This window comes from Eumetopias jubatus, unplaced genomic scaffold, assembly GCF_037043125.1.
Source record: "Eumetopias jubatus isolate StellerSeaLion01/CBP00866 unplaced genomic scaffold, mEumJub1_p1.0 scaffold_3, whole genome shotgun sequence".
NCBI lineage: Eukaryota > Metazoa > Chordata > Mammalia > Carnivora > Otariidae > Eumetopias > Eumetopias jubatus.
The window spans coordinates 115,653,629-115,775,524 of NW_028274809.1; the positions used below are offsets into that span (position 1 = coordinate 115,653,629).

At 37.3% G+C, this 121,896-nt stretch overlaps 3 protein-coding genes and 1 non-coding gene across 8 annotated transcripts; 2 read left to right on the forward strand and 2 right to left on the reverse strand.

Annotated features, from left to right (window-relative positions):
• Positions 1–3,605: 3,605 nt before the first annotated feature.
• SKA3 (spindle and kinetochore associated complex subunit 3) lies at positions 3,606–22,216 on the reverse strand. Its single transcript, XM_028107913.2, has 9 exons — positions 21,973–22,216; positions 18,594–18,655; positions 18,321–18,486; positions 14,788–15,199; positions 12,727–12,806; positions 7,118–7,203; positions 5,533–5,736; positions 4,106–4,236; positions 3,606–3,759 (listed from the first exon to the last, which is right to left on the reverse strand). The coding sequence occupies exons 1-8, from the start codon at positions 22,073–22,075 to the stop codon at positions 4,108–4,110; spliced, it is 1,242 nt and encodes a 413-aa protein (XP_027963714.1). The 5' UTR covers positions 22,076–22,216; the 3' UTR covers positions 3,606–3,759; positions 4,106–4,107.
• A 19-nt stretch (positions 22,217–22,235) lies between these two features.
• On the forward strand, positions 22,236–24,831 carry MRPL57 (mitochondrial ribosomal protein L57). Of its 2 annotated transcripts, none has more exons than XM_028107921.2 (2): positions 22,236–22,316; positions 22,515–24,831. In XM_028107921.2, the coding sequence occupies exon 2, from the start codon at positions 22,523–22,525 to the stop codon at positions 22,829–22,831; it is 309 nt and encodes a 102-aa protein (XP_027963722.1). In that variant the 5' UTR covers positions 22,236–22,316; positions 22,515–22,522; the 3' UTR covers positions 22,832–24,831. The 2 variants fall into 2 exon arrangements, with proteins under 2 accessions (XP_027963722.1, XP_027963728.1); XM_028107927.2 differs by having other exon boundaries at positions 22,518–24,831.
• Positions 24,832–49,175: 24,344 nt separating this feature from the next.
• Positions 49,176–119,490, reverse strand: ZDHHC20 (zDHHC palmitoyltransferase 20). Of its 4 annotated transcripts, XM_028104950.2 has the most exons (13): positions 119,228–119,488; positions 95,421–95,447; positions 91,205–91,308; positions 85,124–85,244; positions 76,484–76,553; positions 74,660–74,692; positions 73,923–74,043; positions 64,645–64,777; positions 60,179–60,305; positions 56,799–56,888; positions 55,275–55,390; positions 54,148–54,225; positions 49,176–52,703 (listed from the first exon to the last, which is right to left on the reverse strand). In XM_028104950.2, exons 1-12 carry the CDS (start codon positions 119,343–119,345, stop codon positions 54,188–54,190), a joined length of 1,098 nt encoding a protein of 365 aa, XP_027960751.1. In that variant the 5' UTR covers positions 119,346–119,488; the 3' UTR covers positions 49,176–52,703; positions 54,148–54,187. The 4 variants fall into 4 exon arrangements, with proteins under 4 accessions (XP_027960751.1, XP_027960759.1, XP_027960779.1 ...); XM_028104958.2 differs by lacking the exon at positions 54,148–54,225; XM_028104978.2 differs by lacking the exons at positions 54,148–54,225; positions 64,645–64,777 and having other exon boundaries at positions 119,228–119,490.
• Positions 81,893–81,999, forward strand: LOC114213250 (U6 spliceosomal RNA). Its single transcript, XR_003610177.1, has one exon. It is a non-coding gene; the product is annotated as a U6 spliceosomal RNA (small nuclear RNA).
• Positions 119,491–121,896: the final 2,406 nt, after the last annotated feature.

A 121,896-nucleotide genomic window follows, 5' to 3' on the forward strand; every position in this document is an offset into this window, starting at 1 on the left:
TATCCGCTAGCAGCTACTAGGGGCCTGCCCGGCAGTAGAGAGAAATCTGACCCAGATACGGATCCTCCTCGGATGTCTCACAGTCTAGTCATGGAAGTGCAAATGCAATGAAAGGTGGAGGGGAAAGTGTCATGACAAAGACAGTTGCTACTGATTATGGCATTTGAGCTTGTCCAACTCAAAAGAGGTTGGGTTAGATTTGTACTCCAGATAGAGGCTCTAGCATGAACTAAGGCAGGGACGTGAAAAAGGAAGAAGAGTCAATGGAGCACTGAAGAACTGTTTGGACTGGGGGTCAGGATAAAAAGTAATGTCTGATGCCACCGCAGTTACCTGGATGAGAATTGCCACAGTGGCAGAAGGGACAGGTGAGGGACCAAGTCCCAGAGATCTTAGGCCGCCAAGCAGATCTGGGGTGGGAAATGGGGCAGGGAAAAGGAAAGTCAGTCTTTTTTTTTTATATATAAAGATTTTATTTATTTGACAGAGTGAGAGAGGAAACAGAAGCAGGGGGAGTGGGAGAGGGAGAAGCAGGCTTCCCGCGGAGCAGGGAGCCCGATGCGGGGCTCGATCCCAGGACCCTGGGATCATGACCTGAGCCGAAGGCAGACGCTTAACGACTGAGCCACCCAGGTGCCCTGAAAGTCAAGTCATTAAAGCCACAATGCACTCATCCGGAGTCGGGACCGTAGTACCTACTTCATAAGAGTTGATCTAAGAATTAGTTATTGTATTTAGGAAATTCAGGAAATGTATTTAGAACTATGCCTAGCACAGTGAGCTCTCATGTTTGATGTTAGCACGAATTCATTCAGAACTTAAATTGCTAAGTATCTGTGTAATGAACAAAAGCAAACAAGATCCTTGCCCTTATTGAGTTTATGGTCCAATAGTAGAGACAAAAATTAAATCTACACGGAAGTATTTTCTTACAGATTCTACCAGGTACTGTGAAGGATGACAACGGGGTGCTCAGAACTAAGGAGGAGGACCTTTGGGAAAATAACAAAATGACATTTCACCTGAGACCCGAAGCTCCTTTCAAATAACAAGGAAACTCCAGCTAACAGCACAGAAGTTCATGAAGCATTTAACAAAGAGTCCCGGGCTAGAGCAAGCTGGCTGCGGGCCCAGCTGGCTGATGCGGCTCCAAGTTGTCAGACCTCAGCTCACTCTCGCTCTCTCCTGCTCGGGTCCGTTCCTGTTGCGTGTGAGAAGGTGGCCAGGAGCTCCAGGTGTGCGTCTCTGCACACCCAGAAAAGAAGTGTTTCCCAGCAGTTCCCAGAGTCCTAGGATGGGCTCTCGCTGACTTGACGGGTCATACGCCCATCACCACACGGGTTGGGGATTGTGATACTACTTGGTTGAGCCTGGAGCTGGGCTGTCAGTTCTTCCAGGAAATCAGAATATTGCTTTCCTTTAAAGGGCCAGTAAGGTGGGCAGACAAACCAGGCATCTAGGGCAGATGGAAGAGAGGGTGTTAGCTAAGCAGAGTGGGTAGGGAAAAGTAGCAGCATGTGTGAAGCCCTGCAGCAGGAAAGAAGGAAAGGAAAGGAAAGTTGGCCTGTGTGGTTGAGCACAAGTTGCAAGAGAACAGGGAGAAGTAACCTAAAAGGTCAGATTACATAGGATCTTGGATTTCATTTTGAGAGCAATATGGAGACTCTGCAAGGGTTTTAAGCAAGGAACAGGCTTGCAAGATCCTAACACTTGAAGCTTGATAAGCTGGAAGCATCATCGTTCTAACAAACTAGGATCATAGTAGAAAAGCAGGGTCAGAGAAAGAAAAGTTTTGGACAAATGGAATTTTGGGGGGGTCATCAAAACAAGTTGGGGATACTAGCAGCCAACCAGAAATGTTTACTACAACATTCTTGATTTCCCATCTTAAAACACCCTTTGCTGCTCACCCCACCCCCCTTCTCTTCAGTCCACTGCAGTTCCTAGGTCCCCTTCAAAATTAATCAGTGCTGTCAATACCATCAGTTTGACAGAATCGATCACTCTCAGTGAAATATTTCTACTGCTTCACTAGCCTCTTCTCAACCTCCTTTGCTAGACTGCTCTGCATCTGTCTGTCTTCCAAAGCTAGGAGAACTCCAGGGTTCAGTCCTGAATTTGCTTTGAATCTGCCCCTCCCTCCTCGAGCTGTTTCATTCGCTCTGTGGATCTCCATGCATGTAGCTATGGAAAACAGTGAACAAGAGTTTGACAGCAGTTTGGGAGTCCTCACATATAAAGTTGACCAGAGCTTTACCTTGAAAATAATTTATTTTACACTATACTTAACAAATATAACCACACAGTAATTCCTAGAACAAAGTTTTGTTTTAGTGATGATTTTCTGACAAGATGAGCACAATGTGACAGGTCTTCACACTGAACTTTCAAGGTACCATCATAAAAGAGGGTAGTTTTTTTTTTTTTTTTTAAGATTGTATTTATTCATTTGTTAGAGCACAAGCAGGGGGAACAGCAGGCAGAGGGAGAAGCAGACTCCTTGCTGAGCAAGGAGCCTGATGCATGGCTAGATCCTAGGACCCTGAGATCCTGACCTGAGCTAAAGGCAGACACTTAACTGAGCCACCCAGGCATCCCAAGAGAGGGTAGTCTTTACTGCATCAAATTTCCCAAACCTAAGCCTTTGAAGCACCTTGTCATGATACTTGGAAACTGTTTCTTTGCAAATTTTTAATTGGTCTCCGCAATAGGCTAGGTCCTTATTTTCCCTTTGGCTGTAATCTGGAGTTTGCCAACAATACTTGCATGAACAACTTTCCGCTTATACTTAAATGGGAGGAATCCTGGACTCAATGGACAGGGCAGCCTGAAGTTTTCAGAGGGCTCAAGAGGTAAGGGTCTCCTGCCTCCTGGGCTCTCAGGTGACAATCCATAGAAGGGCACCCGGCCCAGGAAGAGTCATCAGAACCTTCCAGGTGGAAGCTCAGGGTCTGCTGGGTGGTCAAGCTGGAGAGGGCGCTTGGAGAGGTCAGCAGCCATGTGATGGAAAGAGATGATCTGAGAGGATAAAACTGACACGAAGTAAAAAGCTGGGAGTAAAAACAAGAAAAACCCACAGCCTGACAGGTGAGTCCCTGTTTCCCACTGAGACCTGCAGTATACAGCTACCCAGACCTGCAGATTCCTTCCTTTTCCTCAAGTTATTTAAGCTGCCATTTGTAGACAACAGTCTTAAAAGCACTGCTGAAATAAATGGTGTGAAAGGCTCTGGGACAGTTGTGAGAGGAGACAGGACCCGGGCAGAGCCAGAATCAGGGGAGAAGCCCAGCTCCAGATGACAGCAATGCCACCTCGCCATGAGATCAGGGTGGCCTTGCCTGAGTAACATTTAAAAATTTTATATTATTTGCCCTGCTTCCTAATATTACTCAGCCATTCTGTCAGATTAGGCAGGGTCAATGTGAAATCAATGAAATAGTAATGATCTCTGAAAACTCTAAGACCGAGGTTAAACTAAATCAAATCTCAATAAAAAGCATATAACAAGGGCGCCAGCTGGCTCAGTCAGTAGAGCAGGCCGCTCTTGTTCTCAGGGTGGTGAGTTCAAGCACCACACTGGGCATGGAGCCTACTTAAAAACAAAAACAACAAACCATGTTATGACACCAGTTTCCATGTTCATCTTTAATATGGGTTGGTTTTTATAAAAGGGGAAGATTAGGGCAATGTGAATAACAAAGTAAGTCCAGCTCTGCTTTCATCTTTAAGTTTCTACAATGGGTGGATCCACTAGAATTTCTGCAAAAAGATACAATTTTTAAAAAAATTTAATCAAGCATAATTAATAGACATCAACAAAACAAATGACAGAATATTATGGCTATATATTTTTACAATCATAAAATAATTGGCTATAGATTCCCAATGATGTCATCCCACGTGCTCGTGTGGGAGTCTGAATTCCAGGGATAACAAGCTCTATATCAAGAGAGGCTGTTAACCTAAGCTGGCAAATGTCAATTAAAAAATGTTTTACTACCCGCCCCCCCAAAAAATTAAAATTTTTTTTTACTACCATACGAATGTTAATTTTTAAATGTTCTCCTTAAATAACACAAATAATTTATTTACAATGGTAACATACCTTCACCAATTTTCTTTGTTGCCAACACCTCGGATGTTCGGTCCTTCGTATCTAGTGAGGAACCCTTTGCTGGGTGGCATGGCTTTCACTGCTACTGGAGTTGCTAGGTTTGAGTTATATTTTGATAAAATCTGAAACAAAACATTCCTTTTTATCAAGTCATTGGAACAATGCAAATTTGGAAGGTCTTATAAAACATTCAAGAAAAGCCAAGGAAAATTTAAAGATAGGGATTATTTGAAACAGTAATTATTTTTTCAGCAGCACAGACAGATGTTCAACAGCAAAGAAAAGATGGAGTTATTAGAAATTGAGTTTGGAGGCTTGATTTCTAAAGCCTTCTAAAAGGTACTCTAAGATTAATAGGAGTAAGCAGCAATGCATCCCTGAGAGCAAATTAAGCCTTTACAAAGTTGTTAGGGAAAATGTATATAGGAAGGAGGCAAGATAACATGCTCAAAAGAAAGATCATCAGCTATTAAAGATTATAAGAGTCTGAAATATCAGCTGTGATTTTTTTCATACATAGGTGATACATTAAATACAAGGTTTCCCCTCTTTCATATAGAAATAAAAAGAGAAGCATCAACCACAGCAAAGTGGAAACTCTAGATAACTCCTATAAAGACGGAATATGCTCACTCCACTTCTTATAATGCCCAGGAAAACAGAAGACAAAGAAAAAAGGGTAACAACTACTTTCTTGATTATCACAGGATGAGTCTGCTCTAATGGCATTTAGGTATTCTTCCAAGTAGTTTCATCCTTCCCACAGCTCTCCACAAGCTGGGTCAGTTGCTAGAATGGTTCTTAACAATTCCACTTGCCTAAGCCATTCTGCCGAGTACTCTAACTTCCATTAAGGGTGGGGGGCATGACTGGTGGTTATTTAGTAGATCTGGCAGTCGGTATATAGATCAGGAGTAGACTAGAGGTAAATGATGATATACTAAAGAATCAGATATGCTAACATTTAAATCAATGTTTCTCAAACTGAGGTCCAAGATGTCTTGGGTTCAAGAAACACTGATCTAAGCTATTCATGATACTGTACACTGGGCAATGTAGGGTAAATGACATTTCTGATTTTGCCAGCCATACCTCCAATGAAAACAATGGTCAACATGGCAATTGCAGTTGAACAATTATTACAAAATATTCTAAGAATACATTTCAGAACGTGTAGTTAAAGGTAATGCAGCATGAGGACATAAAAGTATGATGAAGTCATGAGCTTGTACTCAGCTCAGAAGAGCCTCAGCCAGGTACTCTCAGAAGGGCACAGAATTTAGATTTTCTCAGTACATGAACCAGCCCATTAGCCCAATGAGAAATAAGACAGTTTATATAGTTTTATCAGGTCTTTAATATAAATATCTAACTTTGAAAAGAATGTATCAGAGAAAGAAACAGCCTGGAAAAACAACCTGGAGAATATCTTCTGGAATGGTAGTCACTTCTGGAGGTGTAGGTGTTCTCAACAGATTCTCATAAGAAGAAATTACAGGAGAAGAGGGATCCGCAAAACTCTCAAAACACTTGTCTGAATTTAAAACTAATGACGTACAGTCTTTCATTTCCAAATCACTTGATGAACTATTTGTTTTTGATAATGGGTAATCTGTGGACCCCTATTGAATAAAAAGAAATCATTAAGTTATGATGGCATAAAATACAGTGAACAAAAATTATTAGTCAATTTTAGTTCTGTTGTACAAAAGTGACACAGAAGTAAGCACAAAAATGACCTGTTCTTCTTCAACCGATTACTAAAGAAAATTGAGAAAACAAAGAAATGGCATAGGGAGGACAAGATACCATCCTTTATTACTGATAATGGCTGAGCTACAGCTTAATATGAAAACTAAACGGGCCTGACTGAACCCGATTTAGATGGATTTTACCCACCCAGTTTCAGGCAGCACTAAGCTGGGCCAGGTGAGAGTAACAGCATGGATGAGCACAAGTGTTACCACACGCCCTCACTCTGGAGACCAAGAAAGCCCATCTGACGTAAGTAAGCTTAGCAGGCAATTCATGCTAAACTCACCAATCCAGTAAATCCCCTCATCTCCCTAGGGTCAGAGTTAATAAAGAGGGAGTCACACCAGTACAGGGCCTGCCACACTGGATCACAAGGAGTGGATTAAGTGTAAGAGGCAAGTACTAGCAGGCAATAACCTGAGAGATACTGCAACTGATGCATTTTGTTGGTCTAGAGCTACATTGTCCAATACAGCAGCAACAAGCCACATGGGGCTATTTAATTTTAAATTCATCAAATATTTGAAAGTAAAAAATTAGCTCCACAGATGTATTGTCACATTTTATGACAGCCCAGTCTTCTGCACTGGTTGTCTTAAGTGTTCATAGCGACTTCAAAAAAGGGATGAGGTATGCTTATAGTGAATTTGTTCATTGAGAAATATTTGGAAAAAGCCTAAAACTCATCCTTAAATCTATCACCTGGAGATAATCACATTTTGGTGTGTTTCTATCCATTCTTTTATTCTTTTTCCTTGAAATAAAGTATATTGTGTGTGTTGGTATATCCATACACATGCATGTCATTTTCCATCATTAAATATTTCTTGAAAAACATTCTTTTTATGTTCTTATCTGTTCTTTAAAACATATACTTTAGTGTATTTCACTTCTCCACTACCACTTTGACATTCAGATTTTTCCCATTCTTTGCTCTTATAAATAATGCTGTTCCTTCTTCTATGACTTCCTTGTTATAATTCTTTGTGCCAATGTGCCTTAAAATAAATTCTGAGATATGGTTAAAGGGTATGAAAAAATTTTAAAGCTTTTGCTATATGCTGCTAAATTCCCCTCCAGAAATATGTAAAAATACTTTTAAAGCCTGCATTAATCTAAGTGGGTTTTTTAACTGATGTGTAGTTGACATACAATAGTCTAAGTTTTTAAAACAGACTGAGGCTAGAAATAGTAGGTATACGAGTCATCAGGAAAAAGATTAGAGCTTTCAATGTTATGGAAACATACCAAAGCTGTACTGTTCTTTGTAGAAGGAATTTTCAAACCAGGAGTGCAGAATGTAGGTGCCAAGGGAGAATCCGTATAGTCAGCATCTAAAAGACACAAGCAATGGCATGAAAATACACATTTGAAAATCAAGTTGAAATAAGCAACTTATTTCAACTTTTAGGTTATAATCATAGTCAATATAATTTGTGCACTTTATTTTTAATAACTTAAGAAATAGCTATCATGTGTGCTTGACATGTGTGCTTGACAGGAAGAAAAAAAACTGTATTTGCTTATCTAGTTATCATTGGCACTAATAAAAGCTCAGCAAGGCTGCAAGGTATAAGGGCAATATATAAAATAAATATAAATATAAATAAAATATAAATAGTTCTAGCAAAAGAGCAACAAACAATTAAAAACATAATTTGAGAAAAGATATTTTTGGGGGCACCTGGGTGGTTCAGTCAGTTAAGCATCTGCGTTCAATTCAGGTCATGATCCCAGGATTCCTGGGGTCCTGGGATCAAGCCCCGCGTTAGGCTCCCTGCTCAGTGGAGAGCTTGCTTCTCTCTCTCCCTCTGTTCCTCCCCCCTGCTTGTATGCTCGCTCCCACTCTCTCTCAAATAAATAAAATCTTTAAAAAAAAAAAGATACATTTTTACAACAGCAACAAAGACAAAAAGACACCTACATGTAAATCTATTAAAATCCGTAAGATCTTTATGGAGAAAATAAAATTTCTGAAGAAGAAACAGGAGGAGGAAGAGGGCAAGGAGGTCACCTACCTTCTAAGACATTAGCATTTATTCTAAAGCCGTAATTGACTATCAGATCCCAGAAACAGAATCATGGCTATACAGACATTTAATACCTCTAACACATAGTATCATGAAAGCAATCTTAAAAAAAAATCAAAGAGGGGTGCCTGGGTGGCTCAGTCGGTTAAGCTGCTGACCCTTGGTTTTGGCTCAGGTCATGATCTCATGGGTCGTGAGATCAAGCCCCATATCGGGCTCTGCACTCAGTGGGGAGTCAGCTTGAGAGTCTCTCCCCCTGCCCCTCCCCCCTGCTCACTCTCTCTCTAAAATAAATGAATAAACCTTTAAAAAAATCAAAGAGAAAAAGTGTTAGAAAAATGAGAAGACTAGCAAAATTTTATGAAGTCTAAAAATCAAGTGCTGGTAAAGATGGAGTAACAGAGGGTGCCGGGGGGGGCTGTCGTTGGGCGTCTGCCTTCAGCTCAGGTCATGATCCCGGAGTCCTGGGATTGAACCCCGCATCGGGCTCCCTGCTCGGTGGGAAGCCTGCTTCTCCCTCTCCCACTCCCCCTGCTTGTGTTCTCTCTCTCGCTGTGTCTCTCTCTGTCACATAAATAAATAAAATCTTAAAAAAAAAAAGATGGGGCGCCTGGGTGGCTCAGTGGGTTAAGCGACTGCCTTCAGCTCAGGTCATGATCCTGGAGTCCCGGGATCGAGTCCCGCATCGGGCTCCCTGCTCAGTGGGGAGTCTGTTTCTCCCTCTGACCCTCCCCCTTCTCATGCTCTCTCTCATTCTCTCTCTCAAATAAATAAATAAAATCTTAAAAAAAAATGGAGAAACAGAAATGTAAACACTGCTGGTGAGAATCAGGACAACAACCCTCAAGTGACAAGTCAGCATTTTCTAGAATACAGGAAGATGTGCATCCCCTCTGATCTAGTAACTCCACTCCTAGATGTGAGTAACACGTGTACAAGGAACAATTTCATCAGAGCACTGCCTGTAATAGTAAAAAACAACTACTCCTTAATAAGCAAGTAAATAAATAAAATATGGCTTATTCATACAATGCTTAACAATTAAAATGGATGAACTGGATTTACACGAATTGAATGAAAAAAGCAAGTGGCAGAAGAATACAAATTGGATGTTGCAACTTAAATGAAATTTTCAAACAACACAAGTCTAGAATCATCATCACTTTAGGGGAGGAAGGGAAGGAGAACAACAGAGTGGGGATTCAGCTTTGGTATAACAGGAAGAGAAGGAGCTGGAGCAGATTCAGTCAGATGCTAACATCTACTTAATCTGAAACTCCCACGTAGGCGCCCAAACACCTGGGGTTCCAGGACTAGAACAGATGGAGTTAGGGGCACAGGCCCCAGCCGCAGGGCGCTGAATGGAGCACTCTGCAGCAAGCCGAGAGCCTGCAAGAGCAGTGAGGTGTGTGAAGCAGAAACTGGAAAACACCTGCCCACTGGCGCCGGCTCCAGGTGAACAGAATGAAGTCAGCTAGGCTAAGGGTTAAGGGTTAAGTCTTCGGAAAAAACTGATAATCAGAGTATCAACCCCACGCAGCACAGCGTTGTGGGTTCTGAGTTCACCCTATGAGTCCAGCTGCAGGCCTCCTGAGTCAAGCAGTTCACCTAAAAACCTCTGTGCAACTGGTAAACCGTGGGGCCTTGGCTGGGGTGAGCATGAAACAGCTCCATAGGACAACCCATGGCTCCCAGAACTTCCACTGAAAACAGTGTCATCTGGAGAGGAGTTCACAGTTAAAAATCGAAAGCCTGTGAGGAAATGCACCTCCAAGAAAAAGAATCAGAGCAATAAACAAAAGTATCCACACCTTAAACGGTCTTCCAGATACGTATGTTTAAAATGTTCAAAGAGATAAAGGAAGGCACAGAAATCATGAGGCAAGGGAACAGTATTATGGAAGAAAAAAGAACAGTCACATTTGAAAGAAAAATGTAGTCACCAGAGTAAAACTTCAATAGATTAAAATAGTAATTTAGACTCAGGGTAAGAGAAAAATAGCAAAGTAGAAAAAAGTTCTAACTAAAGCATGAGGTAGCATAGAGAAAAGGAAGGGAAATATCAAAAGGAATTTAACAAACCAAGGAGACTGAAGGATAACATTCTAAAATACAGGAACTCCAGGAGAAAAAAATTGAAGAATTAGGGAAGACGTAATTTTGTTAAAGAAATAATCTCAGAGTATTTTCCAAAATTGATGACATGGGTCCTTAGTTTGAAAATCATACCAAATTCTTGGGGCGCCTGGGTGGCTCAGTTGGTTAAACCGCTGCCTTCAGCTCAGGTCATGATCCCAGGGTCCTGGGATCGAGCCCCACATCGGGCTCCCTGCTCATGCAGGAAGCCTGCTTCTCCCTCTGCCTGCCGCTCCCCCTGCTTGTGCTCTCTCCCTCTCTCTCTCTCTCTCTCTCTCTCTGTGTCAAATAAATAAATAAAATCTTTAAAAAAAAGAAAGAAAGAAAGAAAGAAAATCATATCAAATTCTAAACATAATAAATAAAAACAAATAAACATATTTTAAAATTACAGAGAAATGTAAAATATCAAAGACAATGACAAAAATCTTGGGGGGCGGGGAGATGGGTTAGTCCAGTGATGGGTATTAAGGAGAGCGCATACTGCATGCAGCACTGGGTATTATATGAAACAATAAATCGTAGATCACCACATCAAAAACTAATGATGTATTGTATGGTGACTAACATAACATAATAAAATTAAATTAAAACAAACAAACAAACAAAAAAAAACCCTTACTGACTACCGGGAAGAAAAGACCAAAAATCTACAAACTAAATCGAATTAGACCCACAGCACTCTGCTTATCAGCAATGGACACCAGATGACAATGAAATAATTTCTTTATAAAATACTGAAGAAAGTCAACTGTCAATCTATTGTCTATATCCAGTTAAATTATTGTTCAAAAATGAATGAGAAGGAAAAAAAGATGTCTTCAGACACAAAACCAGAGATGACTTCTCACAGACTAGAAATAACATCTCTGAAAGAACTGCTGAAGGATGTGCTTTAACAAGAAGAAAACTAAACCCAGAAAGAATGAGTGGGATATAAGAAGCAACAGTAAATAAAGAAAATGGTAAACAAGTTACTAAATTTTCCCAAGTATGGACTGCAATAATGGTACTTTTGTGGTGCAAGAATAGGGTCAAGCTAAAATACAACAGAAACTCTCTTAACAAGCCTCCACTTAACCAAAGTACTAGTGGATAAGCCTGAGCTTGCCACTCCCTCCATAAGATACACTGCCTGTGGTACACTGAAGGCTTTCAGTCAGGAAGCTATTCTTTAAAAACTCCATCCCACTTTAGAAGTTATACAGATATTCTCCTCCTTCATCATTTTCTAAAAAGTTTATGCTCCCTTGGGAATTAACTCTGGGTATATACGAGGTGATGGTCCACTCTCTCCCTCTCTTTGGTACAGACAGGCTCTTTCTTTCCTACAAGCTGAGCTCTAAGTTTACTAGAAGTCATTTGTATTTTTTCACTTCTGTTTATGGGCGCCTGGGTGGCTCAGATGGTTAAGCATCTGCCTTCAGCTCGGGTCATGATCCCAGGGTCCTGGGATCGGGTCCCGCATCGGGCTCCCTGCTCCTTGGGAGCCTGCTTCTCCCTCTGCTTCTCTCTCTCTCTCTCCCTCTGTCTCTCATGAATAAATAAATAAAATCTTTAAAAAAAAAAAGTACTTGATAATTTAGGAACATAATTTAATAGTATATGTCAGTGAAATTAGTACAAAAAGAGAATTTTTTTGAAAATATGTTCATAAACTTGGAAAGACCTGATAAAGACAAGTTACTTCAAAAAATATGCCAATAAATTTGATATAGATTAGACAACTGTAAATAATTAATCAAAAAAAATCACAGGGCGCCTGGGTGGCTCAGATGGTGAAGCGTCTGCCTTCGGCTCAGGTCATGATCCCAGAGTCCTGGGGTTGGGTCCCGCATCAGGCTCCCTGCTCCTTGGGAGCCTGCTTCTCCCTCTGCCTCTCTCTCTCTCTCTGTCTCTCATGAATAAATAAATAAAATCTTTAAAAAAATATTTAAAAAAAAATCACAATCTCTAGAATATTTTATATTTTTGTGAAAACTAATATTTTCATGTTTGGTGGGACAAATATAAAAATACTACATGAAAATTTTCTTTAAGTTCTTGTAGTATTTTAAAAAAACAGAATTTGAAATGGTAGCTAATGTATTCTGAGTATGGTTTATGTAAGAAAAATAATGTCGAATTCTAATCAATAGCTGATGCTATATTTTAAAAAGGTACTACTGGGGGCACCTGGATGGCAGAGTCACTTAAGCATCAGACTCTTGGTTTTGGCTCCAGTCATAATCTTGGGAGCGTGATCTCAGGGTTGTGAGATCAAGCCCCGAATCTGGCTCTGAACTCTGCTGCTCAGAGTCTACTTAAGAAAGAAAGAAAGTTTCTTTCTCCCTCTTCCATTGCCCCTCCCCCTCTAAAATAAATAAATCTTTAAAAAAAAAAAAAGGTACTTATTGGCTCTGTATCAAGTTTGGTGACTGAATATTTATGTTTTACGTTAAAATGCTAAAAACAACAAGCTGACAGATATTGACTATAATCAGAAAAAATATGAAAAACATACCAGAGTTATATCTTTCTCTAGTATGAAATCATGCTGCACCTGGATGGGATGGTACTTTCTATAATCCAATGTTATGAACTGAAAAGATGCAGGGGGGCTATGAGAATGTCTAAGATGACAGAACCATTTTTGTACAAAGATAATCTAGAAAGAGAATAGCTGAGAAGTAATGTGATTTTTACACTTACCATTTTTTTTCAACTGCTGGAGGCCAGGAGTGGTAAAGAAATTATCACTGGTCATTGGTTCTGGTTCTATGGCCTCTTCACTGGTGTAATTCATAGGGAAATTATAAGATTAAAAAAGTTAATATTGAACCTCTAGGAAAAAAATTCAATCTTACTATATATCATCAAGTCTGGACATTCAGTTCTGTTTTATGGAACAGAAGTCCCATGGAACTAATCTTTTTTTTTTAATTAATGTATATCCATGGCTCAAAAAAGGTTATACACTACTTTGTATTGACAGGTGTGACTTAGAAGCAGGTTAAGAAACTCTGACTTAAGGGTAAGCCATACGCTTAACTCATTAGTTCAAATATAGGAATTATATAGCTCATGGTTTCAAAACCATCAAGATAGCTTCATTATTAAGTGAGATATCCATAGTTTATCATGTTAATGAAGTAGTCTATTTCGAGTTTGACCAAGCATTTTAAATGATGAACGAGTGTCAAATTTTATCAAATTCCTTACTGGTATCTATTGAGATTATCCTTTCTTTTATAAAGTCATTAAAAGAATGTATTTTATGAGTCTCCAAGTATTAAACCATCTTTGCATTCCTAGGATAAGCTTAACTTGAAAGTTGTCCACCGTACTTTTAATATTCTGTTAAATTCAACTTTGTATTTTAACTGGGATTTTACATCCATGTTCATAAATTAGATCGGCTGTAGTTTCCTTCTGTGTACTGTCAATGTTTGTATCAAGGGTATGTCAATCTCATAAACTAAACTACAGCGTTTTTCTGTCTTATTCTACTATTAGAAAAAGAACTTTTTTTAGTCTATGCTCCAATAAAACTTTATTTACCAAAAATAGGCAGCAGGCTGGATTTGGCCTATGGCAGTAGTTTATAGACCCCTGATAATGACAGTTCTTTTTAAAGGTCATTATTTTCATAGCATCTCATTCTTAAGGCAATTTATAACTTTGTTATCCATTATCCTCCATTGACTCTGTGTGGTAAGCCAGATGGTATGATTATACACATTTTACTAGTGAGGAAATGGAAAAGAGGTTTTATGAATCTGAAGAGTCCAGGTGAGGTGCTGGGACCCACAATACAATTGTGTATACAGGTTTTCTACTTCAAGCTGATTTTAATAACTTTGTGTATTATTTTCAAAAAATTTTCATTTATCTGAACTTTCCAAATTTCCCAATACTATGCCCTATCATATTTCTAATAGCTTTAAAAATAATAAATATAGCCTTTTGTTCCTAATTTTGTCATTTGCATTTACGTTTAAGTAAGAACCAGTTCTTAGATTTATCAACTCTACTCTCCTAAAAATCTTTTATAATGACATTTTATTTTATCTTTGGTGTTTACTCCCTTCTCTTTGTCCCACAATTGTGGGTTTTTACTTGACTCCTTAAGTTGAATGTTTATTTGCCTTCTTTAATAATTACAGTTCTTAAAGATATGGATTTATCTTTAGCTCTTGCTTGGCTGCTTTAATATAGGGTATTTTCATTTTCATTATAACTCTTTAAGTATCACTTCCACACTATTCACTGCACAAAAACTGGTCACTGAGCTCCCAATTCATATTAATATACCTACACCCAAGAACACCTCTACTGGGACCTCTAAATCAACATGGAAGCGCATTCACCTTTAACCCAAGCTGCAGGTTTTCCTGTCTTCATTGTTTTCCCATGCATCATTACAGGTAACAAAACAGAAGTCTTTGATTTATCCTGGATCCCCAAGTCTTGTCTCCCCACATCTCCATGCAAAATCATTCACAGGTTCTTACCGACTCTACCCTTTCTCTATCCCACCAAACACCAAACTCTATCAGGCCTGTCTTACTCCTACAGCATCTAACCAGAAATCCAAGAGCTCACACTTTATTCACGGAATTGCTGATTCAGGGAAGTTTGAAATGTGAAGTATCTGAAAACCATTCGAAGGAAAGTTACGGTCTGAAATGTCTTATCTCTTCTAGGAAAAATCAATACATACAAAACATTTAGAAAGTTAGATAAAATGTGCCTTTTATGAAAGTGGCTTACCATTTATTCTCCTTCATATTTTTAAGTCCCATTGTGTAATCTTCATTTAAACATGCAGTATAGTCAGAGATACCGAAGTGTTCTAATTTAGGAGTTACACACTCAAAATCATCCATCTTTAGAGCACATTTTGGAGTTTTTAGTACTTTAACTAGTGACTGTTTAGAAGATGGAGTTAAATTTTTTGGCTCTTCTTCATGGTTGTTTACTGCCTGTGGAGGGTTTGCTGGAACTTGGGATATCATGTATCGCTCAAGTCCAAAATCGGAAAGTTGTGGACTCCGTGGAGACTTCTCAGAACCAGAACTGCTCGGAACAGCAGGATCAGACAGACTGTCCTTCATATCAGGCATTTGAAAATTTTCATGCTTAGTGGACTCTGATTCAGAGTCAATGATTTCTTGTTCATCCACTGTGAGGAAGAACCAAGGAGGTCATATTTTGGTCAAACATCAAACCACAAAATCTCATGTACTAAAACCATACAAAACAGCTCCATCTGAAATGTCCCAAATCAGCAAAAGTCCTGATTCCCTCCTCAGTCTCTAAAGTTTTATTTCAATTGTCCCTTTACGAAATTCCTGACATGTACCTCTTGTGTAGCCATATCCCATTTTGATGACACATTTAAGAACTTAAATGTTAAAAGATGAAAAATCAATGCAAATAAAAGTCAAATATCCTTACTTCCTCAGTTACTGTGATTTACCCATCTCTCTTAATAGATTGTAGAATGATTTTACCCTTTTATGACATTAAGCACAGGGTGGAATTAACTATGATCTAGACTTAACACAAAGTATAATATTATTTTAGATTTTTCATTTGCAGATGCCTAAGTTAAAAAGGAAAGACTGTTACACCAAGATAAATTCTTATCCTCAGTCTGGAACACCTGTATCAAAAGCCTGGTTGAGGAAAATAACAGGAGAGCATTAGAAAGACCTATAGTTTCTCAACCCTGAGTAGGTTATATCTGGCTCCAGACCCCATATGCCTAACCACCACACTGAGCATTTCAGACTAAATAATTGAATAACAACTATGCTTTTCCCCACAATCTTTTGCCATTTCCTGCATACATTAATGGTTAATGAATTTGGTGTGGGACCCAAGTTGCAGTTAAAAGGTCCGGGACAGCACTATGATGCCAACAAAGAGTTTAAGAAGGAGAAATACTAGCTTTTAGTGCGAGACAACAGAAAGTCAAAGAGGATAACCAGAAAGAAGACATTTGGATTTGGCCAGGATCTGGGCAGAGATTAGCTTAATAAATGACAGGGCTTCAGTGAGATAACAAGGTATGGAGAATGGAGGGGTGCCTGGGTGGCTCAGTTGTTAAGCGTCTGCCTTCAGCTCAGGTCATGATCCCAGGGTCCTGGGTCCTGCATCGGGTTCCCTGCTCAGCAGGAAGCCTACTTCTCCCTCTCCTACTCCGTTTGTGTTCCCTCTCTCGCTATTATCTGTCAAATAAATAAATAAAATCTTTATAAAAGGTATGGAGAATGGAATGGGTGTAAGAAAATGCAGAAGGACAGATGTAAAATGTGTAGCATGCAGTGGAGAAGAAAAATGAACCAGTAATTAGAAAGGGTACCAGAAAGGAAGAGAAAATGGAAAGGGTCGGATGAAGGAAGACAAATGAAAATGTGTTTAGAACTTCCCCTTGGAACAAGCATTTGAATGTTTCTCCATTTAATTTTCGTATTAACTGTTTCAAGCATGATATATCTTAAGATATTTTTCCCTTGTTTTTATAGATAAAGGTACCAAACAACATTTTGGAAAACACTCAGCTGATTAAAATTTAAAGAGCCAGGACTTGGGAACCCACATCCTTTGATTCCAAACACTACCATTTGTTTAAGAATAAGGAGGGAGGGAGTTAATACAAAGATCTGTTTTAGATGACCTTGAATAGATACCATTTGGTTGCCAAATTGGAAATACGAATCGTAACAATTGCACATATTGAAAGAAATGGGAAAAAGTTTCTCCAAAATTTGTTTGTTGCATTCTTTTTAAGAAGAAATATTTGTACTTCTCTTGTTATGAACTGGAATATATTTTTGTAAGTCTGATAAAGACCTTTTTTGTTTCTCTTCGCTTCATCTTTTAAAGGAAGGTCTATAGTTAAAATGGGGCTATCAGACATTGGTACAGATCCCTGCCAAAATCTTCTGGATCCAAAGGAATAGGAAAGGGATAAATTTAGGCTGTACATTTCCTGGGCCAGCTAAGAGCTCCAACAGATCGGAGGAAGTGAAGAGGAGCACATGTTTTCTTTAAAGGTAGTATTTTCTTTGTTTTGACTGGCAACAGGAAATGAATTAGGATAGGGTACTATTTTTGCATACATGATAAACCAGGACGTGTTAAATATGGAGTATGTACCATACAAAGAAAAAAAAAAGGTACAGACTTTGGTTTCATGGCTTTTGGCCCTTGGAAGAGCTGCTGATTCATTGAGTTCTGTTTAGGCATTGTGCTTTCTGTTAATTTGGAGAAATGTTATAAAGGCTACCAAAAATCTATTCTTGTATTTATCACAAGGCTGTCACTGATGAGATTAATAAAATCATCACCATATCACCGCCTCATAGGGAGGTATTATCATTCCCATTTTGCAAGTGAGGAAAAAGCAATTCAGAGAAATTATCCAAAGTCATGCACATGTAGTAACTGGTGGAGCCAGTACTTGAATCCATAGCTTGTTCACAATAAAGTCAACTGAATTCTTTCCATAGTACCATGCAGACTGTTTAATTTACCCTCCACACATATCCTCAATATACATTTGCTGAATTTAATTAATGGTTTACTTATGTACAAAGATCATTCTCTTCACAGAAACAAAGACAATGAAGCATACTGAAATTAGTCACTCACAGGTATGGGCCTAACTATAGTTAACACTGGGTGATTAAGCCAGGTACTGTTCTAAACAAATTTTATCTCATTCAATCCTTCTATCACCTCAGAGGTAGATACAAACATCTCCACTTTACAGATGAGACATTGAAGTACAATGTTAAGTAACTGGTCAAAGATAATACAGCTAATAAATGGTGTAATTAGAGATTTGCATTCAGATAGTCTGGCTCTAAATTCTAAACCACCATGCTATACTAACCTTCATTAAAACTGTAGAACTTAAAAAGGCCTTTATCAATTTATAATGCCCCAAATTTCTCATTCTACAGTAAGAGAAAATTGAGAAGAAGAAAAAGGAAATAGCATGCTTTAAGATTAATCTCTCAGCTATTTAGTGGCAGAGCAGACTAGAAACCAACTATCCTAAAATCATGTAGATTTAGATCTTGTGGAGAGCAAGGACTGTCTTTGTTTTACACCACCAATCAGCACCGCATCTAGCACAGTGTTTGATGAATAAATGATGATCACGCATGACAGTCACATAATGGCAGAGCCAGACCAGAAACCATGGCCAAGCCCAGAGTAGTCATATTTAATCATGCTGCCTTCCTTTTTTAATACTAAAACAAATACTGTAAAATACAAGTTGTTCACACCTGAATCTTTCTTGGCACGTGGATTATATCCATACTTCTGGAAAAACTCTCTTATTTTCATGATATCCACTGAATTTTTTTTCATCAGTAATTTTGTTGCCTTTATGAAACCAATGCTTTCTTGACTTTCCAAACTTGCTTGATCAAGAAGAATACTGACATCATCCTTTTATAAGGAAAAAAAGTACATTATAATATATCTTTTGACTAAATCTATTTAGATTTTAAAAATTATGACACAAAGATGATATATTAATATTGTAGAAGTGATACCTTTAGAGTCTGGACTTCTGAATGAAGGTCATATAAAATTCTCATTGGGTAATCTTCCCAGTCTTCAATATGAATAGAGAAAGGAAAAAGTGCAATAAGGAGAAGGAGGAAAAAGAACAGAAAATATAATTTAGTGTTGTTTCTTAGAATTATAAAATCCTTGTCAATATTTATTCAGAATTTATTTCTTGTCAATTACAAAAAAAATTTATGAAATTATAACATACATACAGAAAAGTACAAAAGTCATAAGTATATAGCTTCTTGCACTTTGAAAGTGAACATACCCTACATGATCAATACTCAGATCAAGAAGGAAAGAAGGGAAGGGAGGGAGAAGGAGAAAATGTAATCTGACTTAACAATTTTTTTATGGTAAGCACCTTCTGGTTCCTAGTTTTAAAATCTTTGCCAATGACAACACTTACATTTTCTTCTAAGTGCTTTACTGTTTGCCTTGTGCATTTAGAGCTACAATCTACCTGGAATTGATTTTTTTATATGGCAGGAGGTAAGGATCAAGATCCATTCTTATTTTCCATATGAGTGTCCAACTGACCTGGCACCATTTATTGAACCTTCACATGACCTTCACTCATCGTACTGTCACTTTCCTTACTATCAGTTGCAATATGTATAATATACATCATGTAAAAGCAGTTTTTTAAATAATATTTTTCTTTCTAAAACATGCCTCCTTTGAAGATCTCCTTTCACTTGTTAAAAGCTGACCAATTTTCATTTGGGAGGTGCAAGTCAACAAAACAGTGATAGTTCATACCCACTAGAATGACTATATTCAAAAAGACAAATAATAAATGATGAGGATGTGGAGAAACTACAACCTTCATTCATTGCTGGTAGAAATGTACAATGGTGCATCCACTTTGGAAAACAATTTGGCAGCTCTTCAAAAAGTTAAAAATAGGGTTATCATATGACCCAGAAATTCTAAGAGCATACCAAAGAGAACTGAAAACATTATGTTCATCCAAAAACTCACCCACAGATGTTTACATACATTCATAATGACTAAAAAGTGGAAACAACCCAAATGTTCATCAACTGATGAATAAACACAATGTGGTATATCCATACAGTGGAATATTATTCAGCAATAAAATGGAATGAAGTACTGATACATGCTTATGATATGAATGAACCTAGCAACATTATGCTAAAATAAGTCGATCACAAAAGCCTACAAATTGTATGATTCGTTTTATCTGAAATATCCAGAATAGGCAAATTTATACAGATGAAAATAGATTAGTGGCTGCATAAGGCTAGTGTGGTAGTTGGGGGTGGGATTATGGGGAGTGGATGTTAACAGTCACGAGGGTTTCTTTTGAGGGTGATGAAAACCTAAACTTACTATAATGGTTGCACAACTCTGTGAATTTATCAAAAACCATTGAATTGTAGCCTTTATTCCTTTAAAGATTTATTTATTTATTTGAGAGAGAGCATGCACACACAGGGGCAAGGAGCAGAGGGAGAGAGAGAATCCCCAGCAGACTCCCTGCTGATTCATCACTGTAATCATAAAAGGTGAGATTTTTTGGTGATCATTTTCTCTATCACAATTCCATATTTTCTGTAATACATATTGGCTGCAAATGAAGAAAATGAAAAATTTGTGTAAACAGTTAATATGCTGGTAAGAAGGTAAATTAGCACAAGCTTCATGGAAAGCAATTCAGCTATACATCAAGAACCCAAAGAGGCACCTAGTTGGCTCAGTCTCTTGACTATATGACTCTTGATCTCAGGGTCATGAGTTCAAGCCCCACATTAGGCCTAGAGCTCACAAAAAAAGAAAAAAAAGAGAGAGAGAAGACAAACACAAAATAATAAAATACTAATAGTGGTGTCTTTGAATGGTTGAGTTATAGGAAATATTTGTTTTCCTCTTTCTACTTTTTCGTACCTCAGATTTTTTGCCATGTACATGTATTGTTTTACAATGAAAAGAATAAACCTTTTTAAATAGCTGGAACACTATTCATAATATAACTAAACTAAAGGAGGCTGTGTCTACGGGGCACCATATTTTAAGGCAAATTACAATTATGACACAAAATAATCTCAAAATTTGAACTACTCTTGAAACAATTTTTTTTTAAAGATTTTATCTATTCATCTGAGACACAGAGATACAGAGAGAGAGAGAGCACGAGCAGGGAGAGAGGCAGAGGGAGAGGGAGAAGCAGTCTCCCCTCTGAGCCAGGAGCCCGATGTGGGGCTTGATCCCAGGACCCTGGGATCATGACCTGAGCCGAAGGCAGACGCTCAACCATCTGAGCCACCCAGGCGCCCCTTGAAACAATTTTTTAAAAAATTTCTAATATAAAGATTAGTGGTGACGAATTCTGCTATGTTTATTTTTTTAAAGAGCAGTATTCAGGGGTGCCTGGCTGGCTCAGTCGCAAGAGCAGGCAACTCTCGGTCTCTGTGTTGTGAGTTCGAGCCCCACATTGGGTATAGAGATTACTTAAAAAAAAAAAAAGAAGAAGAAGAAAGAAAGAAAAAAGCAAGTAAGCAAGCAAGCAGTACTGAGTACCAGTGTTTGTGTTGGCAATACTGTTTGCTGGGAAAATCAGGCATTTCCTGCAACTGTGGACCATTTGGGTGAGACAAAGTCACTATGCATGTAAAGAACCCTGCTGCATTTTTTTTTTAAGATTTTATTTATTTATTTGACAGAGAGAGACACAGCGAGAGAGGGAACACAAGCAGGGAGAGTGGGAGAGGGAGAAGCAGGGTTCCCGCAGAGCAGGGAGCCCGATGCGGGGCTCGATCCCAGGACCCTGGGATCATGACCTGGGCCGAAGGCAGACGCTTAACGACTGAGCCACCCAGGCGCCCCAACCCTGCTGCATTTTGTTTAAGTTTAATTATATTGTATTTTTATTGATAAATACCCATTATATGTGACTTGAAAGCATATTATGTATAAATTATTGTATGCATTATGAGTTCAATCTGTCAATTTACATTCTTATTCTATGCTGTTTCTCTTTGCAACACAGTAATAGAGCTATTTCATTATTTGAAGAGAGCAAATGTGGTCGTACACAGAACTGAAAACAGCCACAACATACTTGAGGGGTCATAAGAATAATGAAATAGGTGGCACTTGTCACTTCGGGACTGCTAACGACAAACAGCCAGCACTTTGATAGGTGTACCACCCCCATTCCGTATCTCGAAGCACTCCTCACCACTGTAGACAAATAACCTTTCTTCAAGTGTGTGGTTTTTACTTGTTAAAACAAGTAAAACAAGCTTCTGACAAGCCTCACTCCTGGCTGGCTGAGGGCGGCCGGGCGGGTCGTAGCGGCCGCGATCCGCCACAACGCCCGCCCGCTTCACTCACCGCTCTCCTCTCCGTCCAGCGCTAGCTGCAGCCGAGCCGTCTCGCTGTCTAGGGTGATGGCCAGAGACCGTAGCTTTGCGTGGAAGCTTCGGATCAGATCCATGGGTAAGGGCTCCTCCGCAATACACTAGACGCAAGGAGATTCCACTGCTCCAGCTACGCCCGCCACTAGTTTGAATCTCTGCGCCAGAAGCGTCCCTGGCTCCGCGGCGTCGCACAAGTCCTCTCTCGCGAGAACTGAAGTCTCGCGGGAAGAGGCAAGGAGGTTCCGAGGGACGCGCGCACTTCCGGGGTCGTGTTCGCTGGCGTGCGGAGTGTGCGGGGTGTCCTGAGGAACGCGGTCGGTGAGTTGGTGGGCATATTTCGTTGTTTCACGAGTCCTCTTCTTTTCCCTGTCGCGCCTGGTTGGGCTCCCCGCTTCATTTGGGGTGCGGTGTGCGTCCTTGGGGATGGCCGAGTGGCAAGAGAACCGTGTTGCGCGTGCTCGCGTTTGCTGCTTCCCGCGGCCGAACAGTTCTTGAGCGACTTCTGCCCTGTCTCAGCAGGTACCATGTTCCTGACCGCCCTCCTCCGCCGCAATCGCCTTTCTGGCAGACAGTGGATTGGGAAGCACCGGCGGCCGCGGACCGTGTCTTTCCACGCGAAGCAGAGTATGATCCGTCGCCTGGAGATAGAGGCGGAGAACCATTACTGGCTGAGCATGCCCTATCTTACCGCGGAGCAGGAGTACGGCCACGCCGCGGAGCGCAGGGCGGCGGCCTTCGAGGCCATCAAGGCGGCCAGCATGTCCAAGTTCCCCCCCAACAGATTTGTGGTAGACCAGCTCGACCATCTCAATGTCACCAAGAAGTGGTCCTAACCCGTAACCACCACCTTTCAGTTGGACGGATTACAGGGCTGCCACCTCTTGACCCGATTCTGGAACCGAAAAACTGTAACCTCTGGGGAGACATAAAATGAGCATTTCGACCAGCCTTATTGAACAGCAGGCATGAGTGTAGTCTGCGTATAGAATATCTGGGGCTCCAAACTCTTTAATACTTCATAGTCCTGTCTAGTCCAGTCTGTCATGTTGTTTCCTTTTCCGTTACCCTGATGGGAAGATACAAGAGATTTCCTAGGTCACAGAGGTTATAAAATGTATTTTGGATGAAAACTTCCAAAAAAGCTACAAACTGTGGTTTTGAATCTGTGCTTAAGTATGAGATACTTGATGGGGGCTTACCTTTCTTCAAAAGAATAATTGCCTAAACATAATTTAAAAAAAATTTTTTTTTCAGTTACGCATACACCTACAAATAGCATTTTCTTCTGGGATTGCTACTAAAAGACATTTAAATAAAGTAAAAGGTACTCATCAGAACTGCCACATGAAGTTGTATTTTAAAAACCTCTTTTGAGGTACCTGGGTGGCGCAATCGGTTAAGCCAGTCTAACTCTTGGTTTCCCCTGAGATGGTGATCTCAGGGTGGTGAGATCTAGCCCTGCATAGGGCTCCATACTCTGGGGGGAATCTGCTTAAGATTCTCTCTCCCTCTGCCCCTACCCCCACCTCAAATAAATAAATCTTTAAAAATAAAAATTTTTAAAAACCTTTCTGGGATGTAATAACCTTACAGTCCACCAGTTGAAGATGTTTGTTTTTTCAAACCTTTTTCAGAATGTAATAGTCAAGCACTTTACAGGTGTTACCAAAAATAGTAATCCTATCACCTGGGGCTATTTTACATGTGAGGAAATATTTAAGAAACTTGTCCAAAATCATACCCAATAATGAATGAGACTTGGATTTCAGTTTCTGTATAATCTAGAAATCGTAACTGCTATGTATATATTTAATAGAACATTTTCAAAACACATAGAAGAAAAATAACTCAATCCCATTACCCAGAGATGAAACATATATTGAGTCTATATGGATAAATAGAATTTAGAGCTAGAAACTTAACATTTAAAGATCATGATGCATATTGCTAGTGGCTTTCCAAAAAGATTATAGAAAAGATCAATGTATGAGAGTGCCAATCTCATTTGCCAACATTGACTGTTACCTTCATTAATATGAATGATTCGTGATTTACATTTAAATATCTGCCGTTGGGATGTATAGGCTTTGGTGGACATACTAGTTTTTTTTTTCTTTTTTGATTGATTGCACCTGAAAAGTACCTGCCACATGATAGTTGAATGCTTAACCAAGCTGAACTGTTATTAATATGTCATTCTTAGTGGTGTATAAATACTTGTTGAATGCTTTTTGTCGTTTACAGAAATGTCTGATTCATATGAGCAATTTAGTTTGACCTTTTATTTTCATATCTGGAAATGGTGACAGCTGATGCTGTTTAGGAGAAAGGTGAGGGAAGGGGGCTCAGGGGACCTGCTTAAAACTAACTATGTTGCTTTGATACTCATGTGACTCAGAAACTGACTTTGGAGTTTGAAAATGCAATGGTTAACTTGAATCTTAGAGAAGGAAAAAGATTCTAAAATCTTGAGTCTGAAGAAATAGAAGGCAGTTCATGAGAAGAGAGGTATTTTATCCCCACTGTACAGGTTAGAAACTGAAGCTCAGAAATGTCAGCAACATTCCCATGTTCACACAGCTAACAAACAATAAAGGTAGAATTCAGGACTAGGTTTATCTAAAGACCATATTCATTTTAATGTAGTACACTAGCTGCTATAGCTTTGATTTAAATCACTTCTTGGCCAAAGCAATACTGTTGAAACAGTTGACTTTTCTCCTTGAAACTCTACAACTGTTACCACCATAGCCATCATAATCTTTTTTTATCAACAACAGAGTTCATTGCCAGCCAGCTGATTATATTGTAATAAAATATGTGCCAACCTGTACATTATGAACAGTCACTCCTTTCTATCTGTAATACAGCTACAGCTCTGTGTATCATCCAGTTGTTCACTTTGCAAATATTTATGGAAGATCTGTCATGACATCCTGATGCTATTGATCATTAAGCTCAAGGAGTTTACTGTCTTACTGGATAAAAGGCACAGTGTAAGTAGTACAGCATGAGATCGACTTCATGGATATAAGTATAAGATATAATAAGAATCCAGGGAAATGGTCATTTGTCAACCTCACCTGAAGAGTCAGGAAACTAACTTCAGAAGAGGTGATCTTTGAACAAATTCTTAGTTTGCCTGGTAGGAAGTAAAGGTAGAAGTAACAGTCTAATGATTAGTCATGGAATTGCCAGTAGTTTAGTTGCCATATAGGGTATTTGTGAGTGGGGAAGAGAAGTGATAGACAATGAGGCAAGGTGGAGGCAGTGACCAGATTGCGAAGTTCTTGTATGACACTTTAAGTAGTTTTTTATCCTATAAGTAATGGGGAGCTGTCAAAAATGTTTGGTTAAATAATGGGAAGCATCGTGGAGAATGGCTTGAAAGAAGAAATGACTAGGAATAGAAAGACGTGGTGGCTATTAAAATAATCAGTTATGTACTGAAATTTGGATGGTGGGGGTAGAAGGAGGTTAAGAGAATTAACAGAAGTTTGTGACCATTTGTATAACCCCTAATTTTCTGCTTTGGGTCCCTAAGTGAAGGGTACTTTATGATTTAATCAGGATTATACATACACCTTCAGTGCTTTGCCTTTCCAGTGTATTCCCTGGAAAATCTCCTGGATGAACCCGACCATTTGCCTTTTGTTGAGAACCAACTTAACTGCTGAATATTGCTGGAGAAAATCACTTAATTAGGATTATTAGTTTCTGTTTAAAGCTAAGTTCTGCTTAAATGACCACAAACCCCATATTGGAACTCAACACTGCCCAGCAACCTTACCAAGTGAATTAGTTTGCTAGAGCTGCCAGAACAAAATTCACAGTGGTGTGAACATTTATTTTTTCACAGTACTTGGAAGCTGGGTGTTTTGAGATCAAGGTGTTGGCAAGTTGGTTTTCTCTGAGGGCCATAGGAAGGATCTGTTCCAGCCCTTTTTCTTTGCTTGCAAATGGCTGCCTTGCTGTGTCTTCACATTTATCATGCTGTGCTTACACGTGTCTGGTATCAATCTGTGTGTCTAAATTTCCTCTTCATATAAGGACACCAGCCATATTAGATTAGGGCCCACCTTCATAGCCTCATTTTAATCACCTCTTTAAAGACCTTAACTCCAAAATCAATAACATTTTGCGGTACTGGGGGTTAGGACTCCAACATATGTATTTGGGGGTCACAAATAAGCCCATAACATGTTTCTCTGATTGCTGTAATTCCTATTCAGTGTGATAAATTTTCTTCTCTCCAAAAGCCTACCTGCAGGCCTTCCTCCATCATCACTCTCAGCTGAGGACCTAGGCTCATATTTTACTGATAAAACTAAAGCCCATGGATTTGAATCCCTTCATCTTCACAGCACCAAATCGACTACATGTACTAATTTTCTCTCCTTTGTTAAAATCAAGGGTATGTCCTTTGTTTCCAATGCAATGCCAGAGTTTGTGATGATTAATTAAACACATAGGTTTCTCTCTTCTCTCCCAAAACCTTGGTGAGGTGACAGTGAAAACATTTTTAAAATTATTAACCCTTGAGAAGAAAGGGAGAGAAAACAATAGACAAGGTATTTCAATGAATATTTTGTAAGAAATAAGGATGTCTGGGATGTTGACACAACAAAGGGAAGAAAGTTGTAATCTATAAACATCTGTAGAAGAGGAAAAGAGCCAAGAAGCTCAAGAGGGAGGCAGCTGGATGATGAACTCCAGCAGAACTAGTGAGTAAAACAAGAATGAAAAAGGCATGGAATTTATACAGGAGAGCAGGGAAGGAAAGTTCCAACATAACTGTTTCGAAGTTGTCTAGAAGTCAATAGGTCCAGATTGGAGCAGGAGGTTGGAAGACTCAGGAAGGAGAGTCTCCAGGAAAGTAAAAGGAATGATGTGTTTGACTTTATGCAGAGTATCATTGATAGATCTGTGGCAGAAATAATAGAGCTTTTAGGGAAAAATAATTCTTAGAGGCATGGAAAACCAGGCTAATGAAAGTGAAAGGCAATTAACAGGAGGAAAAACACACTGTGTAAGAAAGAAATGGTGATTATAATACACTATTTTGTAGCATTGAACAATACTTGCATGGTCATAAATAGTGTAAATGCTGTTCATTTCATTTTTAAAATTGTAGTTCTGTTGAGATAAGGGGAATAAAGGGAGTGGCTGTATGGGAGAATTTACCATGGTGTAAGATTCATAAATAAGGTTTGAAATAGCTAAATCGGGAAATAGTATCATACATAGTAAAAGAAATGAAAAAAAATTGATACTCCATTTCTGAAATTGTGACAATGCCTACTCACTGAAAACAAGTAAAAATCTATTGATTTTTTATTTTTTTTATTAATTTTTTTATTGTTATGTTAATCACCATATATTACATCATTAGTTTTTGGTGCAAATCTATTGATTTTTTAAATCAATCTTTTTTATTGACCTATAATTTATATATCATCAGCTCTACTTATAATATTGTAGTTTAATGACATTATATGTAACCATCACCACAATCCAGGTATAGAATATATCCATTACTTAAGAAGATTCTTTTTTTGGGGCGCCTGGGTGGCTCAGATGGTTGAGTGTCTACCTTCGGCTCGGGTCGTGATCCTGGGGTCCTGGGGTCGAGTCCCACATCGGGCTTCTCCCTCTGCCTCTCTCTCTCTCTCTCTCTCTCTCTGTCTCTCATGAATAAATAAATAAAATCTTTTAAAAAAAAGATTCTTTTTTCCTTTTTCTTAGTCAATCTCTCACCAACCTCACCATTCCACTCTTGGAAAATACACACACACACACACACACACACACACACACACACACACACACGCAAAACCCTTGGTCTTAGTCCTGAACAACCGTTGATTTGTCTTCTGGAACTATACATAGCCAGATAGTCATTTTGGGATTTTCATATAAATTGGATAGAAGATATGTGTATTTTCGTATCTGGCTTCTCGCAGCATAATATTTTTGAGATTCACCCATGCTTTGGTGTAATAGTAGTTTTTTTTTTTCTTTTTTTCCAAGAAGTTGTCCAATGTACGGATAAGCCACAATCTAACAATGTCCTATTGATGGACATTTGGATTGCTTTCACTTTTTTGTTATTATGAATAAAGCTGTTATGAACATTCCTTTACAAGTCTTTATATGGACATACGGCATTTGGTTTTTTGTTTTGTTTTGTTTCATTTTTTTTTCTGGTAAAAACCCAGCAGTTCAATCTCTGGGTTGTAAAGTAAGTGGATATTTGACTTTTTAAGAAATTGCCAAACTGCTTTCCAAAGAAGTATTATCCTTTTACACTCCTACCAGAAATGTATCCAGAATATATAAAGAATTTCAATTTCTCCAATACTTGATTTTGTCAGTCTGTTTCCTAAAGATGAGCCATTCAAAAGATTGTGTTATGGTATTTGTGGTTTTAATTTGCATTTCCCCGATAACTATTATGTTGAGCATGTTTTCAGGTGTTTATTGCCCATTTCTATAAATTTTCTTAAGTGTCAAAATCTTTTACCCACTGTATATAGATCATTTGTCTTTTTGTTTTTGAGTGATAAAAGTTTTTTATATATTATGGTTACAAGTCTTTTGTCAAATATTTGTTGAATGCTTATAAATGAAAATGATAATGTGTGAGATGTGAGTTGAAAAATACACTACCTGAGATCAATAGTAGAAGAAAAGATTAGTGAACTTGAAGACACAGGATCAGAAACTAACCAAGGTGAAAAGTGAAACAATGAAAAAAGAAAGACTAGAAAATGAATACACTGAATAAGTGATCTGTGGGACAATTTCAAGTGACCTATTATACATTTAATTGGAGACTCCAGAGGAAGAGAGAGAGAGGAGGGTACACAAAAAACATTTGTAGAAATAATGGCAAAAAATAAATAAAAATGTAATGAATTCTATAAAACTACACATCCAACAAACTCAAGAAAAATGAAGAAAACTACACTAAACACATCATAATGAAATTGGTTAAAATCAGGGGCCCCTGGGTGGCTCAGTCAGCTAAGCGTCTGCCTTCGGCTCAGATCATGATCCTGGGGTCCTGGGATCGAGCCCCTGCTCAGGCTCCCTGCTCAGTGGGGAGTCAGCTTCTCTCTCTGCCCCTCTCCCCTCATGCTCTCTCTCTCTCATTCTCACTCTCTCAAATAAATAATAAAATCTTAAAAAAAATTGGTTAAATCAATCACAAAGAGGAAATCTGAAAAGGATCCAGAAAAAAGGAAAACGTGTGTAGAATTAAAGAATACGGGAGACCTGGACAGACAGTTTCTCCTTTGCTGTCCCGCCCGCTGCTCCCTTGCAATGTATTCAATAAACATATATCTCCTTTAAAAACAAAAACAAAAACAAAAAAAAACTAGCAGATTTCTCATTGGAAGCAATGTAATCTAGAAAACAGTGGAATGTCACTTTTAATGTACTGAAACTTAAAAAAATAAAAAGCTGTCAGCCCTAAAGTAAGCAAAAACCAATGCTATAGAAAGCAAAAACAATGGAGAATATGGATCTCTTATAAAAAATCAATAAAATCGATAAAACTCTGTCCAGGCTGATCAGGAAAAAAGAGAGAAGATACAAATTACTATCATCAGAAATTAGTAAGATGACATCAGTAGAGTTTCTACAGATTTTAAAAAGATAATAAGGAAATAATTATGAACAACTTTATGCCAACAAACTGGGCTAGTAGATGAAATGTACAAATCTTTTAAAACATGCAAACTATCAAGCTCTTTTATGAAGAAAAAGATAACATTAATGGCCTTTTATCTGTTAGATAATTGAATTTGTAGGTAAAAACTTTCCCACAAAGAAAAATCCAGACCCAGATAATTTCATTGGTAAATTTTACCAAATATCTCTGGAAGAAATAACAATTCTACACAAACTTGTAAAGAAATTGAAGAGGAGGGAGTACTTCCTGACTCATTGTATGAAGCCAGTATTACCCTGATATCAAAACCATAAAGACTTTATAAGTTAAGAAATCCACAGAAATAGCCCCATATACATAGATTAAAAAACCCTCTAAGTAAAATTTTAATAAATCAAACCCTATAAGGTGTCAAAACATCATGACTAAGTGAAGTTAGCCCTTGAATGGGAGGTTAGTTTAGCATTTGCAAATCACTCTAATTTACCAGATTAACACACACATTATCATATCTTTAGATCTAGACAAAAGCATTTGACAAAATCAACATCCAATCCTGATAAAAACACTCAGAAAAGTATGATTAGAAGGAAACTTCCTAACCTAACAAAGGATTTCTAAAAATGTATAGAAAACCTATTGCTAACATCATACTTACTTGTGAATGAACTAATTGTTTCCCCCTAAGATCAGGAACAATGTTAGGATGACTCTTCTCACCAGTATTGTACTAGATTATATAGTCAGTGTAATAAAGCACTAGGAAATAAAACCCATCCAGATTGAAAGTAAGAAATAAAACAGTCCTTAACAAATGATGTTTGTCTATATAGAAAATGACAAAAATGCTACCAAAACCAAGTGAATTTAGTAAGGTTGCAGGAACGAGATCAATACTCAAAAATCAACTGTATTTTTATATACTATCAATGAACAAATTAAAATTTTAAATGCCATTTCCAGGGGTGCCTGTGTGGTGCAGTGGGTTTAGCATCCAACTCTTGGTTTCAGCTCAGGTTGTAATCTCACTATTACGAGATGGAGCCCACACTGGGCTCCATGCTCAGTGCAGACTCTGCTTGAGATTCTTTCTCCCTCTCCTCCTGTCCTTCCCACTTATGCTCACTCCCTCTCTCTCTAAAATAAATAAATAAATCTTTAAAGTGCCATTTCCAGTAGTACTAAAAATATGAAATACAGGGTGCCTGGCTGGCTCAGTCACGTGACTCTTGATCTCAGGGTTGACAATTCAAGCCCCACATTGGGTATAGAGTCTTCTTTAAAGTATATTAAATAATGAGTGACTCAGTTGGTTAAGTGTCTGCCATTGAGCTCCCTGCTCAGCAGGCAGCCTGCTTCTCCCTCTGCCCCTTCCCCCACTTGTGCTCTCTCTCTTGTTCTCTCTCAAATAAATAAATAAAATCTTTTAAAAATATATGAAATACTTAGAATAAGTCTGAAAAAATGTACAACACCATACAGTGAAAATTATAAAGTGTTTGAGGGAAATCAAAGAAATCCTAAAGAAATGAAGAGATATTCTATGCACATTGTTCAGAAGAGCCAATAAGGTAACTATGCCAATTTTACCAAAACTACAGTATCAATACAATTCCATTTCAAGTCCCGATAGGATTTTTTTCTTATTTTTAGAAATCGACTAGCTAATTCTAAAATTCATATGGAAATTCAGAGGACCTAGAATAGCCAAAACAATTTTGAAATAGAAAAACAAAGTTGGAGGACTTAATACTACCAGTTTCAAGTCTTAATGTAGAGCTTCAGTAATTAAGGGAGTGTAGTGTTGACATAAAGATAAACAAATAGGGGCGCCTGGGTGGCTCAGTTGGTTAAGCCTCTGACTCTTGATCTCAGCTCAGGTCTTGATCTCAGGGTTGTGAGTTCAAGCCCTGCATTGGGTTCCATGCTGGGTGTGGAGCCTACTTAAAAAAAAAAAAAACACACAGATACATAAAATGGAAGGTCCATAAACACACCACATGTATATAGTCTATTAATTTTTAACAGACAGACAAAGGAAACTCACTGAAGAAAGGATAACCTTTTCCAAAACATGGCGCTGGAACAAATGAATATTCTTATGCAAAAAATGATCTCCATCTGTGTCTCATGTCATATCCAAAAATTACTTCAAAATGGATCATGGACTAAATATAAAACCTAAAATTTGTATAAAACTTCCCATAGAAAACATAGGGGAAAACTCTTTGGGACCTTGGGTTAGGCAAAGATTTCTTAAATGTGTATGAAGATCATGATTTATAAAATCCAAATTTGATAAACTAGAATTCATCAAAATTAAGAACTTCTGTTCTTTGAAAGACACTCTCTTAAAAGAATGAAAAGAAAAACCAAAGACTGGAAGAAAAATATCTGATGAAGGACTCATATCCAGAATATGTAAATCATTCTTAAAATTCAATAACAAGAAAACAACCTAATTTTTTTGAATGGGCAAAGTATTTGGACAAACACTTCATCAAAGAAAATAAATGGATTGCAAAAAAACCCAAAAAACAAAAAACCCATGAGCAAATGCTCAATATCATTAGTCATTAGGGAAATGCAAATTAAAACCACCCTGATATACCACTACATATCCATTAGAATGTGTAAGATTTAAAAGACTGGCGCCTGGGTGGCTCAGTTGGTTGAGCGACTGCCTTCGGCTCAGGTCATGATCCTGGAGTCCCGGGATCAAGTCCCACATCGGGCTCCCTGCTCAGCGGGGAGTCTGCTTCTCCCTCTGACTCTCCTCCCTCTCATGCTGTCTCTCATTCTCTCTCTCTCAAATAAATAAATAAAATCTTTAAAAAAAATAAATAAAAGACTGACAATACCAAGTGTCATCAAGGGTATGGAGCACCTGGAATACTTACATAATGGTAAGAATGTAAAATGTTGCAGCCGCTTTGGAAACAGTTTAGAAGTTCCTTAAAAAGTTAAACGTACAATTATCATGACTTAGCCACTCTACTTCTGGGTATTTACCTAAGACAAATGAAAGCATGTGTTCATAGAAAGGCCTGTACCTAAATGTTCATATCAGCTCTATTGTTTTAATAAAAAACTAGAAACAAGTAACTTTCTTCTTTTTTTTTTTTTAAAGATTTTATTTATTTGACAGACACAGCAAGAGAGCACAAGCAGGGGGAACAGCAAAGGGAGAGGGAGAAGCAGGCTCCCGGCAAAGCAGGGAGCCCGATGCAGGGCTCGATCCCAGGACCCTGGGATCATGACCCGAGCCGAAGGCAGACGCTTAACCATCTGAGCCACCCAGGCACCCCTAATTAAGTAACTTTCAATTGATGAATGGATAAACAATTTGTGGTATATCCTTGTACAAATGAATACGAATGAATGATCTGATAAACACAATAATATGAGTGAATCTCAAAATAATTAGGCTGAGTGAAAAAAGTTAGATGACCCCATAAAGTACATTCCATTTATATAAAATTCTAGGAAATGCAAGGATCAGTGTTTGCCTGGGTTTAGAGATGGGTAGGCAGGGAGAAGCAGGAGGAAGGGATTACAAACTGGCATAAGGAACTTTTGTGCGTGGTGGATATTTTCATCTTGATTGTGGTGATGATTTCATAGCTATATATGTAAAATCTTATCAAAATGCACATTTTATGTATGTGTATTTTATTCTATGTTAATTATTCTTTAACAAAGCTATTTTAAAAATTGTCAAATATTTCCCAAAGTGGTTTTAAAGCAGTTTACATTCCTACCAGCAATGTATCAGAGTGGTTTTAATTTGTACTTGTCTGATGACTAATAATGTTTGGCATATTTTAACATATATCTTGGCTATCTGTGTAGCTTCTTTTCTGAAGACCCTATTCAAGTCTTTTGCACATGTTTAGATTTTTATTAATGAATTGTAGTTGTTTTCTTAATATATATTTGATACAAGTCCTGTGTCAGAAATGTCTTGTGACTATTTCTTCACAGTCTGAGACTTGTCTAATTCATTTTCTTAACAGTTTTTCAGTTAGAATTTGTCAATTTTGTCAGTCTAATTTATCAATTTTTTGGTTATTGCTTTGCGTTCTCTCTCTCTCTTTTTTTTTTTACGTAAGCTCAACACCCAACATGGGGCTTGAACTCATTACCCTGAGATCAAGAGTCACATGCTTTACCGACTGAGCCAGCCAGGCACCCCTTGGGTTCTAAATCTTTACCTGTGCCCAAATAATGAAGATTTTCTTCTATTTTTCCCTCTAAAAGCGTTTTAGTTTTACCTTGTATATTTAGCTTGATGCTCTATCTCTCCTATTATTTTGTGTATGGTATCAGATAGGAATCAAAGTTCACTTTTGTTTCACATTTGGATACTCTGTTGGTTCAGTATTGTTTATTCAAAAATACTTCCCCATTAAATTTGTATCGCATTTTTACTGAAAATACATAAACTATATGAATGTACATATATTTCTGGACTCTATTCTGTTCCATCCATTTGTTTTGTGATTATGCCCATATCACACTGTCTCAATTATTTTTGCTTCAGGGTAAATTTTGAAGTGTAACTCCTACAATTTTGTTCTTCTTTTTCAAAGTTGTTTTGGTTCTTTTAGGTCCTTTGTGTTTCCATATACATTTTAGAGTCAGCTTCTCAGTTTCTTAAACATAAAAGAAGCCTGTTGTGATCACAGTTAGGATTGTATTGAATCTACAAATAAATCTGGAGGAGAACTGACACCTTGAAAATATTGAGTCTTCCACTCCATGAATGTGTTCGTTCTCTCTCCCCATTTATTTAATCTTCTTTGTTTCAGCAATGTTTTACAGTTTTTAGTGTAGAAAACTTTCATTTCCCTTAATTTATTATAACTATTATATGCCTTTGATACTCATATAAGAATACAATTGATTTTTTATATTGACCTTGTATCCTGAGCCCTTGCTAATCTTATTTGTTATAGCAGTTTTTTTCATTGTTACCAATTCCTTGGAATTTTTAAAGGAATTGTCATCTCCAAATAGGGACAGTTTTGCTTATTTTCTGTTCCTCATGCATTTCATTTATTCCTCTTGCCTTACGAAATAGGACAGAACCTCCATAATAGGATAGGAACCTCCAGGATTACAGTGAATAGAAGTGATGAGAGTGGATATTTTGCCTTGTTCCCTTGAATTCCTGGCTTCCTGAGCATTTTTACCATTTATGATACCGAATTTTATAAAATGCTTTTCCTGCATCCACTGATAGAATCATTTGGTTTTTCTCCATTATTCAGGTAATATGTTAGATTATAGGGGTTGATTTTAAGATCTCTAACCAATCTTGTGTTTCTGAGATAAAACCCACTTGGTCATGATATATATTATTCTTTTTATATATTGCTGGATTTGATTTGCTTTGTTTGGTTAAGGATTATTTTGCCTATTTTATATGGGAACTTAATCTATTTTTTGTAATGCCTTTGTTCGTTTTGGTATTTGAGTTATGCCATATGTAAAATAAGTTGGGAGCCTCCTCCTTTATCTTCTGAAAGATTTATGTAACATTGGTATTATTACTTCTTCAGATGTTTGATAGAATTCACCAATAAACAATCTGAGTTTGGAGTTTTCTTTGTGGTGAAGGGTTTTTTCCCCATTTTGCTATTCATCATTATTTATTCATTATAGTGAAACATCTATTAATTGCTTTTCAGAACACAGTTTTTTTCCGCTAATAAGTCTCTGATTTTCCTCCAGGAAATTATCCCTCCTTTTTCAGTCTTTTGCTGCAGGTGGGGCTCTTCCTCCATCTCAAGAATGGAGCCAGTGAGCACATCGCACACCTGTAGTTGAGGTTGGTTCAGCGAATGTTATGTGATCCACTGAGAGTCCATGGGGTGCAATGATGATTTTCTTGGAGTGCTGGGTTAGAGAGACTTCCTATTCCTATTGGATACGAACCTCCAAATGTTAGTAATTATGGCCGCTGAAGCCAGTTTTTCAATCACATGTAACATGGAGCCAACTCTAAGTTATTGCTTTTTCCATCTTTTTCTTTCTTCCTTCCTCCTTTCCTTCCTTCCTTCCTTTTATTTCTTTCTTTTCTTTTCTTTCTTTCTTTCTTTCTTTCTTTCTTTCTTTCTTTCTTTCTTTCTTTCTTTCTTTCTTTCTTTCTTTCTTTCTTTCTTTCTTTCTTTCTTTCTTTTTCTTTCTTTCTTTCTTTCTTTCTGATGTTGCAAGAATCCTTATTTTATCATTTCTTTACTGTTTAGGCATTCTTTCCAGGTAGGTCTGCTGGCAATGAATTCACTTATGTTATTTATTTATTTTTTTAAGATTTTATTTGTTTGACACAGAGAGAGACAGCGAGAGAGGGGACACAACCAGGGGGAGTGGGAAAGGGAGAAGCAGGCTTCCCGCGGAGCAGGGAGCCTGATGCGGGGCTCAATCCCAGGACCCGGGGACCCTCGATCAGGACTCAAAGGCAGAAGCTTAACGACTGAGCCACCCAGGCACCTCTCACTTACTTTTTTAAATTGAAGTATAGTTGACACATAATGTTACATTAGTTTCAGGTATACAACACAGTGATTCAACGTCTAGTCTAAACCTTATGCTGCTCTCACCACAAGTGTAGCTATGATCTGTCACCATGAATTCACTTAGTTTTCATTTGTCTGAGAAAGTCTTGATTTCCCTTTTATTCCTGAACAATATTTTCACCAGATATAGGATTCCGCATTGATGGTTCTTTCTCTCAGCACTTGGAAAATGTGTCACTTCCTTCTTGCTTCTTATTTTCAGATGAGAAATCCAAATCCACTGCCATTCAACTTGTTTTTCCCTATAGGTAAGGTGTCATTTCTCTCACTGCTTTTGAGAATTGTTTCCTTTTAGTTTTCAGAAGTTTGATTATGATCGGTGTTGGCTTGGATGTTTTATTGTTTGGGGTTCACTCAACTTCCTAAATCTGCAAGTTTATGTATTTTGTCAAATTTGGGAGAATTTTCAATCATACTTTTACAAATACTTTTTCTGCCCCACACTCTTTTTCCTCTTCTTGAACTCCAATAATGGGAATGTTAGATTTTTTTGACACAGTCCCACAGGTCCTTGAGGCTCTGTTCTCCCCCTTCCACCCCTGACCCTGAGTTCATTTTCTGTTGTTCAGATTGGTAATTTCTATTATTCTATTTTCACCTTCCCTAAATCTTTCTTCTGTTCCCTCCATTCTACTGTTGAGTCCATCCATTATGTTTTCTACTTTGGTTATTGTATTTTTCAGTTGTATAACTTCCATTTGTTTCTTCTTTATATCTTCTGTTTCTTTGCTGAGACTTTCTATTTTTCATTTGTTTCAAGAATATATGTAATTGTTCCCTGAAATATTTTTATGACGGCTGCTTTAAAATTCTTGTCGGGTAACTCCAACATGTCAGTGTTGGCGCCTGTTGTATTTTCTCTCAAGATGACGTTTTTCTGGTTCTTGGTATGATCGATTTTTTATTGTATCTTGGACATTTTAGGTATTATGTGACCATGGGTCTTACTTAAATCTTCTGTTTTAGCAGGCCTCCTCTGACACCGTGCCCCCTAAGGAAATAGGTACTGTCTCATTTCTGCCAAATGGGTGTGAAAGTCCAGGTTTTCCATTTGACACTCCATTGGAGAGCCTCATTATTGCTGGGTAGAGGCCGTATTTGGGATCCCCAGGAGGCTTTCACTGACACCACCTCTGGTTGTTGAAGAGGTCCCTCCTTATTGCCCCCTCCCCCTGTAGTCTCTAATGTCACTGTGTAAGAGGTGAGGTTTCATTATTATTGGATGGTGGTGAAAGCACCAGTTTGCCACCTGGCTTCCTCTTAAGCCATCCCAGCAGGAAAGGGGGGACACCTCATGACAGCCGATTGAGAATAGAAATCTAGGCTCCTCACTGGGCTTTGCTGATAGGGTAAGTGGAGGGCTGCACTTTTATGGTTTTGTGTGTGTGTAAGTGTGCTGTTGGACTTAGTAAGGGAGTTACTGTCTAAATGTTTTGTCTTGGTAGGTTGCTCCTTCTTGCTCTTTTGGCTAGAGAACAGGCTTTTTTTTGTCTGCTCCCACTGGGGTTTCCACACTGGCAGCTTCTCCAACACCCAGTATCGGATATATGAGGCAAAAAGAAAACCTAGGGAACTGCCATGTTGTTTCTTGGGTCCTGAGGTTCCCAAATGGTCTGCCTTCTCTTCACTTTTCGGACACTACTTCTACATAATATCCAGAAATTTTGGTTGCACGTAGTGGAAGTAATACCTTTATTCACTCTTGTTCTGGAACTGGAAGTTGTGTAGAAGTTTTTGATTACATATTCACTCTTTGTTACTCAGATTGTTTCATCTTGACATCAGTAGGACCTGTAGTGAGTATCCTCTTCATTACTGATATTAGTAATTTGTGTATTGATCAAGACCTTACTGATCAACTTTAGATATTCTTCCAGAGAACTTTTGGTTCTGTTAGTTTTTGTACTGTTTTTCTATATTCTATATTCTACATCATTATTCTCTGCTCTTTATTTTTACCTTTTTTTCATTCGAGTTTAATTTGCTTTTCTTCTTCTGGCCCCTTAATTTAGACAGATCAACTTTGAAGGCTCTCTTTTAAATGTAAGCATTTAAATCTGTAAATTTCCTGTATGCACTGCATTAGTTGCACAAGACAGATTTTGATATTTTGTATTTTCATTATCATTCAGTTCAAAATATTTTCTAATTTCCTTTGTGATTTCTTTTGTCACCCATTGATATATTTATGTGCTATTAAAAGACAAATTGTTCCTGAATTTTTCAGTGTTCTTGCAAAGTCTTGACCTCTTGAGCTATAAAATTGATTTTAAGATGTTTACTTTTATCACTCTGCAGTCATTTGTGCCTGAAAGGTAGAACTAATTGTTGCCACCCAGAAGATAATAAATCTTTTCTTATCTTTTTGGGAGCCAAATGGTTACATTCCAGAGTAGGGGGAGAGACTAATGGAAAGGGTGATTGAATAACCCAGACCTCAGGAGTCTCAGGAGTGATGTTGAGCATTATCTTCCTATTAGTCTCCCATCCAGGGAAATATTGTTGCATTCCAAGGGGTGAGGACCCAGGATCCTGTCTTCTCTCTTAGGAGCACAGAAATTCTATGGAGGTGGAGAAATTCATATTTCAGGATTCCTGTTTGATGGTACAATTGTTCCACCACATATGTAGGTTTACACCATCTGACCTGCATTGTTTGCAAGGTGTTAGGCATGGGGAGACTAGTGTTTCTGCTAATATCTATATAAATATGTAACCATGCAAGAAGGGTAACAATTCTTTAGATGTTTTATTGCTATTAATTTCTAATTTTATTCTGTCATGGTAATAAGACATTGAAAAATATTTCAATCTTTCAAAAAAATCTTTTTGAAAGATTTTATTTATTTGAGAGACCGAGATAGCAACAGAGATAGCGAGAGAGAGCATGAGCGGGATTGGGGAGGGAGAAGCAGGCTCCCCGCTGAGCAGGGAAGTCCGATGTGGGACTCAATCCCAGGACCCTGGGATCATGACCTGAGCTGAAGGCAGACGCTTAACCAACTGAGCCACCCAGGTGCCCCTAGTCTTTCAAAATCTTTGAAATTTTTTTATGGCTCACCATGTGGTCTTAGTGAACAACCCATGTGTTAATGGAGATAAGTGCATTCTTTTTTTTTTTTTAAGATTTTATTTATTTATTTGACAGAGAGAGACACAGCGAGAGAGGGAACACAAGCAGGGGGAGTGGGAGAGGGAGAATCAGGCTTCCCGCCGAGCAGGGAGCCTGATGTGGGGCTTGATCCCAGGACTCTGGGATCATGACCTGAGCCGAAGGCAGACGCTTAATGACTGAGCCACCCAGGTGCCCCAGAGATAAGTTCATTCTAAGGATAATGGGTGTACTGTTCTGTAAATGTCTGTTAGGTCAAGGTGGGTGATAGTGTCACTCAACTCTATATTCTGACTTTTGGTATAGGCATTTTATCAATTATAAAGGGATTTAAAATATTGCAACTATGCCTCTAGGTTTGTCTATTTCGCCCGTTAGTTGTTTTTACTTTATTTTGAAGCTTTGTAATTAGGCACATATAAATCCTTAAATATTACGCCTTCCTGAAGTATTGATCTTTTATCATTACGAAAGTGTATTTTATCTGACGACTGTTTGCATGACGTATATATTTTTTTCATCCTTTTACTTTGAAGTTTTTTTCTTTGTGTTTAAAATACATTTCTTAGAGACAGGATATAATCATATAATAGGGTCTTTTTTTTTTTCTTAGAGAGAGAGGGAGAGTGCATGCTTGAGTGTGGGGCGAGGGGCAGAGGGAGAGGGAGAAAGAGAATCTTAAGCAGGCTCCATGCCCAGCACGGAGCTCGATGCCAGACTGGATCTCACGACCCTGAGATCATGACCTGAGCTGAAATCAAGAGTCAGACACCCAAGTGACTGAGCCACCCAGATGCCCCTATGGTCTTGCTTTAAAAAAAAAAAAATTCAATTTGACAATTATCTTTGTAGTATTTAGTATATTTACACTTAAGTTATGATTAAGATCTGCTTTTTGCTATTTGTTTTCTATTAATCTCATTTGATTTTTGTGTCTCAGTTCCTCTCGATTTCTCTTGGGTTAACATTTCTTATTATTCCATTTTTGCTCCTCTGTTCACTTTTAGGTTATACCGCTCTGCAGTATTTTTAGTGGTTTCTCCAAGAATTATGAAATACACCTTTATCAGTCTACTTAGAGTTAATATTATACTACTTTCATTACAACTGTATAGTTCCATTTACCAACCCATTTTTTTGTGCTTTTAATGTTACAAATCTCACAATATAGCATTATAATTTTTGTCTTAAACAAGCACAGCTTTTAGAGAAATTAAGATAATAAAATAGAATTTTACATACTTATCTACACATTTGCCATTAATGGTGATCATTTCCAGTCTATAGATACGATGCACAAAATTTGTAGCATCTCTTAAAAGCTCCAGATTGAAACATTCCATTATTTGACATCTTTATCTAGATGTTATCCCAAAGCTAAGATATTCAAAACCAAACTTTCTATTCCACCTAAAAGCATCTATTTTCTCACTAGCCTTCTCTATTGTGGAAACTCACATTTTCTCATATCAGAAGCCAGAAAACTCCAAAGCATTGATTCCTCATATTTTTCTTACTTGCTGTCCTTTTTGTTTTTCTTTAAAAAGGGTGTTGTTAAAAAGGAAGACTTTCTATTCCGTTTTTCTTCCTTCCTTATACCTTAACTTGAACGTGAATAATTTGCCCATGTGAGTGATCTGTATGAGCAGCATGATAAAGACCATATATATTATTGTTTCACATTAACTTTATATCTAGCCACAATCTTAAATTCCTCTTATACTATGTACAATAAATTGTCCCTAACTGAAATCAAGAGCATTATTTGTGGTGTCAGTGCAAATCCTGAAAGCCTTAGGGCACACGAATCTGATTCTAGCCAGGTAGCTTTACCTCCATAGTCAAGGATATTTCTGTTGACCGTGCTCTTTATGTTGACAACTAAGGTTTGTTGAAATTTCCAAGAAGCAGATGTTACTTTGTATTTATTTTGATGCCACAGGAATTTTACTGAGATGATTCCTGTGATGTTTAGATTTCATTATTTAAAAAGGGAGGTGATAACTTCTTGACCATTCTTACAGCCTCTCTTCCTCCTGTTTTAAAAGCACCACTCACAAAATTTCTTATTGGTTACTAAAATAATATCAAAGTATAAAAGTCCATTGAGAAAAAAGTCTAAACAGTGTGCAAACATGTGGAGGAAGCAGTAAAAATCTTCCCTCCTGTGTCAGCCCACTCCCACTTACCCTCCTCGTCTCCAAGGCTAAGTAGTAGGAACAATTTGCTGTCTACCCTTTAGGTGTTTTCCTATGCATATAAAACTTACAGACATACAAACACACGTGCATGTTGTGTATAACATTTTTTATAGATATATTTATTTAGTTTTGAGAGAGAGAGAGAGAGAGAGAGAGAGCAACCTGGGGGGAGCAGAGGGAGACAAGATCCTCAAGCAGACTCCCTGCTCAGTGTGGAGACTGACCTAGGGCTCAATCCCACGACCCTGAGATCATGGCCTGAGCTGAAGTCAAGAGTTGGATGCTTAACCGACCGAGCCACCCATAACATACTTAAAAAAAAAAAAAAAAAAAAGGAATCACACTACACACTTTGTTCTGCAACTTGCTTTTTCCAACTTATTATTTGGAATTAGAGATTCACAGAAAGTTGCAAAAAAAAAAAAAGTACTAAGGGGCCCTGTGTATCCTTCACTCTGTTTCCCCTAGTGGTAGTATCTTACATAACTATAGTACATTATCAAACCAGGAAAGCAACATTGGTACAACCTAGAGCTTACTCCAATTTCATGGTTTTACACACACTCACTCGTGAGTGTGTATAGTTTCCTATGCAATTTTGTCACATGTGGAATTGTGTAACCACCACAATCAAGGCACAGAACTGTGCCATCACCACAGGGCTCTCTCATGCTCTCCCTTTATAACTCCATTCTCTATTTCCCAACCCCCGACAACCTTACTCATCTATTCTTCACTTCTCTAAGTTTGTTATTTCAAGAGTGTTATATAAATGGAATTATGTTGGCTTGTTTCACTCAGAGTAATTCCTTGAGATCTACTGGAGTTGTTGCATGTATTGATAGTCTGAACTTGCTTTTTTTCACTCAACAATGTATCATGGACCTTCTCTGTCAGTCTATATAGATACTTCTTTTTACTTAAAAAAAAATGCACAGTATTGCAGAGAGTGGATATATCCATTAAGTATTTAATATCTTTTATTATGGATAATTAGTTGTTTCTAATTGTTTCCAATCACAAATGATGCTGTCATGTGTATCTGTGTACAGACGTACTCACACAGCTGCATACTTCTCAGGCACAGTTCCTACCAAGTGGAACTCCTGCCATCAATGCCTGGCATTGGTACTGGAAAATAACCTTCCAGTCATAAGAAGGTACGACTGAACTTTTTTTTCCTGGTTACAAAAATAATATCCTTCCAGATCTCCATGTCTGCACAGTTATTGTTTTCTATGTAGAGAATCACACTGAGAAACTACTGAGTGCCTACTGTGTGACTGGCACTATTTTTAGGCATGGGAGGTATAATGGCAAATAAGATATTCCCCCGCTATCTCTTAATTAAACAAATCTTTCCAAAAGAAAGATTCATGTAGTATATAACATACAAAGCAAAACACAGAAGATCCCCTCACTACTGCTCTGCTGACTCCTCCCTCTTTCCCAACTGTTTGGGTGCTTCCTTCCAGTCTCCTTCAATGCTTTTGTATATGTTTTTCTCTGCAAATTTAAAAGCAATATGTGCTCATCATAGAAAACTGAAAATAAATTCACTTTTTTTTTAAGATTTATATTTTCTTAGAGAAAGAGAGAGAGGGAGAGTGCATGAGCAGGGGGTGGGGCAGAGGGAGAGAGAATCTTCAAGCAGACTCCCCACTGAGCCCGGAGCCTGACTTGGGCCTCAATCCCACCACCTATGAGATCATGACCTGAGCTGAAACCAAGGGTCGGACACTCAACCTACTGAACCACCCAGGCATCCCAAAACAAAATCACTTATAACCCACAATATCGGAGCACAGTACACAGGCATATACATTTTTTACATGACTGAGGATCATACACATGGTTTTATATCTCACTTTTTCATTTGTCATGAATAATGTCCTGTGTCAAAGTTTGGAAGCACCAGCATTTTTATCAGTATGAGTGAACATCACCAACTCAGTTAATAAAGAAAGGAAGTCTAGTCTTTGGTAGGAGGATAAAATGTTTCATCTTAGAAGCAGGACAGAACATCAGGCCCCTGTAAATATTTCAATTAGAAGAGTCCCTTCTCTTTTAATAATCAGTATAAAATAAGACATTAAGCAATAAAGCACAGAATATATAACTGAATGCTTCTAAGACTAATCATTATTTGACCTATACTACTAGAGTATTAGCAAGAAAGCATGTTTTCCAGTTAACTGTTTAACAGCATATCTATAAACTATGGCTATATAAAATGCTGACTGATACAGATCAATCTGCAGCTGTAATCTACATAGAAATACATTTGTAGAGCCTCAACTTTGTACTACCTTTTATCTCACTCACAAACCAATGAACAAGTACCGAATGTGTACTTCTCCAAGTGGTTTAACAATTCTACCTATAAATATTTCTCCAATTTTACATAAAATTAAACAGATATTTATAAAATGTTATTCCACTAGCTCTATATCATGTGTCATCACCCAAGACATCTAGTGTGTTTCAAAACAAGAAACTTACAATTTTTTTTTAAATTTATTTGACAGAGAGAGCACAAGCAGAGGGAGAGAGAGGGAGAAGCAGGCTCCCTGCTGAGCAAGGAGCCCGATGTGGGACTCGATCCCAGGACTCCGGGATCATGACCCAGGCCGAAGGCAGTTGCCCAACCGAGCCACGGGCACAAGCACAGGGAGCGGCAGAGGGAGAGGGAGAAGCAGGCTCCCCACTGAGCAGGGAGCCCAATGCGGGGCTTGATCCCAGGACCCTGAGTCCATGACCTGAGCTGAAGGCAGATGCTTCATCGACTGAGCCTGCCAGGTGCCCCAAGAAACTTAATTTCATCCACTACAAACACATATGGACCTTTTGGTTTTTGGCTCTGAGGAGGCCATGGTGCCACTCTTCAGTCATCCTGAATTCGGGTTCATCCACCACCTCCATCATGACCCCTAAGTTTGACCCCAGTGAGATCAAACTTGTGTACCTGAGGTGCACTGGTGGAGAAGTTGGTGTCACATCTGCCCTGGCTCCTAAGATCAGCCCCCTGGCTCTGTCTCCAAAAAAAAGGTTGGTGATGACATTATCAAGGCAACTGGTGATTGGAAGGGTCTGAGGATGACGGTGAGATTGAGTAGTTAGAACAGACAGGCCCAGATTGAAGGGGTACCTTCTGCCTCCGCCCTGATTATCAAAGCCTTCAAGGAACTGCCAAGAGACAGAAAGAAGCAGGAAAACATGAAGCACAGTGGAAATATCACTTTTGATGAGATTGTCAGCAATGCCCGACAGATGTGGCACCAATCTTTAGCCAGAGAACTGTCTGGAACCATTAAAGAGATCCTGGGGACTGCCCGGTCTGTGGGCTGCAGTGTGGATGGCCACCACCCTCATGACATCATAGATGAGGTCAACAGCAGCGCTGTGGAATGCCCTGCTGGTTAAGAACTACAAAGGAAAGCATTTCAATAAAGGATCATTTAACAACCGAAAACAAAACAAAACAAAAACCCCCAAAACCCCCACACATATGGAATGAAGTATAATTTGGAGCATTTTCTAAAAATGAAGATGGCATGGGACCTTTCCTTTCATACATTCTTTTGTAACTTTTCCAGTTCATAAATGTGATACAGCTCAGAGATGGATTAACAACATCAGTTCCAGAAGATAGTCCTTTTTTTTTTTTTAAATAAACTCCATCACAGGACATTAGGTTTTGAATTTAACAACCAAAAAAAAAAAAAGGTATAAAAAACACATTATTTTACTATGTGTAACAAACATCTTCACTTCAAAGTGTCTAGAAAGACTAGATGTTAAAATATGGACCTACAAGGTTCACTCTATGCAGAGCTGTTTGGAATAAAATGCACATGGGGAGGAATGGTTATAATCTGAAAGTGTCTCCAAAATATGACATTTTGGCAAAATCTTTCCTTACTTTTTTGTTCCCAACCTAACTAAAGGACAAAATACAGGCATGTTGTACTCCAGAGGTAGATTAAGAATATCACTTCTTAAAAGTATTGTTCAAAAGTCTTTCTTATGAATTTAACCAAGAAAGTATAAATATTTACCCTCTGTCATATGAAATCAGAGCACACCCTTTTCTATTGTATACACCACATATACAGCAACATTGCAGGAAATGTGCATTTTCCCTTCTCAGTCTCCTCCATCTACTCAGTGAAAAGTATAGATAAATTATTTTTCAGAGTGGTTCAGTGTTTCTATTAGAAAGAAAATCTAAGAAGAGTGAAATATTAACCCTATCTTTCTATATCTACTGTTAAATATAATGAGCACATCTAAATATCTAGAAAAGCTACATACTTGAATTAAGGACTGAAGTTTAATCACTATATACACTACGTACAGGAGTGCTGAGTGACAGCACACATCTGGAAAATGGCTCCAGCACACACGTTCTGGGGAAACCCTTCCCTGTCTCTCATTGTCTTCTCTCCTTTCCTCCAACTCTGGACACAAATGGGGACGTGAATCCAAGACATGATGTAGAGATTGCATTTCCAAAAGTCATTTCCAGATAATGTGTCTCTTGAGTGAATTTTAACAAAAAGATGATCACAAACAAGTCGTTTCTCTAATTGTACTTTTAGCATATGTTGACAGCTTCTCTGCATCTAGAAAGGCCACATGTTGCCAACAAGGGCTTGAAGTTTAAAAGGCTGAGGGAAAGGTTTACGGCTCCTTATCTACACTATATGCACATGTTTATGGTTGGTAAATCTTCCAAACAGGTGGTCATCACTTCCGAGCAGCCAAATGAGGCACCTTATAAGCTGGTATTTTTCGTCCCCTGTACCAAGAATGCCCAGAGGCCTGCTGATGTCCTGGGCCCTCACTCTGCATGCTTGGGCTCTGGGATTCTGGCCTAGGAGCTTCCCTTACCATCTCAGTGTAGAGGTCCTGGGTGCCCATATTCCCCCACCAGCCAGGAGGTAGGAGCAGCTGCCCCCCCCTCCCCCCCCCCCCCCCAGTTAGCCCTGGAAGGCAGGGCAGGCTGTGGCTCTATGCTCCCTCTGGTCCCAGCACTCACCCATCCTCTGGAGCAGGTGCTCAAAAATAGGCTGAGTTTGAACACACAGGTACACAACATGTACTTTGAAAGCTCTAGTTGGGATCATACTATATATGTAATGTCTTCGAGATCTTTCCCATGGAGATACTTCAGTTTTTATGTATATAGCTATACAAAACCTTCTTTAAATGGCTTCATTGTAGTCTCTGGAAAAGAGTAACATAATTTAGCTGATTCCCTATAAAGGAACATGTGCTGCTTTTCCAAAAGCCTCTCAAACACCCAGCCTATGTGCATATCTCTATATAAACTCCTGAGTACAGTGGCCAGTACCAAGATTATGCACAGTGAAACTTGGACATATATTGCCAAATTACTTTTGTAGTGAAGTTAGGCCATTTTACATTCCCACCAAAATGCTTCTCTGCCCATATCCTCAGCAACACTGGCTACTGCCCATCTTAGGCAAAAATAATCTCATCAGTGTTTTCACTTGTGTTTCCTTAATTAATGAAGCCAAGCATCTTTTTATATCCTATTATTGATCCCTATTTCTTTTGTGAATTTCTTCTTGTTCTACCTCCCTTTTTTCCTATTAGTGCTAGTTTTCCTCTTAAATTTGCATGTACTCAAATCTGTTTTTCTTCATGACCACCAGTATTGTGCCCACTGAGAAATACCTTTCCTAGCCCATTATAGAACTTGTTACCCATTCTTTTTCTGCAGTATTTGTTTTCATTTTCTGTTAAGTTCATGAGCCAACTGGAATTTGTCCTGATGTAGGGTGTGAAGGATACAGCAACTTCATTTTTTCCCAGATGGCTGGCACACAGGTCCAGCATCACATCTCAACCAACCTATTTCTCCCTCACTGATCTATAGAATGCCTAACCCATTTTTCTTTTTCCCAAAAGTAACATGTACACACAACATAAAAATAAAATAGTATGAAAGGGCAAACAGTGAAATGTAACCTATTCCTGACCCCTCATTTCCTCTGGAGGCAACCCTACTAATAGTTCGTGTACCCCTTCAGATATTCTCTTGCATTCTGCCACCATAAACGGCGGTAGGACATGCTGTTTCCAGTCTTCTGTTGTTTTAAACAGCTCTGCAACTAGTGTCTTTATGTACTGCTCATAGTGTAGAAGTAAATCTATGAAATTCCCCAAAGTAGGTCAGAGAATATGGGCATTTGAAAACTTGATATTGCCAAACTGCTCTGCAATGATACTGCAGCATAAATCTAAACTTCCACTAAAATGTGTCAAGGATTGTTTGACAAATCTTTTTCAAGTTTGGGATAATTTTATAGGTTATGATGCTCACTTTTCTTTGAGAACTTGGGACATGACAGAGTAATGAACATAAAATTCCTTACAATTCTTTTCTGAACTTCAGTGTTCATTTTGTGGGTAGTTAGTACCAAAAAAAGTCCTCAAGAATTTATAATCTAGGGAGTTGACTTGAAAGTATGTGTGACCAATATATGGCTAAATTAAATTAGTAATAATAGTGTGGCCCTTTGGGCAGCACAGAGCCCTACCCTGGTTTGGAGTCACGGGGAAGTGTGATGAAAGCATGCCTCTGGATTGGAAATCCTGGATAAAGAGAATTACCTTACTGGAGAATGGGCTGAGAGGTGACATTCTTGCTTGAAGAACAACAGCTGGTAAATCAAGGAGTGGAAACAGCACTTAAATCCTCTATATCAGATGGAAGGCACTGATATGGAGGGTTAAAGAAAATGAGGTTAACTTCATGGGAGTGTTAAAACATCCATAAAAACATGTTACACAGAAGAAAAACTGAATGTTAGTTTTCATCCCTCTAGATTCTGGGGTGCATGAGTGTAAGACATGTAAAAGAGGCCAACATCACTCAACTTTTCCAGAACGGTTCCGAAAAGTTAGCTTATGAGAAGTGAGAAAAGTAAAGCCAACGTGATGTCATTAGTGCTTTGGGTGTCAAAACGGCCTTTTGGCCAGTTTGTAGTCTATCTTCCTTCCTACCCCAAACACAGTGCTCTAAACTACCCTCTGCTTTCCAAAAAAACAAAACATAAAGGTTGCTTCATCTCTACTGGCCTCTACTGGTTCCTGCGAATGTTCTGAAATTCTCCTAGTCTAAACGCTGGGAGTCCCAGCTCTCACAGCCTTCCTGTTTTATCCAGCAGCTTCAAATATCAAAACTTCGTTGACTTGGAAGGGAATTAGAACACAAATGTCGAAAAGAATTCTACACAAGATAAAACCCATTATTCGGCATTTTGACAGCCATAATTCAACAACTCTTACAATGTTTCAAAGATACTTAAAATCCTAAAGTGACTTTTGAATTGAAAATCAACTTATGTTCAGCGAAAGCAACTTTAAATCCTATTTCAATAAAGCAATCCATACCTCGGGCCTACATAAACTAAAACACTGCTGAACCCAAATAGTACCTGTCTTAGATGTGGTTACTCCCAAATTATTAGCTAATTCTCTCAACACTATTTTACCAAATTTTCAAGATGACCAAAATAATAGTTATTCTCTCATTTGGTAAATACCACTTTATAACAACAACAACAAAAAAACTGTTCTTTCAGGACTTGATTTTGTTTATTAATAAAGTAAATCATTATTATGATTTTTGAAAAAAAAGTTTAAAAATGTTCAGCCTTCATGTTAATGTAGGTTAGGCCATCCAAAAGACAAAGCAAAGAGTTAACATTAAGTCGTGGTCCAGGATTATACTTATGAGAAACAAATACAGGACTTACAGTACTTGATAAGTAAAGACAACCAAAATAAACTGTATTTCAAATTTGTTTCTATAAAAACATTATTAAAGATCACTTTAAAATAGTGTCCATCTTTTCTTTTAAATGGGCATAGCCTCATCTGCAATCATGTACAAATATAATAAACTTGACTAATAGTTTTCTTAATCTTTTAATACAAATACAATTCCTTGCCTCTTTATGCAACCCAACAAAACAATATAAAGTGAAGTCATTAGAAAAATATGGAACTTTCTGAATCTATATTGCATTTTTAATTTAGATTGGAAAATACAGTTCAGATCATATGAAACACATGGATTTCAGGCTTACATATTACCTATGTCTTACAAATTATCAGATATGGTTCTTTATTTTGGCTGAAATGCAAAAATATGATTAATTTCTTAATAACAGATTAGTTATTTTAAAAATAGTTTCCACTGATAGCAGTGCTAGTCCTAGAACAAAATGTAAGCAAAACATATTTGTAAGTCACTGTCTATTCGGTGCCCCAAATATACAGATCCTAACACTAAGCCCTTAATATACATTTGCTTTAAAGATTACTGAATGGACATCTCATGTGTCTGATAATCTTTAATTTGAACAATCCTGTAAACATAGTCAAAATCTTTCTAAAAGAAATAAAATTCAAGTAAACATTGCATATTTGATTTAAACTAATCTTACAGTTAAATTCACCTAAGACACATTGGATCAAAACCATTCCATATGTAAAAAGGTTTTTAAAAATCATGGAACTAAACTCTGTAAACGTGTTCATGTTCAATAACTACTGTACTGCAGCTGCTCTTTGGTTTGGCAAAGTGATATTGGTCAGATGCCTCAGGTACTGAATATTCAAGTAAATCTGTACCCAGGTAAAACCAAGACTCCTGTCGACTTTGTCTTTAATGGCAATGGCAAGCCCTGAAATTCAACTTTTCATTAAATATCACACCACAACTCTTCAAAGTGTTTGACAGACCAAAGATAGTACTAATACATTTTGAAGGCCTTCATTTTGACCTTTCCCCCACAAAGAGTTGATAGAGCTAATCAATACCAGTTGAAATACCAAAGAGGCAGCCTTGCCCTGACTCCCATGCAGTTTGTAGGCCCTTGTTGAATGACCATTAATATGTATGAATAAATCAGCCAAGTATTTAGAATGTGGCAAAATGTTGGCCATAAATTAAAGCAAAGGCTTTAAGTGAAAATTTCTGAAAAGGTGTTTGCTATGCTATTAAAGATGACAGTGAAATACAAATTAAAAGAGAAAGATACACCACCACAAAAGTGCCTGGATAGGTTAAAGGGGAAATTTATGTTTCCTCAACTGTTAATCAGGTGCATGCAAATCCTTTGATCTAAATGTAGAAATACTCACAAAAAGTACCAGGAGAACAATTCTGAAAGTAGTCAAGTAGGTTTAAACATTCACAATTTCCTTATAATACACAAAATGCCAAAATGAAGTGATATTTTGTTATCCCTTAACTCTCAGTTTTCTAGAGTCAAGATTATTAGGACTACAAAGTTGAAATAAAGACAGAAGAATCATAATAATAGTATTCCAAACTATATTTTCAAAGCTAACTCATTCCTTTGGCTCAAAGGGGGAAAAAAAAACATAACTTCCTTTTAAAATCTAATATTAGTATAGCCAACGGAATTAGACAAGTCCTACGAACTGAAGATCTGGAAGAGCGGACTATAAAATTTATGCTACACTAGGAAATTATAGAGCTATCCCTACCATATGTTTGGCATACAGAAGGTACTCTGAAAATATTTGTTGGATGAATGAAATGTAAGGTTAATTTTGCAAAATTAGGAATCAAAGAATGTGAGGTCATCCAGTCCAACTCATACATAACACCCTTTCCTCCCAATTCCATTTTACAGATAGGGAAACTGTAATGGTTGATACTTACAGATGCTGGTTAAGATTTATCTCTACCCAATACTGGAAGCAATCAATCATTTTGGTTTGTGTGTGTATATTTGACTAAACAGGATAAGTGAGGAGTAACATTTCTACCTTGTTTCTCCTTTACAGGATACAGTATTTTCCCTTAGAATTAATGCAACAATTCCTGTCACTTAGATTGCATTTCAAAAGGAAAAGGAGATGTAGGTCTACCAGGCAGAAAGGGGTTGGTGTTTAGGAAGTCAGATTTAAAATTTTTCATGTAAAAGTGGAATTCACTGCTCACAGACAAGAAATCTTAAATGACCACTTAGGTTAGAATTTCTTTCCAGAAAGCGGAATTACACTAAGCAGTTTTACCCTAGTTCAAACTGCCTTTCAAGTAACTGTTTAAGCTGTTATAGGAATACCGGAAAAAGTTTCAAAGTAATTTCTAGTAAACGCCTAAATTGACATTTGAAAGTCAATAGCATGTTGCATTTTAAATACCTTGGGACCAGAAATAACTTTTAACAGCTTACAATACCTGCCCATCTTCCTCTTTACTTTTCTTCTAGCCACTGCCACTATTCTGACTGTGTCCAATATTTCTATAGCACATTTGCCTTTGTGTCTCCCTGCCCATAAAAATACCCATGAAAGTTCAACAAAAAAGTAATTTAAAAGCAGAGAGAACCTATTTCCTATACTGCCAAGTTTCCTTTAAGCCTCAGGCACAACACTACATTTCATGGTTGTATTAACGCTTAGAACTAAGCCATCAATGAATTATACAAATGTGCTCCATGTTTTAAATAATTATATTTAGATATCTGAATCTTTCTGAGTGTTATTTTATAGCCAACAATAAAAAACTTTATTATAAATGTTGAAAAGTATAAAACAGTAATTATAAATTAGCAAACACCCAATAAAAAAAAGTTATTTTCTCTTCCTTACACAGTACAAGCAACAGTAAATGGATATTATTATTCACCTTAAGCCATCATACTGCCCTACATGTACTTCAGTTAAGACAACTTTTCAGCTTGTGTTTCAGAACGAAACTTTATATGGATACTAAGAAACACTCTAATTATGTAACTCAGGTGTCAAAAAAATACATATGCCATGTTAACATGTGACTTGATAGCTCATAGTACAGCATCTCATAACAGGTAAGTATTATTTCCAAAGTAAAATTAAGTCACTTTTGTAGCAGTAAGTTGATGTAGCACAAATGGGTGTATTTAAGATTAAGGCATCTTTCTGCTCTGGAGTAATGCTTCTTCTGTGGATCTGGCAATCTGTACAAAGGCTTCCTTTTTAAAAAATATATCTTCTGTTATACTTCAATTATTTCATTCCATTGACCATTTTCTTGTAAATAAAGCTGAAAATATCAGTCCATAATATGTTTTTATAAACCTACAAAATCAGAAACAACTGAAGTTATTGGTTAAAACTTGATTTTATATTTCTGAAAATAAAGATTTATTAAATGGTTCTGTGGGCTAAGGTATAAAGCTGCTAAAATAAAAAGACAGAGAATAAATATTTTACTACTACTAATATTGTAATAATAACAAAGATTTTTATAAACAGTAAATCAGTGATATCTCTGACTTTCTTCTTCTGAAGCAATCAAGAGAGCATTTTAAAAGAGGTAGATTCTTACAGTTCTCCCTTACTGTTAATTTGGACATAATCTGAAGAGATATCTTATCTACCCCTTCATAAGACTGCTACAGGAGATGGGGAAATACCCAGAGCAACACTTACAGGTCACTGAGATTTTCAACAACCACACATCAGACATTATCCTGCCCACATTAAGAATCCTAAAACCAGGACTATACCACAGCTACAGTTCTGGCGACATGATCATCACACGATAAAATCACCACTCATTTTCGGAGTCCAGCCTCACACAAGCCCCCACTGAGAGCGCTGTTCCAATTCAGTCTAGGTCTTAGGCTCTGGCTGTTACTTTGGACATGGGCTCTGGGTCCTTTGTAGGGAACTGAAAGCTAATGGAAAATGCTGAGCAAGGAAGCAGACGTTCCCCTAATTGAGACTCCAGATGAGAACTCTTTGAAAAAAATGAACTCTCCTGACACAGAAAAACTGAGGTAATAAATGGACGTTGTCTGAAATTGCTAAGTTTGTGGTAATTTGTTGTGGAGCAAAAGACAACCAATACACATTATAAGGAAGACTTCAAAAAATCTAATAGCTGCCTAAAATGCTAAAGAGTCACTGAGCTAGCTCCTAAGTTAAACAGACAGTGTTTTGAAGTATCAGGAGAGACAGAGAATTCACTATATCCCTCAAAATTCAACTTAGTTACATTACTCACTGCTGATACTACAGTTTATGTTTAATCTGTTTGGAACTTCCTTGATTGCTATTTAAATTAATTTCCTCTGGCTACTGTCTCGGGGCTGGCCAGATTGAGAATAGCAGATAAGTGTGGCTGGCTGGCTACAGTAAACTGCTCTTGTTTTATCTTTTCCAACTAAATCATACTGGTGAACCTCTTCAGTCTTTTCTGCACCCTAATTAGTCACTCTTCTTTCTTAAACTAATTAACATGACACTGTTTACTGAAAAGATTAGTTGTCCACGTATCAACCCAAACCGTTTTTTAGTTTCTTCATTAATCTACCAACACGTATTTATAAAGATTGCACTAGGAGTGGTAAGAAAAAATGGGATTTAAGCAGCTGTTACCTTTCAATCTCTTCTGAACTACCTGATTTTGCTGATATAATTAAAAGAGTAAAAAAAATTGACTTGCAAATTGTTTTGAAATTATAAAATATGCAAATAACTGCATTTGTTCAAGGAAATTACCTTTATACTGTCTTACCTTGCTCTTATTCAAATGGTTAGTTATGAACAAGTGGTACTCAATTTTCTATTGCCACTGTAACATGGTTATTTGTCCCTGTAAGCACATAATTATATATGACAGGACAAAAAAAAAGAAGTATTAAGTTTCTGGCTAATTGGTAAAATTGATGATTACAGTAAAAGCAACTCTTATGTAAACACTAAATAGGCTTATAGTGTCAACCAATATCCACTTGGAGAACCCAGAAGTAAAGGAGTGCTAAGAGCTAAAAAGTCTGCTTTTATGCTTATATTTGTAAAAATGTCCATTGGCTTTTAAAGATGTTCAGCAACAATAATTACAAAGCCCATGAAATGAATTTTTCCCTTGACCTACACGGGGTCTAACGATCCTAATGAAGATCCTAATGATACCAATTCAAGAGAATAAAAAAAAAATCAGAAATTCCGACAGGAAGTTTTCAAGTTTTAGGGTATTTCCTCAAGTTGGTACCAATTGATCTGAATGTCCAAACCATTTTCTCACAGTGCAAGATGATGACAATGTTATGGCTAGTGCTGTTGAAAACCGCCATGCATATATTTTAGGCTATAATGCTTGTTAGGTGGCCAGGCTATGTTATTAACCCGATCTGTTTGAAAGACCATTTCTGTCTTATCAACTGTTCTATAACGCATTCACAATTCATGGAATGATTGAGTCACCAAGAAAAGGTTAAAATGTATTTGGTGCATTCTTTTTATACTAAGGTAGCAAAGACTACAATGCATTTCAAAAATTATTTTCAAATAAGCAAAAGTTAAGATGCTAAAGAATAACCTTGTTTAAATGTTATTCAGAATAGTGAATGTCCAAAGAACTTTCTATATCTGAGGTAAAGAAATATGTGGCTGGGTAACAAAAGGAAATCCCAACTCTGAACAGAACAAAACACAGTAGTAGCCACTACACTTCTCAAACCTCTTTCTCCATAAAAACTACCAATAAACACTGACACCCTATTTGTAAGATATTTTATTAAAAAGTCTCACATATCTTAGTATTTTAAAATATCATGTTGTTTTGATTTTTACGTATTTGTTAAATCTGGTTGATCTTCATTTTAACCAGAAAAAGCACTGTTTTCAAATGACAAGTATTACCTGATCTGACAGTGCCTTCTTCAGATCCATTCTCTATCCATTGAGATTCACTGTCCAACAATCGGTTTTTTGATTCACTAAGCGGTTTGATAGGAAAGGGTTGATTTGAGCCAATACTGAAAAGAGGAAGAAATAATTCAGTAAATAGTTTAACGCTCAGTTAAGGATACTTAATTAATAAGCAGCAAATTAGTATTCCTTCTCCTAAATATGTGAGGGCAACTCATGAGATCTCAGCACTCTAAAAAAACTCTATCTTCAAAAGAAAAATATGCCCCCGACCCCCAACTGAATGGCTCTCTAAACCCAAGAATCTATATTCCAGCAGTGCCAATGAAAACAATTAGACAAAAGAAAAAAGCTTCAGAGGCTGGTGTGAAACTTTTAAAACGTGTTAATCAAGAGCTGTAAAGTAGCACAAGGTGAGGATCTATGTCTGTGGCCAGGACAAAAAAATTACCTGTCATTTCCCAAGTTTTCTGCTTTCTACCTCTGCAGTTTAGATCTAAGGGGAAAAAATGATTTAGTGATTTAGCGTAGACTTACTTTTCTTGCTAAGAGATCCAGGGAAGGAGGGAATGGAGGAACAAAAGAAGGAAAAGGGAACTAGTATTTCTTGTGTACTTACTATGGGCCAGACACTGTGCTAGGTGCTTTATACACATTATGTCAACCTTCACAATAACCCTTGGAGGTAAGTATGGTTATCTTCATTTTACAGAGCTGGAAACTGAGTCTCACACAGTTTAAATGACTTGTTCAGACTCACAATAAGTGTTAAGAGTTCTAAGGTCCTAAGGCTGTAGGTTTGAAGGTCTATGTTCTGATACTAATAGATGGCTTGGAATTTATAACCCCTCCTCCCCCACAATTTATTTCTGTCCTAAATAAATTTCGACTGTTTGACAGAAGTATCTCTGTCTTCTTTAAAATTTCATTTAAAATGAACTATTTCTTTTAATTTATGAATTGGTTTGCTTGCCATGCAAATACTGAAAAAGTATCTTCTAAGATGAATGAATGAGAAAAAATTTTATATTGTATTTTTGAAATCCTCATTAATATTATTTTTACACTACAGTTTAAATCTGTTTATCAAAATATAATGGTGGATAGTATGACTAATTTCTTTGAAAAAAATATAGTGGATATAAACCAAGAATCAAATCCTGAAAGAATGTCTTAGTTTCTAGAAAGATGTAGCGTATTTAGGAAAGCCATGTTTCCTGGTTTGCCCAGACATTTCCAGTTATATGTGATTGTCCTGGTTCAACGATTAATAGCAAGCATTCTCTTTCTTATTCTCCAAGTGTTCTGGTTTGGATGATAAAAAAATATGGTTATCCTAAGCATGTTAGGTACATATACATATTAGCTCTCTGTTAAAAAAAAATTTACATAGAATTTCTTTCCTTATCTATGTTGACCTATAAATTATTACTGTATTTATCAGATATGTATGTATGACACACACACAGTTTGCTTTATAATGAATAATGAAAAACTTAATGATAAGAAGCACACCTTCTAGCATATTCATTTTGATTTGTAACAGAAGCTTGTTCTGGATCCATCCCCACAAGGCGAGTTGGAAAACTGCAACCATCACCCAAGCTGCATAATGAAAAATATCAGTAATAATTTAAATCATATTAACTTAAATCAAGGTGGTCAAATTCAACAACCATTCTTCAAAAACATAGTATAAAGAAATTATTATAACTTGTCATTTCAGAAAATAATTCTTAAAATTTTCTAATTTAGAGGGTTACTAGCCTCACTGAAGAAATAAACTGTCTTCTCTTATAATTTACATATATTTAAAAACAGCATCTTTCAGGACTATTAAGATTATAATGTCTGGGGTGCCTGGGTGGCTCAGTCAGTTAAGTGTCTGCCTTTGGCTCAGGTCATGATCCCAGAGTCCTGGGATTGAGACCGGTATCAGGCTCCCTGCTTGGTGGGTAGCCTGCTTCTCCCTCTTCCTCTGCCATGCCCCCTGCTTATGCTCTCTCTTTCTCTCTCTCAAATGAATAAATAAAACTCTTAAAAAAAGATTATAATGCCCATTAAGATTATGATACCTCAAACACAGGTAAGCAAATATTTGGTAACTGACCTACTCATCACAATCATTTAAGACGTCATAAAGGCTCAAACTGAAATTCAAGGTGTAAGTTCCAAATATTTATTCATTTGACAAATATTTATTAAATGCCTATGGGATGCCCTGGGTACTATTATTAGGACTAGGGATATAGCAGTGAACAAAACAGAAGAAAACTTCTGCCCTCAAGACGTTTACAATCTAAAAAAAAGTACAGACATACCTTAATTTCACATTTTAAAAATACCAAAATCATGAAAACAGGGACTTTCATTTCCAGCCAAGATGGATTAACTGATAAATGTGACCTTTCATCATGAACAATCAGAAAACCGAACAGTATATACAATAACTGTTTTCCAAATAGGCAAACACAGAACTGTGGTCTCTGAAAAAAGAGAAACCAACCAAGTGAGTCCCAGCTTTCTGCCAGGACCTGAGCACCACCAGGGGAAAAAAGTAGAGCAAGGTAGTCTCAATGAATTGAGGTGACAGAGATGGGCGTTTCAAGAAGTTGAGGTAGCTTGAATCTACCGGATAGAGCTGAGGAAGAGGGAGATATATGCAAGAAAGGGTAACAACAATGTGCACAGCATTTTACTGGAGTGTTTTGATGAATGTGAAGCTACACATGTGAATCTAGGCTTAAAAAGCCTCAAAAGGACCAAGCTAAAACACAAGTAACTGCCAAAGGGAGAGAGCAAAATTTAATACACAGAATTCAAAATGTCTACCATCCAATCAAAAATTACTAGCATGAAAAGTAGCAGGAAAATGCGATCCACAACTAAGAAAAAAACTGTTAATAGAAAAGAATTAGAAATGACTATGAAAATTTGAAACAAATACTTTAAAATAGTGATTATAAATATGTCTGTGAATTAACAGGAAAAAAATGGATATGAGAAAAGAAACTTAAGATATAAAAAAAGAACCAAACTGAACTTCTAGAGCTAAAAAATACAATATCTGAAATGAAAATTCACTAGATGAGCTTGACAGCAGAGCAGACATCATAAAAGAAAAGATCAATGAACTTACAGACAGCAACAGAAACTATCCAAACCTTAGCAGACAGAAAAAAGATAGGGCCTGCGGAGCAAAGAACAGCAATGACCTGTGGGTCACAATCAAGCAATTTAACATACATATATTTAAGAGTGCCCCCAAAACCAGTGGAGGGAAAGCATGCGAAGACATAACAAAAATTATTCAAATGTGATGAAAACTATAAATTCACAGATCCAAGAATCCTAATGAACCCTAGAGAGGATAAACACAAAGAAACCACCAAATAAATAAATAAATAAATAAATAAATCATCAAATGGCTTTTAAGATAAAATCTTAAAAGTAGCCAACGGTCAAAAAAAGACACAGTAGTTTACAAACAGTGGAATAAAGATAAGAGTGAGGCTGATTTCTTGTCAAAAAAAAAAAAAAAAAAAGGCAAGCCAGAAGTTAATGGAACAACATCTTTAAAGAAAGAGGAAAAAACAAGACAAAACAAAACCAGTCAACACTGAAATCTCAGTATAGAGAAAATAATCTTGAAAAATACTAGTCTGTTTTCTATCCAGACAGAGTGGAAAAACCTTGTAATACAGGAGATGATAAAGTACACAGAAGAGATTGATGCACTTAAAGGTACAGCAATAGGATCTATCAAATGAAACACAGAAAAAAGACTGAACAAAAAAAATGGACAGTGCATCAGGGAGCTGTGGTACAACTTCAAGTGTACTAATATACATGTAACTGGAGTCTATAGTAATGGGGAAGGGGGGTGGGGATGACAGAATAAGTATTTAAAGAAATAATGGTTAAAATACTCTTCAAATTTGATGAAAGTTATAAAATCACAGTTCCAAGAAGTTCAACCAATTCCAAGCATAAGAAACATGAAGAAAACTATATACCAAGGCACATCATAATCAAACTTCATGAAACTAGTGCTAAAAAAGCATATCTTACATCAAAAACAAATGATGTAATATATGATTAACATAACAATAAAAAATTTTTAAAAAAAGCATATCTTAAAAGCACCCAGTGAAAAAAAGACACATTACATATAGAGTAAAAAAAAGAATGAGTGCAAACTTCTTGTCAGAAAAAATGTAACACAGAAGATGGTGAAGCAATATCTAGAATTATATGCCAAGCAAAAATGTCTTTCAAAAGTGAAAGCAAAATGTTATTTTCAGACAAAAATATAGGAAATACAGCTAAACAATGGGAAAAAACCCGTAACATTTATAAATATGTCACTTGAATTTCAAATATTTTTTACTTTTCTGTAATGACTTTGATATATAGATGGCCTAAGATGGCTGGGAATTTGGGAGAAAAGGAAACTATGAATCATCTCAAGCATATACTTTCATTTACATTTGAAGTTAAAAATTGCATTATATGTTGGGTCTTCTTTTAAGACACAACAGAATACATATCTGTGATAGAATCTTTGAAGATATAGCGAATAAGTACAAATTCTTATGATTCTCTACTTCAAACAACTTATTTTCATCTTGAAGGAAAAAGAGTGATTGTTATTTTTATGAATAATTTTTTTTCTACTTTCCATTCAAATATATGCCCAAACTCTCTTTTGGGAGAATTTAATAAAAAACATGAAAAATAAAGTATTTTATATAATCAAGATGTTCTGAGTTTTCATTCTCAAGGCTCATAAGGATGTCATTATATACTGTATTCTCTGAATCTTAAGACATTTAACCAGAGAGACAGAATATCACAGATTCTGTAATTTCCGAGACCTGCATTTTGTACATTACCTTGAAAATATTGGAAGCAGCCAGTATTTCTTTTCATCACCAAAGACTTGTCTCCAATTTTTACTGCATCCAAGAGAAAAACCATTTCCATCAGGTCCATATGAAAATGTGGGTGAGCGGAATGATTCTGTTATATGTACATATATATAAAAAAAGAGTTAATCTATTTAAAAAATTATACGATGGAAGATAAAGATAAAGCAATTTTCTTGCTTTATATCTTTGATATCAAAATTATATAAATACAATTTAAAATAAATAAGATATTTGTAATAATTAAAAGATAAATTCCTGAAACTTATTTGGGAAAAAAATAACACCTCTGAGTATTTCATCACCTTTATAAAATGAAAATGTGAAAACAATTATCTAATATTACTAAAAATCTACTAAAGTGTGTTCACTATATCTCACCTTTTTAAAAAGATATGCTAACTCTTGCAACTTCACTCATTACTTATGAAATTCTTACTATGTGCCTAATGGCACAGTACCAGGTGTTTGAGATCCAAAGGTAAATTAGATGAAATTCTTACCAAAGAATCCACAGTCTAACAAAGTCTAACAAAACTGCACTGTGATATACATGTGTGAATGGGGGTGATGGTATGTGAGCATGATCTTGAACAACAAATAACAGATAAAGAAGCAGATGGTGATCAGAGACGATTATTTCAAGTTTGGCTGTTAAGTGATGTAGAGTGGAGGCTAGAGAAAGATACACATTTCACAAGAAAAAGTTTTTTTTCTTTATGTAAAAATACAATTTATTTTAGCATGTTTTATAAGCTAAGGATAAAAAGCCAGGGAGAGAGGAATTGGGAAAGGTTGATGATATAGAAAAGTAAAGTAAAAAAAGTAAAGAACACATTTTAGCTAAAAGATAAGCTGTAAGGGCAGAAGAAATGAGACAGCCTCTAGAAGAGTTCTGAAGATTAACCTTAGATACCAGAAAAGACATTTGTCCTCAGAAGTTAGAGGCAGAGTGACAGTGATGGGTTTGAAAGGAGAAATGTCTGTGTGAGGTTTTAAAGGGGAGAAGATAAGAATTTACTTGTGACAACTTCTAGTTTTTTCAGAACCACATGACATGACTGCCAAATAGAGCAGAGGACCCAAGTGAGGTCTGAGACTTTAAACGTGTAGGTGCACCAATCGCTGTGGGAGTGAGACTGCCTTCCCCAGCTTTCTACAACCCCGATGTACTTGTGGAGAAAATGGAGAGCTGGAATAACCCAGGTCATGGATCAGCAACTGAATTACAGGAGAAAGCCAGGACAGGTATAGTGTGAGAGTGTTGTCAAGAGTTGTTAAAGTCATTTGTAACAGGATCTAGAATCGAAAAGGGGAGAAATGAGACCGGAAGGGAAAGGAATGGTTGGGACAGTTGAGTACAGAAAAGGAGAGCTGCAAGGATGATGAGTGGTCAGAGAATGGAAAGTTCAAGTTGACAATTTCAGGGGCTCTTCAGTTCCAAGAGATTAAAAGGTTCAATGTTTAGTTTATGGGAATGATTGGCCATGAGCGTCAAAGGGACCAGCTTGCTTGTTTGGGATGATTGCATTTGTTTGAATACAGAAACTCTTTAATTGGGGAAATGGTCTCAAGGTAGGTAGGGGACAGTTACGGAGAAGGGTAGAAGTGATACCTCAAAGGACAGAAGAACATAACTCTGGAAGGAGCAGTGGAGAAACAGCCTAGGGCCAGGGGTGTGGAAGGTGAGCTGTAAAGGAAGTGGTGTGCCAGAGTAGTTTTTTCAAAATAAGGGTTAAAATACCTTAATAGGTGTTTTTCACATCTTTTTTTTTTTTTTTTTTTTGCGACCAGCATTTCTTTTTAACGGACTAGAACAGAAAATATTAGAGTACATCGCACATAGAAGAGATTAATGATGTTTTGTAAAATTTTTGCTTATTTTATTTATATAATTTTATAAACGTGTGCATGCACTAGGTCACAATACAAATGATGCCTTTCTCACTGTAGTCACTGGCAAAAAAAGCTGAAGAACACTGCTTAAAGAGAACAATGGGTTTCCCATGAAGCACTCCTCTCTCATAACTAAGGGGCTGGGCAAGAAATGAAGCAGGCTTGGAACTGTGGCAAATTAAAGCGTTCAAGCTCCCATCTAAAGCAGTTGACTACTACTCAGTTCCAACTGAAGGATGCCAGAGAGGAAAATGGGCCCACTGTTACCAGATTTATCAATTTTTGAAAAGAAATCAGCTTTTCTATGTGAAATCTCTTCCTTTTTAATTGGCATAGTTCGTAAGGGCTAGACTTTGCATGTAAGCTGCCTTTTATGATGTAAGTAAGCTTACTCATCATTGATGAGTAAAGGTAAGAGGATGGACGGCAGGATACTCTGTGACAAGGATAACAAATTAATTACTAGATACAAGAAAGTTTATTTGCACAGAAAAGGGATGAAGGCATGATGGAACTGGAGGAGAGCTCCACAATGGAGAGTGAGCTGCAGAAGAAAGGGCTTAGAAATTCTTACCCTGGAGCCCATCAAGCTTTTTCATGACACAGTAAGACACCAAGTTAAAATAATACAAATATACATATCTAAAAGTCTCCCTAAAATGTCTTCATCTTTATGTATTATAATCTGCCTCCAATTCTCCTGGCAGACACATGGCTTTAGATGGCAAGGAGTCTTTGACTTTCCTGTGAAACAATGTGACAAATCCATATTTCGTATCCTGCTACATTAGCCAGTGCCTAAATATTTCAATTATAGCACAGTGGCTGCTTACAGGCTAATAGCTTAGTTTGAGCCAATGCCACACCACTCTTATTTAGGAAATATTTGTTCAATTATTTTAATACTTTACTGAATTCTTCCCCTGTATTTCACTTTAAAAAAGCAGCAAAATATGGAAATAAATGCTGATATTAGTGATATAGTTGACATAAAGATGGAAATGATTAACCATGTTAAAAACACTACTCCTTAGCCTCAATCATGGAACACACCAGTGTGTAATCAAAGGTGGGGAAAAAAGTAAAGAACATATTTTAGCTAAAAGATAAGCTGTAAGGGCACCTGGGTGACCCAGTCGATTGAGGGTCCAACTCTTGATTTCAGCTCAGGTCATGATATCAGGGTTGTGAGACTGAGCCTGGCAGTGGGCTCTGCACTTAGTGCAGAGTCAGCTTGAGATTCCCTCTCCTTCTGCCCCTCCCCTTTGCTTGCATGCGGGTGTGCTCTCCGTCTCTCAAATAAATAAAATCTTTTTTTTATTAAGATTTTATTTATTTGACAGAGAGAGAGAGACAGTGAGAGCAGGAACACAAGCAGGGGGGTGGGAGAGGGAGAAGCAGGTTTCCTGCCGAGCAGGGAGTCCGATGCAGGGCTCGATCTCAGGACCCTGGGATCATAACCTGAGTCAAAGGCAGACGCTTAACGACTGAGCCACCCAGGCGCCCCTCAAATAAATAAAATCTTTAGAAAAAATAAAAGATAAGCTGTAATGATTTAAATTTTTTTTTTTGCGTTCTGAGAATGAACCTCCATATAACATGTAAACCTACTGTCTACACCTTTATAGGATGATTTTATTTTTTTAAAGATTTTATTTATTTATTTGACAGAGAGACACACAGCGAGAGAGGGAACACAAGCAGGGGGAGTGGGAAAGGGAGAAACAGGCTTCCCACAGAGCAGGGAGCCCTATGTGGGGCTCAATCCCAGGACCCTGGGATCATGACCTGAGCTGAAGGCATATGCTGAACGACTGAGCCACCCAGGCGCCACTATAGGATGATTTTTTTTTTTTAAGGTTTTATTTATTCACTTGAGACACAGAGATACAGAGAGAGAGCATGAGCAGGGAGAGAGGCAGAGTGAGAGGGAGAAGCAGGCTCCCTGGTGAGCCAGGAGCCCGACGTGGGGCTCGATCCCAGAACCCTGGGATCATGACCTGAGCTGAAGGCAGATGCCTAACCATCTGAGCCACCCAGGCACCCCTATAGATGATTTTTGAAAAGGCACTGTATAAATGCAGAGAACAGCTCTTATTTATTAAAATTCATATTGAGGTGCCTGGGTGGCTCAGTCTGTTAAGTGACTGACTCTTGGTTTCAGGTCAGGTCATGATCTCAGGGTCATGAGATTGAGCCCTGCATCAGGCTCCATGCTCTGCAGGGGGTCTGCTTCTCTCCTTCCCCCTCTCCCTCTGCCCCTCCCCCCTGCTTGCTCATGCTCTTGCTCTCTAAAATAAATAAATAATTTTTTAAGTATAATATTTATATAGTTCTTTTATATACAATGCACAACTGAAAATGCATATAAATGCCAATCTCACATCCTCAACCTTCAAAATATTGAAACTTTACATTATGTACCCACTGTTCTTATCTAGTCATAGTTAACCTTAATACAGATTTTACACTTTTTTATCATCTGACTATTGTCCTCATGATTTCATAGTCATTTATATTTCTTTTAATCTCCTTACCTATTGTTGTTCTGTTTTTTCCAACTAGCCAGCAGTGGTAGCTGAAAAGTGATAGGACGCTGATGAAGAACATTGTAGACACAAAGAAAAGGAAAAGTACGTGGAACTTTGCACGTGTATCAGAGAGTTCATTCTGAGAAAGGAAGAAGAGTTAACTTTAGAATAGTCAGCCCCTAAAATATATTATTTGATTCTTCCTAAAGACTGTTGAATTTACCAAAAATCTTGCCAGATATGAAAAATATAAAATAAAATCAGATAATAAATCCAAAAGCAACATCTCCCAAAACAGAAAATTGGCATTATCAAAGGAGCTTGCTTATATAAAAGGTTGAAAGGGTCATTTAAAAAATTACTCTTAAACATTTAAAAATTTTAGTAATATATTCAGTAATAAAATAAAAAGAAGCATTTTTTACTCAACATTTTTCTTTTGTACTTGATGCATATATTCCTAAGCCCCTGATATCCAGGATAGACAAGGGTTTTTCCTTATCTATGCTAAAATATTTGCTTATTTTAAGTATACATGCTGCTAACCAAACACTAATTGTGATAAATTTGTGTACTTCTTTAATTTCTATTTTTGGAACACCCCAGCATATATCCCCATGCCCTCAGCTGTTTAATTCCTACCTTTTTCATCCTCAATTTCTAGGTTTTTTTTTTTTAGGTAATTAGCAGTTTTGGTAAATACATTTACCACAAGGTATTAGTGAGTGAAAACAGCTTTGCTGTTACCCATTCTTATGGCTATATTCATTTTTTTTTAAAGATTTTATTTATTTATTTGAGAGAGAGAGAATGAGAGACAGAGAGCATGAGGGTCAGAGGGAGAAGCAGACTCCCCGCTGAGCAGGGAGCCCGATGTGGGACTCAATCCTGGGACTCCAGGATCATGACCTGAGCCGAAGGCAGTTGCTTAACTAACTGAGCCACCCAGGCGCCCTGGCTAAATTCATTTTAACAGAAGCAAAATCTTAACCTAGAAGAAATTAGTATCTTTTTTTTTTTTTTAAGATTTTATTTATTTATTTGAGAGAGAGAGCACATGAGAGGGGGGAGGGTCAGAGGGAGAAGCAGACTCCCCGCTGAGCAGGGAGCCCGATGTGGGACTCAATCCTGGGACTCCAGGATCATGACCTGAGCCGAAGGCAGTTGCTTAACTGAGCCACCCAGGTGCCCTGGCTAAATTCATTTTAACAGAAGCAAAATCTTAATCTAGAAGAAATTAGTATCTTTTTTTTTTTAAGATTTTATTTATTTATTTGAGAGAGAGAGCACATGAGAGGGGGGAGGGTCAGAGGGAGAAGCAGACTCCCTGCTGAGCAGGGAGCCCGATGCAGGACTCGATCCCGGGACTCCAAGATCATGACCTGAGCCGAAGGCAGTCGCTTAACCAACTGAGCCACCCAAGCACCCGAAATTAGTATCTATTAATAGGAGAAAGAGGAAGCCTTTAAGTGTTAGCTCTTAAAATAAAACCACATGGGCAAATCACAGACTCCACTAGAACATGAGGTGGTCCTGGCTTGATTTAAACACTGTTTACATGATAAAATGAAGGTTTTTAGCGTTAGATTATTCTGACATTCATTTTTTACTCTTCTCTCCCAGAGTAACCACAGTACCTTTTAAACATATCAAGCAATTCTTTTAATTTCCCATCTTGTGAAGCAAATGTCATATTTGCTATATATTTACTATAAATTGTCACAAGAATGGCATGGCAATAATGTTATTTTACCTTTGGACAACTCTCTGTAGATTTCCTGCGGCAAAGTTTGTACAAATAGAGATAATGTATTAAGAAACCAAATTTTATACAAAATTATGCTGAACACTAGTTTTATAAATCTTTTGTTTTGAAGGAACCCTAAGATGTTGTTCTCTACAGGTCATTGACAACATTTTCTCCAAAAATACAAAAGAGAAAACAGACAAGAATATTTAGCTCCTTAAGCACATTCAACGTACACTTTAAATATATACTTTCCCACTATTTTTAAAGAGATTTATATCTAGGAAAGAATAAAATTAATTTTTTTAGCAAATAGCTTTTTTTTTTTTTTAAGATTTTATTGATTGATTGATTGGACAGACACAGCGAGAGAGGGAACAGAAGCAGGGGGAGTGGTAGAGGGAGAAGCAGGCTTCCCGCGGAGCAGGGAGCCCGATGTGGGACTCGATCCCTGGATCCTGGGATCATGACCTGAGCCGAAGGCAGACGCTTAATGACTGAGCCACCCAGGCGCCCCAGCAAATAGCTTTTATTAAAAAGCTTCTGATTAGTAGTTTCTCAAAACTGTATCTGAGAATTTCTTACTACCTTCAGTCACTACTACTGCAAAAGCCTTCTAAGAGGTGCTATCATTGACCTCCAGTGTAGTTTCAGCTCTGCAATCAGAGTGATCCATTACAATAAGACCATGTTACTCCTCTGCTCCTGTTTCATTTGGCATGAAAGACACAGTCCTCCAACACTCTCCAAGGCCCACTGCCTGGACTTCTCATTAGTCCCATTCTCTCTCATTCTACGCCAGCCACCTAGCCTCCTTGCTGTTACACAAACATGGCGGGACACTCCTACTTTTGGGCCTTTGCTCTAAAGTCGAGATGTTTCCTCAAAAATGTTCTTCTCTCAAATGTCCACTAACTCCTTTCAAGTCTTTGCTCAAATCTTACCTTCTGAAATCTACCCTGACCACACTGTTTAAAAAAATTGAGATATAATTGACATATAACATTCTATTAGTTTCAGGTGTAAAACATGACTCAATATATGTACACATTGCAAAATGATCACCACAGTAAGTCTAGTTAACTCCCATACCACAGTTATAAAACTTTTTTTCTAGTGATGAGATCTTTTAAGATGTACTAACTTAGCATCAAATATACTTAACTGTAGTCACCACATTGTGCATTATATGCCCAGGACTTATTAATGTTATTCCGAGCACCTTCACTCACTTTACCCATCCCCTGACACTGCCCCGACAATCACCAATCTGTTATGAGTCCAAAAAATATTTTTTTTAGATTCTACATATAAGTGACAAAAACAGTATTTGTCTTTCTCTGACTTATTTCACTTAGTGTAATGTCTTCCAAGCCCACCCATGTGGTCACAAATGGCAGGATTTCCTAAGTTTTTATGGCCAAGTAATATTCCATTGTGTACACACACACAAACACAATTTTCTTCATCCATTCATCTACTGATGGGACACTTAGGTTGTTTTCAGGTCTTGGATATTATAAATAAGCTGCAATGTACATGGGGTTTACACCTATCTTTTCAAGTTAGTGTTTTCATATCCTTTGGATAAATATCCAGAAGTAGAATTGCTGGATCATATGGTAGTTCTAATGTTTGGAGGAATCTTCATACTGTTTCCATAGTGGCTAAACCAATCTACATCCCCACCAACAGTACATGGGTTCTCTTTTCTCCACATCCTCGCCAACACTAGTTACTTCTTATCTTTTGATAATAGCCGTTCTAACAGGTATGAGTTGATATCTCACTGTGGTTTTGATTTGCATTTCCCTGATTAGAGACATTGAGCACTTTTTCATGTACCTGTTGGCCATCCATATGTCTTTGGAAAAATGTCTATTCAGATCCTCTGCCCATTTAAAATTTTTTTTTGGCTATTGAGTTGTAGGAGTTCTTTATATATTTTGTCTATTAAGCCCTTATCCAATATATGATTTGCAAGTATCTTCTCCCATTCACTAACCTGCCTTTTTGTTTTGTTGGTTTTTTTTTTTTTGCTGCATAGAAGCTTCTTAGTCTGATGTAGTCCCACTTGTTTATTTTTGCTTTTGTTATTTTGCTTTTGGTGCCAAATCTAAAAAATCATCACCAGGACCAATGTGAAGGAGCTTACTGCCAATGTTTTCAACATCTAAGAGACTTACGGTTTTAGGTCTTATGTTCAAGTCTTTAATCCATTTGGAATTTTTGTATGATGTAAGACAGGGATCCAATTTCATTCTTTTGCATGTGGCTGTGCATTTTTCCCAATATTATTTATTACAGAGACTGTCCTTACCCACTGTAGACTCTTGGCTCCTCTGTTGTAAATTAACTGACCAAAGATTCATGGGTTTATTTCTGGCCTATTTTGTTCCATTGATTTATGTGTCTGTTTTCATGCCAATACCATACTGTTCTGATTACTATAACTTTGTAATATGGTTTGAAATCAGGAAGTGTGATACTTCCAGCTTTGTTCTTCTTTTTCAAGACTACCTTGGCTATTTGGGGTCTTTTGTGGTTTTAGAAATTTTAGAACTGTTTGTTCTATTTCTGTGAAAAATGTCATTGGAACTTAGGGATTACACTGATTATGTAGATGGCTTTTGGTAGTATGGACATTTTAACATTAATTCTTCACATTTTAACAATATTAATTCTTCCAGTCCATGAGCACAGATTAACTTTCCATGAATTTGTGCCTTCAATTGCTTTCATCAATCTCTTATAGTTCTCAATGTACACGTCTCTCACCTCCTTGGTTAAAGTTATTCCCTAAGTATTTTGACATTTTTGATGCAAGTATAAATGGGATTGTTTTCTTAATTTCTCTTCTGATAGTCTGTTACTAGTGTATAGAAACGCAACTGATTTTGAACCCTCTAACTTTTCTGAATTGGTTTCTTAGTTCTAACAGTTTTTGGTGGAGAATTCAGGGTATTCCAAATATAATATTATGTATTATGCAAATAGAGACAGCTTTACTTCTTTCTTATTTGAATTCTTTTTCTTGTCTAATTGCTGTGGCTAGGATTTCCAATACATATTGTGTTGAATAAACAGCAAGAGTGGGAATCCTGGTCTTGTTCTTAATCTTAGGGGGAAAGCTTTAAGCTTTTCATCACTGAGTATGATGTTAGCTGTGGGACTGTCATATATGGTCTTACTGTGTTGAGATGTTCCCTCTATACTTAAAGAATTTTTTACCAAAAATGGATGCTGAATTTTATCAAATGCTTTTTCTGCATCTATTGAGATGATATGATTTTTTCCTTCATTTTGTTAATGTGGTATGTCATGCTGATTGATTTAAAGATGCTGAACCATACCTGCATCCCTGGAATAAATCCCACATGATCATAGTGTATGATCCTTTTAATTTTTAATGTATTGCTGAATGCAACTTGCTAATATTTTTTTGAATATTTTTACATCTTTGTTCAACATGGATATTGGCCCATAATTTTCTTTTCTTGCAGTGCCCTTGTCCATTTTTGGTATCAGGGTAATACTAGCCTCATAAAATGAATTTGGAAGTGTTCCCTCTTCTGTTTTCTTGGAAGATTTTGAGGACTGGAATTCACTACCAAACCATCTGGTCCTGGACTTTCATTTATTGGGAAGTTACTGATTACTGATTTAATCTCCTTCCTAGCAATTAATCTCTTCAGATTTTTCTATTCCATCATGATTCAGTCTTGTAGGTTGCATTTTCTAGGAAAGTATCCATTTCTGCTAAGTTGTCCAATTTGCTGGTGTATCATTGTTCACAGTAATCTCTTATGATCCTTTGTATTTCTGTGGTATCAGATATGTTTTCTCTTTCATTTCTGATTTTATTTGAGTCCTCTTTCTTTCTTGGTGAGTCTAGGTAAAGGTTTGACTATTTTGTTTATCTTTAAAAAAAAACCCAGCTCTTTCATTGATCTTTTCTATTGTCTTTTTAGTCTCTATTTCCACTCTGATTTGTTATTTTCCCCCTTGTACTAACTTTGCCTTGTATGTTCTTTTTCTAGTTCCTTGAGATGTGAAGTTAGGTTACTTTAGATCATTCTTATTAGTGAGTTTTCCAGTTTTCTTTTTTGTAATTGATTTCTGGTTTTATATCATTGTGTTTTCTGTTTCTTTTGAATGGAGTGTTCTTTATGTCTGGTAAGTCTACCTGGTCTAATGTGTCATTTTAATGCCAATTCTTCCTTTTTGATTTTCTGTCTGGATGACCTATCCGTTGATGAAAGTGGGGTATTAAAGTCTCTACTATTATTGTATTGCTCTCTACTTCTCTCTTTAGGTCTGTTAATATTTGCTCTATATATCTAGGTGCTCCCATGTGTCCACTAACTTCCTTCAAGTCTTTGCTCAAATCTGATTGTCTTACCGAGCAGGTCTATCCCGATCACTCTCTTAACACTTCTATCTGTCCCCTGTCATACTCACCCCACACACACTTGCCACATCCCTTACCCTGCTCTACTTTTGCTTTTTTTCATAGTGTTTACTTTCTAATATACAGTAGGATTTACTTATTTATTATGTTTATATGCTGTCCTCTTCTTAAAAGTAAGTTCTATAAAAACAGGACTCTGTTTTGTTCACTGATATATCCAAAGTGCCTAGAACACTGCCTGGCACATAGTAGGTACTAAATAAATATTTGTTAGATGAAGAAAAAGATTTAAGTTTACTAGTCTTTCCTGACTCATGACAAGTTTGAAAAAAGTTTTAAAAATATTTATTCTTTTTTTTTTTTAGAGATAGAAAGCATGCACACGAGTGGGGGAGGGGTAGAGGGAAAGGGAGAAAGAATCCCAAGCAGGTTGCGGAAATGTTCAGCATGGAGCCCAACTCAGGGCTTAATCTGATGACCGTGAGATCATGATTTGAGCTGAAATCAAGAGTCAGATACTTAACTGACTGAGCCACCCAGTCACCCCCCAAAATATTTATTCTTTAATTAATATATGCAAACACTGCTGAAGTTTCTGGTAAAGAAATGTGAAATTCTGTAATTTAGACTTTATTCATCTGGCACTGAATCCTCTTCATTTAAATAGGCCCACCAAGTAGGATTACATAGGCTGTAAACTGAACAAAGATGCTTAGAAGTAGGGGAACAACAGAACCCAAAATTCATTGGGCTGAGACCACATAGAACTGGGGTGCTCTTTTCTAATAAAGGAACACACAAAGGAACTGTAAGTACTAGTATACATACCCTGGGTTTTAAATACCCAAGTTTAAAAATTCAACAATGTTTTAGTGGAAGTCCTTCTAAAATGTATTAGATATTTCTTGGAAAAATAATTGTGCTTGATGACTTGAGGCTTTAATTATGTAATTCTCAAGTATGACTAGGAATAGCAACTCACAGTGAAAAGTATTTGGATGCTGAAACAAAGACATCTATGGTCAAATTCTGGCTAGTTTCCTAACTCCTCTAACCTCAGTTTTCAATGTTGAAAATTATTGAAAATAATAGCTCCTTCTGCAATAACTATATTTTCTTATTTTTTGTATTCTTTTTTATTTTTATTTTTGAGAGAGATAGAGAGTGAGTGTGTGTGTGGGGCGGGGGGAAGAGGCACAGGGAGAGGGAGAGAGAATCTTAAGCAGGCTCCATGCCCAGTGTGGAGCCCAACATGGGGCTTGATCTCACAATGCTGAGATCATGACCTGAGCCAAAATCAAAAGTTGGATGCTTAACTGATTGAGCCACCCAGGCCCCCCTTATTTTCTGTATTCTTGATGCTTTGGCATCTGAGGCCTTGCTGACTGAAGAGAGACTGCCTCTCTCACAGCTAACCAGTTCTTAAGTGATAGCAAGGAATAAACCTCTCATACACAAACTAACCAATCCAGAGTTCATACTCCATATCACTTCCTCTATTGGACTATTACACTCTGGGAGGCAAAATTTCCCTGCCATAGCCATTCCAAGGATACATACAGATAACCAAGGAACAACCCTTATGCCCAGAGACCACAGATATTATGCAAACTGGCTAACCTAAATCTGGTTACCCTGCTTGGTGCTCCCCTGTGTGGCCCTGCATGGCGTGGTATGCCCCTTCCCTCAGAAACTGTGAGCAACAAACTATCTTTTCAATAGAAATCATCTCCTGATCTGCTGGCTTCACCACACCTGAACGGTTCAATTATAAAACCTACATTTTAAAACTTCTTAACAGGATTTTTAGGAAGAGTAAATACAATGTACTTTTTGACTACAATAATGCCTTCTTCAAAATCAAAGATTTAAATGTGAAGACAAGGGCTCCTGGGTGGCTCAGTTGGCTCAGGTCATGATCCTGGAGTCCCAGGATCGAGTCCCGCATCGGGCTCCCTGCTCAGCAGGGAGTCTGCTTCTCCCTCTGACCCTCCCCCCCCTCATGCTCTCTCTCTCTCAAATAAATAAAATCTTTAAAAAAAAAGTTAAAAAATAAATGTGAAGACAAAAACAACTAAAATACCAAAGGAAAACCTGGGTGAATATTGTGTAAATATACAGTGAATAGACTAAAGCCAGAAATCATAAATGAAAAGTACTACTTTTATTTTTTAAAAGATTTTATTTATTAATTTGAGAGAGTGCAGAAAGAGAGAGTGCACATCAGGGGGGGAGGGGCAGAGGAAGAGGGAGTAGCAGGTTCCCCATCGAGCAGGGAGCTAGATGCAGGGCTTTATCTCAGGACCCTGGGATCATGACCTGAGCCAAAGGCAGACAGTTAATCCACGGAGCCACCCAGGCGCTCCTATTATTTCTGATTTTCTGATTATTTATTTAAAAGCAGTGCTTTAGGGGCACCTGGGTGGCTCAGTTGGTTGGGCATCTGACTCTTGATTTTGGCTGGGGTCATGATCTTAGGGTCCCGGGGTCATGAATTTGAGCCTCCTGTAGGGCTCGCGCTCAGCGAAGAGTCTCCTTGTCCCTTTCCCTCCCCCCGCCCCCGCTCCTGTGCATGCAACGCACACACTCTCTCTACAATAAATAAATAAAATCTTAAAAAAAAATCATAAAAATACTGCTTTAAAAATAAAAAACTTGGATTTGATAAAAATGAAAGAAAACAGGGTTATAAGATATAAATTGAAAATGTGGAAAAAAACATTAACAACTTATGACAGAAAAAGGATTAACATCTACAGAGGCAGGAACCAGATTAGTGGTTATTTGGGGTGTTGGCAATTTCACTTTTATCACTGTAAACTGCAGTAAGTCTCTTCAACTCAAGGAAAAGCAATTACTTCCCTAAAATTGATAGGTCTATTGTTAGAATATTGCTGAAAATAGTTTGGCTCACTAAAAAAAAGTTCACTATTCTATTTAATATCCATTTATTTGCAAATAAACATATGAAGGTAAACTGTAATCCCATCTGCTTTCTGATCAAATTCTACCTAGTAAAATTGAAATAAAGTACATCTACTTATAATAAAGAATGAAGGAATTCTTTACGAATATAGCATCTTAAAAAGTTTTAAGTATATGTTTTAAGATAGAAAACAGACTTACCGTCCAAAATTTTATAAAGTACTGTAAAACTGTTGTAGCCACGAAAAGGCAATATAACAAGGAATACAATAAAAACAGCAGGAAGAATTTGTAATTAGAAAATCCCACACAGTTATTCACCCTAGAAGAATAAAGAAAGTCACACTGTAAAAATAAGACAAATCACAAACTCTCAGAAACAAAAAACAGAATGGTGTTTGCCAGGGGTTAGGGGGGTGGTGATGGGTATAGAATTTTAGTTTTACAAGATGAAAAAGTTCTGAAGATTGGTTACACAATATGAACATATTTAATACTACTGAACTGTACACTTAGAAATGGTTAAGATGGTAAGTTTTAATGTTATTTTTTAACTATAATAAAAACAATAATAATACATATGGCAGATAAAAAACTTAACTATTATTACTTGGAAATGGGCCATTTGGGAAGTAGGGAGCAGTGTCTTAATTGTGGATGTGTGTTTTTAATAAATTCTATGAGGAATTTGGAATTTTAATGTTAATTCTTAATATATACTTACTTGGGTTACTAACATCAGAGTATATATTTAAAGGAATACACTTAATATAAACATGTACATACATAAATATGCATATAAGTAGGACTAATTCAACCTTGAGTAATCGAGTAATTGAACTGACCTTCAAAATTTAGGAATGCTGAGGTAAATTACTTTCAATTCTCTCCTTCCCACCTCTCTACCCACAATGTGATTTCCTCTTTTTTATACATACCAAGGACAATGATGATCCATCTTAAGAATACATCTAAAAAACAAACATAAGAAAATCCTTGCATAAAAATTCCCCTAATTTTAATTTCTGATACTTTTCTCTTTCTTTGGCTTAAATTTTTACCTTTACAAATAATATCTTAGAAAAACCAACCGAGGGGTGCCTGGGTAGCTCAGTGGGTTAAGTGTCCGACTCTTGATTTCAGTTCAGGTCATGATCTCAGGGTTGTGAGACTGAGCCCTGCATTGGGTTCCATGCTGGGGGTGGAGCCTGCTTAAGCTTCTCTCTCTCCCTTCCCCTCTGCCTCTCTCTCTCTCTCTCTCCCCAGCTCCCTCTCGAAAAAAAAAAAAGAAAAGAAAAATGAACCCAGTAAACATTAGGTTAGAGAAAAGTTCTGGTATTTCCACAAGGCCTTTTATAGTTAAGAGATGATTTTTAATACTGGGAATTTAGCTGAGCATAGCCAAATGCCTTGAACCATACCAAATGACATTTTAATATGATATAGTACATATAGCACTGGGTAAATTAGATAGGTCCAGCTTACAAATTACTGAGGGAGATAAAATGAAATACAGAAATCCCTGTGCTATTTTAGCCACATGCAACACATAAAAATAAAACTTTAGGAGCAAATACGTTAAAATATTAACAATGATAGGCTTATAGATGGTTATTTTTTCCATACAATTTACAAAATTGTATTCCATGGATAAGCACTACTGTACTTTTATAATTTAAAAAACCCTCCAAATTTGCCTCATCACCAATACATGCAATCTAGATTTGTATAAAGTTAGACTACAGAACATCTCAAATACAAGCAGTCCCCCTTATCCATAGTCACTCCCATATCCAGCTTCCCCTGGTTTCAGCTACCCACAGTCACCAAGGTCTAGAAGCAGATGATCCTCCTTCTGACACTTCAGAAGGTCAATGGTAGCCTAATGCTATGTCACAGTGCCTATGTCATTCACCTCCCTTCATCTCATCACAATAAGGGTGAGTATAGTAGAAGGCATTTTGAGAGAGACCACATTCACATACTTTTATTACAGTATATTGCTATAATTGTTCCATTTTATTATTAGCTATTGTTATTAATCTCTTACTGTGCCTAATTTATAAATTAAACTTTATCATAGGTATGTATGTATAGTATATGTAGGGTTTGGTATTACCCAGTTTCGGGCATCCACTGGGGGTCTTGGAATAGATCCCCAGGCAGATAAGAGGCGACTGCTGCAATATTGGAAATGAATAAACTAATACCCAGAATGTTAAACAGCCTGTCTAACTAAAGTTCAAGGACTAGTAGAGATTCCCAAACTATGGATGTTTCCTTCAACACACTACGTTCTCACAAGGGCACAAAAAAAAAAAAATCAAATTTTTCTGGGAACAATGTCACAGATGGTAATTGAAAACAATATTTTTGTGGTTTGTTAGGTTTTAATATTAACAATAAAAATAAGAAAATTGTCATGATAGTCTTTTTTTTTTTTCAATGAGTCTTTTCAATCCAGGAAATAAAGTTATCTTTCTCAAGGGGGTTATTACTTACTTGCTCATCAATATTAAATTAAGCATAAGCATAGGAAGTATATTCTATCAACTAGTATAGGAACTGTTAATCAAGATTACTTCAAAGTATATTCTAGCTTACATAAATATTTTTGTTAGCCCAGCATACATAGCAAATAAAGGGAGAGGATACAGTGTTCTTGCTAAGTATAAAGCATATGAAATATTCCTTCCCCTTCCATTCTCCTGTCACCAATTTCCAGTGCTAGGGTTAAAAAGAAACAAACAAGTAATACTCACATGTCACATGCTGAGCAGTGATGTGCCCGGTCAGGTTTAATCAACTGACATCTTTCACAATATCTGATGGCTACATTTAAGAATATAAGCTTAGTTAATTTGACTATAAAATTTGCTTTCATTTCTTTTACAAATAATTCTGTGAAATTGATAACTAATAATTTTAAAATAATACCAAAATGCATTAGAGAGCTTCTGAAATCAAAATGTCAAGAGGTAGAAGGAAACCTCAGAAATAGAACAGTGCCCAGCAATTTTCAGATGAAAAAGGAGATCTATAGCACGTAAGTGACTTGCACAAGGTCAAACACCTAGTTAGGTAGCATAACTCAGATTTATGAAGTCCCGATTCAAGCTTTTTTTCCTACCAAAATACATTGTCTATACTAAAATATCAAAATGAATGTGTTTAAACTTTTTAAGGCACCCTGTGGGATTTTGTTTTTAACATTATAAAATAGCTTTTTCAAGAAAAACACAACCTTTTATCTCCCATCCCTATCCCAAATAGCAAAATCGAGATGACATTTTTTAAAAACAAACAACCCCGAACTTCTTCCCACTCAATTCTAACATATGTTACTGCTGCCCAATTTATATGTTCATTCATTTAAAACATGAGCACCTATTAGGTGCCAGATACTCTTCTAGGCTTAAATCCCTGCCTTCACGGAACTTATATTCTTTTGGAGAAGATGGAGAGTACTAAATAAGTTAAGAAAATAAACAGTATATTAGTGATAGGTGCTAATAGGAAAAATAAAGCAGGGAAAGGGAATTGGGATATTGTATACTGTAATTTCAGAGACATTTGAGAAAACTGAAATTGAAGGAAGGTGGTTACTAAGTCACATTGGGAAAGAGAGGATTCCAAGCAGAGGACAGGCCTTGAGGTGGCAGCGTGCTTAGTTTGAAGAACAGGGAAGGGTGTGGTGTGCCTGGAACGGGGTGAAAAGGAGGTCAGAGATGACGTCAGAGATTAGTAAGAAATCCGATCAAGTGAGACTTGTTTTCCCAATTCAGCTCAAATACTGTGATTAAAAAAAAATTTTCAAGAGAAGTCCACTGGAATAAGAGTTCCATCAGAGTCTGTACATCGTACAGAACCTTAAGTTTCGGTTTTTGAAATTTAAATAAGTGACAAATAGATTTTTGAGATTCATGAGGGAAATGTCCCAAGACTTCACAAATCAAAAAGTACCTTAAAAACCATTATTATGGATGAATAAGAGAATAATAACATTATAGTTAGACGCTAATTGTTCTCTGTATGATGGCCTGTAAAGCAAACAAACTGTACTGACTTGGCAACAAGGCAAATTACTATTGATCTTTCACAAATAGTTGAAACATTTATAGATTTAGAGCACTTAAATGGCAAATACTCTACTTGATATTGTAAATGGCTTCTTTGGAGGTATCTGCTTGATCTATAAGCCACTCTCTCTTCTCTGGAAAATGAGTTCAGACCACCCTCCCTGCTTCTAGTTCATGCTCTCTCTCCTATGGATTCAGCACTGGGACTGAGAATGAGTTACGGCTGCGTGCTGCTGCAACTGGGTAACATGTAATGGTGATATTTTGCCATGTGAACTGGATAAAAAATAAAAACTTGTTTGCAGGGAGATATTGTTAAAAATGAAACAGATACACAGAAACAAGATGAAATAAGCTGCACAGAGTTCCAGTTTTGGCTTTCCAATTATGGGTTCCAGTTCTTTCTTGTTGTCCTGCCCTTCAAATACAGGAAATACCCACCAATTTGACACCATCTCATATTTTTTGGTAGCTTTTTGGGGTGAAAGGAGTTAAAAAGCTGAAGCTGTTGCCTGTTACTTGTGATCCTAACAAACATAGTAATAGCATAGAAAATAGGTTCAAATAAAAATTTAAATTAAGTATACCCTCTAAAAAGTGCATGAATCATGTCATGTATTACAATCTATTTGGAAGGAAATTTGGCAGTATCAATGAAAATTTAAGATGTATATGTTCTCTGACTCAGGATTTCTACTTCTAGAAAACTCTATAGACATGTTCACTATAGCATTGTTTTTAATAACAAAATACTATGAATAACTTGAATTATCCAAATGGCAAAGCATTTTGATATACCCATACAGTGGAATACTATGAAGACTTTAACAAGAATTTTCCATACAAAATACACATGTACTCTAAGTTGGAAAAATGCAAATATATCACATGGAAAAAAAGCAAATTGTTGAACAGTATGGATATGTAGCATGTTTCACATCTCTAAGGGGAATAAGAACACATATTTTTTTCTTTACATATCCCAATAAAATGCACCCACCTTCCAGATGTGAATTAACATATAAGAGAGACAAAGTGTTATTCTGAAGTAATGTTATAAGTTATACCTGCTAAAAGGCACTATCCAGGTAACCAAATTTGTATTGGTTAAGATCTATTTATTCTAGTTGTTAAAATATATTAATGAGTTGTACATAAATTATGCAATACTCTGCCAAGTATAAAAAATTCCTGCAAAGATATACAGGGTGCCCCTGGAGAGTAGTGCTAGGGTGAAGGGTAAACTCACGTTTCTTTCTTTTTTTCTAGTAGGCTCCATGCCCAGCATGGAGTGCAAAGCAGGGCTTGAACTGATGACCCTGAGATTAAGACCTGAGCTGAGATCAAGAGTCAGACCCTGAGATCAAGAGTTGGATGCTTAACTGAGCCACCCAGGCGCCCCTCACTTTTCATCCGGTGCCCTAAAAAAAAATTTTTTTTTAAATCATGGCATGTATTACTTCTGTTATTTCAACAAAAATATCTTTAAGATGGATGAAATGTATATAAATATCCACTTAAAAGAATAAGCTATAGTTTACTGAGGGTGTGTTCTATAACGCCTCACCTCGGTTGGACACGAGGGAGATAAAACCATACAACGTAGAAAAAGTAAAGCTATAAAGGACCACAGAAATCTCTTAGTTGATATCTCCATTCTACAGATGAAAAACACCCCAATATCAAGAGAATGTAATTTGCCCAAAGCTATATATAGCTGAATTAGTGGTAAGATGAGGATCAGGAGTATCTTATTTTCTTTTTCCTCTATACTTCCACTCAAAATTCTGAGATGAGAATTTTGCCCTGAGATGAGACAAAACCGAACAGACCTTTGAGGAAGACTTTTGAAGGATCCTGATGATGGAGTAGATAGAAGAACCGAGGAAAAAGGAGCAATCAGTAAACTTCAGTTTCTAGTATCGGGTGCTGAGATGAACAAGGCTGCCAACGGCAGAAATAAGCTCAGTCTGGGGGAAGCAGGGAGAGTGGGGCAGGATGTTTTTCATTTATTCATTCTCTCATTCATTCAACAAATATTTAGACAGTTTCTACCATGTGACAAATATTGTTTGATGGTATTAAATTTTGAATTGATGAATCCAGTTTTATTTGGGTTTGTAGGTTTGGATAATAGGTCACTCAAGGACAGCTATTCTGGTGGGAGCCAGGAAGGTGATGGAGTAGGAGGATTGTAAGCTCACCCAGTCCCATGGATACACGTAGAAAACAGACATGTCAGTGCAACTAACCTAGAAAATGAACCAAGCTGGAGATGCTGAATGGGTAGATACACACCAAGAGGGATGAAGCCTTGAGTAATGGCTACAGGGTGCTCTGGGGGAGAGGTCCGCAGATTCTTCCCTCTGAAACCTCAGGAAGAATGCTGCAGCCTTGTGCAGCTAGACTGTAGGCTTCTTGGTAGACAAGTGATCCTGGTGTGCAGCTGCAACTCCACCCCTTTGCCTCACATACAAGAAAGGGTCTGGAATGCAAATGAGCACTAGTGTGACAATATCCTTGAATCTGTTTTAATTCATATTCAGAAAAGTGAACTCATTTCTGAAAACTACTAAAGAAAACAAACTGAGACACAATAAACTAATAATCACAATATCCCAGTGTCAGAATTCCAGAGGTGAAAACAAAAGCCGAAGAACGGTATGAAAAGAATAAGGGCAAGGCACCCTTGTGAGGTTAAGAAACAGAAAAATTAAAAAAAATTTAGGAGGTGGGCGCCGGGGTGGCTCAGTTGGTTAAGCGACTGCCTTCGGCTCAGGTCATGATCTTGGAGTCCCGGGATCGAGTCCTGCAATCGGGCTCCCTGCTCAGCAGGGAGTCTGCTTCTCCCTCTGACCCTCCCCCTTCTCATGTGCTCTCTCTCTCTCTCTCATTCTCTCTCTCTCTCAAATAAATAAAATCTTTAAAAAAAAATTTAGGAGGAAGAATAATCATTCAAGGATTAAGAAACAGAACTAGAATAGAAAAGCACAAAGAAGAAAGCTTTTCAAGAAGCCAGAATGACAAAAGTCACTGAACTTGGGTAGGGATAATGGAAGCCAGTTGCCTGGTATTAGCTAGGAAGGAAAAGAGGACTTGAGTGCAGACAACTTATAAGAGGATCTAACTCAAAGGGAAGAGAAAATACAATGGCGGTTAGAAGAGAATCCGAACAAACTTGTTTTTAGGAGAGATATAATTTGACATATACCTGGGAACAGAGGGAAGAAACTGGTTGTGATTTATTAAGTGGAGACGCAAGTGTTATAGGAGCAAATTGGGGGAGAAGAGAAGAAAAAGGTCAGTAATCTCTATGCAAATATAACAAAGGACAAGGGGTGCCTGGGTGGCACAGTCAGGTAAGCTGCAGATTCTTGGTTTCAGCTCAGGTCCTGATCTCAGGGTTGTGGGATCGAACCCTGTGTCGGGCTCCACGCTCAGCTCAGTCTGTTAAAGTCTCTCTCTCCCTCTAACCCCCAAGCCTGCACTCTTTCTCTCTCAAATAAATAAACATTAAGAAAAAAAAAGGACAAGAACACAGATACCGAGAGGAAACTGATATGCTCTAGAAAAGCCAGTTTGTAAAGGTGCACTGGCAGCAGGTACTCTGTCACCAGTTAGGTTGGATGCTAGCTCTCCCACTTACTAGCTTGTGACCTTGGGTCAGTAACTTAACTTTCCATGAGCCTCAACTGCCTCTTCTGTAAGTGCAAATAATACCAAGTGTAAAGGACTATTGTGCAGATTAAATATAAATCTCCTGGAACATATGAGATTCTCAATAAAGCAGGTGTTACGAGGATGATAATAATAATTACTATTTCGTGGGTGGCTCAGTTGGTTAAGTGTCTGCCTTCGGCTCAGGTCATGATCCCAGGGTCCTAGGATCGAGTCCCGCATCAGGCTCCCTGCTGGGTGGGAAGCCTGCTTCTCCCTCTGCCTGCCACTCCCCTGCTTGTGCTCTCTCTCTCTCTGTCAAATAAATAAATAAAACCTTTAAAAAAATTATTTCTGACAAAATACAAAGTCAGACTATGATGGGGAAAATCAGTGAAGGAGAGAAAACTAGGGACATTTAAAAGTGCATAAACAGTGCTTGCTTTGACAGTACATATACTAAAACTGGCACAATACAGATAAGATTACCATGGCCTCTGCATGAGAATGACATTCAAAAAGTGAATAAACAGCCAATAAGAATACCCAGGAAGAGGTTCATTCAACAAATACCTACTGAGGGCCTATTTAATCGAGACACTTTGTTAGAGACCATGGGAAAAATTCCTGACTGCCAGAGTCTTAGAATAAGGTCGAGTAAGTGACATAAACAGAAGTAACTATGAGGCAGTGATTTGTGACCTACAAGGTAAGAATTTGAGAAGTTCAGAGCAGACTTTAAAAATCACTCCTTGGGGCGCCTGGGTGGCTCGGTCAGTTAAAGTGACTGACTCCTGATTTTGGCTCAGGTCATGAGCTCAGGGTCCTGGGATGGAGCCTCATGTCGGGCTCCCCACTCAGCGGGGAGTCTGCTGGTCTCCCTCTCCCTCTGCCCCTCCCCCCACCGCATGCACGCATGCACATGCTCCCGTGCGCTCTCTCTCAAATAAATAAATAAATCTTTAAAAAAATAAAAATCACTTCTTGCTCAAGTGAATAGAAATGAGTAAAAAGAAGCAGACATTGAATTAAACCTTTAAACTGGATTTAGAGAGGAAAAAATAATTGTTCTAAGCAGAGAAAAAGAATAAAAAAGGTGGGGAAAGACAAGAGTGCTTTTAGCACAGAGGTGATGCAAGGAAACAGTGTGGGACAAAGCTAGAGAGAGATGTCGGTTGGATCCACACTGTGGAGGGAGAAGGTCTAGAAAGACTCATTTTGTTTCCTGAATAGCTAATAATTTGTCCACATGGTTCAAAAAAGCCCAAAAAGGAACTGGGTGAAAAGCCCCCCACCCCTCTTCCGTGTGGAGGCAGCTCCATCACTTTCACTCGTCTCTGCTCTATTAAAAGGCTACTTTCTACAATATGTATTTCCGTAATTTTTTTTTTTTAAAGATTTTTATTTATTTATTTGACAGTGAGAGAGGGAACACAAGCAGGGGGAGTGGGAGAGGGAGAAGCAGGCTTCCTGCCGAGCAGGGAGCCCGACGTGGGACTCGATCCCAGGATGCTGGGATCATGACCTGAGCCGAAGGCAGACGCTTAACGACTGAGCCACCCAGGCGCCCCGTAATTTTGTTTTTTAAAGAATGAATGCTTATCATTTCTATAATAAGAAAAAAGATAAAAACTCCCAAAGTTTAGAATTCTAAGCAATACAAACACAGTATAAAATGGTGCTCAAGAGCAGGGACTCTCCCTGTAGTCAGAAGGTAAGTTATAAATCCCAGATCTTATCACTCGGGGACTTTGGACACCTACTTTGTGCCTCATTTCTTCATTTCTAAAAGGAAGACAAGTGCAGCACCTCCCTCAGAGTTGTTCTGAGGATTAAATAATCACCAGTAAAGTGTTTAGCATAATTCTGGTATAATATTGAATAGAATAAGGGTATTATTCAGAGTAGAGGAAAGTCTTAGTGTAAAGATTTTACATCAGTGGCTATTAACTCTTCAGGGCACACATACTGCTCTGAAAATCAGATTATCTTGGTATGAATGGGGTACTTTTGAACACTACATGTACCCACAACTTTGCATATCATCTCAGGATTCATAAATTCTCTGAAGTCTTGGACTTTGAGTTAAGAACATCTAATCTACAGAACTATAAGTAGAAATAATTATTATAAATCAGACTTTTCATAACTGAATATAAAAAAGGATTATTTTATATCAGCTAATCATTTACTGAAAATTTATTATTAATACCAAGATCTATACTAAATGTATATATCTCATTTATGTATCTCATTTAATATTGCCACTAACCCAAAGACGTAGATATTCTTACCTTCATTTTAAAATAAGGAAACAAAGGGGCACCTGGGGGCCTCAGTCGGTTAGGCATCTGACTCTTGATTTTGGCTTAGGTCATGATCTCAGGGTTGTGAGATTGAGCCCACACTGGGCTCCACGCCAGGCATGGAGACTGCTTAAGATTCTCTCTCTTGCTCTCCCTCTGCCCCCCACACTTGCACTCTCTCTCTCAAAAAACAAAACAAAACAAAACCAAAAAAACCAATAAAATAAAAAATAAAATAAGGAAACAAGAACTTAGAAAGTTAATGACTCTCACTACACTAGTACTGGAAAAGCTTGGGTCTGGTTTGAAATTCATGTTTTCGTTATATACAGCAATATATTAGTCATGCAAAAAGAATAGTGTTAAATGCATGAAAAATTTAAGTCAGTCAAATATCCCCTCCTAAAATCTTGTACAAACTTAGTCACATTCCTTAGCCACGACTTGCACATAACTATACAAAGGTAAAGCTCCTCTTATTTCCCCTCAGAGCTGAGCAGCATAGTGGGTTCTAGAGCCAGAGCACCCAGATTTAAATCCATTTTTCTACATATGGCTTTGAACAAGTTATAAACCTCTCTGTGTCCCAGTTTCCTCATCTGTAAAATGAAGACAATAGTATCTACCTCAAAGGGTTGTTGTGAATTTTAAATGAGTATGTGTAAAGTACAGAATAATTGTTAGCTATTATATTATCCTATATTTGAACAAAACTCACGAGGCATATAATATATAACTTAAAACCATTTCCTATACTTAAGTGACTACACTGGCCACTCATAAATTCATTCGTATTGTAAGACTGTCACCTTGAGAAAAGGAAGGTGCTGCAGGGGTCACCTATGTCAATGTAGGCAGTGGGAGAGTAGAAATACCAACATCTTTGTAACCAGATAAACCTGAGTTCAAATTCTGGCTCTTTGAGTATAGGTTTTAAAACTTGACAGGACTCTTCCCCTTTGTGTCTTTTACTCCTCTCCATTCTAAGTTAGCACGTTCTTGATTTTTTAAAAAATGATGACACACAATATCCAAATTCAAACCAGACTTTCTAAATGATGGTTTGCTAAGAATAACAGGTGACATTTTTAGCCATGAGGTTGAATTAGAAAAAAAAAATGCAGAGAAAAGAGGCTCATAGTGAGCCCCTTAAAAAATCTGTATCAATATATGTACAAAAGTATGTACATCTGAAATGCCACAGAAGATACAGAACACAGGAAAATCTTGTTCTTGCAGATGTTAACTGTAGCAATCACAATATCCATGTAACTGTCAAATCATGCAGATATATCTTGGCAGGATTAACCATATTTTAAAAATTCCTTGGCAAGGAAAGCTTAAGACTGGTTTTTCTTACTCCTTGAAGCTGATGTGGTGTAGATAGGTAAGTCCCTTGCTGCTCTTCTCAAAATTTCTTGTTGTCTTTCTTGGCTGAATTCCTTTTCATAACGTTCCTTTTCAGAACTGGACAAGTAGAACTATAAAAGGAGAAATAACTATTAATTCTTTTTAATCCCATAAACTATCATGCTCAGAAAAACAAAGTTTCATCCTAAACAGAAAAAAAAAATTTTTTTTCTTCTATGAAGGCAAAACTTTTCAAATTAAAGAAGCTAAATCAAGTATATTTTAACAAAACTACATACCTTTGACAGATTAAAAAATATTTGCCCTCTATACTAATGATGGGAAAAATATTAGAAAATTTTGCATCTTTGTATTTTACAGAAAAAATTAAATACCCACCAACCAAAAAGGGCTTAATATATATATTTTCTCTTAGCAAAAATTTTGATGTTTGAAAATTAGTGTCAAGAAAATTTTAATTTTTGGAAGGATGTCCAAGATTCACTTGCTTTGGGTTAGGAGGTTAAATCATAGACACATGGTCCAGCCATTTTCTGGCCAAATATTTCAGTGAGGTCAACAAGTCATTCTTTTACTACTTTGTTTTAGCTTTTAAAGAGCTAACCAATAGGAGTACTTTCTGCAAAATTATTAAGGATTGTCAAAGCAAGCATAGTCTCCTTTTCTCAAAGAGTTAATTCCTTTATGTTATTTCTAGTTTCCATTTAAGTTTTTATTCCCATAGTGTGGCCAGCCTCCAGTTCATTTCTTAAATAGCATTTTCCCTACAAAGGACTTGTTTATAGTTGCTCCTCTTATCATGTCATCCCAGCATCTCAAGGACCCTCAGTTTTATGCCTCTAATTTCATGTAAACAAAAGCTTTCAGTTTCTATCAGTCTTTATTTCACAGAATTTCCTTTTAAACTAAAAATGGCTTGAGACTTGCTCTTGATCATGTCTTGTATTTTAACTGTACTGTTTCTCAATTTTTTCAAGCAAAAGCAAGGTTTTGCTTGAAAAGGCCTAAAGAGTCATGAATGGAGTTTTTATACTCAAGTATTTTGATCTGCCTGCTAACTCACTACCAAAACTTTCCATACTCTTGATACCTCATCATCAGTAATAATAGTATTAGCTTATCAGCAGCCTATCCTGTTACAAACAAGGCAACAGTTTGGCATCGTAGTAGAAAGAACTCTGGGCTGAGGAAACTGTGATACCAAGAGGCTCAGGGAATTTTCTAAGATTGCACAATTATTGGCAGAGCTGATATTAAAATACAAGTCTTTTGAGTTCTACTCTAGCATGCTTCCCTCCATACTGCTAATGTAAAATAACTGCTCTTGCTTTTTACAGACTGTTACTCTAACCTGACCAAACACCACAGTTTAGGATGTAGAAGAGTCTATTTAGATTACCTTGACTGCTTCCCACAACCAAATCTCGATGGCATAAGAAATCCCCAAATTTACTTCTAAAGCATGAGAAGTAACACAGACAAACAGAAAGAGGTCAGAAAAGTTTCCCATAATCTTAAACTGAGACTTTGGAGGTCACTTATCTAACTTCCCAGGGAGGTAGGAATCTTCAGCCAATGTTTCTGAGATCCACTCCCTCGTGAATACTTCCAAGTACTGAAATACTTCCCTACTTTGCAAAATGGCGCATTCTCTTTTAAGAGAATTGTAACTTGTAACTTGTTTGAATTAAAAGTTCTTCCCTGACATGATGTGTCTCTGAAGCATTCACAGTAGAGTGTAAGAATCATTTGGTATGACGATAAATATATATTTGGATAGGAGATGCTCCAATCAAATTTTACAGTTCCCTTGTAAAATCTGAACAGATTTCCCTAGGCTATCATATTTCTAGCCTGTGGTACTATTCCAGGCCTCAACATCATTACTTTTCCTTAAGGACTAATGTTATAAATTATGAAAAACTTAAAATGAAAATCTCAAGAGACAACAGAATTTTAGATGAGGAATGGAACAAAATTTAAAATGGATTAGACTTTGGAAATTATTACTGTACATCTAGTTTTCATTAAAAACTACAAAACAGAATTCAAACTATGAAATGCCATCGTCTTAAATTCAGTGTTCAGATGGTTCAATTTAAATATATATTAGGTACCAATTAAGAACTTGGCACTGCTCAGGTAATAGGAATCCATAGATGAATAATACAGCCCTTGTCTTCAAAAGTGCATTTCTACAGTCCAGTAGGAATGCTGGCCATGTCAAAAGGAAATATAACTTACAAATCAGCATAGTACAATATGTTACCAGGTATGATAAAAATTCCCTTAGGAGGGGGTGGGGACTGTCAATGAAAGACTCTTGGAAGAAGTGGTACCTATGCTGGGTTTTGAGAGATAAACAGGAATCTTCCAGGAAAACAAGGAGGGAAAGAGAATCTTGTAAAAGGGAGCAGCATACAGAAAGCAAAAAGATGTGAATATAGCATGGTATAGTCAGGGCAAAACATTACTTGACTATCGAGTTCCAGGAAGAAGCAATGGAGATGAAGTTAGTAAGATTTTAGTTCATGAACTAAGTACCATGCAAATGAGCATGACCTTTTATCTTGTAGCTGACTGGCAACCTCTGTAGGATTACCAGAGAAGTGATGGGGCCATATTTTCTTTTTAGAGATGACACTTAGTGATGGAAGATGCCTGCCAGCTCTTCATATGCTGCCCCCTCCTTACCATTCACTCATTCACATATTTAGCAATCTCCCTGTCACATACGAGGTCTGAATTTAGGCAATGGGGATACGGCAATAAGCAACAAAGATTCTTCCTTCAAAAAGCTAACACTTTAGTGAAAGAGATACTTACAAAAGTCTTGGTTAAGTGCCACTTCCTCAGAGAAGATTTCTTTGACCATATTACTTAAGGTAGCTTTTTCCTCTAATATCTTTCATTGTTATGCTTTAATATATCATGTTCTTATTCTAAAGTTATCTAAATTTATCACAATCTATAATTATTTTGTTTGTTTACTTATCTACCATGTGTCTCTCCTTTTAAAATGTAAGGACCATGTCTTTCTTGTTCTTTTTATTCTCAGACCCTAGCACAGTCTGACAAACAGTAGGTGCCAAGTACTTGCTGACATAGGATAAAAAAAATACCCATATTTATAATTTAACTTTCCTAAAAATGTAGTGTTTTTGCTATTCAGACTCAACCAATTTCCCTGGGTGTGATTCCCAAGTGTTGTTCTAACCTCTCAGCTCACAGAGTCCTTTTAGTAGTTACTTTACGAGCGACCTCACGGCTCTGTAATCACTGTAAGGAGCTATCTCAGTCAGCACACTGGAAGCTTATTTAGAAAGAGAACCATAAACTCCTGCTCTTTCTTGGTTGTCACTGCATCTTAACTTAGCTGGCCCTTGATGATTTAATAATTAACTCATTCAATAGTGAACACCCACTATGTGCTAAACAGTGGGGAGAGGGATGTAGTGCAGGACACCATAAAAATGATCCCTGCCCTCAAAAACTGATAATAAGGTGATGCATACAAGTCAATAGGCAATTATGAAACTAGATGGGTAAGTTCTATGACAGGGAAGGCACAGCATGCCATAGCAGGGCCAATGGACACAGGCCTGGGTATTCAGCTGTACTTCTAGGAATAAGGGAGCATGAAGGATGGAGTGGATGTAAAGGCTTAAGCCCTTGGCTGAATGCTAAATGGATGCAATATGACAAACCACCACCAAAATAAATAACATTTAAATGGCACTTATTAAGTGCTATGTATCCTTCTGAGCACTTTATATATACTATTTAGTATATATTATTATTACATTACTAACTACATATATTATTAATTTATTCAATACTTATAACAATCCTGTAAGGTATGTACTACTATCACCCTCATGCTACAGGAGAGATCTGAGGTACAGACAGCTAAGACAAGTCTCCAAGGCCACCTAGCTAGCAAGTAGCAGAGGCAGGAGTTGAACCTGGGCAGTGTGGAGCCAGAGTCTGAGTCCTTCACAACTCTATACTATACTGCTTCTCAAAAGTATTACCAATTGTTTTTATCCTATTTTTTTTAAGTTTATTTATTTAAGTAATCTCTACACCCAACATGGGGCATGAATCCATGACCCCAAGATCAAGAATCACATTCTCTTATGACTGAGTCAGCCAGGTACCCCTCTTTTTCTATTTTTTATTTCCTATAACAAGAACTATTTACTTCTATACATGCTATGTTTTCAATAGCCATCACTAGTAGTAAATGATTAAATAAAATTAGCTCCTGTTCAACTCGGAGCTTAAGATATAGATGGCAGTTTGTGGGGCGCCTGGGTGGCTCAGTCGGTTAAGCAACTGATTCTTGGTTTTGGCTCAGGTCATGATCTCAGGGTCATGAGACTAAGCCCCTGTGTCGGGCTCAGTGTTTAGTGGGAGTCTGCTTCTCCCACTTGCACACATGTGCTCTCTAAAAATAAATCAATCTTAAAAATAAAAAAAAAAGATATGGATGGCAGTTTGTAACATAACTTTAAGAGTTGACTAATTATTACCAAATGTCTGACGAATATATTTTAAGAAACACTACGTTTGACTGATTTCACTACCCCTTAAAACAAAAGCATCCAATAGAAAAAAAATGTGCAAAAGACTGTTTGGCATTTTCTACTTAATGCTGAATGTACACACAACATATGATCCAGCAATTCCAATCTGAGGCACCTACCCAAAAGAATTCTCTCTGTATATATGTAAGTATATACATAGGTATATGCAACAGAATGTTTACAGAAGCCCTCTTTATAAGAGCCTTACACTGGAAGCCACCCAAATGCCCCTGCCCATCAACAACAGAGCAGTTAAATAAACTATTATTTACCACAGCTGAATACTAAACAATAATGAGAATGAATGCTCCACAAGTATATGCAACAACATGGATGAATATGCAAACAGAATATTAATGAAAGAAGCCAGAGACACAAACACAGAGTATATGATTCCATTTATGTAAAGTGCAAAACCAGGCAAAACAAACTGATGCCACTAGGGGGCAGGACAGTGGGTTTCGTGGCTGGAAGGGAGCATGAGGACGCTTATGAGACGCTGGTAATGTTCCGTTTCTTCAACTTGGTGGTGGTTGCTCAAGGTTCGGTTTGTGAAAATCCATCAGGTATACACTTATATATACTTTTATGTATATATGTTTTACAAAAAGTTAAAGGGAAGTTGGTATTATTTTAAACATGTGGTCTATAATTTTTAACAAATTTTGATGAATTTTATGAGTGGAAATAATTATCATCATCACCTAATATTTGATTGCCAACCATGGGGCAGGTACTGTGTTAAAAGCTTTATGTGAATGAATCTCACTTAATCCTCACAAACATCTTACAGAAACAGGCACTACGGTTAGCTCCATTTTCCAATAAGAAAACGGAGGCTCAGAGACATTAAGTAATGTGTTAGAGCAGAAAATCAAACTCAGATAATCCTAACACCAGAGGGTACATTCTTAGCCATCTAGTTATACCAGATTTCAGTCAGCTATGTCAAGGCAAGAGAAACATACTGGTCTTAAAATTTACTCTACATAAATATTTATTCACATTATTTTCCCAGTGGAACCTCAAATTAGAAGAAACACTAGCCATATTAAAGTATAACAAACAACAGCCTAGACAATTTGTTTCCCACAATTAAAACTTTCTTTAGTTGCAGCATATTTGTTCAGGCCTGAGAAAATATGTTAAGGTGTCCAAAAATACACTCTACTTTTCTAACTCAATTCTGTCCCCTAAGATTTTTTAGTCCAGTAAAAAAATGTATGTCTTTAAGACTATATAGCATGGCAGAAAAACACCAGTATTAAGTAAACTATGATCAGTCTTTTAGTATGCTAAGTCAGTGGGCTGTATCTGAGACCAGGCTGACGACTCACATTCACAATGTGGAGTCACCAAGCAAGTTCATGAACGGAAACAGAACAAATGCATTATGTAATAAAGTTTTAACAAAGGTAACACAGGGAAAATAATTCCATAATTAGCTACAGCATTTGGTAATTTACCAACATTAAATTTACCTCTTTGGAGGGGGAAGCGGGAGATGTGAAAATTGTCATCCAATAGGACCATACAAACATAACAAAGAACAGATGGAAAGCCACAAGGTAAACAACGGCCTTTCCTGGTAAATAAAAACAAATAACATTTCATTGAATCCAGGTGAAAACAGGAAAAAGCATTACATTAAAACACAATATTTAGGGTCAGGAGGCTTAATCCAATAAATATCTTAATCCAAACCTACTGAAGACATCAAATTTATAAACTCCTTTATCTGAATGACCTACCATTACAGATATGAAGAAACATTCAGTTCCTGCATTTAAGGGTTATCAGCCTGGTTTATAAATAAAGACTTGTAGCCTGAGATGAGATTTGATTTTATTAAACTGCTGAACACTTACGTTGAAACACCCTCTTCACTCACTGAATTTCAAGCTCTTCCTAAAAATTACATTTTAAATTACTTAAAAGTTATTTAAGACAGCTTCCATCACTATGAACATTAAATTCAAGGAATTACAAAGTAATAAAGGAAGCTCCCACCATTGTGGATAACGAGTAATCTGAAAAACTCAGTTCCTGGATTAACCAAAAACATTACACTAAATTTCATTCTCCTCCAACATAGGCTAACGAAAAATTTTTAGCCATTTAAAGTTTCTGCAATAACTGTTTCACAAGTGGATTAGTGTAAACATTCTAACATCTTTATCTCCAAATATTAACTTATCACTGATATAATTTAGGGCTTTTTGTTATATTCTAGTTTTTCTTTTTGAAAGAAGTAGGACTGGTTTCCATAGGAAGCAAGAACTATGTACCAGGTGCTTAAACTTTTTCTGTTTGGAATGAGGCACCACAAATCCACTGAAGAAAACAAAGCAGACACAAGCTTCAAAGTTTGAAATTCTACTCATTTTTAAAGTTCAGATCAAATATTACTTCTTCCACATAAGCCTTTTCCTTTATTATTAGAATTCATTACCTCTTCATACTATACTCCCCCTCTGATCTGCTCAGTCTTTAATTAAAGCACTTAATTTGTTTTATTAAAGCTAGTTGCTTAATATTGATGACCTAATACATGAGAAACATTTAAAACAGCGTCTGGCACATAATAAATCCTTAATAAATACTGGCCATTTAAAAAAAAGTAATCTCTACACCCGTCTGGGGTTCATACTCACAATCCTGAGATCAAGAGTCACACGCTTTACTGACTGAGCCAGCCAGGCACCCCAGTACTGGCTATTATTATTATTACTATCCAAGAATCTTTCCTCTCAAAATCTGGTTCTTTTTGCATGTTCCCTATTTCCATGTTTCCCAAGTTTAAGGAATGATAGAAGTTTCACTGGTCTGCAAAGAACAATTCAAAGTACTATTCTTCCTTTTGTCTGAGGTTATTTCTCCTTTCACTTTTGGTTTTAAAAAATGTTCTTTTTAAATAAAATAATGATAAAAAAAATTAACAACTCGTTGGACCCAGCCTTTTCGTTTGCAATTATACTGGGGCACATATGGTCTAAGAGAACAGAACCATGAGTCCCACAGGAAGCCAGGGCCCAGTAACTCCTCACATTGCACAGCTAATCAGCACAGAGCACCTCAAATTCTAGTTCCTCTCTTTCATTATTTTCACTGCCAGTGTAACAGCTCATAAACTGTTGCTTAAATCATTGGGATCACTGCAAAAGTCCCTCCAGTCCATCTCAATGGTCAGTGTAAATGTGTTGTTCAGAGTTTCTACTCCACCTTGGCTGTGATGTTCCTGGGAAATAGCTCCATGTGCATGACTCATGACTGATGAATGCATTATAAAACACTGGGACTTCCTGCTAACCATATTTGACCACAGCTACTCAAATCACTACTTCCACCTACTGAAAGCCTATTAGAAGGTATATAATGTGTACCCTATTAGTAAGCCTCACTGTAGTCCTGGAATGTATTTTCAGTTTACAAATGTGAAAACCAAGGTGCAGAGAATTTAATATCCTGCCCAATGTCACTTAGTAAATGATAAAGCCAGGATTTAAACCCATATCTGCTCAATAAAAATCCAAGGTTCTTTTCATTATGTCATACCTAGAAGTCTATTTTCCTCCACTTTACCCATCATCTTAGTAGTCACATTCTATTTCAGAGCCAACATCTGATGCCAAGACAAAATCCTTACCACAACTTCCTTCTATCTTCAAATTTGCTTTCTTTTCATGTGCACTAAAACTGATTATCATCCTCATTGAATTTTGGCTTCTCAAAATCTGCGTTCTCTACCATCTCCATTCCCTCCAGGTTGAACCTCATGGTCTACCTAATGGATTCAATATCATTCCTTCATTTGATTTTCCTTTGGAAAAGTATACTGGAGCTCAGTCTCCTACTGTTACATGAACACTGAGGCTTTTACCGAGTTTGCGATATTATCTTCACCTAGCTCATTTCACTTTTTAAAATTTTTGCCTGACCCCTATATTCAATCAAGTTTGTCAATCCTCATCTGTATTCTACTGTATAGCTTTGAGATAAATAGTAACCTTGAGGTACTTTAAACTTCTTAATCATTTAGTTACTTACAACTAAGGTTAGCATATAAAATATACTCCCAAAATATTTTTAAAGACATTTAAAATATTTTTAGAGTATTTCTGCTCTCCATAGGTGTAAGAACAAAATGGTGTCTGCTTTAAAAAATCTTAACCCTCAGTTAAAAGAAACAAACAAACTGATAAATCTCTTAGCATCATGCCTGGAATGTAATAAGTGCTTAACAAATGGAAAACAGCAAACTATAATGTAAAGGATAACAGGAAATACTGCTTTTATATAAATTTGAAATAATGTGATTGTTAATAAGAAAACTTCTGAGCACATATACATGCTATAAACCATTAGTTAGAAGTAATAGATAAACGGGGTGCCTGGCTGGCACAGTCAGCTGGTAGGCCGACTCTTGGTTTTTCAGCTTGGGTTGTTATCTCAGGGTCCTGGAATCAAGCCTTGTGTTAGGTCCTGTGCACAGAGTCTGCATGAGATTCTCTCTCCCTCTCCCTCTGCCTCTCCCACTCGTGCTTTCTCTCTCTCTCAAAAATAAGTAAATAAATCTTAAAAAAAGTAATAAAGTAAAAGCTTAGTTAACTAAGCAAATTAAATCAAAGCAAAAAAAAAAGCAACCCCAAAATCTGAATCTATAAATCAAAAAGTCTGATTCAAAAATCACCTGTAAATGAATTTAAAAAAACAAAAAGGCAAACAACCTCATCAAAAGACTCTTTGAAAGACATGGGGAAAATAGCTCCAAGAAATAATGAGACAAGTTGGATGTTCTCTCATAAGTACTTCAGAAGTTCTCTGCTTTCTCTATCTGCTTTCACATATAGAAAACAGTTTTGGTTTAAAGGAAGAAAATCAAGCCTACCAAGATTGAGTCTGTATTTATTCCTCCTCAACCCTGGCTAGAATTGAGAAATCAGATTCAAAGGCAACTTGAGATTTACATGCTTAATGCCTAATTATTTCCAATAAGAATAAATATTTATTAATAATTTCTAACTAACTGTTTTGGAAATCCTCTGAATTTTCACATTTCAAATCAAATTTCATTTTGAAATTTGATCTCAGTAGACTTAATATTTTCTTAATATTTCACCAAGCTAAAGCTTGGTGAAATTCTGAGCAATGAATTTTTCCCTCTAGGCATTATCTCATTAACTAGTCATTATAAAAAGTAGAATTCCCTTTCAAAATTAACTAGTAACACAATTTACAAATTTACAGTCTGGTTATTTTGTTAAATGTCTGTGAGTAGTAAAGTACTATTTTTAACAAATATATAAACAAGAGGACCATAAATAAAATTTAGACATCATGAAACAAAATCTGCTCAACCCTAGCTAGAACTGGTATTAAAAATCTTTGAGTCACTACTATCAAGCATTCTGAAGAATATACAAGGCATAAATACGTACATAAATATATCAAAGAAGTTTGGGTACTAGATGCCTTACAAAATAACAGCTACTTCAATTTATATAAATAACACAAATGAAAATATATTGAATAGGAATAAACACAATACTGTATCTCCTTTCAATTACTTAAACTTTAAAAACATGTATTTTCTTTCTGAAAACAAAACACATATAGTCATCACTAAATAAAAACTATGTGGGTCACAATTAGGATACCATAAGTATTCTACTTAAATTGAGACTTAAGATGCCTTACCGTTTTCTCCATTTCCAGAGAGAGTAACTAGAATAGAAGAAAAATAGTGAATAAATAATACACTTTAAACATTTTGTACATACATTTTATTTCAGATTGACTACTCATCTTAACATCATTTTCACAAAAATAAAATTTAGTTTTAAAATGTAAACACTAATGCAAATTCAGGATTGCACTTAGAAAGCGCTAAAAACACTAAAATGTTAAACACAATATTTTTCTTTATCAACACTGCAATCGCATTAAAACTTTTTTCAGACTTTTGTTAATTTTAAGTCTATTAATATGGTTATAGTTAGGTTTCCTTTAGCTCTTACTTTATTGCCACCTACAGAAAGAATAGGACCCTCCTCTATGGTGCTCAGGTCATCAGTCTGTGATATACCTAACCAAACTTACAAGCTATACTCAAGACAACTTGTGTTCTTCTATAGGAAAAAAGTACAGGAACTTATCCTTGTTAATTTTAGAGTGCTTCTGATTCCTAGCCTAAGACCCTGGGAATTGCTATTTATTCTTTCTCTAGAGATAGTCCAGTGGCCTCTAGGTCCTGTTAATTCTACTAGCTATGACTCTTCAAATCTGTCATCTACTCTCAATTTGTCCCATTGCGTTATTTCAGGCCCTCCTCAAACATAATAGCTTAAAGAGACTTTCAACTATTGGCTTAACACACCTCACCACCAGCAAATCCGATGGCTGAACAGTCTTCAACACCTCCCAATCACTTACATAATAAAGTCCAAAATATTCAGGGTAACAACTATAGTCCCTCTGTGATCGACAATCTGCCTACCTCTCCAGTCTGTCATTTGCCCATACCTGTGGTCTAATTATCCTGAACAAATAGCAGTTTCCTAAATACATCAAGCAGTTTCACAGGTGTTGTGCCTTCCCCTATTCATCCTCCAAGGCCCAGTTTAAATACTGTCACCTCTGTAAAGCTGTCCTGAGTCCCTCTTTAGGCAGAGCAGATACTCCTTTATATCACCACTGCTCATTTTTCCATCTCCACCATGCCACCTCATTTTTTTTTTTTTTGCAATTACTTGGTAATATGTCTATCTCACCCTACTGGACTGCACAAGTATGGAATCATGTCTTAGAATAACAACTCTAAAAGTTATTATTAGCTCTATTTTACAGAGAAGTAAGCTAAGGCTCAAAATAATTAAATGACTTAGCTAAGATCACGGAACTAGTACATGTAGTGTAGACAGATATCTGAGCTCAAGTCTACTTTGACTTGTATTATTTCCTATAGTGTCTCTCACCTTATTCATTGTTTTAGTTCTAAAGCCTGGCATACAGCAGTAATGCTTCAGCAATGTTTGTTAATCAATAACCATTTTTGACTAAAATCTGTTGATAAAACAGAGGAGTACCTGGACTCTTCCTTAATAAACTAAAATATATCTATCTACTTCAATCTCCAATCCAGTAAACATGCAATCACTATATCGAAATTATAACTAAAGAAAAGTTTTATTTATAAAGCCACCTAAAAAGATACAATTCCAGGGACAGACATAATTGAGCAAGATCTACACAAGTGCTCCACCCAAGGCCTCCACTGATACCATATGGGGAGAGGTGCATTATCACTGCCCAGGGAGGATGGAAGTCTGTCTACCGACTGCCCAGGCCTTCACCTTCTCTGACACCACCCCAGTAGGAAAGTGGGGAGATACAAGAGGTGTGCCTTGTTATAGCTGAGCAAGGGGGAAGTCTAAGCTCATACTCAGCCTCTGCTGGAGAAAGTGGGGACAGAGTGCAGTTTTCCCATCATTTTCGGCTGAAGTAGGACAGTTACTGCCTAGTTTTGTCTTGCTATAGGTTGCCCCTTTTCTGTTTGACTAAAAAAAAAACAACCAGCTTTTCTTGGGGCTTTTCATCGGTGCTCATTGGTGTTTCCAGGTTGCCAGCTTCTCTAGCACACAGGATAGGATATATGAGGCAAAAAGAAAACCCAGGGAATTTACCACCATATCATTTCTCAGGTACCAAGGTCCCCAGCTGATCTGCCTTCCTCTATCCATGTTTCAGAATTGTCTTATGTTTGCTTTATGCATAGTATCTAGGGGTTTTAGTTGTACTTAGCAGGAAAAATAGGAAGAGTATGTATTCACTTGTTCTGGAACCGGAAATTCTAATTAACAAATTGTTTCTTTTTACTGCTGAGTAGTATTCTACTGTATGGAGGCAGCACAACTTGCTTATCCATTCACCAACTGATATGGCATTTGCTTTCGGTTTTTGGCTATTATGAATACTCCTGTGCAAGCCGTGGGTGGACATATATTTTCATTATTGGGGTAAATATCTAGATATAAGATTGCTGGATCTATGTTTAACTTTATCAGAAACAGCCAAACTGTTTTCAAAAGTGGTTGTATTGTTTTACATTCCCCACGAAAAATGTATGAGTTACAAGTTGTTCCATCAACATTTGGAACGGTCAATCTTTAAAAATTTTTAGCTATTCAAAAAAATATATAGTGATATCTCATTGCGATTTTGTATTTCCTTAATGACTAACAATGTTGAGTATCGTTTCACATGCTTACTGGCCATCCCTACACCTCTTCTTTGTGAAGTTGTGTGTTGAAATTGTTGGCTACTTTTTGATCATTATCTCCCTTATTATTGAACTGTGGGTTCTTTATATACTCTGGATATAGTCCTTTAACAAATATATTCTGCAAATATTTCCTTCTAGTCCATATTTTGTTTTCTTTGAAGAACAAAAAAATTTAATTTTAATGAAGTCCAATTTATCAATTTTTTCTGTTATGGTTCATGCTTCATGTCCTTCTTAAGAAATCTTTGGCAACCAAAAGACACAAAGATTTGCTCATAAGTTTCCTTCTAGAAGTTTTGGAGGTTTCACATTGAGGTCTGTGATCTATTTTAAAAGCTGATTTTTAAAAATATGGTATAAAGTAAGGGTTGGGATTAATTTTATTGTACATAGATGGCCAGTAGTTCCAATATTGTTAGCTGAAACTCCTTTCTCTACTGAATTGCCTCGGAATTTTTGACAAAAATTGATTAAAAATTAAACTTATATGTGTAAGGGTTTATTTCTGAACTCTATTCTGTCCTATTGCTGTATATGTCCATTCTTAGCCCAATACCACATGACTTGATTACATGTAGCTCATAGTAAATCTTGAAACAAGATAGTGTGAGTCCTCCAACTTGTTCTTTTTCAAAAGTGTTTTGGCTATTTTAGGTCCTTTACATTTCCATATAAATCCTAAGCTTATCTTACTGATTTCTTAAAAAAAAAAAAAAAAATGCCTGCCGGGATTCTGTTTGGCATTGTGTTGACTCCCTAGATCAGTATGGAAAGAACTGACATCTTAACAATAATCAGCCTTCCATTCTATGAACACAGTGTGTATCTCTTCACTTTAGATTTTATCTCATCAACACACTAAAACTTGTAGGTCTTTTGTTAGATTTATCCTAAAGTATTTAATTTTTTTTAAGATTTTATTTATTTATTTGACAGAGAGAGAGAGACAGCGAGAGAGAGAACACAAGCAGAGGGAGGGGCAGAGGAAGAGGGAGAAGCAGACTCCCTACTGGGCAGGGAACCTGATGCAGGGCTCGATCCCAGAACCCTGGGATCATAACCCATAACCTGAGCCGAAGGCAGATGCTTAACTGAGCCACCCAGGCACCCCGTATTTCATGTTTTTCATGTGATTATAGTGTTTTAAAAATTTCAATTTGTAATTCTTGGTAGAAATATAACCCAGTTTTATTGATCCTGTATCCTGTGAACTTGCTAATAAATTGACTTACTAGTTTTTAGTAGTGTTTTTATATATTCTTTGGGATTTTCTACATAAATGATTTGTCTGTTAATAAACAGTTTTACCTCCATTACTATCTATGTATGTCCATACACATACTTTTTTTTAAAGATAAAACACCTTATGAGTTCATCCTAATAATTCAAATTCAAGTTTGTAAAGTTTTTATCATTCATCTTTTAATTGTATCTCCTTTTTTTCTTTTTTTAACCACTGAGAATCCTGGTTCTCAAGGACAGAAAGGATGAAGAATTAGAATGTCACATTCATTTTTTTTGTTTTGTTTTTACTGCTTCATTACTGGTGTATATAAATGTAACAGATTTTATTCATTTTCTTTATCCCATATTGCCCACCCAACAGCCTCGATAATGAGACCAATATGATTACTGAAAATATTAGTTTTTTACACTGTTGTCCATTTTCTAATAGCTGTACTATATCTACTCTGTTAGATCATATATCCATTACAAACTATAGCCTCTCTTCCTTATTACTTTTGCTCATAGGTAATAAGGTAATAAATACATATTTAATGTTCATATCAGAGTTAATATCCAGTAGTCATTCCGGTTGTCTAAAACTCATTCCCATTCTCTAGCAAACTGGTTTTGTTGTAGATATTCAAGTTGTTGAACATTTTTATGCAGTAATTTGGGGAGACTCAAAAATAATGCACCATTACCATCACCTTCCTAGAATCTCATATGACAGTCACTTTTTGAAAAGAACAGGCCAGATGTCTTGTGAAATGTACTACATTCTGGATTTGTCTGTTTCTTTTTGGTGGCTGATTTCATCCTCCGACCCCTACCCCAAACTCCGCTTCCTAATATTCCACTCCAAGTCTGAAGGTGTGAATGTAATCTGAGGGTGGGAGGGGGAGAAGGGACAAGAACACTCAGGTATGAAGTATTCTGGGTACTGTGTTCAGCACATCAGGTACATTACTTAGGTTTGTCACTATCAGTGATGCTATGTTTGGGTCACTTAACATGGTGGTGACCACCAGGTCTCTCCTTTGTAAAAGTACATTTCCCACTTTAACAATCATGGAGGTTTTTGTGGGCTAAAATGTTAGCAGTATGTGAATATCTTCTTCCCCCAAAACTTTTCACCCAATGGTGTTAGCATCCACCGATAATCTGCCTAAATCAATTATTTTGTAGAATTTGAAAATCACCATGAAAAACCCTCTATTATTTATTTCCATAGTTTCAAGCTGGCATTCTTCTGTAAAGAGCTTTCAACTGGGGATGAACTAGAGCTTCCTAAAAAGGCAGCACAAAAACTTAATTATTTCCCTTTAATTACCCATTTTCAGAATAGGATGCTGGTATGACATTCAACTCCACTGTTAGCAAATAAATTTTAATGTTCTTGTTTTGAATATCAATAGGGAAACATGGATTTTTCTTTATCTAATGTGCCATTATCAACTACACTCATTCTTTCTTATGTTCAAATTGTCTCATCTTCGGCCACTGCTCTTCCAACTGACTCCTGTATCCTCTTGAATCATCCCCATTAGTCTTGGAGCACTTCCTTGCTGTCTAGCACAAGATATCCCAGGCTCACTTTATATTTTTTCCCACCTCCAGCCCTGAAATTAGCCATTTCTCCAAGGGGCATTGGTTTTGTTTGTTTGTTTGTTTGTTTGTTTTAAGTAGGCTCTACCCCCAGTGTGGGGCTTGAACTCATGACCCCAAAATCAAGTCACATACTCTATGGGCTGAGCCAACCAGGTGCCCTGCATCTGATTCCTTTTAATGATATTTAGAAACCAACCTTTGAATACCAGGGGTGCTCATAGCTACCGGAGTTTCACTGCTTTTAAGGCCCTTTGGGATGACAGAAGTAGTATTATATACCTAATTATATTCACATTGATACTTCCAATTCAAATAGAACATTACAAAGTTTCTCCTTAATTTCTTAGGCATTATATTTGTATCTTTTTATGTTTATATACTATGAAAATCTTAGCTCCTAATTGATTTACTGATTCAGTTCATCCTAAAGTATATCTAAAAGAGTTTAAACACTACATACTAGTTTAAGTTTTCTTTGCAGTTTTAAAATTGTTTCGTTTTGGCTTTAAACTGTATCCCACTAAGGAGTATGATATTCAAAAGCCACTTGAAATCATTCTTTCCTCTGTGTATGGTACCAACTTCACATAAAATTAAGTTCATTTGTTTCATGATTCCAAATTTTACAATTTGCTTTTCCTCCTGTTTAATTTTTTTGGATATGTAAAAAATATAAATGGTTTAAAAGTTAAAACTATATAAAAACATACTCAGAAAGGCCTGGCTTTCCTTTCTTATCTTCTCACCCCAATCATTTTTATTAGTTTGCTTTATCCTATTTCTTTCTGAGAAGTAAATAAATGTATTAAATTAAATATTTCTAATTTCTTCCTTTATATACCTATTCCGCACCTTGCTTTTCTTACCACACCCTAGAAATCACTGCACATCAGTACATAGAGACAATCATTGTGTTTTAAAGCACTGCAACAGTACTCCATTGTGTGGGTGTTCCAGTTATATAATCAGGCCTCTATTGATAGACATTTGGGTTGTCTCCAATCTCTACTGCTACAAACAATGTGGCAATGAATAACCTTATGCATGTGTTGTTTATTTGTGGAAGTTTACTCTCAGTGTAGATTCCTAATTTGAAATTACTGGACCAAAAGTTAATCTGCCTGGTTTTCCCAAATCCCTTGTTTATAGAAGTTGTACCATTTTATACTCCTACAGGCATTGCATCAGACTGCCTGTTTCTCCATCGTGTACCCAATAAAGTGTTTCCAAACATTTTGTATCACAGGGTAATTTTACTTTGCATTTTCTTATACAAGAGAATAAGTATATTTTCATGTGTTTTACGAGCCATTCTTTTTTGCTGTTGTTGTGAACTGTTTATGACACTTATCCATTTTTTTCTGTTGGGCTTTCCTCACTCCCTGGTTATAAGATCATCCACCCATGTTTCTTTCTAGTATTTGAATGCTTTTATTTTTTACATTCAAATGTGGTCCATTTTGAAATGGCAGATTCCAGCATGGGAAAAGTGTCAGATAAGCCTGAGAAATCTTGTGGTACCAGAAAGTAAGGAAGGAACAAATGATGGGGACATGTCAAAAGGATAGAGAAACCGAATTGAAGTACCTACTGGCCAAATCTGGGACAATTTGAGCAATAAAATAAATGATAGATCATAATCCATAAAAAAAGAATCCACGACAGCGTGCAGATGTAAATGAATTAACTGGGGAGGAGGGAAAGCTCTTTCTTACAGAATTCTAACTAGAAAATGTAGACGAAATCATAGAATTAGAAAAATCACCATTTGGCAACCAACATAATAATAACCGTTTCAAGCAAGAATCCTCAACAGATGCTAAAAAGAGTAATGCAAATAATCAGGAACAGATTTACAGAGTCTCGAGGTATTTCCCCACAAAGATACTTGTCTCAGGTTGTGTTCTCTGGAATCAGATGCTGAGAGAGAGTTTGGGGTACAGGCTATGTTCTAAGGAGAAATCTAACTGCAGTGCAGGCTTATCAAAATCTTGGCCAACTAGCAGAGAGCTCTAAAGCAGCCAGGCCCCTTCTCACTCAGGCACTGAATGCAGGCTGGCACAGGAAGGGTGTGACCTTGGGTGAAGTTAGTCAAGAAAGAGCTAACAGCTAGAAGCTGTCCGCAGACCACACCTTTCACAACTGAGCAGCAAAGTCCTTCCTCAAAGGATCTGTGTGGTGCATCTGAGTCTACCAAAATACTTATTAATTACAAAGAAAAACTTTACCCTTACAGAATGGAGAAACTTGACAGATACCACCTGAAGTGGTGACTAAAGTTAACAGTCCTAGAAATGGTACATTCAATGATGGAACATTACTTTTGTGGTATTCTTGCTAAAAATGTTACTTTGAGAATCTAATCACAAGGAAACATCAGACGAAACTAATTTGAGGGACATTCTACAAAAGAAGCCTGTACTCTTCAAAATTGTTATGGTCATGAAAGAGAAGGCAACACTAAGGAACTCTTCCAGATTAAAGGACACTAAAGAGCATGATAACTAACTGCAGTGTGTGAGCATAGGCTGGACTGTGGAGCAGAAGGGATTAGTGGGGCAACTAATAGTTCTTCCAAAAGCATTGATAAAATGCTACTGTAATCTATAAGCCTTATTCAGTATTTTATCAATGCTAATTTCCTGATTTTGATAATTGTACTCTGATTATATAAGAAAATGTTCTTTGTTTTAGACTGAATGTTTGTGCTACCCCCCACAAATTCCTGTGTTAAATCCTAATGCCCACTGTGATGGTATTGAAGACGGGGCCCTTGGGTGGTGATTAGATCATGAAGGTGAAGCCTTCATGAATGGGATTAGTGCCCTTTTAGGAGACCTCAGAGAGCTCCCAAGTCCCTTCTGCCATGTGATGACTCAGTGAGCAGATGGCCATCTAGGAACTAGGAGTAGGCCCGTGCCACACAACAAATATGCTGCTGCCCTCATGTGGGACTTCCAGATTCCAGGATGAGAAGAAAGAAATTTCTGGTGCTTATAAGCCACCTGGTCTGTGGTATTCTGTTATAGAAGCTTGAATCGACAGACATTCTTGTTCTCGGGAAATATTACTGAGGTATTTATTGGTAAAGGGACATTATATCTGCAATTCATTCTCTGTTTCAGAGAATGAATAACAAAGAACGTGTAGCAAATAATAACATTTAGGGAATCAGGGTGAAGGGTATAAGAAAATTCTTTGTACTACTTTTCACAAGTCTGAAATTATTTTAAAATTAAAAGTTTAAAATATAAGAAAAAATAAGATTTTATCAGTTTGGAATCTTGGAATTTTATCTTGGAATATCGTATGAGGTATGGACCTGATTTTACCTCTCACCAAGTATCTATTCAGTTGTCCCATCTGTTCCTCTGAGATTTGAGATGCTACTTTTATCACGTTCTAAATTTCTATAGTTACTATTTCTGGACATTCTGTTCTGTTCCATTGGCCATATGTCTGTCCATATACCACAACATACAATTGTTCTTATAAAAGACTTTATTTTTTAGAGCAGTTTTAGGTTTGGAGCAAAACTGAACAGGAAGTAGAGAGTTCTCATAAGCCCCCTACCCCAACAGTTTTAATTATACAGGCTTTGTGGTTTAAAACGTGGTAGAGTAGGGTTTGCCCCCTTTTTAACTCTTCTTTTTCAGAGGTTTCCTGATTCTTTTCTGTTTATTTTTCCCCATGACTTTTAGGATCAACTTGTCTAGTGCCAGAAAAAAGAAAACTTACTGGGAATAGAATTCATTTACACATTAACTTGGGGAGAACAGAAATCTTTCTAATGTTGAGTTATTCTATCCATGAACATGAAATATGCAATGTCTTTCCACTTGTTCAAGCCTACGTTTTTGTTTTTCAAGAATGTTTTCCTCTTCCAGATCTGGCATATTTCTTAAGTTTATTCTTAAGTATTTTATCTTTTTGATGTTAGTGGAAACAGAGACTTTTCTTCCACCATGTTTTCAAACAAATTATTATGTATATACAGAAAGTATTGGTTTTTGTTTGCTAATTTTGTAACCTGGTTTTTGTTTGGTAATTTTACTCAATTCTTTTTGTTTGGGTATGCTGTTGTATTGATCCTCTTGGCTTTTCAACATACACTATCACATCATCTATACACAGAAATAGCTTTCCCCCTTCCTTTCCTTCTTATGCTTCTAATTATTTTCTCTTGATTGAATACGGTAATTGATTTTGTTAATACAGTACAATGCTACACAGCAACAGCCATGGTAATAAGCATCTTTTGTTTCTGGTTTTAGTGGAAACTGATCAAGTATTTTGTGTGTGTGCAATTTTGTTCAAAAACCACTTATTCCAATTTTATTTAGCCTTTTTAAAAATTAGGCATAGATGTTGGGATTTTTCAAGTACGTTCTTGTCCTCTATAGAAATAATGATTTTTCTTCCTAAATAATGAATTTAGTAACAAAAGGTAAGTAGAAGAAATTAGCTATTACCCCTCATATCTACTGGTAATACCACTTTTTTCAGAGGCACAGTCCCTTCAGTACTGATCTGCTCCCCATTCCCCCCAACACCACTATTCGGAGCTTTGTTCCCCAAGATCAACAACTGTCTAAGTCTAAAAGGATTTAAGTAGGTGTTTCATGAAAAAAAAAATTATGGCAAAAAAAGTTAGAAAAATACTGGGTTAAACAGATTTAGATAATTATAGCAGGGCTTCTTAAAATTTGTAATATGCATAAAATACTTAGGAATAAACTTAACCAAAGAGGTGATAGACTTGTACTCTGAAAACTATAAAACTGATGAGAGAAATTGAAGACAACACAGAGAAATGGAAAGACATACCATGCTCATGGGTCAAAAGAACAAATATTGTTAAGATGTCTTTATTACCTAAAGCAATCTACATATTTAATGCAATCCCTATCAAAACACCAAGGGCATTTTTCACACAACTAGAACAAACAATCCTAAAATTTGTATGGAACCACAAAGATCCCAAATAGCCAAAACAATCTTGAAAAAGAAAAACAAAACTGAAGTCTGGAATTACCACAATTCCAGACTTCAAGTTACATTATAAAGCCGCAGTGATCAAAACAGGATAGTACTGGCATAAAAATAGACACATAGATCAATGGAAACGAATAGAGATCCCAGAAATAAATTCATAATTCTATGGCCAATTAATTTTCAACAAAGCAGCACAGAATATCCAACGAGAAATAGTCTATTCAACAAATGGTGTTGGAAAAACTGGACAGCCACATACAAAAGAATGAAACTGGACCACTTACTTTCACCATACACAGAAATAAACTCAAACTGGATTAAAGACATAAATATTGAGACCTGAAACCATAGAAATCCTAGAAAAGAGCACAGGCAGTAAACCTCTTTGACATTGGCCATAGCAACTTCTTACTAGATATGTCTCGTGAGGCAAGGGAAACAAAAGCAAAAATAAACTACTGGACTTCATCAAAATAAAAAGCTTCTGCACAGCAAAGGAAACAACCAACAAAACTAAAAGATAACCTACTGAACGGGAGGAGATGTTTGCAAATGACATATCTAATAACAAGTTAGTATCCAAAATATATAAAGAACTTATACAACACCAAAAAAAAAAAAAAACAAAAAATGCAATTAAAAATGGGAAGACACAAACAGACATTTCTCCAAAGAAGACATACAGATGGCCAACAGACACATGAAAATATGCTCAACATCATTCATCATCAAGGAAATGCAAATCAAAACCACAATGAGATATCACCTTGCACCTGTCAGAGTGGCTAAAATAAAATAAGAAACAACAAGTGTTGGTGAGGATGTGGAGAAAAAGGAACCTTTGTGCACTGTTGGTGGGAATGCAAACTGGTGCAGTCACCATGGAAGACACTATGGAGGTTCCTCAAAAAATTAAAAATAGAACTACTCTATGATCCAGGAATCACATTGCTGGGTATTTACTCAAAGAACATGAAAACACTAATTTGAAGGGATATATGCACTCCTATGTTTACTGCAGCATTATTTACAATAGCCGAAGTATAGAAGCAGCCCAAGTGTCAAGAGATGAATGGATAAAGAAGATGTGATAAATATTTACAAGAGAATATTATTCAGCAATAAAGAAGAATGAAATCTTGCCATTTGCAACAAGAATGGATCTAGAGAGTATAATGCTAAGTGAAATAAGCCAGTCAGAGAAAGACAAATACCATATGGCTTCACTCACATGTGGAATTTAAGAAACAAAACAAATGAACAAAGTCGGGGGGAGACACAAACCAAAAAACTGGCTCTTAACTACAGAGAACAAACTGATGGTTACCAGAGGTGAGGTGAGTGGGAGGGATGGGTGAAATTGGCAAAGGGGATTAAGAGTACACTTATCTTGATGAGCAATGGAACTGCTGAATCACTATATCGTACACCCGAAACTAATATAACACTATATGTTAGTTACACTGGAATTTAAAAATAAAACATAATATGCAAATGAGCATTATAATATTAAAGATAAGGGCTACTATATGAAGTCTAAATGCATTTGACCATGGACATTTATACATTTTTGTATTCCTAGTGCCAAATACAGCACCTAGAATACTGTAAGCACAAAGCAAGGTAGGGAGAAAGTGAAAGAGGAAGTACTTATTTTACATGGCGTAGTCAGAAAAGCCTCCCTGATAGTTGAGTATTTTAAAAGAAATCTAAATGGAGAGAACTAGCCATGTGGAATCTGGGGGGAAATCATCCCAAACAGAAAGAGAAGGAAGTACAAAGGTCCTCAAGTGGGACCATGCATGGCCTGATAGATGAAAAGTAAGGAGGCCTGTTTGGCTGAAGCAGAGTTGGCAAAGGAAGAGATGAGTCAAAATTAGTGGCAGATCAGAGCATTTAGGGCCTTAGAGACTAGAGAAAGAACTTTGGATTTCATTATGAGCAAAGAGGAAAGCCATTGGAGGGTGCTGAACAGAGGAGTAATAAACTTGCCTTGGATTTTAAAAGATTCATGCTGGCATTTTGGGGGAACACAATATACCGTTAGAAAGCTACTGCATATGTGTACATGGTATTTGCCATAGCCACGACCCCCCACTTCTCCTTTTTAAATATTTGTAAAAAGTATACCAGTTATCCACAGAAAAATAAGAACCACACAAGAAGAAGAAAACCAGTATAAATTCACACTAGTGATATATGCAATCAACATACACAATAACATTTTGGTGTTATTATTTCCATCAGGTGCTGATGAATCCTTTTCATGCAATTAGTTTAAAAAGCTTCCTTGAAGACTTCACATTTAATAAGTTCATATTTATTTTTATATGTTGTTCACTTAGTATGTTAATAAAAACTACTCCTATGATTCCAACTGGGTGGGCCAAAGTCCACATTAATAAGTATAATGAAACATTGGAAAGAGTGAGAAAACACATAGAAGAGAAATGTTTTAAAAACAATTTTAAACAATCTTTATCATCAAGGAATATGGATCTCTATTTTAGAGAAATCTATTCCCCATAAAACCATAACCATTATTTGTGACCTACTATTTCAGTTAAGTGTAGGTGCCCATCTGCTTAAGAAGATACGCTGCATATTTCAGCAATACCTAAATCTGTGTAGCTTATTTGCTTATAAGAATAGTGTCAGGTATTAATCTTCTTAAAGTCCCACATTATGTGAAAGCCTCCCTCCCTTAAACAACATATTCTCCCACACACATACTCTGGACACAACCAGCAGCTCATACAAAACGGGTACATGCTTTTGCAATATGATCTTCAAATACAGCCAATAAGAAGAGAATACTGAAAAAAAGACTGTGAGAATATGCTTTCACTCACTAAAGATGGGGAGAGGAGGTTAAAAAACAAACTAAGAGGGGCACCTGGGTGGCTCAGTCATTAAGCATCTGCCTTTGGCTCAGGTCATGATCCCGGGGTCCTGGGCCCCACATCAGGCTCCCTGCTCCGCAGGAAGCCTGCTTCTCCCTCTCCCACTCCCCCTGCTTGTGTTCCCTCTCTCGCTGTGTCTCTATCAAATAAATAAATAAAAATCTTTAAAAAAAAAACTAGAATTAAAAATAAAGAAACAAAGAAAACTACCAAAAAAGGACAAAAAAAGGAAGGCAAGAAAAAATATGCTAGTGGCTACTTAAATCTTCTCCCCATCTCCAGTAATATCTGAAAGCCTACTCTGCTAATAACTTTACGTTATTTTGTAAGTTCCATTTTATAGCATAGGAACAAGTTCAGAGAGGTTAAATGATTTATGAAGATCATTCAACAAGTATTAAAGTACAGCCAGGAGGCCAGTGTGACAGCTGTAGAAACAAAGGAAGAGCAGAGAGGAAATTATGTCAGAGAAGTAATGAGGGGAGGAGGCCATGGTAAGCACTTTAGGTGTTCCACTGAACAAGAGAGGAACCAGCCAAGGTTTTCAGAAGAGGAGTGACCAATCTGGTATTGACTTTAAAGGGACTATTCTGGCTGCTCTGTGGAGAATGGACAAAGTACAGGGTGAGGATGGGGGTGGAGTGAGGAGGGAGAGACAAAATATAAGAGTATAGTACTACAATGATATAGATAATGTGATAACCACCCACAACTTAGTGACTTCAACAACCACCAAGTATTATTTCCTGTAATTGTGTGGGTCAGCAGTTCAGGCTATGATCAGCCGGACTGCTTTTCTACCAGTTATAGTCAACTGGCAGCTCAACTGGGGCAGGAGACTATAAGATGCCCTCATTCATACATCAGGGGCTTTGGCACTTAGCTCATCTTGGCTGCGCCTCTCTCTCCATACAGTCTAGCCTGGACTCCCTTACATGGCAGCTAGTTTCAAAAGAGTCAAGGCAGAAGATCCATGCTATTTTGAGGCCTAGGCTCTAGATCTCACATATCACTTCTACCACATTCTACTGATCAAAGCAAGTACAAGGCCAACCCAGATTCACTGGGTGGGCAAAAAGACTCCCTGTCTTGATGGGAGGAGGTACAAATTATTGTGGTCATGTTATTCAATCTGCTCCACAAGACAGAGATTATAGTGGCTTGAATGAATATAGTTCCATGGTGGTGGTAAGCAGCTGGATTTAATGCCAGGATTTCTTAATTAATTGGATATGGGAAGATTTTCAACCAAGAAACTGGAAGGATGAAACTCATTTACTGAACTAGGGGAGGAGGAGTTGGGGCGGGGTGGGGGGAGAGAAATAACTCAGGAGCTTTTGTTTTAGATGTGGTAAGTCTGAGAGGCCTATTAGATATCCAAGTAGAGATATCAAGTAGATGGTTAGTCTGGAGTTTAGCATGCTATATCTTTGCCACAAACTAGAAGAGGCCAGGGGGGAAGGAAAGTTTTATTTGTATCACTAGGGCATAACGGTCTTCTTCCAAATAGTCTGCCATGGTTTCTAAGTTGTCCGGCACCTTTTCCTTCATGTATCTTGTCTTATCAGAAACAGGGACGACCCAAAGAAGGTTCAGTTAATATGGAAGAAAATATAAAAGCTCTTTTTGTTCATTTGGGTCGGGTTTTTTGGATATGTATTTATAGAGCTCTCTCAGACCAGTTTGCTTTCTGGTATCAACAGAAAATAACATAAGAACAAATTAATTCACTAGCAGTCAAAAGAAAAAAATCTGTTCTTTAGAAAAAGAAAAAAAAAGACGGAAAGAAGACTGGGATAATTACAGAATGCAAATAAAAAGGTTCACAGGGCACTATAGCTTTCAAAGGCAAGTTATATAGAAAATTACTATACTCCAGCATCTGAAAGCGGATAGGAAATAACAAAATAAGGTTTTTATTTATTTCTTTTTTATTTAAAGATTTTATTTATTTGACAGAGAGAGACACAGTCAGAGAGGGACTACAAGCAGGGGGAGTGGGAGTGGGAGAGGGAGAAGCAGGCCTCCCGCCGAGCAGGGAGCCCGATGCGGGGCTCGATCCCAGGACCCTGAGATCATGACCTGAGCTGAAGGCAGATGCTTAATGACTGAGCCACCCAGGCGCCCCAATAAGATTTTTAAAAATATCCTAATTCACATCTTAACTTTTCCTATAATTATGTCAACCACTGGGGATGAGATATAGGGAGCTAGTTTTTTTTCTAAATAATATCAGTATAATTTCAAAGAATCATTGTTTCATTATCCAAAACAAAGACTCCATAACCAATAAGCAAGATCATCCAGGCTTTAACCCTGAAGACTACTGAAATATATGTATGGTAATCATAATTTAATTAATATTGTTATTGTGGATGTTTGTTCTGATATATTCAAACATGATTCAAGTGAGTTTATGACTATGATTCTATTCAATCCAAAACATATTAATTGAATGTTTATTAGTAATTAGACTCTCTAGTAGATGCAAAGATGAGCAAGACCCATACACACTGAAATCTTGTAAGCAGGATTTTTCAAATACTTAAATGTGATATAATAGTATATATTTTTTATTTATATTCTAATTCAATGCACAAATGATTTGTGGAGGCTTACAAGAAATAATATTCTTAAATAAAGCTGTAAATATATTTTAAAAACAGAAAAATACAAATTAGACATGAAGTAGAGAATAAGGGGAGAAATACCAATGCATGCTACAACACAGAGAAACCTCAAAAACATGTAAAAGACACCAAACACAAAAGACCACTTACTGTATGACTCCATTTACATGAGATGTCCAAGAAAGGCATGCAGATACAGAACACAGATTAGAGGTTGCCTGGGGCTGGGAACAGGAATTAACCATTATTAGGCATGAGGGATCTGACAAAGGTGACTGCAGTGTTCTAAAAATGAATGGTCTTATAACAGCACAACTTGGTAAATTTACTGAAAACCATTGCATTTTATATTTCAAATGAGTGAATGTTATGGTATGTAAATTATACGTTATAAAGTTTTTTTTAAAAAAAGGTAAAATAAAAATGTTTATAGACATACAAAAGCCGAAATAATTCATCACCAACTGACATGCCTTATAATAAATGTTAAAGAAAGCCCTCAGGAGAGGGAAACGACATGAGAAGGCAATCTGGATCTATAAAAAAAGAAAATACCAGCAGAAATGGTAACAACATGGGTAAATATATAAGATTTGTTTTCATATTATTTAAATCTTTTAAAAAGATAATAAATGGTTTAAACAAAATAATAGCAATACAGTGAGTTTTATAATATAAAAATGCATAATAATGGCATGTAAGGCTGAGAGGGAAGAATTGGAAGAGTGCTTTTATAAGGTACTAAATGTGAAGCAGTATATCACTAGAAGGTAGATTATAATAAATTAAAGATGTAATCTATAAACCCTAAAACAAATCACTAAAATAACAGAGTTACAACTAGTAAGCCAACAAAGGTGAGAAAATAGAATCATAAAAAATAACTCAAAAGTCAAAAATCATTAAATAACTCGAAAGAAGGCAGGAGAAGGAAAAGGGAACATAGATAGGACAGATTAAAAGAAAAAAACAGCAAATGGTAAGGCTTAAACCTGACTATATTAATAATTACATTAAATGTAAGTGGTCAAAACACACCAATCAAAAGAGATCATGCTATAATTGATAATACTGTTGTATATTTGAAGGATGCTGAGAGTAAATCTTAGAAGTTCTCAACACAAGGGAAGAAAAAATATGTAACTATGTGTGGTTAATGGATGTTAACCAGATTTATTGTGGTGATCATTTTATTTAATTACACCAAGAATATTTATATATTAACTTATTGTGTTGTACACTTGAACTAGTATGTTATATATCAACTATAACTCAATAAACAAACAAAAACAACAACAAAAAAGGAAAAAAAGCCACAGATTTTCAGATTGACTTTAAAAAGCAAGACCTAACTATAGGCTGCTTATGAGAAATGCATTTTTTTTTTTTTTTTTAAGTAGGCTCCACGCCCAGCTTGGAGCCCAATGCAGGGCTTGAACTCACAGCCCTGAGATCAAGACCTGAGCTGAGATCAAGATTTGGATGCTTAATTGACCTGAGCCACCCAGGCACCCCAAGAAATGCATTTTACTTTTTTTAAGATTTTATTTGACAGAGAGAGAGCACAGCAGACGGAGTGGCAGGCAGAGGGAGAGGGAGAAGCAGGCTCCCCGCAGAGCAAGGGAAGCCTGATGTGGGACTCAATCCCAGGACCCCGGGATCATTACCTGAGCCAAAGGCAGTTGCTTAACCAACTGAGCCACCCAGGTGCCCAAGAAGTGCATTTTAAATATAAAGACATAAACAAGTTAAAATAAAAGGACAGAGAAAGACCTTCCATGCTAAAACTAATCAAAAGGAAGATTAGTGGACATGTTAATATCTGCCAAACTAGATTTCAAAGCAAGTAATATCACCAGGGATAGAAAGTCATTTCATAATGACAAAGGGTCAATTCATCAAGAGAACACTATAATCCTAAACATTGTATGTACCTAATTACAGAGCTGCAAATGCAGGAAGCAAAAACTGACAGAACTACAAGGACAAAGACACAAATCCATAATTATAGTCATACCTCTCTTAATAATTAATTGATAGAACAAACAGAAAATCAGTGGGGTGCCTGGGTGGCTCAGTTGGCTAAGTGTCTGCCTTTGGCTCAGGTCATGATCCTGGAGTCCTGGGATTGAGCCCTGCATCGGGCTCCCTGCTCAAGGGGAGTCTGCTTCTCCCTCTCTCTCTGTCCCACCCACCCCCCAGCTCATGGTCACTCTCTCAAATAAATAAATAAATAAATAAATAAATAAATAAATAAATAAATAAAATCTTAAAAAGAAAATCAGCAAGAACATAGGAAACTTGAACAACACTGTCAACCAACTTGCCTTAACATCTATGGCACATTATGACATAATAGAAAACTTTACCCAACAACAAACAGCAAAATACACTGCTGAACACAACAGAATACATTTTTCTCAAATGCACAAGAAATGCTTCCACTACAGCCCACATTTCGGGCCATGAAACAAGCCTGAGTACATTTTAAAGGACTCAAGTCATGCAAGGTATCTGACCACATGGAATTAAATTCAAAATCAGTAACAAAAAGGTATCTGGAAAATCCTCAAATAACTGCAAATTAGCATACTCCTAAAATAACCCATGGGTCAAAGATGAAATCCAAAGTGAATTTAGAAAATAATTTTAATTGAATGAAAATGAAAGTACAACATATCAACATTGATGGGAAGTGAATAAAGCATTATTTAGGAGTAAATTTATAGAACTAAATACGTAAGAAAGGACTCAAATCAGTGACTTCAGTTTCCATATTAAGAAACTAGAAAAAGAGCAAATTAAATCCAAAGTAAAAGAAGGAAAGAAACAATACATATCAGACAAGAAATCAATGAAAAAGAAAATGAAATAATAGAGAAAAATCAATGAAATCAAAAGCTGGTTGTTTTGAAACCAATAAAAAACACTGGAATTAACTCTGGCAAGACACTGTTCTCAATGTTGATATTTAAGCTATTTATCTTGTCTCTTTCTAAATTTGAAGAAATTATGAAGGAGACACAGGAATATTAGCTATACAGTCTGAGGTCACGTTTCTACATATGTCTCTCTGAAAAGAAATAAGGGGCATATCCATCCTTGGGCAAACCACATAGCTCTTCCACACAACAGTTTTCTCAGAAGTAAAATAAATGGATTAGATCATCTCTAAAATCTCTTTGGGCTTTAAAATCCTCTACATGTCAAATAAGAGGTACGCATCTACTATTGACAATTTTAAATGACCTGAACAGGATGTCCTGATAAAACCCTGGGAGCCTGAATTAGTACTTTCCTCGAAAATAACCATCTTGACCAAAGCGTAAAAGTTGGTCAATCCACCCATAAATTCATATGTTTAAGTATCAACCTCAGGAGAAAAATCAAAAGAGGATTTCAGTTTAATTTAATGTCAAGCACCAATATTACTAATTACTTAATCATTACTTCTCCCCTGTGAGATGGCCATCTTAGATTCATTACTTCTTACTCAATTTTGTCTTCAATATTACTCCTTCTAGTAATAGAAGTACACATTTTATATGCATGTGTGTGCTCATAAGTTATATAAGTTATAGAGGCTGAAAAGGAATGAGGGCCTTTTATAAATTTATTTGTTCAAATGTCCTATTGTGGGCCAGCATTTTTATTGTCTGAGCTATTTAGGAACACTCTGCTGCTACCTTTTAGGAGAAAATTACCTTATATAAATAGATCATAGATAAGACTGAAATCTGCCATGAGTGTACAGACCTGGATAACCAAGTAGACTAGTCTTGCATAGTAATTAATTTTAAAAGCATGGGCTCTAGAGCCAAACTACTTGACTTCTAATAACGATTATGCCATTTACTAGTTGTATTACCTTGGACAAATTATTTAACTTTTTGGACATTTATATGAACATTAAATAAACACAATAAAGATGTAATTATAATCATCCTCTCCTATCTAGTTTGATAAAAAAAAATACCAGAAGCTAAGAAAATTCTATAAAAATTATTAAAACAGCACTTTATATTTTTTATTTCAACTTGTGTATTTGGTGTTATATTAATTTCAGGTGTAAAATATAGTGATCCAATTAATTCCACATATTACTCAGTGCTCATCAAGACAAGTATACACTTTTTTTTAAGAATTGAAAGTATATTTATTTTTAAAAATTTTTTAAATGTTGTTAGCCAACACATTAGTTTTTGATGTAGTGTTCAACGATTCATTAGTCGCATATAACCCCCAATGCTCATCACAACATGTGCCCTCCTTAATACCCATCACCCCGCAAGTGTACTCTTAATCCCCTTCACCTATTTTACCCATCCTCCTACCCACCTCCCCTCTGGTAACTATCTGTTCTCTGTAATTAAGAGTCAGTTTTTTGGTTTGTCTCCTTTCCCGCCCCCCCACTTTGTCCATTTGTTTTACTTCTTAAATTCCACATGAGTGAAATCATATGGTATTTGTCTTTCTCTGACTTATTTCACTTAGCATTATACTCTTATACCCTCTGGCTCCATCCATGTTGCTGCAAATGGCAAGATTTCATTCTTTTTATGGCTGAATAATACTCCATTGTGCGTGCACACACACACACCCCACCTCTTTTTTTTTTTTTAAGATGTTATTTATTTGAGAGAGGGAGAGAGAATGTGCACATGTGTGCATGCACAAGCTGGGGGTGGGGGTGGCAGGGAGGGTGAATGCATGGGGGGAGAAGCAGACTTCCTGCCCAGCAGAGAGGCCAACGAGGGGCTCAATCCCAGAACCCTAGATCATGACCTGAGCCAAAGGCAGATGCTCAACCAACTGAGCCACCCAGGCGCCCTATACTACCTCTTCTTTATCCATTCATCAATCAGTGGACACTTGGGGTACTTCCATAGTTTGGCTATTATAAATAATGCTAAAACAGCACCTTAAACTCATACTTCACTCAATTTACAGCAAAATTATATATTGACATATTCCAGTGGGAGGGGCCATGTTATGAAAACATAGGTATATAAAAGTAGTTTAAAAGACAGTTTTACTATGAAAGTGAATGAGGTTTTATGCTGATTCATACAGTCCAGTGATACTGCAGATCTCCCAAATTCTCCCTAGTTAACCTCAGATAACTTAGAAATATTAAGTAGAGGCCCTATAAGACCTTTCACTGCTGAATATTTTACTTTTTTTATTTTATTGTTATGTTAATCACCATACATTACATCATTAGTTTTTGATGTAGTGTTCCATGATTCATTGTTTGCGTGTAACACCCAGTGCTCCATTCAGTACGTGCCCTCTTTAATACCCATCACCAGGCTAACTCATGCCCCCAACCCCCCCGCCTCTAAAACCCTCGGTTTGTTTCTCAGAGTCCATAGTCTCTCATGGTTCGTCTCCCCCTCCGATTTCTGCTGAATATTTTAAAATATTGTCAAGCTTTGGGCCTTAATTGTTGCAGAATGTTTTAATTTAATGAAATCCTGGGGTATGATCTCTAATGGATGGGCCTAAAGCCTAACTGAAGTCATGACCTCCAAAAAGGGGAACCACTTAACCCCACCCACTACCCCCCCAATCATGGAACAATTACAGTTCCAGTGACTCACTAAAAGTTACATGTATAGTGTAAAGATGTGGATCACAGTGCAATAGCCACTCAATAATCGTGTGACCTAACCAAAGACCTATTTGCTCAGTCTTATTTCCTACATCTGTAGAAGATACCTATGATCGGAGATATTGAGGATTAAAGGAAAGAACGAATAAAATGTCCCTTCCAGGGGCGCCTGGGTGGCTCAGTTGTTAAGTGTCTGCCTTCGGCTCAGGTCATGATCCCAGGGTCCTGGGATCGAGCCCCGCACTGAGCCCCGCATCGGGCTCCTGGCTCTGCAGGGAGCCCACTTCTCCCTCTCCTCCCCCCTTGTACCCTCTCACTGTCTCTCCTTCTCTCTCTCTCAAATAAATAAATAAAATGTTTAAAAATAAAATGTCCCCTCCATCCCCACTAGCACACAGCACTTCCCAATTCATATTCATTTCCCTTTCCTTATGTTTAACTTCACCTTTTGATTTTTTTTTTGACAAAAACCATCTATAGGTTAGGGTGTGCGATTTCAACATAAATGCACATTTTCAGTGCTCCTTCAGAAGCTTTACTTCAAAGCCACTGTGTAATTAGGATAGGGTAGGAATAATCTTCTGACAGAATTAAATAAGACTGGTACAACTTTTGGAATAAATACCCACTTCAGAGTAAATAAGATCAAGTACCATAATAAACTGATGAGAATCCTATGATCACTGTCATTTTTTGGAAGTAGCTTCAAGAAATACCTAAATCTAGTCAATTTTCATTGATTCAAACATCATTATTTAATAATATTCAACAGATTATCTCCACTATAATGTGGAAATGTATTCAACAACTAATTTATTCTGGGCCTATTTGCAGGAATAGTTTTCCTTAAAATTAAATATCTATAGGTACAATATAATTTTCTTGAAGGTGGTTATTTTCATTTAAAAACCTACTTCTAACTTTCTGAGCCAAAGCATTCTCTTTCATGTGCAGAACTCGGTTTTAACCAAGTATTTGACAGTTGTACAAATCCAGAGCCACCCACAACTGGAGAAGTCTGGATTGTGTCACTTGCAAGTGAGTGGGTGGTACAACTTCTTTTCATTTCATACTATTAGTATCAATCTACCTCATGTGGCTCTTTTTTTAAAGTGTATATAACAAGGGTCCTTTAGAGAGCTGTGGCCTGGAGACTAGAACTAGATCATTCCGGGATACCAAGGGATTGCTTTTACAAACACCACTTACCATTTGGTCCTAAGTTGTCACGAAGAACTGGTATAAAGAGCAGACACACACAGAAGCGGAAGGCTAGGATAACCCTAAAATAGCTGCACACTCAAAGCCTATGAACAATTAACTTCAGGCAGAGGAACCAATCACTATCACAAACACAGAAGGAGCCCTCAAACAGTGTTTTGAACACAACCAATTTCCTTCAGTCTTAACGGCCACCTATTCAAATCAATGTCATAAATCCTTGAAGTGTACTGCGGTGTTACTCCTTTCTTATCCCAGGGAACCTGGTGAGAAACTGAACGGGCAGTAACGAAAATAAAACAATACCTTAAAATCTGAGGATGAAAAAAATATACACCTCCATAATAAATAGTGAAGAAAAAAAGAGAATCGAGCTATATCTCATCTCACTCATTCTTTCGGCCTTAACATAACATTTTGTATAAGTTACTGGATTCAGACGTAAAAGAAATAAACTTGAAAATGGGTCAGTGCCACCAAAAATCAGAAGCGGGCGCTCATCTGTCTTCTATGGCTAACGAAAAGACCACCTGCCTTCCCCCACCCACCAGCCAGCTCTTCAGGTAACACGCTTTTCTTCTCGCGCTGTTGAGGCAATCTAGGAGGAACAGATTTCTTTATTTTAAAACATTAACAAAAGCAAAGAATGCAACACACACACACACACACACATACACACAAAACTTCTACGAAGCTCGGCTCTTCCGTTCGAGGAAAACCCGTCTCAGAGCATTCCACCTCAGGAGAACGAGACCCCCCGCGGGGGACCGCAGACCCCCAGGACGCTATCACCGCCTCGCTCTGCCCGGACCTCGGTCGGAGCAGTGCGGCTCAGCGCGCAGTGTCGCGCACGCCCAAAGGCCGCACCGCGCCGCACCGCACCACCGTGACAAAGCCACGAGCGCGGCGGCCTGCTTCCCCCCGGGCCTGGGCCGGACCCCCGCGGCCCCGCAAGGGCAGGCGCAGGCCCGCGGGGCGCAGAGGCCCGGCCTTCTGCCCGGTCCCGGCCCCCGCCTGGTACTCACACACGCACAGCTCCACCACGTACGCGTAGTAGGACCAGACGACCACGAAGGTGATGAAGAGCACCGGCACCCAGCCCACGCTGCGCTGGCAGCAGCGCCAGAACGTCCACGGCGCCATGTTCCGCTGGCGGCTGCTGCACCCAGCGCCACACTGTAGAGCGGAGCGCCAAGCCCCCGGCGGCGGCGGCGGCGGCGGCGGCGGCGACTCGGGCGCTCCGGGCCGCTCCTAGCCCAGGTGCCCCGCCTCCGAGACAGAGCCCGCCGAAGAGAAGATGGGAGTCCCCTTCACGACTCCTCCCCTCGCCGCGCCCGGCCAGGTCCCGCCCCGGCCCTGCATCCCACCGCCCCCCTCGCCCCCCTCCCCGCGCCCACGCCCGGCCCGCCTCCGCCCGCCTCCGCCCGCCTCCGCCCGCCTCCGCCCGCCTCCGCCCGCCTCCGCCCGCCTCCGCCCGCCTCCGCCCGCCTCCGCCCGCGCCTCCGGGGGCCGGGCCCGAGCGTGGGGGCGGGGATTCCGTTGGGGACGGCCCTTGGGGCGTGGCAGAATGGCCCAGTGGGAGGAGGAGGTTGGGGGAGGAGAGGAGGCAGCTGCTGGAAACGATTCTTTGACTGATTCGTGGGCCTTGGCCTCTCCGTACAGAACTTGCTCTCCTGGGGTCCTTCGGCTTCTAACCAGTTGGGGCCCATTTTCAAACAGGACCAGACCGTGCTCCACCCAACGTGCGGGCAAGGAATGTATATTGTTATAAGCTCCTCCAGTGCTTCCGATGTGCATCTCAGGTTACGAACCCCTGTACTTTGAAGTAATTTGCTCCATGTTTCAGGTGGAACTGACAGATGAAAACCCCTTTCTGAGCGTTCCTCCCCAGGGGAAGGAGGCGCCTGGCGGACCCCAGGACGCTATCATTTTTTGAATATGGAACTAGTAGATGTCAGTGATTTAGGATGGAAGCCACGTGGTGTCAGTTTGATTTGAAACCCAGAAGGGGAGCAACAACCCTCCCCCTGTCCCCCAAACGACTACTGAAATTTCGAGAGCTTATTTACAAATGGGGAATCTTGCTAAATAATGCCCATAGTCATAACAACCTAGAAGCATCACTGTGAAGACATCATAATACAAGATCAGAAGCATTTCAAGTAATTCCAAGCCGCATTTCCAGTTACTATCATGTCTATTCTGGTTAGACTAAAAGATTTTAGTTAGCTACTGCTCACTAAGGTCTCCATGAAGCAGATTTCCCCCTTTTATAGTGTGATACAAAGGTAGTGAAAGCAAATAATATTTAACCACAGCACACTAGTGTTAGAAATAATAAAGGATGTGTGAAATATTTTGTCCTCCCAGATTTTGTATCTTCAAAGTCATGTTAGTGGCAAAATTGACAGTAGGTTAAAGGCATTAAGGTGGATCAATTTCTGCTTGTTTTCCAGAGAGGCTCTTAGGAGGGTTAGGCTTCAGGCTGGAATTTGGATTGACATGAAGACCATAACTTAAAGCCTTTTCCCTTCCTGCCATCTATGTATATAAAAATCATCCTACTAAAGTTCAGCACAAATGCCATGTCTTCCAAAAGCCATTCTTAATCTGGAAATGATTCATTTCTGTTGTGCCACTTTGCTTATAATACCTGTATAAGTTTCCTAGGGCTGCCATAACAAAGTACCACAAACTGATGGCTAACACAAGAGAAATTTATTGTCTCACGGTTTCGAAGGTTAGAAGTCCTAAATTAAGGTGACAGCAGAGCTGTACTCCCTCTGAAAACTATAGGGGCTAATTCTTGCCCATTTCCTAGCTTCAGGTAGTAGCCATCAGTCCTCAGCATTCCTTGGCTTGCAGCTAGATCTTTCCAATCTCAGCCTCTATTGTCACATGATGTTTTCTCTTCCTGTGTCTGTAACTCTATGTCTTTTCTTTATTGGATTAAGTGTCCACTCTATGCCAGTATTACCTCATCTTAAACTAATTGCATCTGCAAGCATCCTATTTGCAAATAAGGTCCCATTCTAAAGCACTGGGGGTTAGGACTTCAACATGTCTTTTGGGAATGCAATCCAGTCCACAACACACATATTTTTTTATGGTATTTGTAAATGTCACCTTGCCTACTACCTTGTGAGATCCTTGAAAGTAGAAGGTATTTTACACATCCTGTTTTCTCTACAGGGCCTTGAAATCGGAAATATTCAGTAATTATTTCTTGAATGGACATTTGAAGGATTCTGCTGTGATCTAGCTATTCTTCCTAACTTTTGAAGTCACCAACCAGATCACATTAGTTTTTGATTTCTAAAAATTTGTCACATGTTCTAAGAAGGTATTAATTCTATATGAGATCTAGAGAATATTTCTGATCAATTTTCTTGTCCTGAGATCAATCCAGTAAGGATGCACATTTTCAGGAAGGTAGTTAAATTTTCATTCTTTTGAGAATGTTTCTTTTTTTTTAATGTCCTTTTTTATTTTTATTTTTTATTTATGAGAATGATTCTATCTTAAATGACTAGACATGAGTTAATGTTCCTTTGCTTATAATCAATAAGAGGCAGCAACTTAAATTCCTTCTTTCCTTGTCCATGTTGGGCTGGTGATTTTACACCATCTCTACTACCGGTTGTGACAATGGAGTATCATTTAAAGACTTTAAGCAGGGTAGTGTTGTGAGTGG

What these genes read in the sequence shown, in the direction of transcription:
- SKA3 (XM_028107913.2), bottom strand. Translation starts at nt 22,075, where the DNA reads ATGGATCTGATCCGAAGCTTCCACGCAAAGCTACGGTCTCTGGCCATC. An exon ending in GCTGGACGGAGAGGAGAGCG is followed by an intron (nt 18,656 to 21,972) that starts GTGAGTGAAGCG and finishes TTCATATTGAAG; the next exon opens with ACTGGGAAGATTACCCAATG. An exon ending in CAGAAGTCCAGACTCTAAAG is followed by an intron (nt 18,487 to 18,593) that starts GTATCACTTCTA and finishes TCCTTATAAAAG; the next exon opens with GATGATGTCAGTATTCTTCT.
- MRPL57 (XM_028107921.2), top strand. Translation starts at nt 22,523, where the DNA reads ATGTTCCTGACCGCCCTCCTCCGCCGCAATCGCCTTTCTGGCAGACAG.
- ZDHHC20 (XM_028104950.2), bottom strand. Translation starts at nt 119,345, where the DNA reads ATGGCGCCGTGGACGTTCTGGCGCTGCTGCCAGCGCAGCGTGGGCTGG. An exon ending in CACCACATCAGCTTCAAGGA is followed by an intron (nt 76,554 to 85,123) that starts GTAAGAAAAACC and finishes TCTTAAATGTAG; the next exon opens with CCATCAGATATTGTGAAAGA. An exon ending in ATGGATCATCATTGTCCTTG is followed by an intron (nt 74,044 to 74,659) that starts GTATGTATAAAA and finishes TTATTCTTCTAG; the next exon opens with GGTGAATAACTGTGTGGGAT.